Genomic DNA, 121,283 nt, shown 5'->3' with positions numbered 1-121,283 from the left:
TGTTGTCGTCTTTTTAAAATTTATTTTTATTAGGTATTCAAGTGTTTTATTGAAATAAAAATATTATTAAGTGTTAAAAATTACAATTAATGATTATTTACAAATATCTATTAGCTATATTTTTGGAACTTATTATTGACTTATTGCAATTTCATTTTGAACATTATACATATATAGTACGTATATATATGCTTGATTTTTTCTTCACAAAACTAGGATAAATCCATTTCAGTTGTGTTTATTAATTGTATATTATTACTTATACAAAGTTAGATATTTTTTTTCAGTATTCTTTATCTACAAATTACGAGATTTACCTATTTACTATTTATATCCAGATATAAGCTAGGTATATAACCAACAAGCGAAATAAATCTAAAATAATATTTGGGGGGCAAATGGATATGTCGTCAATTTTACGATGTGTTGCCCCCCAACGACAGCTAAAAAACACGTATAGGTTTCGTGATTTTCTTTCGAATTAATTTCGTTATTGGTATAAGCTGATTTATATCTATCTTGCAGAATTATTATAGTTAATAATGAGCGGAAAAGATTTAGGGGGTGGAGGGCCCCCGACGAACCTATCCCTTCAAGGTGGAGGCCTCCCAAGCCACAGCCAGCCACAGTCGATGGTGGGCCCTCCCCCTGCACATATTTCTCAACAAGGGGTAAGTAGTTAATCAGCTTTTTAATTGTAAATGAACTGTGTGGGGTCTATTTTCATTGGGTTATTCTTCAGAAGAATGGCTTCATATTTGGAGCTATTTTGAAGGCGATGCCTTATTACTCTCCCCAGGTCACATAATGCATGTTAAGTATAGAAACTTAAGATCTGGTTCAAATAGCAGCTGATTAAATCCTATTTCTGGTCATGTGAAGGAAATGAAGATGCGGGTTTCTTCATATTTTCACAATAGCTTCTCCCCCTATATCTAGCCCTTGCGGTGGATCGACTCTAACCCTTCGGGGCAATCACCTACCCTAACTTAAAATAACCTTTGTAAAAATAAAGAAACTACAGAGTAGTTTTGTTAATAAGAAAATAAAAACAAAAATATTTTATTTTAGGTTACTATGACAATTGGTCCTGGTCCCGTCGATCTTGTAAAATCTGGAAATTCCTTGGCACAAATAAGGTGAAAATATTGTTAGTACTTTTCTATATTATTTGTATATCCGATTTTCACTAGACATCTAAAATTCAAGTACAACAAACTTTGAATACGCCGCTTTTTAAGAAATATGATCAATTATTCGATTATTTATGACCAATGTTAATATAAATATTAAATATATAATTTTTGTAGGATTCCAAGTGTGTCAGGAGCTTCAATTCAACGTGTTCCAGTGGGTTCAGTCAGCACAAATCCTCTCACAAGGCCAACAATAATTGCACCGCAGGTACAGAAAAGGACAGACTAACATTTTTACTTTATGAAATAGGACTGATCATGTGAAGTTAAAGCTAAACAAACCATTATTACACAAAATGATTTAGTGGGTATATAAAGAAATAGATTTTATAACTATTTATTTTTAATAATATTCAATTTAAAAACGGTATAATTTTTATGGACCCAATGGAAGTTTTTTTTTTTTATTTTAGGTTTCAGTAGTCGCCGCGCCTGGAAGGCCAATGGTCGGCGGAGTAACAGTTTCGAAGCCTGCACTTTCTGTGTCCAACATTACCATGTTACCAAATACAGGTTTATATTATCTTTGATATTCGTAGGAAAGTTTCTTTAAATGCTTTACCACTCCTTTATGTGTATTCATTCACTAACAATGTTTAATCAATTGAAATTAATAATACTTACATTGTTTTATTGATACACCATTATGAGTGTTTCCACACAAAATCTTAGCATCTTTCTTCAGTGACACTGACACGTATTTTAGGTCGTGTTACATCACTGGCACAAGTGAGACCTGGCACCAGACCTGTGTTAGCTGCGCCCCCATCCGCCAGACATTCTCTTCCTCAATCAACAAGGTAAACTTATAATATCATTCGTTGATTTACAGCTTTTGCTATAGGTAGTTTAAAGTTGTTTTTTACCAGGGATATAAATGGACATTGGCCACCCCCAATGATGATTGATGATGCACAAAATACTCCTGTAGATTATAATTGAATTAGTAGTTGAAACGCCTGGACACTCAACTTAATGAACCAACCAATCAAAATCAATGAAAGTTTCCAAAGTTATTAAGCCATGGAATAAAAAAATCGTTATTATAAAACTTTGGAGACTAGTGTAATAAACAGCCTAGTGTCCCTTCCCTACAATATTTTTTAACACATTAATACGATGGGTTGCATTTTTACAAAATAATGTTATAAGGCTGTTAAACTAGTTTTAATTTTTTTATTCAGTCTTTTCTTCAATTATTTATTTAGGCCATCATTGTCTGCGCCAATGATTCGTGGAGCCCAGGTTCAGTCCATTCTTCCCGGTCAACTGGTCACCCATCAAGTTAGACCTACTGTATCATCTTCAGGTATGAGTAAAGACAAGTTAACAGTTAAATAATTTTATTTTATTATTGGTATTTTTTGATATATTTCTAATATCCAAATAAAAAACTAGGTAAAAAGAATACCTACCATTGTCAATTTTCCTAACATTTACCTTTTTTTTTAGCCCCACGAGGTCCGCGACCGGCCACAGTGGTTCCAGTCGGAGTTCCTGGGAGCAGACAGGTTCCCGTCACCATGACTGCAGTATCCTTCAGGTAGAATTAGACTTAAACAAATTAATAATGTATTAGTTACAGAACAAAAACATGTCTATGAATTTGATTGGTGAGGACCTTGTAAAAATCAATGAGTAAGGATATAATTCATTTTCCATATTTTTAACATTTTTCTAGATATACCTAACTTGATTTGTTTCTTCATATACAAGAAAAAGAAAGTAGATTTTAAAAGCTTCTTAGACCCACAAATCTTTAACTATAAGTTCTACTACGTTTAGATTTTCATTAAAAAATCTATATTATTTGTTTTTAGGCCAGTGGCAAGACCAACAATGGATGGTAGGGGTATGACAAGTGCAACAAGCCAGGGAGCACAAACGGTGACTGTTTCTAAAAGCATGCTAAGTCCGGGAATTAAACCTTTGACTGTTCAGCAATCTCACCTTGGATTAGGAATTTCTCCACAGGTATATTATAGCTACGCTATGTTAATTGCACAACCACAATAATTCTAAAAGTAAAAATTAACAAGAGCAATGCCTTTTAAATATGAATGGCCTTAATACTTTAAGATTTATGGTCGTATGGTCAAAAAAATTTATTTGCAGATAGCTATACGAAATTAGTGCACTCTTTCTTAGGCATAGAGGTACAATACCACATTAAAACAAAGTCTTAAAAATGCTTTTACAAATAGCATTCATTTTGATTAATCTTCTAATATAAACTGTAATATTAAAGGTTGGTGTAGCTAGCCAAGTGGCATTAAAGCACGGTGGCACAGGTCCTATGGGGCAAGTAAGCAGGAGCACAGGTACTCTGTCAGCCGGCACAGCGAGGATGGTTAGTCCAACCCCACTAGTTTCTCTCACTCCTGCCACTCATATTCAGGTAATCAATTGTGAATCTAAAGTTAACCTATAATTATTTTTATCTAATAAATTTTCGAAAAATAACTTCAAACAATCATAATTGTTAGGTACCATTTAGCAGATTCCTGAGAGATTGTGTACAGCTTCTGTTATCATCTTTCTATCTATTTTACTATCTAATTAAGCATTATAGTTAGATCATATACTTTTGTACCTCCGTAACTTTTATTTAAATATATTCATCTTGCTATCTATCTATCTATGCTATCCATCCATAGGGGTCTGCCAGATGGGCATCTTCACCTCTGGTACCCCTCACACATTCCACACACATACAGGTATGTTCCCACACACTTATGTACATTGTACAATGTACACACACCAGAAGTATGATTTTATGACAATACCTGCCTTAGTTTTATAGGGTCAAGTATCTTTTTAATTGTAAATAAAGTACTAATGATAAGTTGGGAAGTTCCATGATACTGATCAAGTGGCATTAAAATAATTGGATGTAATGTAGCAATTTTTCTTAATCACTGTGATCTCTTTCGTGAAACAGTCCCATTGTAACTATTCCTTTGGTATAAGTACTAATATTTTAGGTTCCAATGGTACCCTCTGGACCGAAGCCCCGGGTACAGCGGATAGTCGCTAGCTCCGGTCAGCTCATTTCTACGACAGGTGGTCCGGTCATGACCGTTAACTCAACAGCCACACTCATGTCTTCAGGTTAGATTTAACTCTACGGAATTATTTTTGAAAGCGGGACTTTTTTTCTGTAAGGTGTTTTCTCTCAATTTATATGTACTTTTATAGCCCATTGTTATATTACATCATATTTTTATTTTTCATAGTGTTTAGGTTTTATACAAATTTGAAAAGTTGTGATCTTATGTACTGTTTGCCAATTGGAATTAAAATAAAATACCTACCAACTATTTATATGTTAGCTTAAAACTATATATTTTGAAAGAAAATGTGTATGTCGGCCTTTAGATCAAATGATTGCATAACATTGCAATGTCTCAAAAAATTTCCTTTTTATTTTATTCTTTTTTCTTTAAATCTCTTTTTTTCAAATAATGTTTATTTGAAAACTTGAAAAACGATATAAAGTATACCTAAGTTACAAATATAACATCAAACTTAAATAATTTTGGATTACAATAAATAACAAACAATTAGATATCACTAAATTAGTCATACTGTTTTTGTGAAAATAAGCCAGGTATATAAATTGCCTAAATCATAAGAATACGATTTTCAAGTGTTGATATTTTTTAATTTACATGGTAGAAAATTGAAATACTTTCAAATATATGCCCTATAAATTTAGTTTAAACCATTGAACGTTAAAAATATGCAGTTCACTAAATTCAAGTTTAAATGCATTTCTTGCAACTACCCCTTTGTGCAGTTTAAGATATCTATTAGTTTATATAGTTTAGATTTGAATTTACACTCACCTCTATTTAGCTGCGACCTATATGGCAGGTACTGGGGCCGCAGCCCTGATGACAGCTGGATCGCCAGCCGCACTGTTGACCGCTGGTTCTCAGGCCGCCCTGATGGCTGCAGGATCACAGGCTGCGCTGATGACCGCTGGATCTGGAGGCGCAACTTTCATCACCTCCCAAGGAGGTCCATCAGGAATGTGTCATTTTAGTAATTCACTCTTGAAATCTGTTGCAATAATAATCGAAAATCACAAAACCTTATTTCAACACTTTACCAAAATATTTGATAAAATTGCATTGCATAGTAGACAGTGTACGTAAAGGTTTGTATGTGTTTGGAAAAAAATATAATTTTTTTATATTTGCTTATCAGGGAAGCTTTGTAATTTTATTTTTTTAGACCATTATTTATAACTAGGTTTATACCAGCTTATATAACAACGAAATCAATTCGAAAAAAAGTGCCGAAACCTATATGCGATTTTCAGCTGGCGTTAGGAGGCAACATATAGTTCTGTATGCTGTCCCCCAAATATTATTTTAGATTTATTTCGCTTGTTGGTTATACCTTATACCCGGGTAAAACTCCACAAGAGTCCGTACTGACAAGAGCCTCAAGTGGGTAGGAGCGCAGCCATAAGTTTTTATTCAAGTGTCTATAAGGTTTGTTGGCTGGATGCAGCTAATAGGGCTACAATTAAATTTCTTATCTCTTATCGTAACAAAAATTCACGAACTAAAAAACACATAATTACAGGACCCGCAACTTTAATAGCCACAGCAGGACCGCCCCTAAGCAGTGCGGCCCTGGGTAGTATTACCGGAGGGGGCACTGTACAGATTACCACCCCCAGGACTATCACCCTACCATATTCTGGAGCACACAGTAAGGTTTTATTTTGAATGTGCACTGGGCAAAATATATTGACTGAAATATAAGTAACGATTTAGAAGGCAATAGAATATTGTGTTAAAACTTGACCAACAATTTAACTGTTCACTACTACAAAACTAAGAATATAACTTTAAACAATTTATTTATTTTCTAAACTTTAACTAATATCTAAGAAGTTCTTTTATTTGCTTGATTTGTATGTTTTAATTTAGTTAAGCCTGGTTTATCTGCTGCGAGCGCAGCGTCCATACCGATAGCAAGAGTAACACCTCAACAAAGCCAACCAAGGTATTATTAATAAAATACGTAGAAAAAGTAGCTTCTATCCAGTTAGTGTTTTCTTTAAAAGACAAAAGTACCCTTTGAGCGGGTACTATATCTTCTGTATAGGTCCCTGCGGGGATAACCAAACCTAATATGACCTAAACTTATAACAAACAAATTAAAAATACCTATCCACCCTCCTTTATTTACTTATTCTATGGTAAAAACAATTAGCAAGAAAACCATAATTTTATTCATCTTTCTGTCTATCTAACTTGACTAATTAGTATCTATCTTTCTAGGGACCTTGCAGGATCCAGCCCAGGATTTGTGTACCTGCCAGTCACCAGATCAGAACCTGGAGGTCCCAGGCAGGTTCCTACAAACTTATCTACAAATATTAGGTATATACTTAGCAAGCTTTTCCGCAGTGGACCTATCCGGGGAGGAGGAGAAGAAGATGTACACCCCCGGGCAAACCTGCACCAAACCACCTGTTCTGACAGCCATGTCTCCCGTCCGGGTTTCCCCCACGGGGCTGGCCTAAAGGGCTTTTAAGTCAGCCCCTGTCAGCTCTGGAGGCCTTGGAGGCCTTTCAACTCCAACCCTCCATAACCACATCCAACATCACCCCCCCCCTCCTCCCCTCATCCTCTCTGGCGACATCCATCCAAATCCTGGTCCCAAATACCCTTGCTCTACCTGCTCCCGCAACATAACCCGCTCCTCTGGTGCCTTCCTCTGTAACTCCTGCCAACTTTGGGTTCATCCCAAATGTTCCCTCCTCTCATCCAAATCCGAATACAATTCTAACTGGTCCTGTCCACCCTGCATCTCTGCCTCCCCTACCCCCTTCTCACCCATTTCCCCCCAACAATCAACACCCCCACCTAAATCCCGTGGCCCCAAATTTCCATGCCCTATCTGTTCCTTAGGTGTTACAAAATCCACTGGCTCCTTCCAATGTAACTCCTGCCTCCAATGGGTCCACCCCAAATGTTCCCTCCTTCCATCCTCCACCCACTACTCCCCCTTCTGGATATGCCCCTCCTGTTCCCCCCAAAATTCCCCCCCTCCCTCACCCTCCACACCCAACTCCCCGTCTCCCCCACCTTCCCCAACAGCACCTCCATCACCACCACACCCACAATCACCCCCGCCCCCTCCTCCCCCCACCCCTGCCCCCCGCAAACCTCCTGGTAAACCTTTCATCCTCCAATTCAACTGTAACGGTCTCCTTACCACCCAAGATGAACTCCACAACCTTATTTCAACCCTTAACATCCCAATTACCTGCCTCCAAGAAACTAAACTCTCCTGCAAATCCAATCCTAAACCCCTCCCTGGCTATAACTTCATCAGGAAGGATCGACAAGACCGACCTGGTGGAGGAATAGCCTTCCTCATTGCCGAAGACATCCCCTTCACACACCTTAACCTCAACCACCTCTCCAATGGCCCCCTTGAGGTTGATGGCATCCAAATTTCCCGCAATGGCTCCCCTCTACAAATCATCAACCTTTACCTCCCCCCACACTCCTCCTGCCCCCCACAATACACCCCTGACTTTAACCTCCTTTTTGAAAATCCAAATGACCTTATCCTAGTCGGTGACTTCAATGCCCACAACCCTGCCTGGAACTCCATTACCCTTGACCAATCTGCCATGAATCGTGGGGAGGCTCTGCTGGAAGCTCTCAATGAGAGCAGCCTTTGCCTCCTCAACGAGGATTCCCCTACCCGCCTTCCCCCCAATGGCCAACCTACCTCCCCTGACCTTTCCTTATGCTCTGCCCACCTTGCCCTTGATTTCTCCTGGCACACCCTTACCACCCTCCGTTCTGATCACCTTCCCATTCTCCTCTCCATTCCCGAAATCACCAGAACCCCCCGCCCTGTCAAAACCTTCCACAACTTCCATAAAGCAGACTGAGAAACTGAAACCCTTTTTGAAGACCTTCCTGACCCTTCCTCCTGCTCCCAAGGTGAAGCCACTTTCCGCCAAATCCTCAAAACTGCCTCCAAACACACTGTTCCTGCTGGCTTCATCAAAAATTCCAACCCTACCCTCCCTCAGTCTGCTAAACCCCTTATCCAGCAAAGAGACTCCTTAAGAGAAACCAACCCCCATGATCCTCAAATTCAAATCCTTAATGACCAAATCTCCTCAATAGTAAACCAACATTCCAACAAAAAATGGCAAGAAACCCTTTCCAAATCCGACCATAGAACAAATCCTTCCAAATTCTGGTCCCTCCTCAAGTCCCTTTCCGGCAAAAACAACTCCCCTCCCTCCAACCAACCCATTTCCTTCAACAACAACAAAGTCCACACCTCCCACCTCCACATTGCCGAATCCTTCACCAGTCAATTCACCTCTGTCTCCCGTCATACTTCCAACCCTTTCTCCAGAAAAATTATCCGTAAAATCCGCCGCCGCAACCACCTCAACAGAAACTTCCAACCTTTTACCCCTGCCCTTGTCCTTGAAGCAATTAAAAATTCCTCCAATTCCTCTGCACTTGGCCCCGACAACCTTAACATCCTTCACCTTAAACACCTTGGTCCAAATGGCATCTCCTACCTCACTAAACTTTTCAACCTCTCCATCTCCGCTGCCAACATCCCTGCCATTTGGAAACTATCCAAAATCATTGCCCTCCTCAAACCTGGTAAACCCCCTGACCTTTCCACCTCCTACCGCCCAATCTCCCTCCTCTGTCCTGCAGCAAAAGTCCTTGAACGCCTACTCCTCCCCTACCTTAAACAATCCCTCTCCACCCACCCCTCACAACACGGCTTTAAACCCCTCCACTCCACCACCTCCTCCCTACTCAACCTTTCCACCACCATTGCCAATGGCTTCAATCAAAACCTCCCCCCCAGCCGCACAACTGTTGCCTCCATCGACCTTTCCAAAGCATTTGACTGCATTCCCATCCACCTCCTTCTCCAAAAAATCTCCTCCTCCAACCTTCATCCCAACATCATTAGATGGCTATCCTGCTACTTGCGTGGCAGGATGGCTTTCTGTTCCTATCAAAACACCAATGCCTCTCCTAAAATTGTCCACACTGGCGTCCCCCAAGGCTCTGTTATCTCCCCAGTCCTCTTCAACTTCTACATAGCAGATGCCCCCCACATTCCCCCTGCCCACACCTCCTCCTATGCCGATGACCTTAACTCCTTCCACTCCTCCCCTAACATCCCCCAGTCAGTTGAATCCATCAACTCCCACCTCTCCTCAATCGCTGACTGGGCCTCCACCAACGGCCTCTCCATAGCTCCCAACAAATCCACTGTCACCCTCTTCACTTCTGACCGCAAGCACCAATCCAACCTCCATCCTCAAGTCCAAATCAACGGCTCCATCCTTCCCCTTGAGAAAACCCCTAAAATCCTTGGAGTTACCTTTGACACCTTTTTCAATTTCAGTTCCCATGTCTCCACCATTTCCTCAAAAATTTCCTCCCGCCTTAGAATCCTCAAATGTCTGGCTGGCACCAAATGGGGCCACCAGAAGGAGACTCTCCTCACCACCTACAACACCCTCCTCCGCCCCATCACCACCTATGCCTGTCCTGTTTGGTTCCCTAACACCTCCAAAAACAACATTGACAAACTCCAAGTCCTCCAAAACCAAGCCCTCCGCATCTGTACTGGTTCCACTAAAAAATCTCCCATCAGCCACCTCCACCAAGAAACCAAAATCCTACCAGTACGGAACCACCTTTCCCTTCTTTGTTCCCAATACCTGGCCTCCTCCCTCCGCCCCTCCCACCCATCCTTTCACAACGTCACAACCCCCCCTGGCCCTAGATCCAAAAAATCCACCCTTCAATCCATGTTCCTTCCTACTCTCCAACCTTTTCTTTCCCCCGACAACACCCTCCTTCCCACAAACTACAAATCCACAATCTCCAGACTCCACACCTCAGCTGTCACCCAAGCCATAAATTCTTACCCCCCTAATCCTGTCCTTAATCAAGCTCCCCCTGACATCAACCCCTCCGAAATCCAACTCCCCAGGCACTACAGAACCATCCTCTCCCAATTAAGATCCAACTATTGTCCTAAACTCCAAAGCTACCTCCATTCCATCAACGCTTCTCTTACCCCCAACTGCCCATCCTGTCCTGTTAATCCTACCCCAGAAACAGTCCAGCACCTCTTTTCATGCCCAAATAATCCTACAAATCTTACTCCTATGGACCTCTGGCAAAATCCCACCCATGTAGCTGCCTTCCTCTCCTCCCATCCAAGTTTCACCAGCCTTCCTCCCCTCCAACGCCCCCCTCCAGAGCCCCCACCATAAGCCCACGCCCCCCCCCCCCTCACCCCACTGATGACTACCCGGACCGGAAACTGACTATGAGCAGCCAAAACAACAACAACTTAATACTTATGTTTTAATCATTTTTGGAGCGATTTTATCATTACCCATGGAAAAAGTAGCAACAATCTAATAATATTTCGGATTTATAAGAAGAGCGTTAACCAACGAATAAAATTTTATTATTTATACCTTTTAAACTTCCCTGGCACCATAATAAGCTTCTCTTCAAACAAAACCATATCACTATCAGTACAGCAGATAGCGAGATCTTAAGCTACAGACAAACATCTTGTTACTTTTAAGTAAGGATTTAACTTAAGAAATAATATTAATTAATGCATTGTTTGACAGGTCAGCGCCAGACCTTGGTGGGGCTAGCAGAGGCGACCTTAGCGGTCACGGTGGACCTCCCACACAGTCGGCTCCGGTTAACTTGACCATTTCGGACAGAAATGTTAGGTATGGTGTTAGGTAGATCAAGAAAGATTTTAGCGAAGCGTACGTTTATGGTTCCAAAACTTGAAATGTTACTTATTTTTATATTTAGGGGGAGGAGGGGAGGGGGGGGGGGGGTAAAAGACTGTGCCCAAGATATTTTGAAACATAGAAAGATAAATATTGTTATATAGCTCTTAATTTTTTACCCTCTATTCATATATTTTTTTTATCTCCCTCCCCATTTACCAGAGCTGCATCTTTTAATCATTTTGATGGTGCGCCAGATCGGGGTGCGCCAAATTTCAGCCAATCACAGCGCGGCATTTCACACAATGCTGTCCTCTCATTGGTGGAAAGTTAGATCGCCCCGATATGGCGCACCATCAAAATGACTTAAAGATCCAGCTCAGGGTAACCGGTGCAGAATATACACCCCTGTGTTTTATTACTTAGATTCCGAGATTGATACATTAATCCCGTCTTCCTTTGTTTCGTGATGGCTAAATATATTTCCTGTATTAAAAGCTAATTTTGGTTGCTCCTAGAACTTATTGGTCTGATATCAGGGTGCCTGCGATGACCATGCCAAGTTTTACCCCAACCATCAGATATGACACAGGACGCTCGGAGAACTCCGTGACCATAACAACCTTGCCGCCAGGAGCTGCTGCTCATCTGGCGGTTCCAGGAGGCCATGGAGGCCACCAGGATTCTGCTCTTCATGTACACACAGGTAGAAAATAATTGTAATCCATACAGTTTTGGTAATGTTATGAACTTATGTCATAAAATATGAGAATGTATTCAGTCATTGTTTGTTTGATTAGTCATGGACATAGGACTCATGGAGTATGTCTTAAGTCATAACACAGTATGATAAAATCTTAAATAGTTCAAGATACTGGGACAGAAAAAAAGGATACAGAGATATAGGATACATAGTTATAGAGAGGCAGCGGAAAACAAAGATTTTGTTATGTACAGGGTGACCACTATGTACGTTATGTTCAATATGTTCATATTGAACACCACTTTTAGGTTTTTTGGTACGTTTTTGTTCGTTATTGATTTTTGTGTACAATATGAACATTTCAGCATACGTTATTGTACGTTTTTCTGTAATGTATGATTAGTATTAGTAATCATTAATGTATTTGTATTTCATAAAAACTACAAATTTTACTAATTTATCCTGGGATATATGACGTCATAGTGAAGCTTCCATAAAATAAAAAAAAACTCAATCAAGCATTTCAATAAATTAAAAAAAATCCTCTAAACCCATTACAAACCTTATCAGGACATATGCAAAGTTAAACTTTAAAAGAGTATAATATTTGTTCATCAATTAGCAAGATAATTTTTAGTTGATATTTATGTTTTCTTGTACTTATAGGAATGAGATACTACTTTCTATAATACAAAGTAGCAGTGTTTCGGAGCCGGGAGCCGTGGAGCCGCCATATTTTGCTGAAGCCGTAATTTTCGTTAAAATACGGCTCCGGCTCCGGACTAGATAAATAAAGAGATTTTTTATAAATTATAATTTGGTAACTCTGTTTTGTCATGTGCAAATTTTTATTATTTTTTATTAATTTTTAAGTTTTTCAAGGCCATTTTTATTAAAAATTAAACTTTTAAAAACTTCAAAAGTCAATAATAAAAAATATTTTTTTATGGGGGGAAAATATATGTCGAGTTTTTCTTGATTTTAGATTAGAGTCTGAGCTGGAGCCGGAGCCGTATTTCCAGATACGGGTCCGCGGAGCCGGAGCCGCACCAAAATCAAACGGCTCCGAAACGCTGCAAAGTAGGGAGGTAATTAAGGGGGAGTAGTTAACACCCAAAACAGATTTGAGGGGGGTAAAAAAAATTTCCGGCGCACTCTGCGCGCCATTTAAAGATTTAATGTAATTTACATAAACTTTCAATTATGTCTCCATATTTTTACATGATATAAATTATGTAAATGAGAAATTTAAACAATTGTGATTTTTTTCAGATCAAAATATAGAACATGATGTTGATATTTTATAGTTAAAGGGTTTTTTCCTTAATTTGAATCCAAAAGTTGATATAATGTATACTACTTTCTATAAATACTAGCGGAAAGACATCGTTCTACTTTGTATTATAGATATACTAGCGGCTTCGCCCCTAGCCTCTTAGGGGCTTTGCCCCAAGAGGTTTAATCAAGAGCTGTTATTTAGAATAATAAAGAAAAAGTAAAAAAAAATTGGGGGGGGAGGAATTTTTTTTTTTGGGGGGGGGGAGGTTGGGAAGTCGAACTCAACTTTTCTTTTTTGATTTCAGTTTTAAAAAGAATTTTTTTTTAAAGGGGGTATTTTTCATTTTGTGGGGTGGGAGTTTGGGGTGTCCCACCCCCCAAGAAAATAGCTTAAAACCATCCCAGGACCAGTAGGTATATTCCCTGATGAGTAGAGCCCAAACGGTTTAGTGGTTACTGAGATCTTAAGCTTCAGACAGACAGACATTGTACTACTTTGTATTATAGATGTATATGTGTTTTATGGTACGTTATTGTACGTTATTTTTTCAAAAAATGTACGTTATTGTGTTCATTGTAATTTTTTTGTAGTACGTTATTTTCAATATAAATATCAAAAAGGCGGTGGTCGCTCTGTATGTAGGGTTCATCTTATGAGTGATCTATTTTTCTTCAGTTATTTTACCAAACTTTATTTAGGACCTGCAACTTTAAGCCCGGCTAAAATCACGCCTGTAATGCCGACAGCCAGCGGGGGTCCGGCAGACCAGGACAAACAAGTACCCGGTTCTCCCCGCCCGTCCATCCTTCGCAAACGAGACGGTGACGGAACTCCAATAAAGTCGCAGCCACCGTCATCTCACACACCGCCAAGCAGTCGGCAGCCGGCTATGACTCCACCTGCTCGGCCGGATTCAAGCAGCGGATCTAGCACGGTGTCGGCCCCAAGTTCTGCTGCTCTGTCAGGCGATGAGCATCAGACAACTGTGTCTACAGTAACAACACAGATGACATCTATGCAAGAACTTACGCCACGTAAGAAGCCAAGGTAATCGCAAAGATTCTAGTCTTAATTTTCTTTCTTTCAAAGTGGAACATAAGTTAGGAAGGTAGGGGACATTGGGATATTTATTAAGCTAGCCCCAAAAGTTTTAAAATAACGTTTTATTATTCGTAGGCTCAACAACTTTGAGGACTGTTATTTAATTTTGATTTGTTGGTTCATTGGGTTGATTGACTAATTGTAATCTACAAAAGGGTATTTCTATGTATCATCATTGGAAATATACATGAATTTATTGGCCATTGTCTTATCCATTTAGATCCCCGGGTACACTTACTTTTTTTTAAAGGTCAAAATAGATTTCCATTAGTAGTACTTAAAGCTCTATTGCAAATTTAATAATGTAGCAAACTCTTTAATCATGACTGATAATCTGTATACCCCATATTATAGATAAATAAAAATAAATGGTAGGTACTCAAAGCACCAAACTTACCCATCCCCAAAAATATTTGAAAAATGATTTGAAACAAGGAAGGGTTGGTATTTATGCCTTACCCCTTTAACAAGGCATTTTGAGAGAATCGCTCAAAAAAATTGTTTAATCTTTTTTCATATTTATATAAATTCTTCTATTCCCAATCTCTGATTAACGAGTTGGTTGAAAATTGACATTTATTTCAGGAAGCAACAATTACCTCCAACCAGCACTAACAATGTGAGCCCCGAGTGGATGGCGGTCAAACGAGAGATCGGGGCACGCGATCGTATGGAGTGGGAAGAGGGAAGGGGCGGCAATGGTGGTCGTGCATGGGAGGAAGCCGGGTCAGGTCGGGCAGCTTTTGCCGCCGGTGGTGATGAGCCGGACTGGGGCGACAGAGTTAAGAATTGGCAGGGCGGCTGGGGCGGGGAGGGAGGGGAAGATTTGGAGGAGAGCGGCAAAGGTCGGAGGGGCTGGGGGGATGAGCGGGAGGGAGGGAAACGTGGATGGGGTGGCGGCGAAGGGGGTGGAGGTAAGAGAGGTGGTTGGGGAAGTTGGGACAGCAAGGAGACGGATCAGGCAGATGATGAGGAGGAGATGACTAGTGAGGAGGAAAAAGAAAAGGTATTTTATCCTAATAATAAAGTAAAAGGATCTCTGTCTGTGTGTACATAAGGATCTCGCTAACCGCTGAACCGATAATGTTTTCCTTTATAATGTAGCTTTTATATGTCCTGGGAAGGTCTATAACTATTTTGTGGGAGATTACCACCAACCTCCCATAAGAAATCGCCCCTAGAAAAAATTCTTTTAAGAACTAAAACAAAATATTAGATTGTATAAATAATAACATATTTATAATTTAAGTTTGGTTCAAGCATACTAAAAGGAAAGCCAAGAATGTCATTGAAGGACAACAAACCCTGGAAGTCAAGACACAATCATTTCCTAAGACATTCAGATGTTAAACCAAAGGTTAGTTTTTTTCCAGCAAAATATTCTAGCAGACAAACACCTTTGTTTTTGTTGTTATACATGATCCATTCAAGTAATATGAGCGACGAAATTTTTCGACTATCATTTCTAGAAAGCTAACTTTATCCCAAGAAATTTAATTATTGATAGCTAACTTATTTAATTTTTTGTCATAAGCCTGACGTTATGCAAGAAAGGGAGAAATTTTTACACAATATAGTTAGCCAAAAGACAAAATAGCAAAACGTGTATTTTTCTAATTTTATTGATTAAAATTGATTGAATTTTGTTTACATAGGATGAGAAAAAGCCAACAGTTAATGAATTGGCCAATCAAAAATATGTTTATCAGGTAAAGATTTTGTCTTATTTTCAACTATTGTATAGAAAATGAAAACAATTTTGTCTTTATTATTATTTTGCTTTTTAGTCGGACTTTTCCATTTGATAAACTAAATTTCATTTATCAAATACATTGCTCTGTATTTACCTTCCTATTTCATGCATACACGAATTGATTTAGAATATACGTGGATATTATGACAGGGGAAAAATTGTCGTAAATTAAGGTTGCTATTTCCCTCGTCATTCTTTGGCCAATGGCCAGTTCGTTAATCCAGTAGAGGGGATCATGTATTTACTCGTTTAAATAGATGTACATGGATGTATTGTATAATTGACAGTATGAATAATATGTTAGTTGCAAGTTTGCCAGGATTTTTAATATTATTTTCATCAATACAGCTAAAATTCATTTAGTCATTAGGTAATACATCCATACTTTAAGACTACTTATTATACATTTAAAGTTTTAATTTTTCAAGGGTTGATTTTTTTTTTGGAAGTTTGAAGCTTCTTAGCTAGTAGTAAATATTGAGATGAGGGTGATACGTACACAATCGGAAACTAAAATTTAGCTGACCTTAATTTGTTGTTGTAGAAGATCAATGGATGGAAAGTTTATCATTTATCTGCGGGCATGGAGGATATTATTGATGGAGAGGTACGTTTTAGATAATAAATCAGATAAATATTTAGAAAAATCGGATAGTTAGGTAGAAAATCAATAGATAGATAATGTGTGTGTGTGTAGCCATTTCATCGGTCTGGTTCAGGGTTGCCATCTAGCTGTAGAAATCTTGCTACTTTTCTCGGTTTTTTCCAAAGGTCGATAGGATTCAGATCTGTAGGGTTGGAGTTGCAGTTGAAAAGGTGGGGGACATCATGAGGGGAAACTTGACAAGCTGGGCATTTGTTGTCAATTTCTTCGTTGATACGGTGATTGTAGTCATTCACTTTAGTGCTAAAACCAGATCTGAGTTGGGACAGAGAACAGCGGGCCTTTCTAGTTAATGTGTTCTCTGATTTACTAATTTCTGGGGGTTTGAAGTTGAGGACTCTGTTGTTCTTATATTTGCTTTTAACAGTTGCAACGGTTTTTGTGTGCAGAGATTTAAGGCCTCTTTTTAACTCTGGTTTATTTGTAATAGGAGTAATGCGTCTAATTTCGTTTTTATATTGAAGGGCAGTTTTTTTCATCTGTCTTGGGTCTGGGGGGCGATCCAGGTGTTTCTGTCCAGGGTGGCCAGGTAAGTGTGAAGCGAGCAGGAATTGTTTGGTAATAAGCTGAGCATGGGGTTGTAGGGGTAGAACCTTTGTTTCTTGATGGAGATGATCTATGCTGGACATTTTTAAGCAGCCAGTAGCTATCCTAAGAGCTTGATTTTGGATAGTTTGTAAATTTTGCCATTGACTAGGGCTAATTATAGAGCTCCAGATGGGACACCCATATTCTAAGACACTTCTGCCAATAGATTTATAGGTGTTGACTAGGGTTTCTTTATCCTGTCCCCAGTCTGATCCAGCCAGGCATTTCAGGATATTAATCTTTGGTTTAGCATTATTAATGGAAGACTGAGTGTGATGACAAAATTTATGGAGCGAGTCAAATACTACTCCTAATAACTTTGGCTTATTTTCAAGGGAGATTAAATTATTTCTAAGAAAGACTTGAGGGTGTATTTTGTAATCTTTGGTATCGGGTGAGAAAAGAGTGACTGTAGATTTTTCTGGAGAAACCAGGAGTTCTCTTTCATCCAGAAAATCAAGTAGTTTATCCAGGTATGCATTTATCTTGATGGTTAAAGCCTGGATATCAACGCCAGAAGTGTATATGGAGATATCATCGGCATATTGGATAATGTAGATATCTTCTGGTGGGTCAGGAATATTTGCTAGGTAAAAGCAAAAAAGAAGGGGGGAGGTAACTGCCCCTTGAGGTACACCTGTGCGGACATTCCTGGATGTTGATAGTTTATTTCTAAACTGTACTTTAGATTGTCTACCTCTCAGGTAACAATTTAACCATCTTTTAAGGTGTGGTGGAAGGTCAGAATCATTAAGTCCTTTCAAAAGCTTATCGTGATTTACCATATCAAATGCTTTTGAAAGGTCAAGTTGCACGAGCAGAGTTCTGTCGGGGGGTAGATTCTGATTAAAACCTTTACATACATGTTCGTTGAAATCATGTAGAGCTGTGATGGTAGAGTGGTTTTTCCGAAAACCATGTTGAAAAGTTGGAACTTTAAGATGGTTATCCAAGGTTGGAAGCACAAGGCGCTCAAGTATCTTGATTGCAGGACAGAGGATGGACACAGGTCTGTAGGATTTAGAGTCAGAAGGATCTTTGCCAGGTTTTAAAAGTGGGAAGATTATTGATTGTTTCCAAATTGCTGGTATTTTGCTGGAATTTAAGGAAAGGTTGAATATTTTGGTTAGAAAAGAAATACCTTTATTTCCCAGGTGTTTAAGGTGTAAATTGGTGATGTTATCAGGACCTATGGCTTTTGATGCTTTACTTTTCTTTATAGCTTCTTTAGTTTCGTCATCAGTGTGAGCATGTTGGTTATCAAGGTTGTTTTTCCTGATGTTATCTGTGATGATTCTGCTTTCTCTGGAACTTTTGTGATGAACTACAGCTGAATATTGTTTGTTGAAATTATTTGCAATTTTTACAGGACAGGAAATATATTTGCCTTTAAATTTGATTGGTCTATTGCCAGTGCTAGCAGATTTGCCGTTTAATCTTTTAATTAGTTTGAAAAGTTTGGAAGAGCTAGGCCTAATTTCTTCCACAGTTTTTCGCCATTTTTCTTTTTTGTGATCAAAAATCAAAGAGCTAATTTCATTATTTAGACGTTTTATATCTTCAGAAGTAGGATCTGTGGATCTTAGATTATCCCTGGCCTCCATTTTTCTTGCAGCCTCAGTAGGAATCTCAGGGTAGACCTCTTTGATTCTTCCCTTTGGAATGCAGAATTTGGAGACTTTGTTGACTATTTTTCTGAAAACTTTTTCAGCTTGATAAACATCATTAGGTTCCGGTTGTTTAGAGAATTCTTCTTCTGTGAATTTAGTAAAGTCATCCCATTTGGCTTTGTTAAAGTTGACAAAGGTTTTCTTTTCACTGTAGGATTTATCAATTGTGGCGGAAATGGTGATAATAAGAGGAAGATGGTCTGAACTGAAAGTTGTAGAAGTGTCCCATTCTGTAGCTGGTAGAAGGGTGTAGCTAGCAAGAGAGATGTCTGGAGATGTAGGTTGGCCATTAGAAGGCACTCTTGTAGCTTTTTCAGTGTTAAGTACTCCAAAGTTAGAATTTCCAATCTCTTCAGCAAACAAGCTTCCTCTGGCATCTTGAAGAGAGGAGTGCCAGAGAGCGTCGTGGGCGTTAAAATCTCCTAGTATAAGAGCGTCAGAGTTGGTAAAATATTTATCTATGCTTGGAATATAACCTTGGGTACAGCTGCCGATTGGAGGGATGTAAATGTTTGCAATTGTCAGATTTGAAATTTTAATGGCTTGGAATTCAATATGAGGATCTTGAATATCTGGTAGCTCTTGGAATTTGATGCTATTGTGGATAAGAAATGCCACACCTCCACCAGCTTCCCTTGTTCTGTCTTTTCTAATTAAAGTGTAGTTGCCAATGTTGTTAATTTGTGTATCTTCATTTAATTTAGTTTCTTGAAATGCAGCGATTTTTATGTTTTTCTTCTTCATCCAGTTAATTATTTCTATGATTTTATTACGAAGTCCATTGCAGTTGAATTGAAGTATTTTAATATTTTCAGTGACAGGTACAGAGGTTGTTGTTGGATTTATGCATTTTGGACAGCACCAGGTGTTCTTATTGTATTCTCGTAAGTTGACAATTTGGCTACAGTTATTCTGTTTCCTGATATGACACCAAGCCTTGCATTTTGAACAAAGGGCAGATTTTGTTGACCAGTTTACTTTAAGGTTACATACGGGACAGATGTTAGGATTAAAAGGTCCAGGATTAGGTTCTACTCCGGCCATAAGAAGAAGTAGTTGGATTAGACTAGCAGGTAGGAAGGTAAGCGAGAAAAAACTTCATAAGTAACAGTAATGAAGGCTTGATGGCATCTCCTGATGTAGATGATGAAGTGGAGTGGACGAAGAACTTTGCAACCTCTGATGTTCTGAAGTTGGTAGATGCACCGCGGACAGGCTTCTTCTCGGCATCTAGATAGATAATAGATATCAGCTGTAACCGACACTGGAATAAATTCAAAAAAATATTTGGTAATTTCAGCTGATTTTTTTATGATTTTAGGGGGCATAACATCGTAAACGACCTATTTATCTGCCCCCAAAATATTATTTTAGATATACCTCGCTTGCTGGCTATACCTTATTTCTGGAAATTTACTTTTATTCTTTTTATCAGAGGGGAAATATAAATAAACCTCCTCAGTTGTAAAATAGCTCAAAAGTAAATAGATCGGATATTAAACCAAATATAAAGTAAGAAAAAAATATAAAAATGTTCAGCAACACATTTGTTAGAATAAACAATAAAAAAAGCTAATAATACCAGGACTCGACAGCCGCGACTTGGCCAAAAATTTAAATTCGTTTAGATGTTATGAATTTTTTTAAAAATGGGATTGCAATATTTGGACTAGGTTTAGACTTCCAGCTGGTTTTGAATGTGGAAAAGGTTGATTTTTCTGAGGCTCATAGGGGGCTGAATAGTACTGTTGAACTTGACCAAAAATTGCTTAATTTATTTAATATAATTAATATTAAATTTCAGTGTGAAATCTCAAGAAAACTGGAGGAAATCAGCCAAAAGCTGGAAAATTCTGCAAGTATGTATCTTTCATCTTACGATTCGTGTCAAGATCCTTGCAAAGGGGGGTTATAGGTTGGTCCCATGGTAGAGTCTAATAAATTGCCTTTTCTCGCGTCCGTACTTTGTCATACGCAGTGTTGGAAGGATGACGATTTCGCGATTTGAGAGAATTAAATAATCTTGCACGCCCCGCTTTTATCTTATAGAGAAAATAAGTAAATAAAATATCCAAAACTGAGATCTAAAATGTGCGTCACCCTTCCAACACTTCGTGTGATCTCCTACGAGATCGCGATTAATGGCAATTTATTATACTCCACAAAGGCTCTAGCTACTTATAAAAGCGGGAAGTTTGTAAATATTTTACTCAACACACTAAATCGTTACAATTTTCATGAGAAATACGCATTTTATAAGGCATACAAAACGCTCTAATTTTCGTTCTATTTAACATAATTTTGTAATTTTTTTTGCTGGTTATTTCATTTTACATATACTTTTATCATTTTATCAAAAAAAATGTATCTTTTTTCATCATTTTTTGGAGAAATTAATGCTTAAACTAAGGGTATCTTTAAACGCAAAATTGACGCACTTAGAATTAATAATGCGTATTGGGTACAAAGGGGGGATAATTTCAAGACATGCATGTTCCAAAGATATCTTTTTTTCCATAAAATTTTAATGTTTAGTCCACCGGAGATTACCCTGAAAATCATACATCAATTTAGGAAGATAATTTTTGTAGAATAGTTACTGAATTTACAACTTTATGTACTTTAAAAGTATAGTTAAGATCAAAGGCGTGCAAAAGGTTGGTATAGGGGTTGTTTACACCACCCTTGTAAAATTAAGGGGGATGGATACACCTCCCTAGGTGTCCACCCATGTCCACCCTCTTGACAAGAGCCTACACCCTCCAGATACACCCCTCTATAAATTCCAAGGGGGTATAAAGGAAATAAATTTACACCCCTTAAAATAAAGTGGGGTTGGGGGTGTTTAAGGAGGGTGTATTTAAGCAAGTCACTGATTCAGATAATTCTTTGCTATCTATTTTTAGGTAAATTAATTACCAGACTTTACTAAAAAAATCTTGCAATATTCTGTACAACTGTACTGTACAACTTTTAATTAGTAAATTGATACATGAGGAAACTCTCATACATATGTAGGGGGGGGGGGGGGAGTTAATGCAACCATCCCATAATCAATTAATCCAAATTTTGTTATGAAAATTGGGATGTGTAATCCTTAGTAGGTCTGTTTTTCAAAATTTAACAAAAAGTTAAGCTTAAGGGGGGGGGGGGTTAAGGCAACCATCATGTAATCAATGCACAAATGGCACCAAAAATTCGAATTTCATTACAAAACTTGGCATGAGTAAAACTTGGTAGATCTTTTTTCCCAAAATGGAACAAAAATTTGGAAAAGTAATGGCTAAGGGCTGTTTGCTCAGCTGTTTAGCCAGTTTTGGGCTATTTTCAGGGCAAATCCAGCAATAATTACGTAGGAATCATCCATTAGGGATAGGTTTTAAGGGGTGTTGAGCTGAAAAATACTACCAAAAATAGTGGCAGCTGGGTAATGGCTTATAAGGATATAAAAAATTGAATATTTCCATTGAATTAATCTTTTCTTAATTAACATTATAACTTTATGTCATGGACAAGGACATATTACTAAAAACACTTTTTTAATTTCTAGATTTCGCTGCCAAAAATGGCTGAGAACAGCTGTCAACAGCCAAAAGTATATATTGTAGATTAAATCATCCCACCATGAAAATTTTTTTGCCCCCAGTAAAAATGTGGTTGATTTAAGCAAAAAAATGACCCATGCTAAATATTTTTTTCTGTGATGCAATAATTGTGACCTCACGAGCACTTCAAAGTTTTTGAAATCTGCAAAAAGAATGTTTTTTTAGTTCTTGTGTGATCTCAATTTTAAAGATTTTTACAAAATTTCAATTCTAGTATGTCAATATAAACCTGAAATTTACCAAAAAAATGGAGCAGTCTCAATAATAACATATGAAGGTGTAGCAAGAAATCTGCAAAGTCAAATTCCATTTTTGCAGTTTTTCTTACCTAACTTAAAAAAAAATTTTAATTTTGTTTTTCTTTTAGATGCAGTAACTACTGGACCAGGTAGTTTAAAAAATTTAGCTCAATATATATCAATTTTGCCCACCCTCCAGCACCAAACCCTCCTTTATTGATAAGAAGACCATTAATTTTATTTTATTAACTTTTAAAATACCACAAAAAAATTCATTTGGCAGCTTGCTAATGGCCGCAGCACAGCTGGGAGCGGCCAAGAGTAGAATGAGTAGATAGGGCTTGTGACGTGTCTCTAGGTAGGTTTTTAACAGTCTGTGTAACAGCCCCAGCTGCCAAATGGATGGACCCCCACTATTTATAGTAGTATTTTTGAGCTCAGTAACAAAAAAAACCTACCCCTAGACATGTCACAAGCCCTATATACTCTTCATACTCTTAGCTGCTCCCAGCCAGTTTCAGCCAGTTCTAGCAGCTGGTACAAGAAATTTTAAAAATGGATATTTAAAGCAAAAATATGTTTCAAAAAGTTGATTCCTATGCAATTAATGATAGTTTCGCCCTGAATATAGCCCAAAAACTGCTAAATGACTGAGCCGCCAGCTGTTAGCCGTCACTTTTGCAACTTTTTGTTCCATTTTGGGAAAATAGATGTACCAAGGATTACTCATGCCAAGTTTTGTAACAAAATTCGAATTCTAAGTGCAACTTGTGCATTGATTACGAGATGGTTGCATTAAGCCCCCCCCCCCCCTTCTCAAACTTGAGTTAATTCCTTTAATGATCTTGATAGATATATATGTTTATAACTTTTAATATATTTTACAATAGTTTTTAAAGTTAATGTTGGGAGGGAGATATATCCCAATCCTCTTTTTATAAAAAAAAAATTTAAAATGTGATAAATTTCTTATGTAAAGTAGGTTTGGTAAAATCTTAATAAAATCACCCTTGATTTTAGTTAAAGGGGGCTGTTAAAAGTCATAAGTGGGGTGTCAAAAAATTTAGTTGTTAATAAATTAATGGAATATAACCTGATATTATAAATTTAAAACATATTTTTGATGTACAAAGAGAATAAAGTAACATGTATTACACTTTTTTTCATAGAAGAAATTGAATCATTTTTTATTTGTTTTTTTTCAACACAAGGTTATTTGTGTATCTCTTGGTACAAGATACCACCATATTATTAGTTAAATCTAATTTTTTATAAATTAAGTGAATAAGTCTGTTAGACCAAGGGTAGAAACTCAGTAGATAGACAGACAGACGGGCAAGAAGAATTATCAAAATTTTACTAAAATAGACAATTAATTAGATAAAATCCAATAGAGAACCTGTGAATGATCAGACAGACAGAGGGACAGACAGACAGACAGAGGGACAGGTAAATAGTAACAGAGAGTCTTTGAGGCATTAACAAATTACAATTAGGCTATGCTAGATGATTCATTGAAATCCAAAAGAGAGGCAGTTAGACAGATAGACAGACAAGTGGTGGGACAGACAGACAAAAGGACAGACAGACAGAGGGACAGACAGACAAATGGGTATTGCCTAAAACAGTTTGGCTGCTATATGAATCATTAAAACCGACCGTAGAAAAGAAATTTACATTAGTTTCTTATTTCGATACTCAACGCCCCCCCCCCCCTCCCCCACTCAAAGGGGTTTATTATTTCTTAATATCAATAAGTGACTTTTCAGCTTAATAAAATTGAATGTACTTTTTATTTCATCAATTTATCTTAAATAGAACGAAAGTTATAATCATTTTATTGTCTACAAGATATATGCTTTGAGTAAAAATCAACATAATTGTCAGTAAAAACGTCATATTTATGCATATTTACACAGTAAATAAATTTTAAAATTGTATTTTACTGTAATGAATAACTTAAGGGGGTTGTATGAAATATCAAAAACCTAAAAAAAACCTAATTTGGTTAAATTAGTCCAAGTAATGATTGATTTAGTACAGTACGTATGAATAAGTTGTCTATTTCCTACCAGAGTCCTTGTGACTCCATAATAACCCCCATCTACACGCTTATGGTCGGTTTAAAGGTGGGAGTAGGTTGCGCTAAAAATCCGAAAAGGTTCAATGAATTTTAAGTTAAAAACAGTAGTAGAACGATAAAAACTTATGTTAACTTTAAAACAAAATTTAGTTTATTGTTCTTTTTAATAGGTAAGAAATACACACATTTAGTGAATATTATCGTTCTACTTCTATTTTTAAGCCTTAAAACTTACACCTTTACGAATTTTTAGCGCAACCTACTCCTCCTTTATTATTATTGTCTTGTGTTTAAAACTGAAAAGAAAGAATTATAAGAACAAGTTTTTTTTATTCATACGGCGAAAGATCAAAATATTTTGTTTTTAGATGAAGATGTGTCTTTAACAAAAATCCTGGAGTTATTGAAAGCAAATATTCAGAGAAGTAAAGTTATTCAAGAACAGGTAAAAATACACCTTTTAAAGATTTTTACAGAAAATATGAACCTATTTTTTTCATACTCTACTGTTTGTTTCTAAAAATAGGAAAATGCAGTTTTTGTGTTTTGTTTTATATTGTCCTTATTAAAACTAATCAATTTTATTCAAAACAAAAACAGGGATCTAAAGGGATTTGACAATGGAAGATAAATTTATGTACATCCCGATTTCATTGATGATTAACTATATTACCCAATATGTAGATTAAAACTTTTGGTTGAAAAATTTAGACACAGCTTCTCCGAACCAACCAAAAAGATTGAATTAAAAGTTTTTTTTTCACTTGTTTTAGCCAGCTAAATGTTTACTTTATTAGAGAACATGATAATCCATGTGAGATCTAATTAATAATAATTCATGAGGTAATTTAGATTATAGGGTTTCTAATGAGATATTATTTTTTTTAGTTACGGGAGGCCAAACAGCATTCACAAAATGTGTTCAGTCACAAGTCAACCATGCAAAGTATCATTCTCAAATATCACAACAAACGGACAACCAGAAGAACGGAGAAATAAGTAAACTGAAGAGTGGAGTTGCTCTCTCTTGTTGTCAATTTTGTTTAAATCATTATAAACTTTATGTAGCTAAGGCATACATTGTAACAGGGTTTTAAACTTTTTTAGTTTTATGAATTAACAGGAACTTGAATTTGTAATTTTTTCAATTTTTAAAAGTTAAAATGAGGGATTTACTCGAGAACAGGATTCTTTCCCTGATTTTGAAATAAATAGAAAATTTGTTGACGTTTTTCGTGCTTTAATATTTTACTTTAGGGGGACATACCGTAACCTTAGGCATAAAGAAGAGAAAAGACTTTCCCCCTTCCATATTTTCAATTTATTTCAATATTAAGTGGGTGTTAATTTATAATTTTGCAAATATTTTTAGTTCAAAAACCGCGAATTAATTTTGTGTTGCAATGTATTCACGCAACCTTATCTAGATTTCTCTATAACTGTTTTTATTGAATATTAAATCAGAAGGATTATTTTCTGTCCTTAATTATGTATGCTTTTAAAAATCTCATTGTGTATATATTTTGAAATTAATATGTTTAAAATGGACTATAAAAGTAACAATTTACATAAATTTTTATGTATATTGTAAATATTATTGTATAATTTTTGCTTCTTTTAAAGATAATAAATTGTTATTTATCGTAATATTTATTTAGCAGCGCAGCTACTCTTTAGTTGGGGTATTTCCAGAGAGAGATGGGACATTGGCTTAATTATTACACTAGCCCCTAAAGTTTTGAAATAACGTTTTCTTATTCAATTAAAATGAGTGTTCAAACGTTTCAATCATAAATTATAATCTACAGAAGGGGCAATTTTGTGTATTAACATTAGGGATGTACACCATTTTATCGGCCATTGTCCTCTTTAGATCCCCCGGTATTTTACGACGTCTTTCACGTAAGTAAAAGTTGTCTCTTTCTAAAACTAGGTATTAGTTTTGAGCAAAATAACTCGTCAACCGCTGGACTGAACAGTTTGTGCATTTCATAGAAGCTTTCTACTTGTCCTATGACGGTTGAAGAATTAAGGCTAATAATCTTTAACATATGTAGCTTATTCTGTAACGATCAAATACCGTTTTAAATTTGGGCGTTATCCTCTCTATATCTAATATCCAGGTATAGTTTCAGGTCACTCCATCTCCAATATGGACTATACTAAATACAAGGATAATAAATTCCAGGTTTAGTTCCAGGTCTCCTTATCTCCAACATGTACTATTCTAAATACAAGGATAATAATATCCAGGTATAGCTCCAGGTCTCTCCATCTCCAACATTGAATATACTACATACAAGGATAATAATATCCAGGTATCTCCAACATGTACTATTCTAAATACAAGGATAATAATATCCAGATATAGCTCCAGGTCTCTCCATCTCCAACATGGACTCTACTAAATACAAGGATAATAAAATCCAGGTATAGTTCCAGGTCTCCTTATCTCCAACATGTACTATTCTAAATACAAGGATAATAATATCCAGGTATAGCTCCAGGTCTCTCCATCTCCAACATGGACTATACTAAATACAAGGATAATAATATCCAGGTATAGCTCCAGGTCTCTCCATCTCCAACATGGACTCTACTAAATACAAGGATAATAAAATCCAGGTATAGTTCCAGGTCTCTCCATCCCTAATATGGACTATACTAAATACAAGGATAATAATATCCAGGTATAGTTCCAGGTCTCTCCATCTCCAACATGTACTATACTAAATACAAGGATAATAATATCCAGGTATAGCTCCAGGTCTCTCCATCTCCAACATGGACTCTACTAAATACAAGGATAATAATATCCAGGAATAGTTCTAGGCCTCTACATCTCCAACATGGAATATACTAAATACAAGGATAATTATATCCAGGTATCTCCAACATGGACTATACTAAATACAAGGATAATAATATCCAGGAATAGTTCCAGGTCACTCCATCTCCAATATGAATATGGAATATAATATCCAGGTATAGTTGCAGGTAAAGATAAATCTTGCTAATCGTTAACCATCCATATTCTCCTTAACAGGGTTGCTTCCGATAGGTCCCGGGAAGGTTCATCTAATGAACATGTTTATGTTAATTTATTGATATATTATAAAGAATTAATTTTAATGAGTATTGATGTATGAAATCGAAAGACCTAATTTTACTCTATACTAGAGTACAATATTTATGAAGCAAAATACTCTAAAATCTGAGAATATTACCCAAAAAAGGAAAAAAACATTAGTATGAAGCGAAATGTTCTAAAAGTATAGTAAAAAACAAACTTTAAAATCCTAATAAAAATCGATGTGTGCTATTATTATCATTTTTAGCTCTGCAGCATAATTCTACAGGTGTCAGGGATTTATTGATATTACTCTTGTATTGATATTAAAAGAAAATAATGCCATTGTACTCTTTATTTACTTAGGTAATATTTATACAGTTTTATTGCCCCTTAAAGTGCCCATCAAGCACTGAACCCACCCACCCGCCCCCCCCCCTTTTTTTAAAAAATAAAGGGAGAAAGGTAGTTTTTTTTCAAGAATCAAATATAAAAAAGGTTAATGGGAAATATGAATTTGATAGATGTGTATAGGATATTTATATATCTATGTAGATTTATGTCAAAGCAAATAAAATTAAAAATATACAAGAATGTATCTAATGTTTTTATTCTTTATTTACTTACACAATAGGTATACAGTTTTGTTTAATTTATATATAGATTAACAAGGATAATAACATCCATAAGTAGCAAATCACAAACAAATAATAGACATGGAGTTTTAGAGAACTTTTGTTAAAATCAAGAATATTAGAGAGAAAATCGCGAAACCTTTCTAATATTTTTTTATTTTGTATGATGACTGACAAACTGATATAGATAATGGGAAAATATGTTTAAAAATAAATAAAAATCTACTTGTCCTTTCATTTATAAACATAAAAATCCCTTAGAACTATGGGAAAATTAATTTTCATCGGTCATTCATAAAAATTTTGAAATATAGAAATAGCCCAAAACCTGTTTAAAAGCAGTCCGACCGCCATGGATGTTTCCTTTTAGAACGACGGATAATTAAATTTTGCTATAAATATCTACAAAAGATTTAAAATTGGACCAAAAACACCAAGGATATGTGAAAAATATTAAAATATCCAAAAACCTGCTAAAAAGTAGTCCTACACCATGCAGGTTTTATTGTTGATTATGTAACTTATTATAGTTGATGATGTGAATGTTGACAAAAAGTTTCAGCCTTGTATCTTGAATAGGAGCCGAGAAAATCATGTTTACCCCCTCTATGTCTAACGGACATACGGAATTATAGAGTAGATTCACTAATAATAATTACAAGTACTTATTTTTAAATAAAAATCTTTAAGTGTATACAAGTGTTCAAGTTTAAAGGAAGCCTGCAAGAAATATATCGATCTAGCTGCTGAAAGACTGCCACAAGTAGACCCAATACCCAAAATTTGTAGCCTTGAGCTTTAATAACAAAAAAGTTGCAGACGTTTTAAAATGACATTTTATGTAGAATGAAAGCTCATGTTAGAAATTTTGAAATTAAACTAAATTGAAATCTTTTAAAATTTTCATTGTACATAAAATGCCATTTTTAAATTCCTAGAACTTTTTTGTTATTGAAGCTGAAGGCTTCAAATTTGGGGTATTGGGTCTACTTGTGGCTGTCTTGCAGCAGTTAAAGCGTTGTATTTCTTGTAGGCCTCCTTTAAGTTGGCACGTGACCAGTAAAAATGTTCAAACGCACAGAATAATTGGTCTGTATTTTCAGGGAAGCGTTGTATTAGTCTAGACAGGTTAAATACATCATAATTTATGTTCACTCAGCTTAGAGAAATTGCCCCTAGAATAAGTACTCATTTCTCTTCAACAATAATAATGTACCCCTAAATCCCCTTTATGGCAATTTACCTAGAGGCAATAATCGAAAAAAATATACAAAAAATTTTCAATCTTTAGAAGTGTTTGAAATTTGTATTATTAAAAAACATATCGTAGTCTTGATCAGGGACAAGGGACAGTGATTCTGACAATTAATTAATAAGTGAAAATTTTCCCATAACCCACTTCCTTCTTTCCCCCTCCCTTTTTATCCACTTCTCTTTAGTAACAACAGAACACAAGTTCTATGCCCGCACGCACATATCCAAATTATCAGCCATTTGAAATAAAATTAACATGCTAAATCAAGGCCTCTGGTCTTTATCAAACCATCCAATTACTAACATTATTATGCTATATGATTTAAGAATAGTTATTTATCGCATAGTAGTATAAACAGCTTTCTGCGGATGTAAAAGTTTTTTAGCCCCGAGATACCGAAGGCATGGGTTAAAAAATGGTTTTAATCTCATTTTTGTACATTGGACATCCAGTCAATGAGGGTAAGGTAAGGGTTCTGGTATTAGCTCATCTCCTTCTAACCTATATTTTTATTTTTTTCCTTTAAATATAAAATAAATATATCCTTAAGTATCGTGGCAATATTAGGATATCATTATATCAGATAAAAACTGAATATTTTTAAATGTATAAGTTATTGGTGGAAAAGTTTGAACACTACTGGTGTAAACCAACTAATAAAGATTTAACTAAAGTCTCATAAGTGTTTCAGCCAATGAATGAGAGATAGTTAATTGAAATTTAGTCCCATAACCCCTTCCTCCCTGGAGATGTCAAAGCATCTGATTTGAACAAAATATAATGGAACTTACCAGCCTTTTAAGGTCAATTTATTGAGGGTTTTTTTTGGTCTAAAATATAATTACTTTCGAAAGTTTGAATACAATTTGTAACAAATTCACCTCTGATTCATAACCTCAGGGAATAGTCGATAAGAACGTTTGTACTGTCCTTTATAGAATGGAACCAAGGCACTAACATCCCAATAACTATTGCAGACAACCAATTGTTTGATTGAATGGCCATTGGCGGGAACCTTGTGCCTGTTTTAGGCCAAGGCATCAGCCCAAATCATCTTTCATAGAAGTAGTAGGTACACTTTGGTTTGGGCCGGGATTAATACACATCTATTTTGGAGAAGGGTTCAACCACTCGCCCTGGAGTATCCGCCATTAAAAAAATGTACCCCTCCTAAGAAAAAATAATCTTTAAAAACTAATATAGAAAATTAGGTTGGTGGGTTCGTACCCCCCCCCCCCCCCACTCTTGAGGCGTAGCGGCTAGTTTTAGATAAAATATCTGATTATATCATATCTAATGTAATTTTTTAATATCAGATAGACAAAATTAAATAAAAATGTTTGCTAAAATATTCAATACAGCAAATTTTAAAAAGTATAAAAGTACAACATCTAATTAACCAATATGTTATTTGATCACAAGTAGAAACTTATACGATACATGCTTGCTTCAAAGGTTTGGTTTCTGTTAAGACTTAAAATAATTATTTAAATAGAACTGGAATATGATGATAATTTTTCGTCCATTGTCCTATTCTTAGATCAATGAATTATTCTTTTGTGTAAATAATTCTGTACAGAAATATGACGTAGATACAACATCTAATTTGTTATATCCCCTCATATGTTAGTGGATCACTAGTAGACAATTATACATGCTTGCTTGCTTCAAAGGTTTGGTTTCTGTTAAGACATAAAATATTTGTTTTAATAGAACTGGAATATGTAAATATCAACCTCAGGGTAATATACATATATGTAAAGTAACACAAATCGGATAACCAACTCCATGTAAGATTGGGTCCTGCATTGAAAAAGAGAGTGGTGTTGGAGGGGAGGGATTTAAAACCAACAAAATTAAAATAAAAAGGATTTACAACTAAATTTTCCATATCAAAGTATGAATAAAAAAACCTATTGTTAGAATTAGTACAATAGAAAGAAAAAACATCTGTGTTATTATTTACATTTGCTTTATTTGTTACGTACTAGCGGCTACGCCCCTAAAGAGATGATACGTCGATTCAATACCTTCCATTTTAGGTCTAAACAAAATAGAAAGGGAAGAAAGGATTTTTTACGGGGGTAATTTCTCATGGAAAGATGGAGGTACCCTTCAATAAAATAGTTGTAAGCCTTCCCTGGAATTAAAATTTTTTTCTCCAGATTTGGATAACCATCTCGGTCCAGTGATTAGTAAGCTACAGACAGACATCCTGTTACTTTTATATAAAGATGTATAATTATTTATGAATGTGAAGCTACTAATTGAATCATCTAGCCTGTTATTTTCTGGACTATAATACTCAACTCAAGTTTGTTAAATGTTTCACTTACTTTAGGTGTTGAAAAAATATTGTATGCTAATCTTTATTAATTAATCTGAAATACAAAAAATGTTGTATGTCTTAAGATCTTGTTAAACTGATTAGGATGTGCTTTTTAGGGAATATTTCAACATTGGAAAACATTACACTATATTTTAACAAAATATTCATGAATATCAGGAATCATAAAAAAAATTCTAACTTAAATTTCAATTCATCCATTGTGAATTTTTGCCTTTCTAATGAAAACAATGATCCTTGTTAATATTTTGATCACACTTTTTCTAAGGAAAATAATAATTTTATTTACTATTGATTACAAAACTAACATTTGTTATTATAAAACAAACAATTGAATTAAATAAAGTTGAAAAACATCTATTGATTATCATCAGTAACAATGTACTGTAGACTAGGGCAGGTTTGTTCTGTCCTTCTCCTGGTCAGCTTTGCTACTGCAGGTCCTTATGTTCCAGGTACTCCTGGTGGCCCATGGACTAAACAGGAGCTACTTCATGTAAAGTCCAAGTTGTATGGAATCTTTAAATGGGGCAGGGCACCACAAGCTTTAAGGCTTTCTTTTCATGACTGTGTCAAGTATCAAGATGGAACTGGAGGCTGTGATGGTTGCCTTAACTGGGAAGGAGTTGATGTGTGGAAGCATGGAGTTGTTGGAGCTAAAAATCATACCAATATGGATTCTGGTGACAACAATGGATTGGGAGATGTTGTTAGAGAGCTGGAAAAGATATATACTGAACCTAATTATCCATGGTTTGGACCTGAGTTGGGTGTGTCACTTAAGGATTCAGGTAAGTCACGTGCTGATTTGTGGGCATATGCTGGTCAAGTAGCTATTGAGTGGGGAGTTGAAGCTAACAACTTGGCTTGTGAGGATTGGAATAATCCTAGAACACCTGGCAGTCACTGTGTTCATGAACCAGGAACTGAAGAATGTTTTACCAGACCATCCAGGGATATTCAGTTCCAGTATGGTAGATCTGATTGTACTGAACATGATCCTGAATTCCCTTACAAGGCTCTGAAAGCAGAACATCACCCTAATCCTGTAGGTGATGGACCTACCACTATTGAATATATGAAAAATGATTTTGGATTTACTGGAAGAGAAACAGCTGCTATATTTGGTGCTCATACTTTTGGTCATCCTAAGCTAGAAAATTCTCTTATTCCTTACACATGGACTTCTGCTGCTATCAACATGATAAACAATGATTATTACAAAAATATTGTTGGTCTTGACAGATGGTTTATTGATGACAATAAGTGCAGGCATGTTGGAGATGCATATGGTAACAAACCTAAAACTAGATGGTTGGCTCATACAAGAAAGATGACCCAACGAGGTGGTCCAATCTTCTGGATCCATCAGAATCATGTGTGTCCTTCAGTATATAATGACCAGTTCTGGGGTAATTTTGAGCGCCAATGCATTGAGCAAGCAGGTCCTGGCCAACAATGTATTCCAGATCCTCCAGCTGGCAGCACAGTTTCTAGAACACAAGATGAAGAAGATGGAAATGCAGATTCAGGATGTGAAAGATGGAGACTTATTATTGGTAAAGATGAAATTGCTCTCAACTGTGAAATGGGTCTGTACCTGGACTTTAAAGTCACTGAAGGTGTCATACATGGATGTGAAGGCCTGGAGCATTTTGGAGAAAAAATGACAAATAATAAAACCAGGAATGTGTGGTCAAGAGAACCAGGCCAAACAAGGGGATGGGGCCAACCTGGCTGTGCCAAGCAAAATATGAGCTATCCTATTGGAGACACTCCCCTCTATAAGATTATGGAAGAGTATGCACATGACAACAATCTTTGGATTGATGACTTCTATTTAGCTTATGAAAAAATGGTCCATAATGGCTACTGGTTAGGTCAACTACAAAATGCTACAACAGTCCCACAAGATCAGCAGTACTGTCCTTTACCAATAAGAGGAGCATGGGATGTACCTTGCTATGAGAAGGAAGAAGCTGCAGATGGTCCTGCTTTTATGATTGGTACCAGATTCAATCTTCTAGATTCAGACCAAGTTATGCAGTATGATGAAGTAAAGATCAAATTCAATTTTGGCAAAATGACTGGGGAGCCAAATCAATTGTGGAAGATGTCTGTGTCTGGTGAGCAGTTCATTAACCAACAAACTGGAATGGCACTTTCTATTAATGGATATACAAACTTCAGAATGCAGGATATTGGAAATGACAACTTTAAGATAGTAATAGATGAGTTGAATAAAGTTGCCGATGCCTGGCCTGCTCAAAATGACAGTGGTAATGGTTGCACTGTATACTGGAGTCATGGTGGTAGTAACCAACAGTTCTACTTGATTACACCTACACTTTGATTTAACTTGTTTTTTTTTGTGGTTTATTGAATAAACAATGCAATCTTTATAATTTGTTTTTCATTTTAAATTCTAAATTGATTAAATTGTTGTTTAGTAAATCTAATGACTGAGGTGCTTTACAAGATTAACTTCTGGAATTTATTGTGCAGATATGTTTATATTAGAATTTGCAATCTATTAATCATCTTTGTCTATCTAAAATTATTTAGATATTGAACTGTTTTCCAATGTAATGTTTTCTCTTATTAAAACTATAAATCAATTTGCTGTTCATTATCGTATTATTAACTAGCAGCTACGCCCCTAGAGGCCTCTTGAGGAGGGAGGAGTCAAATTTAATAACCCAATTTCTTATTTTAGAGTTTTAAAGAAAATGTAAAAAAAAATTTGGGAGAGTTTTTTTTTTGAAGATGGCTGCCTTCTTAAAAAAATACATATAAAAAAATTTTTTTGGGGGGGAATTTTTTTCTATGGGCGATTTTTCTTGGGAGGGTGGTGGTACCATCCCACAAAAAGACAAACACACATCCTGTTACTTTCTTATAAGGATTGTTCTTGCTATGAATATACTGTTGTTGTTAACGTGAACTACAAATATCAATGTATGTCATTACTATAAGAATTTTTTAGAATTAAAACATACAAATGTATATTTGCTTTTAAGAACTAAGCAATATATTTGAAAATATTAAAAAAATCGTTATAATAAATTGCAGGCTTAGCAGCCGCGATAAAGCCTCAAATTTAAACCTGTTAGGATGGTTAGAACAATAATTTAAATAAAAAAGGATTACCATATTTGGGTCAGGTTTAGACTTCTAGCTGATTTTTTGAATTGTGAAAGGTTAATTTCTCTGATGTTTACTGTGACTGCCGAGCAGAAATATGACATAAAAATAATGCTATAAAATGCTATGTTGGTCATGTCTACGCCGTGCATCCACCTCTACTACAGCAGCAACACCATCAGCAGCAGCAGCAGAGCCAAGAACCAACACACACAATCTCCCACCCTTCAGGAGAGATCATCAACATCAACAGTGGTTTTTCATTAAATCCGACAATGAGGCACATTCCTCAGCTGAACAGTGTTTTTAATATGGTTGACAAAGAATAAGACGACACCAGCCTGTCTTATTTGGCTATTACTAATCAGAGCTGGAATTGAACAAAACCCAGGCCCTAAATGGTTCTGCGCACTCTGCAACAAACAGCTTTCACCAGTATCAGTAGAATGTTCCATCTGCTTCAAATGGCTCCATGTCAAATGCTCCGGCCTTAAATCATCCAACGAACGGAGAAAACTAAAAACCTGGACTGGACCATGCTGCAAAGGTTCCCCCCTTCCCCCCCAAATTTTCACCCCCTAAATCTTCACCCCCCAAATCTTCACCCCCTAAATCTTCCCCCAAACATTTCAAAGCTCCCCCACGTAAACGTAACCCCCCTTCTTCCCCCCCACCCCCACCCAACCCCCGCCCCACAGCGAACCTTCTCCCCAACAGAGGTTACAACACTAAAGTATTGCAATGGAATATAAATGGCATCCAGAGTAAACTAGATGAACTTCTTCACTACATGGAAAAGAACAAGACCCTCATCGCTGCAATACAAGAGACTAAGCTTACACGTCTTTCTAAAGAAAAGAAAACACCAAACTACACATTTGTGAGACAAGACCGCGGCAAAGACAAGGGAGGAGGGCTAGCTTTTCTTATTCATAAGGAAGTTAGCTTCAATCTCGAAAAAACTCCAGCAAGACTTGCACAGGATCCACACTTGGAATCCTTGACCATCTCTATACCTAGCAAGGACTCGCCACTCTACATCAGAAATGTGTACTTACCACCACAGAGCAGCTGTACAACTGGTTATGTTCCCCCTCTCAATGATCTTTTCACAGGTCTTGGTGACTCCTACTACATTTTAGGAGACGTTAATGCCCACAACATCCTTTGGCATTCAGATGCCACCAACGACACAAGAGGTGAAGAACTAGCCGATGCTGTAGCCAATCAAGACTGCGCCATCATTAACCTTGACATGCCTACCAGAGTTACCAGCACAGCATCCACAGCTCCTGACGTAAGCATAGCCTCGTCAAACCTCATACCTGTAACAAATTGGACAGTAGAAAATAAGATGAGCTCCGACCACCTGCCCATCACTATAAGTCTGACAGCTGAACTTTCTAAATCCAACACAAAACACCAAACCTACATAAATTTTTCCAAAGCTGACTGGCCAAAATTCACTTCCTTCACTGAAAATATTTTTACCAACGCCAGACCAGTCAGTGATGTCCACAAAGCAGAAAAATTTTTCCGTAAAACCCTTCAAAAAGCATCAAAGAAGTTCATTCCAGCAGGCAGAATCCCTCAGACCTTCAATGCTCTCCCAACAGAAGCTGCTAGACTTATTAACCAGCGTGACGACATCAAAAAAGCTAATCCAGCTGACAACAGATTGCAAGACTTGAACAAACAAATCACTAAAACAATCAACGAACATCGAAAGAAGAAGTGGACTGAACACCTTGCCACCTGTCAGCCTGGTTCCAAGAAACTCTGGAAAACCATCAAGAGTCTTGGAAACCAACCACATCAACCAGACAACCAAGGTATTAGCTTTAATGACAAAACTTACTCTCACGCCAGGAAAATTGCTGACCAATTCAACAGGCAATACACTCCAGAATGCAAGAAGAAACCTAACCAAGCTCTGCGCCGTACACTAAGATCCTTGAAGAAAAAATCTAAACATCAACAGATTATTTTCACACCAGAGCAAACGTTAGCTGCAATCAAGAAAGCCAAGAACTCAAAAGCTCTTGGCCCGGATGATCTGTCACCTGTTACCTTAAAACATCTTGGACCCAACGGCATCAGGTTTCTCACAGAGATTTTTAACAACTGTATGAAGCAATCGATCATCCCAAGCATCTGGAAGACGGCCAAGATCATACCTTTACTGAAACCAGGCAAGCAATCCAACCTCGGACCGAGCTACAGACCAGTCTCATTACTGTCACCTGCCATCAAGATTCTCGAAGCTCTACTCCTCCCCCATGTCACGGAGGCCGTCCAACTTGCTGACCACCAACACGGTTTCAGAAAAGGTAGATCCACATGTACTGCTCTATTTTCAATCATAGACCACGTACATAAAGGTTTAAACAGAAAGAAACCATCACATAGAACCGTGTCAGTTGCCATAGACCTGTCCAAGGCATTTGACACAGTAGATCACCAGCTCCTCCTTGATGATATCAATCAACTCCATCTTAATGACTACATCAAGAAATTTCTATGTGCATACCTAAGAGGCAGGCAGACCTATGTTGTATTTAGAAATTCTAAATGCAAATATAGGAAGGTAAAACAGGGTGTCCCGCAAGGTGGCGTCCTGTCTCCAGTCCTGTTTAACCTTTACATGGCCTCCATGCCGCAACCCCCGGGAGACATCAAACTCGTCACATACGCGGACGACGGCAACATTCTCAACTCTGGCCCGGTAATTGAACCAATTGTCAAAGAGATAAACTCTTACCTCTCGGTCCTGGACACCTGGTTCAAAAGCCGTAATTTGTTCATCTCTCCATCAAAATCATCTGCCACAGTTTTTACTACATTCTCCAATGAAGTAAGTATGGAACTTGGGGTTGAAATAGCTGGAGAGAAAGTTCCCACAGTGAAAAAACCAAAAATCCTTGGGATCACTTTCGATGGCCTCCTTTCCTTCAGGGAACACACCAAGAACCTGAAATCCAATATCCAGTCCAGGAATAACATCCTTAAAGCTCTCACTGGAACTTCTTGGGGAAAGGACAAGGAAGTCATTGTTAACACCTACAAGGCAACAGGTCAATCCTTGCTCAACTACTGTTGCCCAATCTGGACACCAGCCCTCAGCAAAACCTCCTGGGAAGACCTCCAGACAGCCCAGAACACAGCCCTCAGAGTGGCCACTGGCTGTCACACCATGTCTGATTCTGACCACCTACACTCAGAGACAAAGGTTATGCAGGTGCGCCAGCATTGTGAAATGTTGAGCAAGCAATTTCTACTCGCAACTCAAAAATCGGGACACCCTCATAGAGTGGACCTGATTTCCCCACCCCCAGCCAGGCAGATGAAACAGACCTTGAAGTCCAAATTTGGCAACGAAATAAGGAGTATCTCCAGACCCAACTTGCCAGAGGAGGACTACAAATCCAAGTTGAAGCTGATTCACACCAAAACTGTGAAAAATGTCATCAACAACACCACCAACAAGGTCCTAAATGCCCGTCCTCCAGAGATAAACAGAACGGAGCTCTCCCTGCCCAGAACAACCAGATCTACTCTGGCACAGCTGAGATCTGGATACAGCACTTATCTAAACAGTTACAAGGCCCGTATAGATAAGACTGGTTCCATAGTGGATAAATGCCCCAACTGTGACAGTTCTCACACTACGCCGCATTTATTCAACTGTCAACAAAACCCGACCAGCCTCACAGTTAAAGATCTATGGAAAAACCCTGTCAAAACTGCCAGATTCCTAAATCTGGCAACAGATGTTGATGATCACGGTTAGAAGGACCTGGGCTACAGAAAGAAAAAAAGAAAGAACATAAAAATAAATCAATATCCAATTTCTTTTATACATGGAGCCCATTTATGGCTGGAACATTGAGGTGTTATTATCTAAAGTGCATATCTTTTTTATGTGTTTTAACCCTGATCGATCAAGGGGGGTGGGGGGGGAAGGGTCATTTTCGCCTACCTCTCTAGATTTTTTGCTCTCATTTTTTTTTATATTCAACTTAGAGACCGTAAACTCCATGATTTTTTGAGTAGGGCAATTTGTGACCAGGTAGAAAGGACCGCCTGTCCACCAATTATCTTTCTGATGTGATGCAAAAATATCTGTTTTTCTGTAGTATAGAGATGCTTCGCTTATAATATTGTACCTAGTTGCAATAGACATCAGTAGGGCTAATAAAACTGGTATTATTATAAAGATTTTTCATTTTTAGAAAATTGTCTACAATACGAATTTTCAGTATGGCTGAGACTTCTAATCCAGCGGATACTAATATGTTTCAAAGCCATACTGGAAAATATCGTATTATCTTTTGGCGTAATTGTTACTTGTATACAATACATCTAGTATAATATTTGCGCGAATTAGATAGAAAGAACCAATAAGTATAAATAAATTTTATTTTTACACTGCCATAATTTTATTATGTAACAAAATATAAGTTTGTAATTCTTTGTGGAAGGCATTTTTATCTCATTTTCTATTACTCTATGGTAGGCATTGATGCAGCTTGCATTTTTATCTACTTTTCTATTACTCTATGGTAGGCAACTTGCACTAATTCTCCTGCGCAATGGATATATTATTATCTGGATGTTAAAATAGATTTTTATAAAGTTAAATTCGCCGTGGGCTAAAATAACGATACCCCACCCCCTCCTCTTTTACAATGTTAATGAACTGACCAATAAATGAATTCTATGTTAGCAACCTAAATTGACCGCAATTTTCCCCTGTCATAATATCCACAAATGTTCTATATCCATTTCCTTCGCCTTCCATGAGGTGGTTCTTCACTTTGGCTTCGTTTCCTTAAAAATGAAATATAGAAAGACTGTTGAATTATGATAGCTCGGCCGAGTGCCTGCTGCTCAAAGTGGCTGATTCGGCTTCAGTAAAGCTGCGCGGATGGGGATACGGCCTCAAAAACCCACGTGGCTGATTGAGTCTTACGATGACCCAATGGATAAAGAATATACATGAATATTATGACAGAGGAAAAATTGTCAATTTTGGTCAATTCGTGAATCCAGTAGCTTAGGAGGGGAGGGGATAGGGTAAAGAGGTAGATTGGAAGTATCATTATTTTACTCAAAAAAAAAATCTATTTTAACATCCAGAAAATAATATATCCATTGGGCTGGAGGATTAGTGCAAGTTGCCTACCATAGAGTATATGGACAGAATCATTTTATTGTCAGTTCTTTCATCCAGTAGGAGGGGAGTGGGTGGATATTGTAATTATATACATCTAACAGTTTCACTTTATTTGTAAAATAATTTGGTGTAAGATCCAAGTAATAATAAATCCATTGGTGGTTTGGACTAAATTACTGGTTGGCAGGAATAATAAGTAATGGTTTCTGAAGCCGCACTCCAAAAAATTTTAGAGATAAAACTGTCTATACGATAATCATATATTAAAATACAAACCTTAACTTCTTGGGTATTGATTTTGTTAGGTATTGAAAGTCAACCTCTTGGTAGTCCTGCAAAGTAAAACTTTAAATATTTTTTTACATGTTTTAATAGTTCTCTGCATATTCACTGCTTGGCGGTCAAACTATACTATTAATACCCATAATATTATAGCTTTAATATTCTTTGATATCAACTATAGTGAACAAAATATTTCTTTAAATGTGGCGTGCCGAAGGATTGTGCCAACTTCCCCCTTTAAATTGAAATGGGAAGGCCTGCCTTCCCCATTTTCACCTCGCCCTCCCCCCCCCGGTGAATCACAGTGCACGTCATTGTTTTAATATAAACTTACCATTGCTAGATGGTGCCAACTGAGAATAAAGTTATTGTTGTACTTAGTATTGATATTGGATTTATTATTACTTGGATCTTACACCAGATTATCATGTACTCTAATAAAGTGAAACTGGTAGCTGGCTAAAATAATGATTCCCCCATCAACTTACTTTACCCCATCCCCTCCTCTTCTACTGGGACTATTTAAAAACCAATATTGGCACTTGCACTGATTATATTTTCCATCAAAAACTTAAGAAAGGGTAAATTTTGTTTATGATGATTGGGTATGTAAGTAAATTCATACTCCAATGTCTTAACCCTTCCATTAACGCAACTTCTTAGATTGCTCTCCTTTGTCCTGAAGTCCTCTATACAGTTACTTTATTTTAAGTTACACTTATTGACTTTAAACATATTATATACATCAATAATTCCTTTTATTAATTCCAGATGCATTTGATCCATATATCCAACAGGGGGTTTGGTTTTGTTGTCCTAAAATTGATAAGAAATGATATTGCTATCGGTATTTTTGAGGTACCCTCCCCAAAACTAGTTACAAACCTTCTAAGAGGATCCATTAACAGCCACCACACCGTAAAGGATTTAATTAATCATATCGGTTCAGTGGTTAGAGAGATCCTTTGCTACATACAGAGAGACACTTTTTACTTTTATATAAGGATATAAATAACCTGGATTTTGAAGTTTAGGTTCAGGTAACAAACTCAACTTTCTACCAGATGAAATATTTTGAGATAAAATTTGAAAAAAAAGATATTTTATTACAACAATTATTATTATTTCTAATGATTTATTAAATCCAGGTAAGAAGGAGACATTAGGCTGTTTATTACACTAGTCTCCAAAGTCTTATAATAACCTTGGGGACTTTACCCCAACCCCTAGACGTCCTTGAAGTCATGTCTCAAATACATTTTTTCCCTTGAGTTTTGATTGTCAGTCTGAACAGCCAGAAAGTTAACACTTTTCTTTCTGACAGCTGGAAAGAAGGGTTTGTGACCGCTGGGGCTAGATGGTTTACTGGAACTTCCTAAAAGTGAGCATACAATCTTTAAAATAATTTTCAACTAGATATCAAAACTAGAAAGCTAAATCTACAAATTGATTAAACCTTTAGGTTAGGCTAAGTCAACTTCTTTTAAAAAATACAATTGAGAAGTATTTAGCGGCTACTAAAAGCCTCTAGGGGCATATAAAATGTTTTTTTTTATCTATGTTAGATCAGATATTTACTAAAGTAAGGTTTTTCAGCCGCTAGATGATTTTAGTTATATTTTTTTCAGATTTCTTATGGGAGGGTGGTGGTACCCTCCCACAAATAGCTATAGACCTTTTCAGGACATATGAGAAGCTACTAAGTAAAGGAGAACCATATAAGTTAAGTGGTTAGCGAGAGCCTAAGATACAAAATAGAGTTCCTTTTACTTTAAGGAAACAGTTTTGAAGGATGAATAATAACATTCTTGAAACACTTTGCCTGAATTATCTGTGATCCAGCTAGGATCAGCGGTCAGTAAGGACCTGCTACTTACAGGACTGACCGGTAAATGAAGATGGATTCCGGACAACTTTTCTGCCATTGAACTAAATAATGAATTCTTTTGAAAAACATCTAATAGAAAATTGTGCTTTAACAAGGATGACAACATCCATGAAAGCGAAGCTCTAAAACTATAGGACAAAAGAACATTAACCAGAATATAAATGTATAAAAGTTGAAACAAAATTCTAAATGTGTTAAAAAACTGCTTAAATATAGGATACTGTATACGGACATACTTACATTTTTAGAACTTGATTACAGAGATGCTTTGCTTAAAACAGTGTCCTTTGTTGTCCTAGAAATCAGTTTTCTAAAAATCAAATCAATTGGATAGTTATATCACATAAAAATTTGTTGTTAAAATAGTTAAAATTCAACATACTTAAAATGGACGTACGACATTCTAGTAACAATTATAGAGCTGCTACGCTTTCTAAATCGTACTTACTTAACTACTTCAGGAATAACTATGCAATATTTGGAATCGATAGGACAATTCTAACCTGTTTAAGTTAACAAAAAGAACTAACTGTCCGCGACGTACGTACGGACTTACCCTAAATATAGAAAAGCTTCGCTTTTAAAAATGTTGTTATACCATTGATGATGGTGTTATAAAAAATTCTTACTTTGATAGCATTTGTTGGATGCTGTTAAATGTAGAGGTAAAGGAAGGATTTGGTATGTTCGAGGTTAGGTACCAGGATGCTAGTTTTCCTTAAATATAATCATAAGGAGAGGGTAGGCTGCTAGAATGGATATAGAATTTATTATTTACTTCGTTCATCCAATAGGAGGGGAGGGAAGGCCAAAGGGGCTGGATGGAGGGAATCTCAGCCAGATAGAAGTTTAACTTTATTAGAGTACATGATAATCTGGTGCAAGATCCAAATAATAATAAATGCAATGCTGCTAGTGGTGTTAAATGATCAAACATGCTCTTTAATACGAGGAGTATACACTAGAAAAATCAAAACTCTATCTTTTATAGCCTTTGAGTAAATTAATTTTTGTCCACTTACTCAGACGGACGGATTGACACTAGTTATAGAGTAGCTTGCACCACTGATAACTTTTAATAGAGAAACAACTTTATGTGTCTTGAATCCTGTGTGTCTGTCGATAGGTCTATTTCTTCCTTTCAATAGAGTACTTACTCTTTAATTTCATATGCATGTCCGTCCGTCCGTCTGTCAGTCTGTATTGGCGTAACGTTTTCAGGGCTGATGATTTTCTCGGCTTCTTTTTAAGATAGACAACTGAAATTTTCGGTGAAGTCTGCATGTCGTTCATGCTTCAAAAGATAAAACACTTAATTTTTTAAAGGTTTCGTGGTTTTCTTTGTAGTTTTTTGCATATTCTATTACCTTTTTTCTAGTTATGACAACTAAACATCTGCTCTATAACTCACTTTGTCCGTTTGTCCATTCTATGATTTTTGAACTTTGCTACTTACGGGTGTTGTCATCCTTTTTTTTAAATGTAAATAATAAGGAATAAAATGATTAATTTGTACAATAACTACTTACCAGAAAAATCTCTTATCTGAAAATAAAACAAGTATTATAACATTAAAAGCAAGAATATTGAAAACGTTTAAATTTTTGATTGATTTTGTGACCAAGATCCCCTGATAAAAATAAAATTCTATATTTTGAAGCTCTTTTAAGCACCCATAAAAAAGGGGACAGATTTAAAAACTTTTGGCCAAAGTATCCCCAATGACGTCATATTAGATTAGTCCATTATTATGATATGACGTTATTTAGACTTTTAAAAATGTATATTTTCAATTAAAAAAAACCGCTATCAAAAAAACATTCTGACAATTTGCTCTACTTTCTATTGAGGACATTTTCTAGTTATAGAGTAGCTTCACTTTACAAATAATTGACGTCAAAGTTTTTAAGACAATTAGATATTCAATTGTCATAACAATTATTTCTTATTTTATTGTTTCTTAACAAAGTTATAAAAGATCAAATAAAATAAGATGATTACTTTCAATGATAGCAAAGCTTGTAAGAAATAAATTATTTAAGTGTTCTGTTTAAAGTGGTATAGAAAGAAAGAAAATAGCCTAAAACCATTCTGATACCAATGTGAAGCATACCTAAAATGGAGAACTCAATCCAATCAGTAGCTTTTATAATCTTAAACAACAGACAATAAAAACCTTACTACTTAGTAAATAGAATTCAAATAGAAAATATACCAGCGGCTATGCCTCTAAAAGTCTCAAGGTGTATTTAAGGAGGAAAGGGGAGAAGTCGACCCACCCCCATTTGCAATTTAAGCTTTAAAAAGCAAATGTAAAAAACTTTTTTTGGGGAGGATTTTTTTCTTGGGAGGTTGGATATACCCTCCCCCAAAATAGATTTTTTATAAGCTTCACTGTAAAGGAGAACCAATTCGGTTAGCAGTAGGCGAGATTCTTCGCTACAGACAATAAGAACATTACTACTTTAAATAAAAAGGATTTATTAATTTGAAGTTGAAAAATACCATTGACAAGAGAGGTTAAGTTAAATGTTTGTACAGGCCTACATGGGTTATAGTTTCTTTTATGGATATGGCCCCAAAGAGTAAAAAGCTAAATCTTATATATTTTTTCGTAGAGTAGCTTGCATCATAAGTAAATCTTAACAATAGTCGTTTTATTTTGTAATATTTACAGGGATCCTAAGGGATAAGACAATGGATAACATTTTAAGGTACAGCCCCAGTGATGATAAACAAAATTAGTCTTTATGAAGATAAAAATTATCAATGGAAAAATTTGGACACTAAAAGTTGGGAACTAACCAAACACAATTCAATAAAAGTACCCAAAGTTTTTAGTGACAACGAATAAGATAATGGGGTTATAAAACTTTGGGTAATAATATTAACTCTTCCAGGCATCTAAAGGGATACCACAATGGCCGATAAATTGATGTACATCCACAGTGATAATACACAAAATTAAAATTATCGGTTGAAACATTTGAATACTAAACATTTGTGATAATACACAAAATTAACCCTTCTGTAGATTAAAATTATTGGTTGAAACATTTGAACGCTCAACTTAATTAACCAACCAATCAAAATTCACTAAAGTCCCCAAAGTTGTTAAGCTAAAGAATAAAAAGGCGTTATTATAAAACTGTAGGCACTAGTGTATATAATACATAACCCATTGTCTCCTCTCTCTGTGTGTGTCTCTTTCCTCTCTGATTATTTTATTAAACTTTTTGTTGTCACTTTAACCTAACCAGAGCACTTGATAAGTAAAAAATTTTGCTCTTTTGTTGAAACAAATTATTCAATATAAACCCAAGAGGATGTTTGTTTATATGACAGTCTGTTTCTTAGAATCTCTAAAAATGCATTGTTCCGTAGCAGTTTTTAGGCTATTTTGATTTAATTGTGTTATTATTAAATTTGCTGGGCTCAAAATCATGATGGAGATGTACAAAAATCAGTGTCCAAACTTTTTGTAATTTTGTTTATTATGAATGGAAGAGTACCACAAATTATCGTCCATTGTCTTATACCTCAAGATACCTGGGAATTCTTGATATGTTACAAAATCACCACCAAATCCTGTTATATAAAGAATTTTTTTGGTCTTTAGCTTAGGATTCTAATACTTAATTGATTGAATTCTTGACTTAGAGAAGCTTCACATGTTTCCCGGGATGGTTTTAGGATGCTTTATTTTTAGGTGTCATGGATGGCTTTGGGCTATTTTTATGCCTCTTCGAATGCAAAATCCCCAGAAGCTAGGGACGCAGCCGCTAGTTTTCTCAAAATTCTAACGAATTTGATAAGAAACAGGATTATTGTCTGTCTAATTTCTGTGTGTATGTCTCCGCGAAGCTTAAGATCTCGCAAACCGCTACACTAGGCTGATAAAGTCTTACTTTACAGTAAAGCTTCTTATAACTCAAGGGTATGTTATTTTTAGAGTTAGTACCACCACCTTTTAAAGAGAAATAGCCCCTGGAAAAAATACCTCCACCAACTATTATTTTTTTATTTTTAAATTTAAATGTAAGTAAAGGGTCGATTTAAACCACCTTCCCTCAAGAGCCCTCATAGACCGCTAGTAATTAAATAAAGAAATACCAGGTTTATATTTAGAAAATGCGCCATTGTAACCCTTACCTGTGTCTTTACATGGTAATGTTTTTTCAACTTTTCATATATATCAATTCTAAACAGAAAAGTTATCAAAATTTTGGAACTTTAATTTAATTGCAATATCACCCTTCTACAATGTCAAATTATTAATGATTAATAATAAGATTATAGCTATTTATTGCATCGTATAAGATTAAAACTAGTTTTATTAGATCCAAGAAGTCAAAAGCCCGGGGTAACAAAATCCACGGAAAACTGTCTGTAATTCGAAGCTATACATGATTCGACAAGAACGGATCTTGGACAAAGTAGCCTCGGACAAAGTAGCCTCAGGACATTTACCTAAGAAAAGTAGTCTCCACTGTTAATAAAGGTCATGGCTGCCGCGCTTGGTCCCCTGGCCTGCCTAGCCGCGGGCGCTCGGTCCCCTAGCCTATAACCTAACCTAACCTAACCAATGTTATCCTCAGGACATTTATTTAAGAAAAATATATTCAATTGTTAATACATAGATGGTTTAGAATTTCGTGGATTTTACAAAAAGTGGTTGGTAGATTTTTACAAGTTTTAATATTGTTTTTACAATTTTTAACATTTTTTTTTGCAATTTTTAGGTTGGGTTAGGTTAGGTTATAGGCAAGGGGGCCGAGCGCCCGCGGCTAGGCAGGCCAGGCGGCCGAGCGCTGCGGCCATGACCTTTATTAACAGTGGAGGCTACTTTCCTTAGGAGGCTGCTTTGTCCGAGGCTACTTTGTCCAAGATTCCAAAGAACCGGTTCTAATCCAGAGGATATTAGTCGGTTCTGAAGACTTAGTGGAGTATTTTTTATTTTTATACAAAATTATGACAGCGAATTTAAAAAAATTAAAAGCAATTTTCATCGAGAACAATGATGTATTGATAATACCTGTGGTAAAGACTGGCTGTGTGTAGAGGTGTATGACCGGAGCTATTCTGTATATCAGTTCTAAACAAAATAATTGCAGTTACCCTGACCTAATGGCTAGTCAAGCTTAGAAACTCCCTTCCCGCTCTTTTTTTCAACTAATTTTAGAATAGGGGAAGCTTTTTATGATGCCTAACCTGAAACCCCCTTTTATTTTTAATTTATTTTAAAATAAGGGTGGAGGAGGGGTTTTATGTGCTCGACATGACGCATGTGATAGCTAGAAAAAAATTGCTAGTATTTAGTTCCTGAAATCACGAAACCTCTACAAAAAGACAGACCTGATTTTCTATAAAAAGACAAAACAAAAATATTCATGTACATAAGTAGCACACCATTAAAAGTATAGTTACATTATCGCATCGTATTATAGACACTTTTGCAGATAGAATTGAAATACTATAGGATAAATTCCAGTTTTATTGCCGCAGAGGGAAAACATTAGAGAATTCTTTATGTTTTCCGTAAAAAACTCTATAATACAATGCAAGGCATGATTTTTCAGTGAGGCTTAGAGCAAGTTTTTATCCAGCAGAAATGAATAGGTTTCGTTGACATACAGGAATAGTTATTTATTGCATCGTATTATAGACATCTTACTGTGGGTGTTTAAATGATAAATTACAAAACTGGTATTACTCTTGTGATTTTTGTTTTTTATTCGTGGGAAATAATCTATAATGCGATGCTATACATGATTTATAATTATGCCTGGCAACCGGTTCTAATCCAGCGGATATTAATCGGTTTCAAAGCCATAGAATACAACAAGAAATCAATTATACTGAACAAATTTTATACCTGGCTTTGTGTTTTACTATCAACAAATCAACCATAGCCTAGAAAAATAAAAAAATATAATTATCATGCTAATCTAAAATTTCAGTTTGATGTCAGACTAACCGTTCTTCTTTTTAAACTTAAGATCTCAGTCACAGCAATTGAATGACTTATTGAGATGTTCTTTTCAGGATAGCTTTGTAGATTCTTATGGAAAAAAAGTATTTGAAATGGATAAATTACTTTTCCTTTTTATCAATAGAAAGCTTTCCTGAAAAGGAGAGTTCAATCAGTTAAGTGGGTAGCAATATGTAAGCTAATGCAAACACTCATTTTTATAATATGGCTTACAGATGGAAATACCCTAAAAGAAGATAAACTTTCCTTTTAATGAGGAAATGAGAAATTGTTTGGGAAAATTCCTCACTGTAATCAATGTACACAAATGGCATCAGTGGCCCTTTAACCATTAGTGATATGAGTATTACCCCCCCCCCACCCCCACCCTAACAATAATGAAATCAAGCAATATATGGATGATATGACAGGGGAAAAATTTTCGTCAATTTAGGTTGCTATTTCCCCTACTCATTATTAGTCGGATCATTCATCTAGTAGAAGGTGAGGGGATGGGGTAAAGGGCGGGGATGGGCGATATTGTTGTTTTAGCCTGCTACACGGTTCAATTTGATAGAGAACATGAAAATACGGTGTAAGATCCAAGTGATAATAAATCCATTAGTCAAGTACATGAAAGGAGTGTGAGTTGTCACATGGGGGCTTAAAGGAACATTACTGTAGAGAGTACATTTCTTATAGACCTTTAGAAGGTTTTATTGATATCTATTTATCCAATAATAATTCTTTTCATCGTTTTCCTTTTTTCAGAATCTTTACAAATCATGTAATAAGAAAATGATTATAGGAACATGTCTCGAAATTTCATCTATTTTATCCAAAAAAAAGATAAACAAAATGCATCAAAACAAAATTTTAATTTAATTTTATAGTGTAGAAATCAGAATCTGTGTCTGTGTGTACCTATAGATCTCTGTAACTGCTTTCTCATTTACGGTTTAGCTATTCATATGTTCTGGTAAGGTTTATAACTATATTGGGGGAGGGTACTACCACCCCCCCCCCCCAATACAAATCTCCCAGTATAAAAACCCCACCTAAAATATCTTTTTTTGAGCTAAAAATGAAATAATTTGGCCAGAGTTACCCCTCTATTAAGGGTCTCTAGAGGCGTTGCCACTAGTGTGTAATGTATTGCAACAAAAAAATAGGATTTCTCAAGACTGATAATTCCTTTATCTATGTTTTTATTTGAGTCTTTAATTTGCTATTGACTCTGAAGAGTCACTGTAAAAAATCTCATACATAAATTGCATTACTTGAATGTTTCACCAGATTTACATGTTCTCTAATAAAGTGAAACTCGCAGCGGACTATAATAATGATATCCTCTTCATCCTACTTCTCTTACTGGATGAACAAACTAACCAATAGATGAGTTCCATGTTTTTTCCTTTGTCATATATGAATTCATACAGGAAAGTTTTTTATCAAATATAGGGAAACGCCTGCCTTTCAAAATTAATCGTCGAGATGAAAAGTGTTGATTAAATTAATTACATTGCAGTGTAAGATTTGCTCTGACTCAGCATTGGAGAAAAATAATGAAAAATCTTGCAAACCACATGAAAATACACGTGAATATTTTTCAAGATATGGTATCTCTCAGATGAAGGGGGGGGGGGGCAATTGATTGGACTGTAAAACATACTGGTTCTCGTTTGTTCGCTAAAGAAATAATTAAACGAAAACATCAAATTCTCGTTCATTTCTCATAATGAAAGATCACAGAAAATCTTTTTTGGAGCTTTCTATGGATTTGGAAAGGTTTAGCATGTTGTAACATATATTATATATATCAGAAGGATGTTTGCATCCCCAAACAAACCCCTTTCGCAAGCCCCTCTTCTGTTTTATTGAAAAACTCTTACATCAATTGATAATAGAATCCTTATTCCATGTGTTAAAACCTTTCATAGTACGAAGCAATTTAGTAAGCAAAGCTTTCACATTTTTGTGCTGGTCCAACCGTAAGTTCAGACTGTATATCGATGAAAAACTTTTGGATAATTTCATTTTATACTAGAAGCTGAGCTACTAGCCTCAAGGGGAATTATAAACTTTGAGCTACAAGAACAGGCCTAGTCCTATATAAAGCTTTCCTAATATTGAGAAATCAATCTATTTGCCCTTATAATTTTGATTTATTATCCGTGGAAAGCTGTCTATAATACGATACAATAATAGTATGAATCATGAATCAAACATTTTTCCACTTTATTTATCTATTTATTCTTTAATCAATTTGTAATGACGAAATATAACTAATGATAAAAAAATGAATAATCTACTAATATATTTTTGTCCTTTTAAGTCGGTCTAAAGGAATTGACAATAAATTTGTGTGTATAATAAAGGTACTAAGAAAGAGAGGTAATGTCTGATTGAGCCAATAAATGAATCGCATCGGAGCATACATGAAATCTCATTGGTTGAATTAAACTGAAGTTTTCTAGATTTTTCATTAGAGTTAATTAGAGCTGTTCTTTCAACTTTTACTCGAATCAAGTCCATCACATGAAGTACTGCCTTCATATTGTTGTTTCACATCTATGTTTTATCTGTGCATTAATAATAAATATGCTTCATCTATTGCAATCGTTTTAAAATAATAAAAATCCCTCTATGAATTTAAGTTAATAAAATCATATTTTTTTCTTGAGTTTCTATTCAAACAAAAAAATAATATCTCGGACTTCAAATGTACATGATTTATAATCTTTAATTCGTATCTATTATAAACATTTAAAATACATAAATTCATAGTTTGTTTCATGTTTACCTCGAAATAAATTATATAAAAATAAAATAACAACAAATAGCAATACAACAGTACGTTCGTTACGTTTTAACAGGACCTTGCGTAGTACTGTGTTTACACTGTACACATATGGGTAAAAGGAAAGGGCATATTTTTTTCATTTTGTTCATATAAAGAGTCAGCTGTAAATAGTCGAATTTCTTAAGATAAAGCTTTTCTCACGAAAATTATATCGTGTTAAAATTTATTTTCTAGTATAGTGTAAAGCATATTACAAATCCTTTAATAAGTTAGCTATGAATTGTTGAATTCCTTAATATAAAGTTAGCTTTCTAGAAATTATATACTCAAAAAATTTTAGTTTTTTGTCAGCTGGAAAAGTTCCTTCGTCAGATTTACGAAAAAGGGGTTCACACTATAGTTCTTCTCTCCTATTTCTATTGTGTGTATATCCCTTTTGCATATTAAAATTATTGGTGGCAAATTTGTAATACAACTTTCGAATAAACCTATTTAACAAGGATGACAACATCCATAAAAGCGAAGCACTGAAACGGTAGGACAAACGGACATTGACACTTGTATAGTGTCAGAATTGAATAATCTGAATATAAATGTTTAAGAGTCGAAGTAAAATTGTAAGTAAATTTGTTGAAAAACTGCTTGATACAGAATAATGTTTATGAATATACTTACATTTTTAGGATTTGATTATAGAGTTGCTTCGCTTATAATATTGAACTATGTTGTCCCAGGAATCAGATCAATCGGATAATTAGATCACATAAAAATTTGTTGTTAAAAAGTAAAAAACATGTTTAAAATGGGCGTACGGACATTCTGGTAATGATTATAGAGTTGCTACGCTTTCTAAGTCATATCTAATTACTATAGGAATCACCATGCAAAGTTTGAAATCGATAGGATGCCTAAATTAACGAAAAAAGCTATCCGTCTCGGACGTACGTACGGACCCTAATTATAGAAAAGATTTCCTTTTAAAAACCTACTCAGAATGTAATATAAAGTTTTTAAACCTACGAATGAGAGGACTGTTTATAGCACTAGTATGGTATATAGTCCATTGTGTTTTCCCTTGTAGGAGAGGGGCAGCTTGTAATATTCAGCCTATAGGCCTTATATCTTAATTCGAAAAAAAATCACGAAACATATACGTGATTTTATGCTGTCGTTGGTGGGCAGCACATAGTAAATTTGACCATTTTATCTGCCCCTCCCCCAAATATTATTTTTAATTTATTTCGCTAGTTGACTATACCGATCATTCCTGGTTATATTGCAAATTCTTTAGAAATTTGATAAAGTGAAGAAACAATTGAGACTTTTTCCAACTTAAATGGCAGCTCAAAATAAATACTGAATGTATTACCGTGGTATTCAACCCGCGACCGTGGCTCAACACGTAGCGCATCCACTCGTCGTCGGGAAGGTGATAGGTTCGAATCTCGGACCAACACCGCGTCATAACTGAAGACGTTAAAAATGGTTCCTACTGCTGCTATGTCAGATGCGCGACATAAATAGTTAGAGTAGGGGGAATGCCTTGGCCCAAAACAGGCGCAACTCGTTACCATGCACAGTTGGGACTTCTCAGACAAAGGTCGTGCATCACAGATAGTTGGTTGTCTGTTGGATGTTACTTAACCTAATATCCTTGGGTGTTTGGACAGAGAATGGTGCGTAACAGTCATCCTTAGTTCTCCTGGATTGCTGGACCAGGACCTGGACAGTACATCAAGTCGATAAGGTCCTTGACTGCAATCCCGCCCGTACGAGGTAATTGAAATTACCGTGTTATTTGATTTAACCATCCAATGAAGACATGTCTGTCCAGTGTACCTGTCCTAAACATAAATATTTATATCCATCTGTCTGTCTATCTATCTATCTATGTTGTATCTATTTATTTAACAATCCAATGAAGACATGTCTGTCCAGTGTACCTGTCCTAAACATAAATATCTATATCCATCTGTATATCTGTCTATCCATCTATTCATCTAATTATCTATCTTTCTATCTATCATTCTATCTATCCTTCTATATATTAGGGTTGGGCCGGATATCCGGTGTGGCCGGATACAGGGCCGGATACCCGGCCGGATATCCGATCTATCTATCTATCTATCTATCTATCTATCTATCTATCTATCTATCTATCTATCTATCTATCTATCTATCTATCTATCTATCTATCTATCTATCTATCTATCTATCTATCTATCTATCTATCTATCTATCTATCTATCTATCTATCTATCTATCTATCTATCTATCTATCTATCAATCTATCTATCTATCTATCTATCTATCTATCTATCTCTCTATCTATCTATCTATCTATCTATCTATCTATCTATCTATCTATCTATCTATCTATCTATCTATCTATCTATCTATCTATCTATCTATCTATCTATCTATCTATCTATCTATCTATCTATCTATCTATCTATCTATCTATCTATCTATCTATCTATCTATCTATCTATCTATCTATCTATCTATCTATCTATCAATCTATCTATCTATCTATCTATCTATCTATCTATCTATCTATCTATCTATCTATCTATCTATCTATCTATCTATCTATCTATCTATCTATCTATCTATCTATCTATCTATCTATCTATCTATCTATCTATCTATCTATCTATCTATCTATCTATCTATCTATCTATCTCTCTATCTATCTATCTATCTATCTATCTATCTATCTATCTATCTATCTATCTATCTATCTATCTATCTATCTATCTATCTATCTATCTATCTATCTATCTATTTATCTATCTATCTATCTATCTATCTATTTATTTATCTATCTTTCTATCTATCTATATATCTATTTATCGATGTATCTATATATGCATCTATCTAGTATATATCTATTTAACAATCCAATGAAGATATGTCTGTCCAGTGTACCTGTCCTAAACATAAATATTTATATCCACTTATCTATCTATCGATAAAGGAAAATATAACCTGCCCCATCCCATAGCATGTTAATTTTTATATCTTTTTACGTAAGTTCTTTCTGTCCAATAATTTTTAATAGTCATCATAGACATGTCTTGACTATTTTTACCAGAAAATTAATTTGTAGAATCTTTTAATTATAGAAATTGTGTGAAAGTGACATGAACAATTCTCCCTCAGGTCTTTTATCCGCCGCTTCTATGTGCCGCAGTTTGGCGGCTTTAGCCGATAATCATGTTGTTATTAGACGGCTGGCTACTGATTTGAATAGGTGACTAGGTAGCGGATGAATATATAATTATGATTTGCGGCTGCGGCTGAGAAAAGATCTAATTAAAGAATCTTAAAGGATAAAACAATAGAGATAAATTGACCCACACCTTAATTCTAGATTAAAATGGTGGTAAAGTTTGGGCACATTTAGTTTGTACCAATAAATAAGGATTTTAAAATGTTTTGACCCAACTAATGAGAGAACGTACTTATAAAACTTTAGGGAGCAGTATAATTTAGAATGTAAGGTTCCCACTGGACTCGACTACAGATGATGTTTTTTTTTTAAGCTGACACACTGCTATGGTTAAAGATTGGAAAAAGTGCTGGTTGCAGTTACAAATTGTTTAGTATAGCCTGCTAGGGAAGGATGGGAAATTGGACTGTAAAAAAGTCTAGTACCTAATTTTTTATTATCCACTTTATCTTATTAGTTGCCTTAAAAACTTTGGATACTGAATTTTAATTAGTTGGCTTCCAAACTATAAAGTAGTCCCCAAACATTTTAAACCTGTTTTGAAAAAGTTTGGGACTGCTTGCTTCTAAATTTTTCTCAGATTCTTAATACAAAGAAGAAGTTTTGATTAAAAATCATTTTTCTTTTTATATTTTTAGCAGCTATTCTATAATTCAATTTGTATGTCCGTCAGTCTGTCTGTAAGTCTGCCTGTACAGTGATAGAGGAAATGTAATTTTCTAGGCTTTTATTTAAGATAGACAGCTATTTTTTTTATTCTCTGTACTAATAAGCATCCAGTATTTAACTTACAATATCCTTCGGTCTTCAAAAGACATAAATATTTTCAGTTAATTTTGTTATTTTTCTATTACTTATCTCTCTTTTATGATAGCTGAACATTTGCAATAAAGTTTAATTTGTGTGTTTGTTTATCTATAATACAAAGTAGAATGATGTCTGTCCGTTCGTCTGTCTGTCCGTCTGTCTGTCCGTCTGTCTGTCCATCTGTCCATCCCTTAAGATCTCGGTAACCACTAAACCGATCGGATTCTACTCTTCAGGGTATATACCTACTGTACCTACTGGTCCTGTGGTGGTTAGAGGCTACTGCGCTACTTATGTATGTTGTCATATGTACAAATAACATTCTTATTTTATACGTCTGAAGTTGACAATTTATAATTATAAATCATTAAATGACAAACTGTGCACCTTTTACATTCGTCATATTACTAAATATATGTATTTTTCATCCCACAGGTGAAATTTTATTTATTTTATTATTATAATTTGTAATAAAGTTTTCTTATTCGTAGGCTCAACAGCTTTGGTGTCATGTTATAAAATTTAGATTGGTTGGATTATTAAGTTGAGTGTTCAAACGTTTGAACCACTTATTATAATCTACGATAAAAGAAAATTAAGTTCCTCGGCCATTGTCTTAACCCTTTAGATCCCTGCCAATACAATTAAAAAGTAAACATATAAAGAAATTAAACGGTCAAAGTAGCACAGCTAATATGAAAAGAGGGTATGTCTCTTTTTTAACCGATTTTTTTGATCATATTTCAAGTTCTGGACCCTACTGAAAAATCCTGTATTGTATCGTATCATAGATATTTTTATTTATGATAAAAATAATACCAGTTATGTTCGGCCCATTGGGCCAACAAAATTTTAATCAATCTCACAAGTTTTCAATAAATTTTTTATCCGTGGAAAGGTGTCTATAATACGATAAGATAAAAAATTTAATACAAACCTGATAATTTACTAGGTCTGCTTCCTCATCAAGTCTTCTTTTAATTTCCTCAAGAAAAAAAGAAGAATATGAATGAAAAAAAATACAAATAAATCTCGTGGAATATTCTCTAATAGCGGCTACGCCCCTAGCGGCACTGTCAAGAGGATAAGAATATTATAAATAAACATTAGTTTCAATAAAATAACAAGGATGACAACATCCATGAGTAGTGAAGCACAAAGATTTATGGATGGACAATTAGACAAAGTGGGTTTAATTTTAAATATGATTGATCAGCTGTTATTAAAAAATAAATTGGGAAAATATGCAATAAATCACGAAACCTTTAGAAAAAAATAAGTATTTATTTCTTTTTAAGTATGATCCACAGGCCGTCGGACCAAGTGAATTATATGCTTGGTGGAACATGAAATCTTAACAAAATATTCCAGTTGTCTATTTAAAATAGCAGCCAAGAAAATTACATTTTCCCAATAGCGTTACGATGGATGAAAGAACAGACAAAGAAAATTTTAGAGTTGCTACGCATTTTTTGCTTACTTGTGAATTGTTCGAAGCACAGGCCTTAACCCAAGAGATGAGCGCCTTTGATTCTGCTCGTTCTCTCCCACTCAAACTCCTAACAAGAACGATTATGTTCAATAATTTCCAGAGATCTTAAGGAATAAGACAATGGGGGATAAATTATTGATAAAGGTTAGTAAAAGCACCCAAAGTTTTCTAGCTTGGAAATGGGTAAAACATGTTTATTAAAACTTTTGAGTACCAGTATAATTTATAGTTTTTGACAATAGCAAATTTTTTAAAATCACACCCTGTAAAAATTTCATTGGTTTATGTCGACTATATAAATTTCATAAAAGGTGGTCGTCGCTGACATAGTAAATATTTGACAAAATTTTGGATGTATTAATCGAAGAATAGTTACGTCACTTTATATAAGTAAGTACTAGCGGCTTCGCCCCTAGCCTCTAGGGGCTGTGCCCCTAGAGGTGATAAAAAAATTAAGGTGAAATTCGTTAAAGGACCAAGGAAATCTTCAGCAAAAAAAAAAAAAAAAAAAAAAATAGGGGGGGGGGTTTGTTTTTTGGGGGTTGGGGGTGTCCCACCCCCCAAGAAAATAGCTTAAAACCACCACAGGACCAATAGGTATATACCCTGAAGAGTAGAATCCAATCGGTTCAGTGGTTACCGAGATCTTAAGGGACAGACAGACGGACAGACGGATAGACAGACATCGTTCTACTTTGTATTATAGACTACCCTAGCCTCTAGGGGCTTTGCCCCAAGAGGTGATAAAAAAAAATTAAGGCGAAAATCGTAGAGGACCATTGAAATCTCCTTAAAAAAAAAAAAAAAAAAAAATGGGGGGGGGGATTTTGGTTTTTGGGGGGTTTGGGGGTGTCCCACCCCCCCAAGAAAATAGCTTAAAACCACCACAGGACCAATAGGAAGATACCCTGAAGAGTAGAATCCGATCGGTTCAGTGGTTACCGAGATCTTAAGGGACAGACAGACAGACGGACAGACGGACAGACAGACATCGTTCTACTTTGTATTATAGATATCAAAATGCAAATGTTTTTTTTTCAATAAGAAAACTTAAACACTACCTAACACTTTTAATAGAACTATGTCTTTCTAAAAACATATCTTAATTTCAAAAAATAAATTTATATGTGTTAGATTTCGTATTTGCACTGACAAAGCGAAGAAAAAGATAAAAGTAGGTTTGGTGAAAGAAAACTTTTAAATTAATTAAAAAGATTCTTTGGGATTTTTAATTCTTCACGTCAGCTAAATTTCACCCCCCCCCCCCCCGGGTTAACCTCTAATTTAAGTTTGGTTTGACTAACGGATAAATGTAAATAAAGAGTAGAAGCAAAGTGATCCTAAAAAGAGAGGGAGAAAAATAAAAAGAGAAGATGACTCGACATCTTGAATAGCAGCTTAGAATTTTACACAAAGAGGATTAAGGAATTATAGGGCTGCGTTAATAAAATGTAAAAGGCCGATAACTTAAAAGTTCAAATTAACTAAAGAAGATACTATAAAAGATTTAAATTTTTCTTTTTATGAAAAGGTGAATTTCTATAAAATTTGATAAAAAAAATTATATAATGTAAATTGTACAACGTCTAGACGTTACATTTTAAATACTTCAATTGCACTAAATAGGTTTTATTAGGGCTCGACAGCCACTTGTCAGCCGCCTGTAAGCCTCTGGGAAATCAACCTTTTACAATTTAAAAAAAGCTGGAAGTCCTTCGAAGCATTCAAAAGGGTCTAAATTTAAGGATTTGTTTGGTTTGACATGCAGCTGCCGAGCCCTGGGATTAATTATCATACTACATTGAGTACAGTTAGTTAGATTCTAACTTTTTAAAAGCGAGGCTTTTCTATATTTAGGGTCGGTCCGTCCGTCATAAAGGATAGCTTTTTTCGTTAATTTAGGCATGTTAGAATTGTCCTTGCGATTTCAAACTTTGAATGGTGATTTCTGTAGTAGTTAGGTACAATTTAGAAAGCTTAGCAACTCTATAATCACTACCCGAATGTACGTACGTCCATTTTATACATGTTGATTTTTTACTTTTTTAGCAACAAATTTTTTTATGATCTAATTATCCGATTGATCTGATTTTTGGAATACTGATTGCTGGGACAACAAAGTATAATATTATAAGTGAAGCAACTCTATAATCAAGTTCTAAAAATGTAAGTTTGTCCAAGTCCATAAACATTATCCTGTATCAAGTAATTTTTCAACAAATTTACTTACAATTTTGATTGACTCTTATACATTTATATTCTAATTATTCAGTTCTGACAATATACATGTGTTCATGTTCTTTTGACCTACCGTTTCAGAGCTTCGCTTTTATAGATGTTGTCATCCTTGTTTTGTGTGTAAAATAGTTTTCCTTCAGATAAACTCACTTAATGTATTCCTTTTGATTAACTATGTTTTTCAAACATCATTGTTACTATAGGAATTAAAGTAATATATATAGACACTTTGTATTATAGATAGAGTGATAAATAGTATTTGTAACCCTGTTCCTTTCTCAAAGGCCTTGTACCGTCTGTGGGTTGGGTCTTTCAAATCAGCTGAATCTTTCAAAAATGTAAATACAACCGGGTGCTGGCAAAAGAACAAAAAGCAAATTGGAAACTAATGTAAACACAAGGACGCCCAAGCTTTTTACTTTGAATGAGGGGTTCCATACGTTTAAGGGGAGTAATCTAACGTATTTTTGTAAAATAAGAGATTTCAAAGTCTAAAGGGGTGAACACCCCTTTACCCCTTTTCTTGGACGTCTATGTATGATGCAATGATATTTGCATTCATCCTAGTTAAATTCGTTTTGCATTGTCTAAATACTATTCAATTGTTGAAAAATATTTTGAAAAATATCTACTGATCTCAAAAAACTGACAATAACCCAATTACTTAAAATAAGGACATAGTTAATTTGCCACCACCTGAGAGAGAGAGCTCAACCCTTTATGGAAAAATAATTGAAAACAACGTAAATTTAGGCAAAAAATAAATTTGGGAACATCTGCAATATATTAGTTCTACATTTGTTGCTAGATGTCACTAAAAACTTGATAATTTTGATTTGCAACAAAGTATTCACATCATTAGGAAAAATGACTTATTAATCACAAATAACTAGGTTTAAAAATGCAGTATTGTAAATCGGAAAAGATGATTATGAATATAATTGTATAGTCAGGAGCCTAGTTGTGAAAAATTGATAATGGCAGTTTTATATACTTCACTTAAGTTTAGACAGAAATGGCAATTTTACACAAAAATTGTCCCTTTCTTTTTCAAAAAGCAGAAGAAAGCATTAAACTGCTGAAATTAGAAAGCAAAGATTAATGAAATTAATTTTCGTCTGCAACGCTCTAGGTCTTTGCAATTGGAAATCAAATAGTAAGCTCTTTATACATCTATACTACAAATTTATTCTATAGGATATGATCGTCTTTGTTAAAAAAATCCTTTTTGTCTTTTAAAATTTACGTAAAAAAAGAGATGCACACCACTGATTCCATTCTAGTAGAATTCAACTAATTTTAACGTTACTTAGAAGGGTGAAAGTACTTGGTATATTTTAAAAACCTTGAAGGGACATTTAGAAGCTACAATATAAAGGAGAGCCATATTGGTTCACTGGTAAGCGAGATCTGTGTACAGAAAGGGGAAAACTTGAACCTAAGCTGCGCCTCTAGCATATAGGGCTTTGAAATAGCCTAAACTAAAGCCATCCTAATACTTTAATTTAAGAATAAAATAGCCTAAAACCAAACCGTGACCTCTATGTAGCTTAATCCTAAAATATAGAACCCTATCGATTTCGCGAGATCTTAACAGACAAACAAACAAAAAATAACTACTTTATAGAAAGATCTATTTTAGTTTTATGTCTTTTTTTTTGAAAAAAATGTTAATTTCTTATAAAAACCAATTTTTGTTAAAAAAGATAATCTTAGCTTATCTCAAAATACTAACATTACTTTTCATGAATATTATTACTTCCAGAGATATTAAGGGATAAGATTATGGACGAGAAATTTATCACAGTGCGTATTAAGGTGCTTTAACTTTTGTGTCAGAACAAGTTTTTTTTTTATAAAGTTCTTCATAAAACCACTCCTTAACTTAGTTGATTCATGGCCATTTTTATCAGTTGCTTTGCTGAGGTCACGGAAATGCAGCCTTAAATTAATCATATATAGAGTGGTTTTATGACAGACTTTATAAAAAAAACTTGTTCAAAATTTTAAATAAATAATCTTTGCTTTTTTTGTCATGATTATGCGGTAACTCCTAGTGGATGAAAATAGAACTTGAAATTTTCAAATCTAATTTTCTCAAAAACGGCTGCATTTTAGATTTTATTGAAAAGTGAAATGAATTTACCTAACCTATATAATGAAATGCACTATGTCCCAATTTGGGTTCTGACACAAAAGTCAAAGCACCTTCATACGCACTATGTTATGTTCATTCCGAATGATGATGATAAACTAAATTTCCCCCTCTCTGGAATAAAGTTTAGGGATTGGAATCAACCAATCCAGATCCAATAAAAGTACCTAATGTTTTTGAAGCAATCAAATAAGATTCTTAAGCTCTGGGTACCAGTATTTCTTTGTATTCCAATATCCCATCCCTCCCTGGTTATTTCAAAATTGAACAAGGATAAAAAAAATACATTGAAACGAAGCTGAACAAGTCAGACAAAGGGTCAAAAAAGAAAATTGAAGATTAACTCTTCATATTGAACCTATAATTTGGAGTGAAGCTACTCCGTAAATCTCTTTGTCAGTCCTCCCTTAAAATCAAATTTACTCAGACATTATATTAAATAGATTGCATAATTTTTGTTGAAAAATCAACCATTTTACCAATAAGCATCCTGTAAAAAAAATTATTAGGTCCGCTGGTCTGTCTGTCGGGTAGGCAAATTAAGGAAAATGAGTTTTATTCTAACATTTTTTTAAGTTAAAGATAAAATAGCTTTAAATACTTCAGATAATGACTAACAAATAAAAATGCTTTCTTAGATTATATCTTATCTCTCTAAGAATCTTTATTTAAGGTTTAGTTGAAAAGGAAATTTCTATCATAATATCCTTACAGACGGACAAAAAACAGTACTGCTGCGACTCTCAAAATAATTAACGTAAAAAAACAGGGGAAAATTAAAATCAAAAGATTTTTTTTTTAAATTTAAGTTTAGTTTTATAAATATTAATATAATTATAAAACTAATCCTTTTTGATACTTAAAAACAATGAATTTATGATGTAAAAACACGTTTTAATGAATTTTCAAAAATAAAAAAGGATGGTACTTTTATTTTTTCCCCTTTGAAATTAGGGTATGTCTGTCAATCCGTCCGTCCGTCCGCAATAGATAGCTGACATCGTTATTTTGTAAGGTAAATTTGAATGTTCGTTTTGCTTTTCATCTGATCTATTAATCTTCTCTTTTAAGGATGTTATTATCCTTGTTACTTCTTAAAATAATAAATTATTGATGGAGACATATTTTAATGAATTTATAAAAATAAAACTTATATTATTATAAAAGCAAAGCTTTTTTATATCAAGGGTCGGTCTAAACGCCAATCCGTATTTAAAAGCAGATAAAAAAAACTGCTATATTATTTAATAGGCAAAAAAGGATCTACACTTTAAAAATCATACTTGTAATTTTAAATCCACTGAAAAAATCTAACTTACTCTGTTATACTTATGTGCGGACTGACGTTCGGATGGGCTACCCTAGTTGTGGTGTAGCTACGCTGCTAAGAAATGTGTTTACCTTGTTGATAAATAATGCGCAGGGCATCTCTGAAAAATAACACAATTATGTCAGAGATTGATAGCTCAATGAAAGAGATTTTAATTATTTTAAAGTTCCTAGTAGATCATCTCTTATTAAAAAAAACAAGAATAGTTATTTCTCGCATCGTATTAAAAACTGCTTTCCGCGGATATAGAATGTACAATTTTAAGATTAAAACCAGTTTTTTTAGTCCCTAGGTGCCGAAGGCATGGGCTAAAAAACTGGTTTTAATCTTATGATTGTAAATTTTTATATTCGTAGAAAGCTGGATATAATACGATGCTAGACATAGTTTTTTCGTATGGATGAGAACCGGTTCCTATCCACAGGATTCGAATGAATACGAGAATAGTTATTTCTCGCATCGTATTATAAACGGCTTTCCGCGGATATAGAATGTACAGTTATAAGATTAAAACTAGTTTTTTTAGCCCCCTGGTGCCGAAGGCACCGGCTAAAAAAACTTGTTTTAATCTTATGATTGTTCATTTTTATATTCGTAGAAAGCTGGATATAATACGATGCTAGACATAGTTTTTTCGTATGGATGAGAACCGGTTCCTATCCACCAGATTCGAATGAATACGAGAAAATACTTTACGACAGGTTATGTTAGGTTATAATGGGTAAAGAAGTAAAGGGCATATGGGTGGTCAAGGCCTCGCAGCTGAAAGGAAACTACCCGCACCACTTGCGAGAGGTGGTTTTTTTTTGTGCCCACCAGGAACTTTGAGAGAAAGCAACATCTACTAACAATTTATATAATTATTCTATACACTTGATTTTTTGGAGTATTGATTCTTTACACGATTAGGAACAATAATATGAGAGGCGTCTCTATAATCAAGTCTTTTATTGTACGTATGTCTAAATAAGCATCCTGTATTTACGTAATTTTAGGCTTTTGTTAGACTTTTAAATAATATTATACATGTATTTAATAAATCGTTTACTCTGTTAATTTTCTTTTGTTTGAAGAGGATTAAAGTCCCTCAGCAGATTATAACGCCATACGATAGAATAGCCAATGAGAGGACAGTATTCACTGTAATTGACCAATGCAATGGTAAATTTTATGCTGGCATCTTATTGGTTATTTATCGTATGACGTCATAATCTGATGAGGGACTTTAATCATCTTTCTTTTGTATTACCATCTAAAAGCGAAATTTATAAAACTTTTGAAAAACATTACATTCTGAATCAATAATGATAATTTTTATTAAATGGCAGTAACAAATAGAATTCTTTTGTCCATTGAGAATAAAAATTGAAAAGGCACACCTTCTTATTTTGAAGCATTTTCAGCGTATAAAACTTATTTTTACTTTTAATAATTATGTTTTATGTAACACTAAAAATGAAATACTGAAATGCTTTTAAAATGGAAGTTATTAAAAATTGAATGTAAATTTTAAAATATTTTTTTTTACACTTGTGAAGTTTCGAATATCAAAGGTACTCTCTTAGATTTTAATAGTTATTTATCGCATCGTTTTAGAGACAGCTTTCCGTGGATACAAAAATGAAAGACTAATTCTAGTTTTGTTGGCACTCAGGGGCCGAAGCCCTATACCAATAAATTTATGAAGTTTATTTCATTATTTCGGAAAAAATTCCTTTAATAAGATTCATGGTTATTTTATTATGACTCCCAACCGGTTCAAATCCATCGGTTAATTATCGCTTTCAAATCGTATGGGAATGGTTAATAGGTTTTACAATCTTTTCATTGATCTGACAAGTTTTTTTTTTCTCAGCAATTTCTGTTTTGAATTTAAAATCGGTCAATAAACAAGGACGAACCATTTTAGGGAGCTTAATTTGATGATTAACGGTCGAGTCAGGAATATAGAAAGTACCCACTAAAATAAAATAAAAATTTCAGGGAGGGAGGAGGAGGCATTGGGCTGCTTAATAAATTAGTCCCTAAAGTTTTATATTATTCGTTGGCTTAACAACTTTGAAGACTTTCATTGAATTTTGATTGGTTGGTTCATCAAGTTAAGTGTTCAAACGTTTTAACCACTAATTGTAATCAACAAAAGGTGTATTTTTTGTATAATCAATTAGGATTTATATCAATTTATCGGCCATTGTCTTATCCCTGAAGATCTCTGATAATTTTTATTAAATAAACCTCTAGTGTCCTTTTAATTAATCCATTAACAAACTTCCGTTAAATTCAATAGTGAAAAGATTTTTATCAATTCAATATATATTTGGAAAGCAAATCCCTCAAAGTGCATAAAGTACTAAGACCTCCCCACCTTATTTTCTAAAAGTGAAGCTCTTCTATGATTACGGGCGGTCCGTAACGGTTAGCTCTTTTCGTTAATTTATGTATATTAGAATTGTCCCATCAATTTCAAACTTTGCAGAGTGGTTCCTGAAGTAGGTAGGTACGATTTACAAAGCGTAGCAACTCTATAATCGTTACCAGATTGTCCGTACGTCCATTAAACATGTTTTTTTTTAAAACTTTTTAAACATAAAATTTTTATGTGATAACAATGTTTGATTGATCTGATTTTTGGAATACTGATTCCTAGGACAACAAAGTAAAATGTTACTTATGAGCAAGCATCTATATATTTAAGTCATAAAAATGTAAGTATGTCCTTAAACATTATCCTGTATTTATTCAGTTTTTCAACAAATTTACTTAAAATAAATTTATATTCTTATTATTCAGTTCAGTTCGTTTGTCCTTCCGTTTTAAAGCTTCGCTTTTATGGATGTTGTCATCTTTGTAATATTTAAAATAGGGGGGGGGGTATTTTTCTCCACTTTCCTGAATCCATTAAATCTTCAGGTCTATACCTAAACTAACCTAAAGTAGTACTAGAATAAGCAAACGTAAAACTAACAAATTTTTTTTTTCAAAAATAGGGTTGGGTTCGGGGGGGGGGGAGTGGGTGGAGTTGTAATATAGATAGAGAATGAAATCTTTATAAACCTTTTATCAGAAATAAATCACGAAACCTTTTGTATAATTGATAATTGCGAGGCTTTTTTTCATTTTTTTGCGGGTTAGGGGTGTCCCACTCTCTAAGAAAATAGTTATAAACCTTCCCGGGGCCTATGAGAAGCTAACTGTTAAGGAGAACCCTATTGGTTCAGCGGTTAGCGAGATCCTTCGGTACAAACACACAGACACACTGACAAACAAACATCCTGTTACTTTAGTATACGGATGTTAGAGTTGTCCTATCGAAACTGATTCCTAGGATAATTAAGTACATTGTTACAAACGAAGCATCTTTATAATCAAGTTATACAAGTATGCCTTTAAACAGTATCCTGTATTTAAGCAGTTTTGCAACAAATTTACTTACAATTTGGATCTAATGCAGTTCACGGTAAGATATTGCTGGTAAGCAATATTTTCAAAAATCTATACATTTTAAAGGCTGCTAGCTGCCAAACTGCTGAACGTACAGATCATACCCGCACACCATTTTTAGCGGCATAAGAAGGCCTACAAATAATCTGGAATAGCAAAGATCCAATTATGCACAGGGAAAGCTTCACTGAAGAAAAAAACCCGTAAAATAGGTCTTTTTCGCGCATTTCTCTGCACTGCGAGATAATTATGCATTATTGATTTATGGCTATTTCAGATTATTTGTAGGCCTTCTTATGCCGCTTAAAACAGTGTGCAGGCATGATCTGTACGTTGAGCCGTTTGGCAGCTAGCAGCCTTTAAAATTAATAGATTTTTGGAAATATTGCTTACCAGCAATATTTTACCGTGAACTGCAGTAGATCCTACAATTTTGTTCAGACTAATACATTTATATTATGCTTATTTAATTCTGACACTCTACAAGTGTTTATGTACGTTTGTCATACCGTGTCCGAGCTTCGCTTTTATTAAATGATGAGCTAGGGATTTAAATATTCATTCCATTGCAAAAAACGCGATATTCAGTTTGTTTAAATGTCCATTTATTTAGCATTTTTCAAGAATGTCAAGCGTGGGAAAATTTTTAGAATGTGGGAACCATTTATTTTGATTTAAATGGTACATATGATTTTCATTTAAATTCATTTTATGGACCCGTGAGAAAATTTTTTAACGTGAGAACCATTTAATTTTCATTGAATTTCATTTTTTGGAAGTGTGGGAAAAAACGTGAGAAAAAATATGTTTTAGTATAAAGAAATGTTCTATCGGTTTCAAACCTTTTTCATTCGATAGATCATACTGACTTTGAAAAAACTGTTAGACCGATTTTTGAAATTCAATCTGTGAAAAAAGATATTCAAGTTTTAATTTTTTGTTTTGAAAATATTATTTTCATGTATTGAAGCCATCTTGGATTATGATAATTTTTTTTGTTAGAAGATTTTTTTTCCAAAATATTTTTTAAAAATTAACTTTTTACAATAAAAAAAATCTTTGAACTTAAATTGACCAATAATTCAAAGATTTTTTCTCTTTGATTTGGAAGATTTTTTATGATTTTTATTTTTAATGTCAAATAAAAACACAACAGTGAAAAAAATGAAAATTAAATGAAAAAACGTTTTATGATTTTATTCAAGAAATTATTTGCTAACATCACCTTTTTGTTGCAATAGAATGTTATTTAAGCAAACAAAATTTAGCATAAATGGATATTTAAATCCCTCGGTATTAAACGATGAGCTAACGCTCGATCATTTAATACCTTGGGATTTAAATATCCATTCCATTGCAAAAAACGCGATTTTTGGTTTGTTTAAATGTCCATTTATTTAGCATTTTTCAAGAATGTCAAGCGTGGGAAAATTTTTAGAATGTGGGAACCATTTATTTTGATTTAAATGGTACATATGATTTTCATTTAAATTCATTTTTTGGACCCGTGAGAAAATTTTTTTAACGTGAGAACCATTTAATTTTCATTGAATTTCATTTTTTGGAAGTGTGGGAAAAAACGGGAGAAAAAATATGTTTTAGTATAAAGAAATGTTCTATCAGTTTCAAACCTTATTCATTCAATAGATCATACTGACTTTGGAAAAACTGTCAGACCGATTTTTGAAATTCAATCTGTGAAAAAAGATATTCAAGTTTTATTTTTTTTGTTTTGAAAATATTATTTTACATGTATTGATGCCATCTTGGATTATGATAATTTTTTTTTGTTAGAAGATTTTTTTCCTAAAATATTTTTAAAAAATTAACTTACAATAAAAAAATCTTTGAACTTAAATTGACCAATAATTCAAAGATTTTTTCTCTTTGATTTAGAAGATTTTTTATGATTTTTATTTTTAATGTCAAATAAAAACACAACAGTGAAAAAAATGAAAATTAAATGAAAAAACGTTTTATGATTTTATTCAAGAAATTATTTGCTAACATCACCTTTTTGTTGCAATAGAATGTTATTTAAGCAAACAAAATTTAGCATAAATGGATATTTAAATCCCTCGGTATTAAATGATGAGCTAACGCTCGATCATTTAATACCTTGGGATTTAAATATCCATTTATGATAAATTTTGTTTGCTTAAATAACTCATTTATGCTAAATTTTGTTTGCTTAAATAACTCATTTATGCTAAATTTTGTTTGATTAAATAACTTATTTATGCTTAATTTTGTTTCAGACGACTCATTGTACCCTACCTTTTTTGTGTTTTGTGTTTTTTTTTTCTTCATAAAAATGAACATTCAGTCGGTTCTTTGGTTGGTAAGATCTTTACCGACAGAAAATAGTTAGTGCTAGAAGAAAATTTTATATTTTTAAACGTCTCAGTTTTTTTTCATTAACAATAATTCTTTTAAATTAAAAAAAAATGAATTTATGATTATATAATAAAAAATTTACTGTAAAAGAAAACTTATTTTAAATCAATGAACTTTTGAGTCTTTCTATTATATTTTCATTGATTGATTTAATCTTTTCTGTTTAATTACATTGAAATTTTATCTTTTTGTTGTTATATGTAATGAAGGCTCGGTGGCGGCGTGATTTTAATGAGAATACCTGCGGGCTGCTTTGCTGCGGCTAAACAAAACAAAATTGACAGCTGTCGACTTTCAATGGTTTAAGTCGACCAAAGACATTAAATAAAAGTGGTGATAACTGTAATAATATTGATTGTCGTGCTACATATTTTTAAAACTAGAGGCTACATCACTGTCATCTAGGGGCTTTTTACCCAAAGAAGTTAGGAGCAGCAGAAAAATATTATAAAATCATCGGGGGACCTTAGTAAAGCTTCTCTAAAGTGGAAAACTCGTAGTAAATACTGGAAAAGAAACCTGGCGTCCTAATTAAGCAGCGGCTATCGAGCATTGGTTGTGAGATTAAATCTATTTTGCAAAGATGTTATTCAAAATAAAGTTATAATTCTTATTTGTAAACAACGACGACAATATCCATAAGTAGCGAAGCAAAACAACATTTTTGGATGGAATGGTCAAAGTGAGTTATAGTGCAAATGTTCAGAGAAAAAGAAAAATAGTAAATCACGAAACCTTTCAGATAGGTGTATTTTAAAGCAATATACTTAGACAGACTGACGGACCAAGTAAATTAAATGTTGGATACTCATTTGTTTATGAAATCTTTACCAAACATTTCAGTTGTCTACCTTGCATGGTAGGCAAGAAAATCAATTTCCCCCCTTTACGTTAATAGAAAAGCTTTACTACTAACAAAGCGAATGTTAGAGTAGCCTCGCTACTATTATGGTTTCTAAAGAAAATAGATACCTAACAAATGAATTGGATTTTAGCTAAGTGAAACCTCTGTTGCTTTATTCACTGAATAGAAAGTTATAAAGCGTTCATTTCAACATAGGTAAAGACATAGAAACCCCCCTCCCCCCATGAACGAAGGGGGGGGGGGGAGGGATTAAGGTTCTTTGGTCGCTAAGTACTCTGATTAAAAGTATAAAATAAAAAGGTAACGTGAAATTAAGCTTTTAATTTTTTTTATTAACTTTTTATGTCGCATTTCTTAAGCGCATTTTCTATAAAATTAGTGAAGCTGCTCTAAAGAGAATATTAGAGCTATGCCTTTAGTTTTGTCAATATTCGTTTGTTAAATAAACTGAACGTTGATTGAACTATGTTTTACCTCCAGGGATCTAGAGGGATAAGACCCATTTTGTAGATTGAAATAAGGATGTATAATTCTGACATATTTACAGGGATATGGTATGGGACAATGGATCTAAAGTTCATATTTCTAGCTGTCATACACTTTGGGTAATTTATCTTATGCAACTTTTAATGACTTTGGAGACTAGCGTATAAAATGCCACAAAAAAATAATCAAAAAGTAGACGAATCCGACTAAACAAAACCAACAGGATTGCAAGCAGACAATTTGATTAAAATAGAAAACAAGTTGGTAGATTTGGCCAGTTTAATCTTTCTAATATGGGTGTGATAAAACAGATATTCTATTATGATACTTTTGGAATTAGCCAAAATTTGACATTATTTAAAAGAAATTTTCAATACTAAAGTTATTTTATGATTAATTTCAGACTATTCCTAAAAAAATGAGATGGGTTAATCTAAAGGTTAACATATTTAAAACTATTAAATTGAATTGACTACCCCCTATATCCCTACATAAATATTAATTACCCACAGATTATAAAGTTACAAGAAAAGATGCGCACATCATATTAAAGAAAAACGCCCCCGCAATACAAAATAATAGATTATATAAATGTTAGATTTTGGTTTAATTCTATATTAAAATGTTTTCCAGATAATTTTAAATTACATCAAAAGAAAAAATCGATTGCCAAATGGAATTTTTACTAAAAAAAGTATAGCCGTCTATATTAAAAATCAGCCGTTAATATCACGTGTCTCGAAAGGTAGCTGACATACAGATGGAAAAACTCAGATTTTAAAGTTGTCACGTAACTAACTAGCAAGCTGTGCACGTTCAGCAAGATCTCGTAAACATGTTACGAAATATTTTGTCAAAATCCCACCAACCTAAAAAATTACATATCCTCCGTTAAAAATCTATTAAATATGAAAAACATATATGTAGAGGGGGCCTGTGGGGGGGGGGGGGGGTTACCCCCTGCAAGAATATTGAGTTGGGGTTCTTGAGGCCAAGGGAGAAGTTGATAATATTATACTATATTTATTTAAAGAAAAAGGATGACAACGTTCATAAAAGCGAAGGTCTAAAATCAGATGGTAGGACAAACAAACACAAACACTTGTATAGTGTCAGAACTTTTTGTGGCAAAATTGCTTAAATACCGATACTATATATGACACTAGTGGCTACGCCCCTAGAAGCCTCTAGGGGCACTCAACGCTCGACCTCATCTCATTTTAAATTTGGGTTTCAAAAGAGTAAAAAATATTTTTTTTTTGTTGGGGGGGTGGGGGAAGGGGGTTAAGACACCCTTCCCAAAAATAGTTTAAAACCTTCCCAGAAATTATAAGTAGCTTCATTGTAAAGGAGAATAATATCGGTTCAGCAGTTAGCGAGATCCTTCGGGACAGACAAAAAACGCTTACTACTTTACATAATAGGACTAGCTTCGCCCCTAGCCTCTAGGGGCTTTGCCCCAAGAGGTGATAAAAAAAATTAAGGCGAAATTCCTTAAAGGACCAAGCCAATCTTAAGCAAAAAAAAAAATGGGGGGGGATTTTTTTTTTTGGGGGGGGTTGGGGGTGTCCCACCCCCCAAGAAAATAGCTTAAAACCACCACAGGACCAATAGGTATATACCCTGAAGAGTAGAATCCGATCGGTTCAGTGGTTACCGAGATCTTAAGGGACAGACAGACAGACGGACAGACGGACAGACGGACAAACAGACATCGTTCTACTTTGTATTATAGAACTAGCGGCTACGCCCCCTAGAAGCCTCTAGGGGTACTTAACGTAGGAGGGGGATAAGTCGACCTCATCCCATTTTAAATCTCAAAAGAGTAAACAGAATATATTTTGTTTTTTTGGGGGAAAGGGGTGAAGACACCCTCCCAAAAAATAGTTTAAAACCTTCCCAGGACCTATAAGAAGCTTCACTGTAAAGGAGAACAATATCGGTTAAGCGGTTAGCGAGATCCTTCGGGACAGACAAAAACGCTTATTACTTTATATAATAGGATAATAGGATATGGATGGATATAGACGATGCCTGAATTAACGATAAGAGCTATTCGTTACTGACAGATAGGCTGACCCTAATTGAAGAAAAGCTTCGGGTTTATAAAATGTAAGATTGAATTTCTGGTGCAGTGAATTGTCAGGAAATTAAATACACAAACAGTCAACATATGACCAGGGATGGAGGGAACATTGGACTGTAAGTTATACTGAGCTGGATCTTTAAATCATTTCAATGGTGCGCCAAATCGGGGTGCGCCGAATTTCAGGCAATCACAGCGCGGCATTTCGTAAAATGCTGTGCTCTCATTGGTGGAAAGTTGGCTCACCCCGATTTGGCGCACCATTGAAATGATTTAAAGATCCAGCTCTGGTACCCAAAGTATTTTTTTGGTCACAATCTTTGGGAACTTGATTAGTTGTTACAAATTAGTAGCGATCAAAATATTCTACCAATAATTTTAATCTACTGAAGGAGTGATTTTTCTCCATAATTTGGGGAATACATCAATTTATTGTCCATTGTCTTATCTCTTAAGATCCATAGAGGTAAAATATAGAGCAAAGAGTAGTTTATTCCACAAAATTAAAGGCAGAAAAGCTCAGTAAAAGAAAAATTATATAAAACTATAATTATATCGAAATTAGAATGAAATAATAAAAAAACAAATAAATAAAACTTTAAGTTATTTTACTTTAATATAATTCTTTGACGGTGATTTTTGGTTAGTCAGACATACATTAGTTTATAGAATAGCTGCGCTAGTAAAGTTAGAAAGGTTAATTGCCTTTTGATTTATTAAAAATTTTTCATAATTTGTACACATATCACAAATTAACATCATTTCACAAAAAAAGTCATAAAAAAGTATTTGATATTACATATTAAAACATAACTTAAAATATTTACATATAGATAAAAAGTTTTTCAATGTACATGCTTTTTTAATGCATTTTTTATGTTTTTATAAAGCTTTTCTGTACATTAAAAAACTGCACCAGTTTAGTGACAATTTGTATAAATAATATTTTTTTTTAAATTTAGAGTAAACATAATTTTTAAGTGATCAATTTTCAGAAGTTTGAACTTTATTTTTCCTTGAAATGGGCACTTTAAACAGTTGAAAGTCTTTGCGAATTTTTAATGGCACTATAGAAACCATTTTTAACAACAAAAATCTTTGGAAATTAAAATCAGAGATTGCTCTTTAAAAACCTTAATATATATCTGAAACGCCAGGGACTAGGGATAATACATCTGTTTAAAATAATTCTGCGCCATCTTTTTTCAAGATTATTTAATTATGATAAAGACAAAGTGAGATGCTTTTTTAACACACTTAATTAGTTATCAACAATTAATTTTCCAAAACTTCAAAACTTTAATATTTTTTTCAAATTTCTTACGTTTTCGTTTTACATCCTGTTGATAAGTTTCAGGATATTTGTGACAATTTTTTTTTATAAATTTATGTAAAATATCTTGTTGTTATCTATTTGTTGTTGTCTAATGTCTTATAAATATATATTTTTGGACAAAATTAATTGAAAATGATTGCAAAAAAAACTTTTGATGTATATTATCTTCAAATTATACTAAAATTAAATGTAAAATTTAGATGTGCATTATCCCTTGTCCCTGAGAGACACAAAACAATAATTGTGCAGGAACTGAACTGGTATACAAAAGACTAACAGGTCAAAAGTTTACAAATAGCACAATTTTTTTTTATAACGGAAGACTCTTGTATAAATGTTTTTCAAAAATCCTTTGTAATGTTTCTTAATAAAAAAATAATAATATTTCAATAAAATTTTAAATGGAAATTTTCTAAAGATTGTGAGGTATACTTGTCTATAAATAAATATTAATACCGATACTTTAAATAGAAATTATTGTTGTTGAAATTTTGAAGAAGCTCTTTATAGTGCCTATAAAAAAGGACGCCATACAATACAAATTACCAATAATATGCCAATACACAGACAAAATTACCAATGGCAAGCCAGTATACATTGTAATTGACCAATGGTAGGCCAGTATAACGTCATTTTTATAAACACTTTAAAGGCTTCAATTTTTAAAAATGTATAATGCTAAATCTATTTTGCAGGATAAAATATCTTTAACCAAAAATAGTAGTATTCCAGATTTTAAGACAATTGAATTGTAATTGCTATACATAATTTGAGTAATATTGCAATATTTAATCAAGAGATCTGTTTATTAACCGGATAAGCTAGACTATGTTTAGATTGCTAGACAACATGAAAAATATAGACTTTTAAAGGAAGCCTGCAAGAAATACCACGCTTTAACTGCTGAAAGACTGCCACAAGTAGACCAAATACCCCAAATTTGAAGCCTTCAGCTTCTATAACAAAAAAGTTCTAGGCATTTTAAAATGACATTTTATGTACATAAAAATTTTGAAAGAATTGCAATGCTCATGTTGAAAACTTTGAAATTAAACTACGTGGCCTAGAAACAAAATTATAAGCTTATTTTTGTCATAAATTGTAAGGTTTCCAGTAACTAATTATATTTTTACAATAAAAATACCCATTTTTATAGTCAAAATCATTAAAAAAAATTAAGTTTTACTTGCGTTTTACCGAATGTACTGTAGCCAATCAGAAGGCTGAATCAGCTTAACAACCAATCACAGCTAAGCTTGTATTAGTTTACCCCTTTGTTTCCGCTATGATTTTCGTTTTAAAATGCAATCTAAATCGAATTTTTTTCATAGATTTTGACTATGAAATGTGGTGTTTTTATTGTAAAAATGTAATCAGTTACAGGCAATCTAAGTTTCTGACAAAGATAAGGTTATAATTTTGTGTCTAGGCGACGTAATTTAATATTGTTTTTTCTTTTATGAGCATTGGAAATCTTTCAAAAATTCCATTGTACATAAAATGCTATTTTGAAATGCCTAGAACTTTTTTGTTATTGAAGCTGAAGGCTTTAAATTTGGGGTATTGGGTCTTCTTGTGGCAGTCTTTCAGCAGTTAAAGCGTGTTATTTCTTGCAGGCGTCCTTTAAAACTAAATATCTAGACTTTTAAGTCTTAATATCTATACTTATAAGACTAGATATCTAGACCTCTAAGACTAAATATCTAGATTTATAATATTAGATATCTAGACTTCTAAGACTAGATAACTAGACATCTGAGACTAAATATCTAGACGATTAAGACTAAATAACTAAGCCCTCTTAGACTTTATATCTAGTTTTCTAAAACTAGATATCTAGACGTTTAAGACTTGCATCTAGACTTGTAAAATCTAGATTAATGTCTATAATGTTTAGATTTATAGTCTTTTGCTTCTAGATAACAATTCTAATTTCTAGATTCTATTATAAACAATTATTTAACTTTGAGATTTTTAAGTTAAAAAGAAAAAATTATTTGATTACATAGATATAAATTACCAGTATATTATGTCTAGCTGAAAGCTAAACAATAATCTAAGTAGAAAACTAGACAATTGTCTAGTTAATCAAAGGAGAAGGTATGCTTGTTGTAGTACTAACCAATGTTGTGTTCAGACAGAGAGGGTTGGCATTATCAGCCCATAAGGGGTAACTGCCAAGCTCAAACAATGGAACTCCCCAACTGTTGATAGCAATACTGAAAAAGAGAAAAATCATTAGTTTGTGAAAATATTTATCGTTGGGTATTAGATACCGCGGAATTATTCCTAATTTTGAGCCCCAAGGGACCAAAAGGATTATTGCTAACAATTTCTTTTTGGTTTACAGTATAAGTATTTTCAGAGTTTAAATTTTCGAGTATAAGCTTGTCTATAAAGGCGAGAAGGCACAAAATCCTTTTGTTTCTGCATATTAGTAAACAACACTGAAATTATATGAATTAATAAAAAAACTTACTTTGTAGTAAAAATGCACAAAATGTTCATCACAAAACCAATCTTTATCATATCTAAAATAAAAAAATATCATTTAGAATTATTTTTTTTTGTACTTAATTAGTGTGTAACTTGAATTTAGTATTTATAGAAGAAATATTGATCCTTTTTTCCATCAAATCAAGAAAAAACGAGCACGTAGATAACCCAAGAAATTTAATTTTAAGTGTAAGATATGGATTAATCATAATAATATTATATTCAACTTTAAAATTTACAAAGATTTGAAAATTAGACGACCAATGCCTTAATTGCAGGGGTAGCTATTCTACAAAAATCACGAAACCTTTTAAGGTATCGTGGAAGTAAATTTTTTTTTTCATGGGACTTAAGAGGGATGGGTAAAAGAGGGAGGAAAAGGGGGTTGTGGAGAAACTTTCCTTTACAATTGTTTGTCAGAATATCATTCCCTTCTCCCTGCTTAATTGGACCAATTGGAGCGAAGTTTAGAAAGAAACTGACCACATTATTGGTTTGAAAATGAATTGGTTAACCATACAATTACAGAGGATAATAAATGTGATAGCTATTCCTTAATTGGACACTGTGTAGGACTAATTCGATCTCGTTATGGGTTGGAAAGTGCAATGAATGAGCATCTAGGGTAATAAATGTATCAAAAATTACCTATGGTTTTAAGAGAACTGTTGCTGAAGACAATAGCGTTGGGTGCTGTGGCAATGGGCAGCATGAAGGCGTAGCTGCAGCAGATGGCAGCCGCCAACATCATGTAGATGGGGTTCAGGCACATTCCAATAGACAACTGAAACAGAAATACCAATTATTTTAATCATGTCATGTGAACAAGTGAAGACTATTTTGCATTAAATTAGTCAGTCAGTGAAACTTGGGAGGGAGAGGACATTGTACTGTAAATCATGGAAGTATCCAAAATTTTATATTTCTTTATCTGTGAGGGGAGAAAGTCGCTCAAAAAATCAGCATGTGACGTCATAAAAATGAGGGATTATCTATCTTTTTTTAATGAGTTTTCTTACCAACTTCCCTCTCCTCGTCCCGTATTTTTATGACGTCAGAATTTTTTTTGAGCGACTTTCTCCCCTCCCTAATATTTCAATAAAAAGTTTGCATAATCAAAAATTTTTTTTTTATTAAATTATATCTGTATAGATAAAGTAATAAGCTTTTTTTGTTTGTAGCGAAGGATCTCGCTAACCGCTAAACCGATATGGTTGTCCTTTACAGTGTATTCTCTTATAGGTCCCGACATGGTTTTAGGCTGTTTTATTTTTATAAAAAATGTCTGGGTATGGTTTTAGGCTATTCTTATGCCATTACATATTCCTTCGAAAATAGAGCCCCTCTTTTATAGGGGCGCATCAGCTAGTCTGTATAGAAAGTAGACAGGAAATTTTTAGTCAAAAGCCAACAGCGCATATTTTTCTTGATAAAATTACATTATTTTTTGTCGGCGCATTAGAATAATTATGCACGCTTCGTATAACAAATATTATAAACTATAATTATTAGAAAGGAGAAAATTTAATAATGAATAATTTGAGCAGAAAATCATCTTCTTAATATAATTTTAATTGAAAAAATATTTAGTAGTTGCTGGAAAATTTCATTATTATTACGGAAGGTCCGGGGGGATTAATATATCATCCATTATCCTATCTCTCCGACTACCCAGGAAAGAAGGAGACAAGGGGCTATTTATTATACTAGTCCCCAATGTTTTATTATAACGTTTTTTTTTATTAGTTGGCTTAACAACTTTGGGGACTTGAATTTTTAGTGTTTTAACCATTTACTGCAATCAACAGAAGGGGTCATTTTATGTATTGTCATTGGGGATGTATATCAATTTATCGTCCATTGTCTTATCCCTTTAGATACCTGACAACCACCCAATAATAATAACCAACATTATCTAGAAAGTAGTTATATCTGGATACATAAAAAGACCATTTTCAAGAAGCAAATAGGATTTTCTGCATTATTGAACATTTAAAACGTTGTGGATTTTTATTCCACAAAATTAGGTTAATTCAATAATTTGGGGGTTGGAAAAAATATTGCGTAAATCACCCTATGAATTTTAAACTAAACAAATCTAGATATAAAAAACTTCCTTAGAATCTGGTTAAAACTGTCTCTTAAATTATTTGTGCTTTCTATCTTTACTATAGTTTTTTTTAAATTCTATAATTTTTTGGATTTGAAATGCGCAGAATTTGATTACTCATCAATAGTCTTTCAGGGAGGGAGAGGAATTATTAATTTTGATTAGGTGGTAAAAACTATTAGGGATGGGTAATGGAAATTAGCTAGGGATCTTAAGGGACAACAAATTAATGTACATCCTATATGATAAATAACAAAAATAACCCCATTTATAGATTAAAATTTTTGATTGAAAAGTTTGGACTCAATTGTTTGGAACTAGCTAATCACAATTAAATAAAAGTACAATAAGTTTTGAGGCAATAAGTAAAATAACGGAGGTGAATTCTTAAAAAAACTATTGCCCAGTGAGGCAAAATTATCCCCTCTAAATTTTTAGTGAGCCTCACTGATTTTAGTGGGGCAAACTGATTTTAGTGAGGCAATTTTTTTTAAAGAATTCACCTCAGGTGTATAAAATTTTGGATACGAGTATAATCTACAAACCAATGTCAACTCCCTCCCTCGAATTACATATTATAGAATATTAAAAACAACATACCTCCATAAGAATGGGAACCAGAATATTAGCACAAGCTGTGTTCGAGGCAATCTAAAATTTTTAAAAAATTAAAAATAATTTGTTTGGTGTAATTTTGATTTTCAGTAATGCTTTTTATAGAAATAGGGGGTAACAGTTGTTCTTTAGTTGCAATATTTTTTTTTTAAATCCTTGATTTAAAATTTTATCATGATTAGTTGTCATGAAAACTTGTTCCTCTTGAATGAAAATAAAATAAGATGATTCAAGTGCCTAGCTCCTTTAAAACATGTAGGAAGCTCTTTATTGTGCCTTTAAAAATTACGCCATACAATACAAATGACTAATGATATGCCGATACACAGACTAAATTATCAATGGCAGGCTAGTATACATTTCATTCATTTCATATGTACTTTAAAAAGCTTTAAAGGTGTAAAAAACATTTTGTAGACCATTATTTTAGAGGTCCCAAGAGCCATCAAATAAAAGAAAGTTTAATTGGTAGAAAAGTTTAAAATATATGATTTTCTTAATAAAAAGACAAAAAAATATAATGTTTACCTCAGTAACAAAAGTAGTAAGGAATGTGATGAGAAGGTTGAGCTGCCAGTCTCCCATACCGCTCAGAGACCTACTTAGTGTTGCAGCCAACAGGGCTGATAAACCAGATCTAAAAATAATAGAACATAATAATAACTAATAAGAGGTGTAGAAAAGATAACTAAAAATTACATTAATTAATTGTTATCTACCATAGCTAGAAATATATAATCTATTCACGTATCGCTTTGTAACCAATTAATATTAATAAGAACCGGTTGTCAGCCATAGTGAAAAATCATGTATAGCATCGTTATATATCCAGTTTTCTATCAATATAAAAATGTACAATCATAAGATTAAAACTATTTTTTACCCTGTGCCTTCGGCATCTTGGGGCTAAATAAACTGGTTTTAATCTAATAATTTTACAATTTGTATCCGCGGAAAGCTGCGAGAAATATCTATTATAATATCTTACTATCCCATCTCACCCTCCACAGTACATCTATTTGATTCGGGTTAAATTGTAATGAATTTTAACAAATGAAGTTTTTTCTCAATGCAATGATAAAATGTAGAAAATCAAAGAGACTTACATTATCTTTGTTAAGTTACATTGTGCCTATAAAGGAATTTAAGTGCTTAATGATGATATAAGTATCAAAATATGAAGGAAAAAACTTACTTTTCAGTGGCATCAGCAAGGGCGAAACCACCACCCAACAGAAGAATGACACCCCAGGGAAGTCTTCTAGCAACTAAATAAGAAAATTTTCATATCAATAAATGCACAAAGAAATATCAATATATGTATAAAATCATGTCTTTTGAAGCATGGCAGACAGACTGACAGACCGAGTAAGTTATATTTTGCATGCTTTAAAGGGGAATCTAAATAACAAAAGTCTATCTAAAATCAAATTCCTCCATAGCGCCATGGACAAACGGTCTGTTGGAGAGACAAACTAAACTGTAGAGTAGCCTCGCTGCTAAAAAGAAAGACTAAGCGAAACTAGAATAAAAGAGAGAATAATCCAGGTAGAATCCTCTGGTCACCATACCTGTATTCCAGTCCAATAGAGCTTCCGAGGGATTTGAAAGGTTTGGTTTGGCAGGCAGAAGGAATAGCAACCATACAATAAATACGGCAGGTGTTGCGCTTGCTACAGGAACCTAAAAATCAATTGTGTAAACAAAGTAATTTATTACAAGCGGCTACGTTCTTAACATTTATATGAAGAATGGCATCAAAATAGACTAGAAACTGACTGACTGGAAAGACTGACTGGAAAGTTTCCCCAAAAGATACAACTCAATCGGTTCCTTACCTTTGCAACATTATTTAAAACTCGCGGCTACGCTTTTAGAGGACTCTAGGGGCGTTAAATGGCGTTATTATTAATTTTAGTTATAAAAAGAAAAGAAAAATATTTTTTTAGGGTTGATTCTATTGGGAGGGAGGTGGAACTCTCCCCAAAAATATTTATTTACTTATACAGAAGCTATGAAAATCTACATTGGAAAGGAGAACCATATCTGTTTAGCGGTTAGACAGATAAGTTGGTACAGACACACATCCTAATATTAAAAAAATATATGAAACCATATCTATAAATTTTACATATATTTACCTTTTTGAAAAAATCTGCCCATCCAGTTATAAAGTAAGGCTGTTGGAAAAACCATAACAGGACAAGCAAAATAAACAGTACCAGAACCTAAGCAAAATAAAGAGAAATAGAAAACTAATATTTGAAAACTTAATTTCTTAACCATTTTTTATGAAAATATTGTGAATCTCTATATTTATCCCCGTAAATGTATGAAATTATGAAAATTATTAACTTTTTATTTATTTTCTGCCATAAAAATGATTGAAAATTAGAAATTATAGTTTGTGAAGTGTGAAGTGCGTAGTTAAAAAAGAAAATATCATCTACGCAATAACATAATGGAAATATCAAATCATTATTTTCTACAAATTTTATTTATTAAAATAAAATCATAAAACGCTAATAACATTTCCGAAAAGTTGAAGATTTATTTAATTATTTTTTTCCCTTTTTCCTTTTAACTAATAGGGAAACATTTCAGGATACTTACTTTATTACATAGTGAAAATGTTATTTTTTCATACAGCGGGAGATGGGGAGGGGGGGGGGCGGGGTATATTATAAGAAAACAAGGAAGAACTCATACTAATAAGCGTTGCAAGTATTGTAACCAACCTGTAACTCATGCAGGCTGATTGATCCAAGCTCTCTCCTTTTCTTTTCAAGAATATTTTTTATCTTCTCATTATCCTCTGCTGTGGCCTTGCGACAGTTGCGTGATCGGTAATTCTACAAATATATATAAATAAGGATCATATAAAGGATGAGGAAGGATATGATATTGCAAAAATCTAAATTCCACCATTAGATTACGAATGGGGCTGGTTTCACTCAAAGTACCTAGTCGAGCACTCACCCAACCCCTAATATTATGAAATAACTTAAAATAGGGGGGGAGAGTGTAGGTATTAGGTTAGGTTATATTGGATATAGGGTAGCTCCGCAAGGTTAAGGTACCAAGGACGTTTAATTGGGGGGGGGGGTAAAGGGGTGATGACCCCCCCGAAACGAATTTTTTTTTTTTGGGGGGGGGTCATCTCTATTAAAAAATTATCTATATCTTATTATGTAAAGTAGCAAGGTTTTTTTTGTAAGAAGCTTAAGGTCTCAATAACTACTGAACCGATTTTGTCATCTATTTAATAGAGGTTTTACAACAAAGGCCCTGTGATGGTTTTAGGCTACTTTATTTTCAGATTTAAGTCTAGGGATGGCTGGTTCTAGGCTATTTTTCTATCCCCTCTCTGCCCCTTTCGAATACAGAGTCCCTAGATGCTAAGGCCTTTCCCGCAAATAATATTATAGAATAGTTATAAAGCATGAGAATCCTATTCGAAAGTCTTTAATTTTTAATATTTTAATTGGAACATCAAAATTAATTGTCTATATTTCCTTTGTATCTGTGAAAATTAGCAAATAAAATGCAATGTTATTATGATATTAATCATGCAATAGTAATTTTTTTTATGATTTTATATAACATTTTGTTTCAGATACAATTCCTCCAATTATAAAGTTCTCAATTTACTAATTGGGATATAAAATCTTATTTAAGTTCTATCCTTTAAGAAAAACATTAAATTTGTTATATTTGTGTGCTATAGAAAAACATTTTAGTGCAATTTTTATTTGCAAGGAAAATATTCAAAACTACCCTATAACAAAGACAAAAAAGTATAAGTACTTACATCCAAAGCCAGAAGCACACCCCATGCCATGATTGTATTGACGAACATCAAAGGCACGTTGAACGCCATCCAGGTAGCATAGCTCATCGGCTGACCAATGCTGGTTGACTAAAAAGAAATATAAATTGAATTCTTCTCAGTTGTAATATATAAAAAGTAGGATGTCTGCCTGTTTCTATGTATGTCCCTTTTTAATATATTTTTTTTATGAAAGTTTCAGGTTTAAACAGGCAATGTCTAAACTTTTAACCAAAACATTCTATCTACATAAGGGGTAATTTTGTTTTATTGTATTATTCATTATGATCCCTGATAAAATAAAATAAAAAATTACATTAGTTTTCTTTAGGAGATCAGTTAAACTGCTGAGAACAACCAAGTTAGGGGGTGAACCAGTAATTACGCCTGTACCTCCTACAAGCAAAAAAATAGAATAATTAGATCATTTTATGAAATTTTTTAAAGATTTTTTGGTGTTTTTAAAATAAGGGAGTATTTTTTTATCCATGCCTTTTCCCTGTGGAATGCCCTCGACCCTGCGAGGCTAATTTTTACCTAATATAACCTAGCCTGACCTAAATTAAATAGAAACACACTAAAAACTACCCCGCTTTATTTCCTAATTATTTCAAACTTTGGGGGGAGGTGTGTTCTGTGCTTGACAAGGCACTTATAGGGAAACAGCCAGCAAATTATCAGATTTAAACTGCATTTGCCATTTGCATTTTCAAACTGTCCTTACTTACACTTACAAATTAGCTCACAAAACCATACATAGCACAAAAACTGTATTTATATGTTTTAAACTAAAATTTAAAAGCTTGGAAATTAACATACTAAAACACTATGCCTTTTTTGGAACACTCTTAAATTTGTTCAAAACGGATAAAAATCAGTTTTTTTTGTGATTTAGATAGTTTGTTGAATAATATCCCTAAAACTTACCAATATTAGAGGCATAAGCACAGGCCAACAGCAAAATATTCTTTGAGCTCTCTCCTTCATATAAAATAAAAAAGGAAATAAGAAACATGAAAAATAAAACTATTTAATTTTGTTTATTATCATTTATTTACCGTCAACTTATCCCTTTAGATCTCTCCCATACAATCCTCGATTAAACGCATCCCCAATTTTCTTTTCAGCTTAAATATCCCTTAAATCTATTCAAAGACTCGCGTCTTCAAAGACAATTACCATAATAAAACGTAATCGTTCGGGTTAAAAAAAATCAATATTTAAGTTTAATACCTGTAGCTTCTTCATCTTCGTTTCTTCTCCTTTTTCCTCCTTTCTCATCCTAGAAAATAAAACAAAATATTAGAAGATTTTCAAAATAAAAATTCGAAGATTTTTAAGCTAAACCCCACAGAACACCCTCCTCCCCCCTCTCTTATTTTAAAGTATTGAAAGTAGAAAGGTATGGGGAAATTATCAATTTGATATTGTTTAACCATATAAGCTAAATTATGTTAATTTATATTGGGTACAGGGTAGTTCCAAAAAGTTAGGGCCGCCGCAGAGTTTAGTTTTAGTAAGTAATAAGGAATAACCCACAAGCGAAATAAATCTAAAATAATATTTGGTTGCATTTGTAAAGGTCACTATTTCTACTATGTGCTGACCCGCAACGACAGCTGAAAATCACGCGATTTTTTCCCCAAATTAATTTCGTTGTGGGTATAAGCTGGGTTTTAGTTCTTAATGTTGGTTAAAATGTCGGCGTTAATGGCAGTATATTGGCCCCAAAGGGAAAATTGTCCACTAAGCTGTGATAGGGATAATACCAATAGTTGAAATAATTATCTACGTAGGTTCTAATAATTGCGAATAATAAAGAAATATAATACCTACAATATCAGAAATGTTTAGATAAATAAACAGAAGAATTAATAGCGCAAAAACTGTGATGAATTTTTAAGAGAACATAGGACTGTAAATTATACTGGTACCCAAAGTTTTTTAAAGGTTGTTGGTCATAAAACATTAGGGACATGAAATCTTAAATAGTTGTTAAAAACTAGCAGCAAATTTGTCGTACATTGTCTTATCCCCAAAGACTTCTTAATTGTAATTCATTATTCTCATTTCTAGGCAGTATTAAGTATCACATTATCCCCTGATTCTGGTTGTATAAAGATGGACGTCAATTCTGTCTACAAAAGTTTTTGGAAAAAAATGCATCTTGTATTATATTACTTTATAATTGACTTTATATGTCCCTCTGCCTAAAAAACAATTATTTATAGGTTGTTTATTATCTTAAAAATTTTTTAAGTTTAAACTTGAAGAAATTTATGAATCATATATAAATATGCCTAAATTTCGTCAGAGGCCAAAAACTGGTTGGTTTATCCAATCAGTCAATTGATATAAAATTGTCTAAGACACCGAAATTAAGTTGCTCGGCAGCCGCGCGTCAGCCGTCTTTAAGCCTCAGGAAAATCAACTTTTTACAATTTATAAAATCAGCTGTAGGTCTAAACCTGACCTTAATAGTAAATATGGCAATCTCTATTTTTAAAAAATGTCCAAATGGGTTTAAATTTGAGGCTAAGTCGCGGCTGACTTGCGGCTGCCGAGCCCTGGTTGCAAAATTCTTAATATATAACCAGAACAACATTAAAGCGACTTTTTTTGGATACAGCGTTTTCAGCCATGTTCAATTACACTTTCTAATTTTTCATGAGAAATCAGAAAGTTAAATTGTAATTTACCAAAAACTGGTGGCAAATAATTTATTGTTAGAAAGTAGCAGAAAAAAAAGGAGATCATATTGGTTAATTCTAGCGGCAATATGATATTTATAAAAAAATCTCCATATTATTTGCTAGGACAGGCGACATAAGTAAAATATTTAAAATAGGACGTCCAAGCTTTTTTTGGTGGGGGGTTAAATTAGGGATTTGCAAAATATTTTAGGGGGGAAGAGGTTAATCTATTCTATTTTTTAAAATTTAAAGGGGGATAAATGAGGAGTTTCAAAGTTTGGGGGGGGGGGGGAGTTAACACTCCTTTAACCCCCTCCCCCCCATTGGACTTCTATGAATTAAACTATTCTACAGGGTGGTAAGCTACATACCTCTTCAATATCTTGATTATCATGAGTAGCGGCATGAATAGCATCCACAATAGGAACCATCATAGCTGTAGCCGCCGTGTTGGAGATCCACATGGACAAGAACATCGAGCACATCATGAATCCTGGATAGATAGATAGATAGATTGTTACGATAGAAAGAAAGCAAACATTGAAGATAGCAAAGATATGAGCAAAGAAAATAATTATGTATAATTTCATTTTTTGTCTTTTTAATGATGTTTATTGTTCATAAGATACAAAAACCCTTCAGCTGTAAAAAAAAATAGGAAGCGGATTTTTCCGCTTTTAGAATATGTGCAGATTTCATAAGAGAACAAGAATAAAAAGACATCATCGATAAGTAGGGAAGCGCAAAAATTTTGGATGAACAAAAGAATACAGTGATTTACTGAGCAAATGTTTAATGGACACAAAGAACAAAAAAATCTGCAGTTTAACTTTTGTTATGGACTGATGAGACTGGAGGACAGACGGACATTATAGAGAAGCTTCGCTACTATTAAGTATATTTGGCTATAAAATTCAAGAAAGGGCATTATACTTGACAATATAATGCTTGTAGAACACATTAAGCGTGGCGAAAAGAAAGTATTATTAGGCCCATCCAAAATTACACCCATTATTTCTAATTTAAAAAAAAGGAGGTAAGGAAAAGGGGAACAGAAAATAAGGCCTTGGGCGATGAGAAGTTATTGGTTTGTTTTCTTTCTGAAGTTGATTAATTGAGGCTTTTTATTATCAAAGGGGTAATTTAAAGATCTTTTTTTTTTATAGATTTACGTTTCAGTGAAGCATCCTATAGGTCCAGGATGGGTTTACATCTTTTTTTGGGGGGATTGTACTTCATCCCCCTCCCAATTGAAAACACCCATATCCAAAAAAAAAACCTTTGCCCTTTGGTCTTCATTACCCCTAGAGGCCTGTAGAAGTGTATCCCCTAGTCTAGAAAATAGTGACTGATATTTTTTATATAAATGACAAAGAAATCATGAATCAAAAGTTAAAATCCCTAATTAGTTGAGAAATTGAAAATTATCAGATTTTACAAAAGAATAAAACAATGGATAATTTTACAAGTAACTTTTATATCATAGTCTAATGAAGTCGCAATGAATTTAATTTTAGGAAATGATTTTTAAAAATCTTCCAATGGTGAAAAAAATCTACCAGATTAAAATATTACAAGCAATTAATTACCAGTTATTTATCGTATCTACGTATTATAGACAGTTTTCCGCGGTAGTAAAATCAAAAGCTGTGGAATCAAAGTCTGATTCATTGGCCTAGAAGGGCCGAAGACTCAATCCAACACAATGATTTTATTAACTTTTTTATATTTTTCGCAGAAAATTGTCTAAAAAACGATATGATACATGATTTTTCAGTATGGCATAGCACCGATTCTAACACACTGGATATTAATTGGTTTCGAATGAATACTAGAAAAGACTTACCCAACATAAGTCTGGCCCTGCTCACACCAAGAGCCTTGATAATATTCAACGCCAATCTGAAATATTGTTTTATTAAAAATCTTCTAGCTAAAGTTGACTAGGGATTTTGGGGAAATTGGGATGTTTTTTACACTATTCCCCAAAGTCTCATAGTATCGTTAACACAACAACTTTGGGGACTTAAATTGAAATTTTATTGGTTGGTACATTCAGTTGAGTGCCAAAATGTTTCAAAAACTTATTGTAATCTACAGATGGGTTAATTATGTATATAATAATTGAGGATGTACATAAATATATCGGTCATTGTCTTATCCCTTTAGAAATCTATTAATCTTTATTACTTAAATTAAACCATTATTAGATAATCTACGTCAATCTTACTAAAAAGTTTTATAAAAATCGATAATAAAATTTTTTATAATATTTTTGACCTATTGATAAAATACCTTTTAAATGGTTTAAAAATAGACATGAGAAAATAATACATTTTAGTAGCGTAGCATCTATGTAAACCATAAATGACTGTCTGTTTGTCTGTCATTTACCTTTTATGGAGTCCACAATGTTCGACTGCAACGGCCATTATCAAGCCAGCCAAAAACATCATGTTCGTGCCCTAGAAAAGTATTTGCATTTTATCTCTGGAGATTTCTAACAAAACAAGGATTACAACATACATAAAAACAACAAACGAACAATGACACTTGTAGAGTGTCATAACTTTATAAGCACAATATCAATGCATAAGTCTAATCAAAATTGTAAGAATGGGAATCAGTATTCCAAAAAATCAGATGAATAGGATAATTATAACATACTAAAATTTGTTGTCAAAAAGTTATTAATTCGCATATTTTAAATGAAAGTACGGATTTTCTGGTAACGATTATAGAGTTGCTATACTTCCTAAATCGTATCTAATTGTTATGGGAAACATCATGCAAAATTTGAAATCAATAGGACAAATCTAATATGTTTAAATAAAAAAAGAGCTAATTGTCCTGGACGGACGGACAGAAGGACTTAAAGAAAAGCTTCTTATTAATAGAACATGTGATTGTGCAAAAATAAGAAAGAGAAATATTTTAGATTTAAAAAAAAGACAGAATTATACCATATTAGTTATTTCTCGCATCGTATTATAAACGGCTTTCCACGGATATAAAAATGTACAATTATAAGACTCGGCACCTCGGGGCTAAAAAACTGGTTTTAATCTTATGATCGTACATTTTTATATTCGTAGAAAACTAAATATAATACGATGCTAGTAGACATAGTTTTTTCGTATGGATGAGAACCCTTTCTAATCCACCGGATTAGAATCGGTTTCGAATGAATACAGGAAAAAATTTATATTTACCTTTAAATAATTCTTACATACTTCATTTGTGCTTATAACACCTAAAAATTATAAATTAAGTTAAAAATATCTCAATTTTAAATGATTTATGATAAGCCAATTTTTTTTCAAATTGAAAAAAATGAAGGCAAAATGACAATCGTGGTTAAAAGTACATTTTTGAGCACAATAAAAAATAAATTTATTTATTTTCTAAAATTACCTTTTTTGTTAGTTTGTTAGTATGAAAGGATCAGTTTTATCTGTTTTACTTTTTTGTCCTAGCACTATTATTAATGAACATGGTTGCCCATGGTATTAATTCCTTTAAATCCAGGGATTTAAAGGAATAAGACAATGTTCCATAAATTGATGTACATCCCCAGTGTTGCTGCACAAAATTAGTCCCAAAAGTCGTTTGCTTATAAAAAAAAGTTATAATAAATAAACCTTTGGGGAACAGCTTAATGTCCCCTCCCTCCCTCAATTAAACCCCACATCAAAATGGCATGAAAATTTTGTATCTTTAATAAAGGTTGAAAATATCTTAGAATTATACTTCGTTTTTTTCTTACTGGCGAAGTAAAAAAAATCCACAAATTACAATTTATTGCAGGTAATGTCAATAAATCTGTGTATTTTTTAACCCTTTATAGAATTAACCTTGAATGAGTATGCAACCGGAAATTGCAAAGCCAAAAAGGTGATTAGATCAATTTGCTCTTTTATTATCTATTTAAATAGATACAGGAATAGGTTGGTTTCAACCTACCCAAAACTTTCAGGATTTAAATAATAAGTAAATGAGAATTAATTAAAAAAACGATAACATCCACCCCATTTACACCATCCCCTCCTCTCCTACTGGATGAACAAACTGACCAATAAATGATGTCCATGTTAGCCATATAAATTGATGAAATATTCCCCCTCTGTCGTATTATCCACGTATATTAAAATTCATTGGTAAAAATTCAAGTTGAAAATATCGACACTTACAATTGTACTCCAACACAATGATGTAACAGGGATAAAGAGATGTACTAACCTGCCAAAGGAAGAACTACCACAGGGATGAGGGATGTGATGGCCAGGGGTAGACACTCGCACACCCAGTACACGGCACACAACAAGATTGTGTACCCGCACCATAGTGCCTACAAAAATGGATATATTGTAACTTGGAGATTACACCATATTTTCATGTTCTCTAATTAATTTCGCGACGGGCTGAAATAACGATTCCCCCCTTTCACACAATCCCCTTTCCATTTACTGGAAGAACGAATTTTCCACGAATATCAAAAGAAAAATAATGAGATTAATACCAGTTTTTCAAAAAAAAATCTTATAATTTTTCAATATAATATCCACGGAAAGCCATCTATAATAAGATGCGTTAAATAACTATTATAACATGGAATATAACAAATATTTTGATTTTTGCAAAAATTGAATCAATTGACCTATTTTAATTGCAAATTTTACCTATTGTATTTTTTTGCACAAATATCAAAAGTAATAAAAATGAATAAAATCTATGAATGAATAGGTGTGATTTCTTTAAAGGTATGGGTTATGGACAGTCATCCGTGGATATTAAAATGAAAAATTACAAGATTAAAGCCAGAGCTAACAAAACATGTTTTATTTTAATATTCGTGGAAAATTGTATGAAATTCGAATATATGTATTGTATATGATTTTTCAGTATGGCTACGATCGAACCGGTTCTAATCCACAGGATATTAATCGGTTTGGAAACAATTCTGGAGAAAAAAACCTTTTTTTATCCAAAACTATCAACATATTTATCTATAATTACTTACTTTTTGGATTGCTGGGTCATCGGTTTGGAATGGGATGGGTAAAAGAGCAAAAGGCGCAATGATGGAAATGTAGGCCCGCCAAAACCGCAGCATGACCATGAACTGTCGCACTATCCGCAAATCAAATATGCGGACTGAAAATAAAGAAAAATATTATTAAATTGTTATACTCTTATATATGTAAAGTAGTAAGTTTTTTTTTGTCTGACGCTTAAGATTTTAATAACTTTGTTTCTAATAAGTTCTGCATTTTAGACAAGCTTCAGATAGCTCCCGGGATAGTATTCTACATATATGGATGGTTTTATGCTATTTTTCCAATGTAGACAGTTTACTCAGACATCTATTTACCAAGGATCTTTTTTATCCTGAAATATGATGAACAAAGTTACCCCTTCTGCAGCTAAAAAGTTGAAACACTGCTAGACTGAACCATACAATCAAGATTTTAAGTATCCCAAGTTATAAATCCAACGAATGAGCAATACAATTACTTTTGGTACTAATTTTCAGTCCAATGTCCCCCCCCCCCCTAGATATACCACACTTTTCTGGGATCTTGCTGAGTCAAGTATCAACTGTTGGGAATATCAAAGGATGACTCCATGCAAAATTTGAGCCGGATCCGGCCAAAACCGGCCGTGAATTTTATGAAAAACCGGTTTTTTCCGGTTTTTAGGGGGTATCTGTAAATCGATTCAGCTGGAGCAAAACCGGTTAGAGGTACAAAAAAATTTACTTCACATGAAATTTAGCCAATGCAATTGCCTACAAAAATGTACTTCATCATCAACTTGATTGGACAACTCTATCCCCTCCTAAATGTCCATTTAAACCTCGGAAACGGCAAAAATCGCCAAAAATCACGCCTTCGGCGGCAAATAACGGCTAAACGGTCAGCCGGAGGCGAATGAAACATAAATAAAGAAATGTCTGCCTCAAAAAGTTGTTCAACATCAAAGAGATGCTTGAAGTCTCTAAAACGACTCCTTCCCCTCCTTTAAGGGGAAAAACTGAAAAAACGTGATTTTCAAAAGTATGCCCACTTCGTGGGTGTGGGGGGCACTGAACCCGTCACCCCAGGGTCACCAAATATAAAGTCTAGGCGGCCCACAATGCTGAATTTTCACCAAGTGAAAGTCTTGTGTCATTATCTTTTATGAGAAAAAAGTTATTAATTAATTAAAATTTCAAATTGTGATTTTTTTATGGATTTCTTTGATGAAATGACAGGCTGGTCAATTTTTAGGCCATTTTTTGCTGTTTTCGGCCCGCCACGCCCAAACGGTTTGAGATAATCTCACGGGACCTTTTGCCCGACCTAAGCCTGGTTATTTGTAAGGTCTAAGAAAAAAAAAATCCCGGATTGGATGAAGCACGACGTCGCTGCGTGCCGTCAAAAATCGCTGGTCGGCTCATTTTGCCCCCTCAAACCCTCACCTCGTGCCATTTTTCTGTGTAAAGATTATCATTATAATCTTTTGCGTAAGTCTGTTTTTTTTCCTAGACCTCACAAATAACCAGACTTAGGTTGGGCAAAAGGTCCCGTGAGATTATCTCAAACCGTTTGGGCGTGACGGCCCAAAAACCGCAAAAAATGGCCTAAAAATTGACCAGCCTGTCATTTCATCAAAGAAATCCATCAAAAAATCACAATTTGAAATTTTAATTAATTAATAACTTTTTTCTCATAAAAGATAATGACACAAGACTTTCACTTGGTGAAAATTCAGCATTGTGGGCCGCCTAGACTTTATATTTGGTGACCCTGGGGTGACGGGTTCAGTGCCCCCCACACCCACGAAGTGGGCATACTTTTGAAAATCACGTTTTTTCAGTTTTTCCCCTTAAAGGAGGGGAAGGAGTCGTTTTAGAGACTTCAAGCATCTCTTTGATGTTGAACAACTTTTTGAGGCAGACATTTCTTTATTTATGTTTCATTCGCCTCCGGCTGACCGTTTAGCCGTTATTTGCCGCCGAAGGCGTGATTTTTGGCGATTTTTGCCGTTTCCGAGGTTTAAATGGACATTTAGGAGGGGAAAGAGTTGTCCAATCAAGTTGATGATGAAGTACATTTTTGTAGGCAATTGCATTGGCTAAATTTCATGTGAAGTAAAATTTTTTGTACCTCTAACCGGTTTTGCTCCAGCTGAATCGATTTACAGATACCCCCTAAAAACCGGAAAAAACCGGTTTTTCATAAAATTCACGGCCGGTTTTGGCCGGATCCGGCTCAAATTTTGCATGGAGTCATCCTTTGATATTCCCAACAGTTGATACTTGACTCAGCAAGATCCCAGAAAAGTGTGGTATATCTACCCCCCCCCCCAAATTAAAAATTGGTTGTTTTTATAATAAGTTTCGTGATTATTAAAATAATATAACTTCATAGAACATTCTAGAATATTCTTGAAGATTTTAATAATTTTTGGAAATTTCCACTGTAATAATATTAATTTGTATGATATTATATTTTTAATTCTAAAAATGCAAAAATACTAACAATACCTATGATAAGTTAAAAAAAAATCAAATAACAATTTTTTTTCATGTTTTTCCTTTTAGTGTGTGTTTTTTCTGGCAATAAAAGTGTTTACAGTGACTTTTGATAATTATATACAAGTTTTAAAATGCAATTTAAAGGTCAGCAAATACATAAATATATAGGTGTATAAATAGTTACTTGTAAAAATTGGAGATGCATAAAAAAGGGACGCTTTAATTCTTAGTTTCTTGGTGTCTAATATTTGCATCAAATGCGATTATTAAGTCTAAATTTAGTGGAAAATCCAAGAAAATTCACGAAAGAGGGAGAAATCCTAAAAAAGGGAGGGTGGCTTTTTAAATGATTTTACGCTCATACACATGCACATTACACATGCACTTTTAAGGTTAATAAAGACGTGAGAAACTAGAAAGTAGGTAAAATTCACATGTCGGGGGGGGGGGGGGTGGTTGAGGGTGTGGAGGCTAATTTTTCTTACAGTTTATTGCACTTTATGAAATGAAGCTGTGTGTGTATGTGGCAACTATGAAAATTACATTTTTGTTGCAATGTTGTTGCCACTCCCAACACCCCAGGGAGGGAGGGGACATTGGACTATCAATTATACTTGTACCCAAAGTTTTTTTTACCACATAATCTTACATCGGCTATTTGGTTGGACAAACCAGCCGTATTCAAACTTATACACCAATGATTTAAATAATCTATACATGGTGTAATTTACCATCATCAAGTTATCGTTCATTGTCCTACTCCTATCCCTTACGGTCCCTAAACTTTCTGCATATTATATACATGCAATTTTAAAAGAGGAACTTAAATATCAAAGTTTATTTTTAAAAATTATTTGAGATTTGTAAATAAAATTTTTTTTTATTAATTTATTTTTCTATTTAAATTTATTTTTGATAAATATATAAAAAACTAGCTGAAATAAAAACTTGAAAATCAACAATTTGATAAATCAAAAAAAAATTATAGCTGTCCCTTTAAAGGTGGGACAATTTTAAGCATTTGACAATTATTGTGTGTTTTCTACTCAAAAAATTTACATCTAAACAATTGTTTAGGTTTTAATTTAATTTAATGATTTATTTGTTAATAAAATATGCTTATTTTTTCATTGTATACAACTAAATAAATTATTTTATTTGCTGGAAATAATTTAAACAAAATGCAACTATTGGCTCAAGGCTGGTTAAGCAACTACAAAGATATTTAACCAAGTTTAGTCAAATACGTTGAGAAAAATAATGAAAATAGAACAGTAAAGTAATATTCAACATTAATGTAAGTTTGTCCGTCCATACATCCCTATAACTATTTATCTAACAACAATTTATTTAGCTTTGAAAATGTTTACTAAATATTTGTTTATATTTCCCGTTTTGTTTTAAGGATGTTGTCATCCTTCCTTTAATTCCATTTTTATAGCATAACCCCAAATTAGTTTGTATATTCTATTAGATTTGAATTAAAGATCGACAGCCGCAAGGCTAACGCGCAGCTCTGTGGAAACAGCCATGCAGCTAATTTTTTCCAGCCGCTTATGCAAAGATTTTATTTAGTATTATTGTCATAGATGTATGAAAAAAGATTTGATAATTAACATTGTCTTTTCTGTTACGCTAATGGTTGTCTCCATCCTTTGCTTTTATTATTACTCTTTCTCTCCCCTCTTGGCGCTAGGCCTAGATACAAGGCCCAAAGCTGGCGGAAGGCTTTTTCTATTGGCTGGCGGCGGAACTTTTTTATTTTACCATTATTATTATAACCAGACATTACTAGTATATTGTCAGCTTTGGGTAAAAAATAGATCTAATACCCTAAAGGGACCGTCATACATAAAAATTTGTCCAACGTGATAAGAAATTTCTAGCAGACAAGGATTTTGTTTTTATTTTGTCACATGATTATTCCTTTAATTCGAGTGTCGAAAATTTTGGACAAAAAGATTTTGCAAAAACTAGCAAAGAAAGTCAACCATTCATAGATGACTTATTATATGTGTATGAAATAAAAAATAACTGCCCTTTCAAACCAGAAAGTGTACACGGTTTAACCAATGTTATGGCCGAATGTTTCGGAAATGTGTTCTTATTAGTCCAATTTACTGATTATGCATCTAGATTTACTTTATTTATTTGGTGAAATTATTCTTTCTGTGTGCGTGTCTAAAAAGATTTTCTGCTCATCAAAAATAACATCGTAAAAACAAAAATAAAACATTTTGGGGGTCAGCTAGGAAAGAATTAGATTGATTACTTGTTAAACTTTGAATATTTTTAAAAAGAGTGCCATATATTGCCATACTTGAGTCAGGTTCATACTTCCACCTGATTTTTAACATTGTAAAAGATTATTCCTCTGTGGCTTACAGACTGCTGACGCGCGGCTGCCGAGCCCTACTGTGATATGCAGTTCTGATAATTTTATATTGTGATACCATGTGCGGAAGTGTATGCGCATAGTAATAAATACTTTGGATTTGACAGCTTCCAAAAGCAATAAACTATTATATTTCTATTTCTAATTTTGTAATTTAAAGGGCTAATATTGCTTGATTTACTTCTACAAAAGACAAAACAAATTTAAAAGATTGCTGAAAACGAAATTTATCTTCATTTCTTAAAATAGTGTATTTTTATTAAAAATTAGATTCAAAAACATTCTAACTTAAAAAAATTAAAGGGTTAAAAGATGTGTACTGATGTACCCTATCTCAAAAATGTGTATACCCATCAACCAACTAGGAGCTAACCTATATTTTTAAAAGATACACCCAATTTTTAATACTTTCAATTATGATGCCTGTAATAATAAAACGTCATAAGTTGAATATGGTAAGAAAAAAATCTTAAAACAAATATTATTCCATTATTAAAACTGATATGCAGGAAATGCTAACAGAAAAATAACCATAGATCTCAAGGGATAAGACAATGAAAGATAAAACCGTGATAATGATAAACAACATAACCCATTCTGTAGATTAAAATTACTGATGGAAAAATCAATATGTTATCCAAAGAATGCGGGAACGTGGTTATGAAACGTTGGGGTACCAGTGTAATTTACAGTCCAATGTCCCCTTCCTCCCTGAAAATACCACTCAGACGCCACTCCTTATATTTTAAAAGCTGTGTGAACAAGGATATATTATTGGATTTATTATTACTTGGATCTTACACCAGATTATAATATTCTCTAAAAAAACTGAAACGTGTAGCTGGATAAATAACAATAACCCCCCATAAACCCCTTATACCCCACACCCTACCCTCCTTCTGGATGAACGAACGGAACTATAAAAGATTTACATCTTAAAAAACCTTAAATGATAACAACTTTTCCCCTGTCATAATATCCACGTATATTCTATATCCATTCATATATCAAAGAAGAAAAACAAGGATGATAACATTCATAAAAATAAAAGGACATTAAAGTTACATATTTTAAAGGTACATATTTCAACCTCTGTTGCATATTTTAGAGAATGAGAACACCTAGTTCAAAAGAGGTAAATATTTTGAAATTTTCCCCACTTTATGTACAAGAAAAAGGCCTTAAAATGGAGAAGTAAGAAAACAAATCTGTAAATAATGACAAAAAGACAATAAATTTTGTTAAAACATCAAGAAATTATATATTTATTTCTATTTGTTCCGAATCATAAATTTGATTGATAATTATCTTTAAATCTTTTTTTTAAAGATAGGAAATCTGATTGTTTTGCGGCTTTGACGCGCATCAAAATAAAAATCTTGTTGTCCGCTTAGAATAGCAATTTTCAAATCGGATGCACATGAATAATTTTCTTCGGCGGCGGTTGGCATTTACCATTTTTATTGACGTACTATCATTTTTCCCAACAACGGCCCCATGACCCCCCCCCCCCCTCTTTTTTACATTACTGCTTTCTTTTCCTCCTTTTGGTAAAATACATTACTTGAAAAAAGGGGATGTACAAAAAGTTTTACCACAATGAGGGGTAATTTCTTAAAAATCATTTATAAAGTATAGCCACTTGTAATAATAAAAAAATTGAGAATTAAGTTTTAAAGAAAAAATATTAATTAGGTATATATATTTTGTAGTTTTGACTATTAAATTTGTCAAACCCATATCTTAATTTACTTTGATTCAGTATAATTTGACACAACAAAGTTGCCTTTCTGAATGTCTTTTAGAAAAATTGGTGATTTTATTAAAAATGTACCTAAATTACATCTAGCTTTGCATGGTTCTATTCTTGTTACAAAAAAAAGCTTTAATGGTGTGGTACCCATTTCATTTATTTGCTAAGTGTCTCCAATTAATCAAAATTTTAATAATATTTTGATTAACGTGGCAGTAAGAAAGAAAATTTCTGGTTTTTATATTGATTCAGCAGATAAGTTGTTGTAAAAAAATGAATTAAGAAACCATAAACAAAGGATTGAAGAGAGTTAAATTGTAAAAGATTCTAATATTATAGATTATTGTTGTTCATAATGTCGACAACAATATTTTCAAGTTGAAGGTCGATTTTACGTCAGTCGTAAAGATTTTTATTATAAATGCCATTCAGTGTTCCAATTTTAATCAACAAATGGGATAATTTGTTTATCATAATCAGAGAGTGTTTATCTTTTTATCTACTCCCCAAGGTTTCAACAATTAGTTTTTAATTATTTTACTTTCTAATCCCTTTTCCTGAATGTTTTGCAACATGAAAAAAAAAATTGTATGCTACAATGAAAAATATAATTTTCTAATCCACCTGTTTCATTACAAAATTTACTGCACGAAAACTAATTCATTAAAAAAGATATGAAAAATGAAATAACAAAAATGACAACATCCATTAGTGGCTAAGCCAAAATAATCAATAATGAAAATAAGGAAAAATTTATTTAAGGATCAGATTTTTAGTTGCCATAAAAAATATGTTGTCATATGTCTTGTTATTTGTATTTGTGTAACATTACCGACAGAAGGACTGACCATCTTATACTAGTTGTTGATTGGACTAGATATTTTTGTATAAAAATTCAGCTGTCAATTAAAAAAATAAAAATTCGCTTCTAAAGAATATGAAAAATAAATAAAATGTTACTTACGCATTGTGATGAGATTTTTTGGTTCTTCTGTTTGATGTTGAACTTGATTAAGTGTCTTTTTTCTCACTTCTCAATTGTTTTTCTTCTAATTAAAATTAAATATTTTGTGGAATGTCACAAAATAATAAAATCCATATTTCTAAGCAAATTATAATGTGATTTTAGTCTTTTTTTTTCACTTGTTCTCTGCTTGATGATCTGAAGTCTACTACTAGGTAAAAATAATGAATACAGGCATATATACATAATATACATATAATTATCTGGTTTCTAAAAAAAGTGCCCCCCCCCCCCTGTTTTGGTTCTATTAATCCCCCCTACAGGCGCAATGTGGGGATGGGTTAAAGCGTGGGGAATTGGTAAATAAGTCTGAATGCGGGGGGTGACTTGGGCTGACGCACAGAGATAAGAAAAACGACAGCTTACGCGCGTATTATTGACCCTGTTCGGCTGTCTCTTTCATGTCAGGGCTAAAGAAACGGGTAAATTTTAGACAGAAATATTAAGGGATAAGACAATACACGTTATATTTATGTTCATCCCTAATGATCATAAACATTATTACCCCTTTTTATACATTAAATTATTTGTGGAAATTAAATGTGTACCTACTAATCAGGATTTAAAAAAATACCCAAAGTTTTTTTCAATTGACGCATGCGATAATATGTGAGTTTAAAGAAAAAAACACGATTGCCGTAAGCTATTATTATTATAGCAGACTAAGATCAATAATTAATCATCAATTAGAGCAGAATTAAAATTCAAAAGACATAAATAATTATGTTTTTCGTGAAAAATGGTTTGTTCCATAAATTTTATTGAGTTTGCACCCAGTAAAATGTTCATTTTTCTTGATAAAACTGTGCTATAGGTCCTAGGAGCTTTATCACTTTCATTATTTAATTTCCCATTGCCCAATCCCTCCACTCCTGCTCTCTCTCTCTCTCTCTCTCTCTCTCTCTCTCTCTCTCTCTCTCTCTCTCTTTATCTAAATGTTCGCTGTGCTTCTAGGGTATTCCAGTTTAACTTAAAGGAAGTAGGGGGGAGGAAAGGGGGCCCTTGGACCAAAATAAGGTGGGTGAGGGCTTGGCTGATATGTGGCACTAGGAGTTGTAATATTTGACAATGGAAATTTTCATTATTAAAATTTTAATTGATAAAAGATAAGAAAGTGTTAAACGATTTATTGTTTGTTTTAACATATATGGAATAAATATTTAATAATTCTGTCGAATATTTTCTAGAAAATTTTATATTGTATAGGCAAGATTTTTTATAATTTGAATATAACATATAATTATAAAATGACCAAAACAAATCTTGATTCTCATAAAGATTAGTTTTATTCTCAATGTTTTCAAAAACATTAACAAAAAACCCTTCAAACTGAAATACATTGGAAAAAAATCCTCCAAAGATAACATTTAATAATGTTTATGCTAATAGTATTAGAAAATTATTTCAAAACCATACCCCAAGTGCCGCACCCAAAAAGAAATTTGATTTTCTGTAAAAATGCATTTGCGCATGGTGTGGTTTCCTAAAAACAATTATTTGTAAATTACAACTTTTTAGTTTTACTGGTAAGTTTATATCTTTTATAAGAATAATATCTCGGAAAATGCACTAATAAGCTTAAAAAAACTTAATCTTTTGAAAAAATTTTACTTTATTTCTTAAAGATGTCTGGACGAAAAATATGCATATGTGGAATATACAAACTTAATATTTTTCCTGTAACTTACTAAAATTATGCTTTCCCTGAAAGTGGCCAGCGAGCATAGAACCAGCTCAACCCTAGTTACCCAGTACCCAATACAACCTAACCCAACAAACACAAGAAAAACTACTATTAATTTTGCAATAGAAGAGAGGGGGTTTCTATGATTAGATAGATAGATGTATTTCAACATAAGCATACAAAATGATAATAATATTTCTTACACATATTTACAAAATTTTATGCATAGTTTGGTACTTTCATAACCTGGGTTGGCCGTTGCAAAAGCTGAAAGTACTAAGCACTTTTAGGAAAACCGCCAAATATCTTTTTTCTTGTGATACTATAAATCTTGGGAACGGCCACATGATTAGTTCCTTTAATTCGTGGATTATGATACCATTTTTCTTAACCATTTTCCATATTCTTTAATATTTCAAGTATCTTACGTAGCAGGGGAGGAAGGAGACATTGAAGTGTATATTATACTGGTACCCAAAGTTTTATTATACTGGTACCCAAAGTTTTATTAACACATTCTCTCATTTGTTACCTTAAATGTTAATGGTACTTTTATTAAATCTTGATTGGTTGATTCAAACTAGCAGTATCTAATCATTTTTTGAAATAATATTATGGATGTAATGATTTGTTTATCATTATTGGGGACATACATAAATTTATCAACCATTGGCTTATCCCTAATTTATATCCTGTAGTTCTGTGTTTTACAATTATTTCATTTTTTTGTGAATTACAGAGTTGTCTGCAGAAACTTTCTAATTCTATGTGGTAGGGTATTTCAAAAAGAACAAATCCAGGGACCAAAAAAAACCTTCCCCAAATTATCAGTGTGGATTTTTGCAGGAAGGGAGGGGACATTGGAATGTGAATTTAGATTATATACCCAAGTTCTGTAAGCACGTTGTCATATTTGTTCGCTCAAAATCGTTGGGTTCTTTTTGAATAGTTGGTTTTAAACCAGCAGTGTCTAAACTTTTCAACCAATAATTTTAATTTACAGGAGGTTCTAATTTTGTTTAAAACCCTTGGGTATGTACATCAATTTATAGTAAATGTTCTTCCTATTATACCTTAAGATCCCAATTCCCCAATTCAACCATTCTGTAATTGGTGATTATTTAGGGGAAGAAAGTTATGTAGATTAATTTTAGTTTCAGGATAAGATATTAAATAATATAATAACCGATGAAAGTTATAAACTATAAATTGTTTGTCCATAGAGCCTAACGGCCTGGGCCAATAAAATAGGGATGATTTTTTGTTTATATCATAATTTCCGTGGAAAGATCTCTATAATACGATACGATACATGATTTATAAGTATGGAACATAACCTATATAAACCCGGTAAAAATAATCTGAACCATTTTGGATAAATTAAAATTTGTTAACAATAGTTGACATAAATGCCACTATTTCTTTACCATTCCTTATTTGGGCATAGTTGTTCTTGTTATTCAGATGCAGGTTATTAAATAATAACTTTACTTTTTAGCCCAACAAATATATTTTGCCGTTGATACTATTATTTAAAGTAGTAATATTTTTTATCTTCAATTTAAAATTTTAACTGGGAAGCAAACTAGGTATATGACTATTAGATCATTAAATAAAATCGCAGCTAGCATCAATCACCGCCTTTACCCGCCTCCTCAACCGCCTGCAGGCCCAGATCAAAATGTACCTGTCCAAGCTGGCGAAGTTCTCCTTGATAGTGGCAATGAGGGAGGTCTTTGTGGCATAGGCACGTCTATTGGTGCATGCTTCAAAGTAGCCCCAGGCCCAAAAGTCCATTGAATTAAGATCGGGCTGCTGGGAGGCCCCATTTCCCTAGGAACGTGAGTAACAGCAGGATCCAAAATCACCCAACTTTCAAGCTACCCTTTGACACGGAGGCCTTTATTTGGACCATAGTTGAGCTAGAACGACGTTCTATACCTTTTTAGAAATGGCATAAAGATTCAGATAGAGTTGTCTGCGCAATCTATAGTCTAAATGAGTTTTTAAAGTTCCATATAGGTCTCTAACGTCGAGAACCGAGAAATTTTCACGATTTTTGACCTTTTTGACATCTTTAAATCTGCCACGTTTCACTTTGCCGAAGTATTACAGCCAATCCATTTTAGATAGAGAGCTCTAGTCTTATCTAGTGTCCAACAGTATCCCCACCAAGTTGCATAACTCTATCTCATCTACAGATGGGCTGAGGACCGATTTAGAGGGCCATAGTCGAGAATCCAGATTAAACCACCGGCGCATCTCGAATCTGCCTTGTTGAACATATGCGCGGCCAGCTCGGAGTACGAGCCCATCTTCGTCCAAAGATTTTTTTGTGCTAAAAGGTCATTACCTAAGTTTTTATAGTGGGATCAAACGTCCTGATTGGTCAAGTAGTTTTGACGCTATGGCCGTTTAAAAAAGTCCGGTTATATGTGGCGCACCCTGTAGATATACGCAGTGAGGTGGGTTTAGACTATTTTCTGCCCACCTTGTATTAAAAATACAACCCTCAAGTTTTTACACACCACAAAAGTTCATCGGCCCGTCTCGAATTTTGTTATCAAAAATCGTAAAATTTGTGGGTGCGCCAAAGTCTCTGCACGCCACTGGTTGCATATATCTTTTATGATCAAACTTTTCACCAATAATTTTAATCTACAGTAGGAAAAATTTTGTCTAATGTAATTGGGGTTGTACATCAATTCATTCTCCATTGTCATATCCTGTAAGATCCCTAATTTCCCCCTTTTTAATTACACTATTTTGCAGATAATCCTGAAGATGTACCTTTATAGTATAATTACAGTAGAATAATAAGCTTATCGGGGCCAAAAATCTGTTGTAATAGTACAATAGCATAACCATATTTTGTTTAAAACGAAATTCGTACCACATTTTCAAATGCTAAGGGTTTCGTCTCTGCAGAAAAATAGCCTGGACATCATTCACAATTCTTTTATTCATAAATAAAATAGCCTTACACCCTCACTGGACATTTTTTTGGTCATCAAAAGTTTAAGAAAAAATAATATTCTAACTTTACATAATTCTAGAACTAATTATCATTACTTTAAATTTAACTATAATTAATTTTTCCCAATTTTACTAATTACTTAATCAATAGAATTTTCCAGAAAGCACTAGAAGTGGAAAAGTACAAAATAATTTTTAATGTACATAATGAACCCCAATAAATAATTAACAGTATACTAATACCCCTTCCCCAAATTTAACTTAACCCTAATTTATAGGAAATTTCCTCTATTATAACCCTACCCAAATATGGACAGCTAAAGAGATAACAACAGCTACTAGTAAGTAGTTAAGTATTAATACCTGATTTTTATAATGATTTTAAATTATGATGAAGTGCATATCAGAGAGGGTGGAAGGGGAGGGGGGTACACATTAGACTATCATAATCGTTCGCTCAAGATATTGGGTACTTGATTAGGTTGTAAAAACACACAACAGTGTCGTCCAAACATTTATTTCAAATATTTTTATGTATAGGAGGAATAATTTTGTTTATCGTAATTGGGAGTGTAGTGTATATTATTATATAGTCCATTGCTAATTAAGATCATTTTAGAAGTTCCAAGTGTAGACGGCAAGAGTTGCGCATGTTTGAGGACCAAGGCATTTTTTCCCCTCAAATAACAATACATTTAAAGAGGTTATCAGGAAGAAAATCTAGCTAAAATTATGTATATAAGGGGAAAGTAGAGGGAGAACAAACCCAGTTTTGAACCTTTGTGGCAAGAATGCTGTAAAAAACACAGCACCTTCGCAAGCCCCTGGATTTCCAAAAAGGATGACAACATTCATAAGTAGCGAAGAAAAGAAAATTATGGATGCACAAATAAAGAGAGGGAAAAAGACATGACTGTCTGACCAACTGTTGCAAACTGGATGCTTTTTAGAAAGGGACATCTTTCACACACCACAAAACAGCTGTTAATCTTAAATAGCAGCCAAGAAAAAAAAAACAGTTAACCCATAGCGTAAAGGACTAACGGACGAACAAGCAAATTGGATTATATGGTAGCTACGCTACGCTACTAAAAGATATATCACTGCGAATTTTAAAAGAAAAAAAGTTGACCCTCAAAATTTCACCTTAAAGTGATACTTTTCTAATAGTTTATAGTCCACTAACTCATAAGCAGTAAGAATTCAAATCCATTAAGTCCCTTCTAACGAGATATTGGCAACTTTTTGCACACATTTTTGCAAACGGCAATTATTTCCTTTATTTGAAGTTTTGGATAATAACATTTTCATAAAAGTTTTCAGTAATAATCATTTAAGATCCATTGTTGAGAAAAAATAACTGAAAAAATGTGTTTCCATGCAAAATAAGCTTAAAATCTAATGATTTTAAATATTTGCGATTTAATGGTAAAAAAGAATATTTTCTTTCTTTTTGATAGCCTGAATATGTTTAATTTTGTTTTTTATATAATCTATTCTTTGAATAGACATGCATATTCTTGCAGATTTTTAAAAAAAATTTTAAAAATCAAAAATCGAAATTAATCAAAATTTATCTAGAGCCTTTGAAAAATACTTTTGATATGTTTAACCTATATAATCAATAAAATCAATGAAAAATAAAAAAGTTTTATAAAACAAAGTTTTGGAAAAGGTTTAAGATAACTTCATAAAATTAGCATTTAAGTAGGATATTTTTCTTGTCTATTTTAAAAATGCAAATTAAACATAGTTAATGAATATTTAATTAGCAAGAATAGTAATAGAATATTTCAATAACTACTTAAACCTTTTTGTGGCTATGTTATTTATTTAAACAGAAAATCTATTTTGTCAGAATTATAAAAATAATAAAATATTTTTAAACAAGCTTGCAAAATAAACGTAATTTTATCAAACTTCCTCACAGTTTTTAGAAGATATTGTTGTAAAATATTAATTATTAAAATAAAATCTTTAATTTACAATGTTTAAAACACCTAAAAGTAAATTCTAAGCAAAATTAGATTTATTCTCTAGATTTAGAGTAGCTGCGCTACTTAAAAAAAACATCTAGTATTGAAACCTACAGCTGATCAAAAATCAATAGTTATAAATTGGTGGTTTACAGATATTTAAACATATTTATACACCTTACAGATTTATTTTTAAGATGGAATGTAAAGTATATTATACGAGATCTGTCATTTAGTCAAATTTTAAACAAAATAATTTTCATTAATTCATTAACAAAAAATAATGTTATAAATTTAAACTCACAAAGAGACTATTGTGTATTTTATTATTATGTTCTTTCTGCAATCTGATTCAAAATAAACTTTTTCTCTCATTCAAGTCAGGGATGAGTTTAGTACCAAAAAAAATAAAACAAGTTGAAATACTTTTAATTTAATTTGATATTATTGTATAATATTTTCTTTTATATATGATTTAAGAAATATATTTATAAAATATTTACCTGTCATAAAGACGACATATAAAAACAACATCCTTATAAGGAAATTAAAATCTATTTTTAAAATTTTCAAATTCATTTTTTGCTTAAGAAGGGACGAGAAGGATTTGAAATTCAACATTAACTTGTTATTTTGCTTGTATATTTATCATATTTGTTTACAGTTTATTGGTAAAGTTTGGTAATACTTTATTTCGAGTCTATCATGCAGTGTATATATTAGGCAACAATAAAATATGTAGACACTAAAATTTGTATTTTTAAACCCTAGGATTTTCTCAGACTTAAATGTACTACTCAGTAATTTAAAAGCGCCCATATTAAGATTCTTTAAAAGACATCCTCATCTTAAAAGCGAAGGTTTTCTATAACAAGGGCCGCCACGTCCATCTGTCAGTAATGGATAGCTCTGATCGTTAATTTAGTCATGTTAGAATTTTCCTATCCATTTCAAATTTTGCATGATCATTAATGTAACAAGTAGGTACGATTTAGAAAGCAAAGCAACTTTATAATCGTTAACAGAAAGTCCTTACCTACCTCCATTTGAAACATGCTGTTTTTTTTGCATGAGATAATTATCCTATTCACCTGATTTTTCGAATATTAATTCCTAGGGAACACTATTATGAGCAAAGCTGTTCTAAAATCAAATTCTAAAAATGTATGCAAGTTTTTTAAACAGTATCCTGTAATTAACAACTTCATATATAAAGTAAATATTATGCTATTAAGTTCTGACTCTCTACAAGTGTTGATGTTCATTTGTCTTACCGACTTATTTTAGAATTTGTCATCCTTATCTTCGGTAATTTGATTGTTGAATGAAAAGTTTAGATAGTTTGTTTGTAACCAACCAATCAAAAGTACCTCAAGTTTTGAACTTACAAACAAGTAGTTATAAAACTTTAGGTGCCAGTGTAATTTACAATGCAATGTTCCCGCCCTCCCTGGTATAAAAGTACTAGAAAAATTTCATTAATTATCTAAATTAAAAGAATTAACATTCAAAGAGAGGTGTCGGCAAAAGTACATTACCTTAAATTAGAAATAAATACAAGGGGATGCGCATTACTGAAAGAATGAGAGATAGACAATCACGGACTTATAGAGTAGCTTTGCCCCCCCCCCACCCCGTCAAAACAAAAATAAAAAAAAAAAAATTTTCTAGGCGAACTATAGACCAACTTGCTTATTTACTTTGTTCGTTTGTCTATTCATGATTTTTTTGTGCTTCGCAACTTAAGATGGTTGTCATCCTTGTTATGTTATAATATTTTGATATATACATAGGTACGATGTAAAGGCACTTACACTAAACTTTTTTTATACAATCTAAATGAAATTAAAGAATCGTTTATGTGTTTTTCTCGTATTCATTCGAATCCGGTGGATAGGAACCGGTTCTCATCCATACGAAAAAACTATGTCTAGCACCGAATTATATCCAGCTTTCTACGAATATAGAATGTACAATCGGCACCTCAGGGCTAAAAAACTAGTGGATCATATAAAGGAAATGAAGTCATTCCTAAAAAGGACAGAAATTCCCTTCCTTGGGTATAGGAAGGCTATTTCCTTTCCTTTTTCTTACAAATTCTCAGTAAGAAATGTGATTTCTGTCCACTATCTTAGCCGGTTTTTTAGCCGGTGCCTTCGGCACCTCGGGGTTAAAAAACTAGCTTTAATCTTATAATTGTACATTCTATATCCGCGGAAAGCCGTTTATAATACGATGCGAGAAATAACTATTACGTGATTTTGTGTGCGTATGTTGTTTGTTAATTGGGTAAATTAGTGTGTAACTGTGTAACTTAATCTTATTAGGTGGTTCTCTTTCTCTCTCTAATTTTCATTAACATAGATGTAAACTCTTTACAAAGATATAATGAAAAAATCTATTACTAAGCCTCAAAAGTATTTTTTATGTCTAACCAATGCAATGTAAGAGGCCCTAATCCTTTTTAAAAAAATAAAATTAAGAGGGTTGGGGACTGGGAGTTTTCTGTACTCGACTAGCAACTTTGCGGGATACCGCCGACAATTGTCTACGAAAGAGAAAATAAGATCTTTGTGGCCAAGAAAACAGGATATATATCAATAATTTCCATATCCGCGGACAGCTGCATATAATTGAGGCGATAAATATGTCTATATTCTAGAGCTGCAATTAAGAATTTTATATCATTTGATATTGTCATCATTTCTCTCCAAGAAATAGGACACTACTCAATTATATAATGCAATTAGGTGCTTCCTCTCAAAGTGTGTATCGAGCACTGAATCCCCTCTCCTCATTCTGAAATTTCTTGAAAATTGCTGCCTGCGAGGCTACTCATAAATCTAATACTATAAACGAAAATCTCCAAGAATTTTACTCTTCCAAAATAAGTGGGTTCGATGCACTTCAGGGGAAACCACGTGCAATTTTGACTCAAAACGAACGATGTGCTTGCAGATAAAATAATGCAAAAAAATAGGACGCGAAATCTGAGATATTTTGCATTACAAGTTGTTGACTGTCGCGGTCTGTTCGTCAGCAAGGGTCCTTTAGCCGGTTTTACGATGTCTTTTGAAGCTGTTCTCTGAATATTAAGCTGCTTTATTTTACAAAGATTTGCACTGCAGCTACAGCTGCAATCTCGTCATCAATGTATGTAATCTGCTGCACCCTCTAAAATGACGTCTTACCGTCGAAAACTTGACTGCCTGCGGCTGTTTATCGCAGAAAAGCAATTTCTTTGAGGCTCAATTGAGAAAATCAGGTTTGTAACTTTCAATGCAACGCCACTTATGGACATAACTGTCTTTGTTACATTAAGATCTCGAAAACAGATGACTATATGAGGCAAAAACTTGTAAAGCGGCTATGTTTTAAAACTACAGGTTTCAGGGATGGCAACACCCAAGAGATGTGTGTGCGTAAAACCCTGCTCTCCTTAGAGGCTAATGACTTAGCAGTCACCATCAAACTTCAATAGTACTATATTTATTTAAATCAGTGACCTTAGCATTAAAAAAAACAAATAATTTCAGCCAGAAAAAACTACAATTGTTTTTATATTATTGTGTGCTTTTAAAAAGTGAAGTTTTTCAACATTTAGATTGTGTCTGTCCGTCTTTAAAGAATAGCATATTACAGGATTCCGGTAAAGATAGGCCCATAGGGTGCAATTATAAAAGTGTTATTACAATAATGTTGACTTTTGAAATGGGGATTCCCATGACAATTAGAAATAATTAAAATTATATGTATCTGATAAAATCTAACCACATTATTGGCCAGAAAGTTTAAATAGTTGAAACTTGATGTAGTATTGATTTGAATATTATGTGACTTAATTATATTTTGTATGATTGGCAATCTAGGATAATATGTCTATTTCTTGGACAGTAGATTTTGTTCTAAATAAAAATCGATATATAACATATAATCACTTGGATGTTGCGCCAGATTTTCAATAAAAGTAGTACCCTCAGTTGGCTAAAATTACAATTATTATCAACTTTACCCCATCCCCTCCTCAAGTACTAAATGAACGAACTGACCAATGAATGAGGTCATTTTAACAACCTAGATTGACAACAAATTTTCCAGTGTCAATATATCCACGTATTCTAAATCTATTATTCTATATATGTTTGTAGTTGTTGCCATTTATAGCTGAATATTTTCCAATATTTTCGCTTGTCTAAAAGATTCACTGTTATGGATTTTGTCGTTCTAGCTTTAATTGAATTCAGAATAATTTGAAATACTTTAATGTATTATAAAGGAAATATGTTAATTGTAAAAAAGCATATTATTTATACGATACCAGATATAGCAGAAAAAGCCAGAATTTTTTTCTATTTTAAATTTCAAGGATTTAAAAACTTGAATCTTTTAAGTAGGTAAATTAATTAACAACAAGAACGTTTTTATTCCATTAATTCCAAACATGGGATTTCCAAACTGTTGTAATGGATAAGACAATGGACGACAGGTTGGTGTTCATTCCCAATGCTGATAAACAAGATTAGGATTTTTTTATTTTAAGGTGTGGATGGATACCGATAGATAATCTATTTTCTTATAGGCCCAAGGACGTCCAATGACGTGGGAAAGGGGGGGGGGGGGTAATGGGGTGATTAACTCCCAAAATAATTTTTACCCCTTCTAAATGAAAAAGCTTTGCCGCCCTTGTATAGGCTTACAACTATGTATTTTCGGGGATGGTAATTCCACAGCCACTCTCCCAAGGAAAATTGATCTTCTAATTTTCAAAGAAGATCCCTGATAATGAGGCATTTTTTTGTTCGGGATGGATAGAGAATAGTTATTTCTCGCATCGTATTATAAACAGCTTTCCGCGGATATAAAATGTACAATTATATGATTAAAACCAGTTTTTTTTGCCCCGGGGATATAATACGATGCTAGACCTTTTGGATGAGAACCGGTTCTAATCCACCGGATATTAATAGTTTTCGAATGAATATGAAAATATATTTTCCAAAGTTCCCAACAATGGACTACCCCTGGAGACCTGCGGCCACCTTAACACTCCATTCAAAACTGACAGACATCACAAACTATACAGGTACATTGTTTGCACATGAAAACGATACCAGAGGTGGATTCTTAAAAAAATAGGGTCACTTACACTGCGAATTTTAAAAGAAAAAAAGTTGACCCTTAAAATTCCACCTTGAAGTGATACTTTTCTAATAGTTTATAGTCCACTAAGTCGTAAGCAGTAAAAATTAAAATCCATTAAGTCCCTTCTAACGAGATATTGGCAACTTTTTGCACACATTTTCGCAAACGGCAATTATTTCCTTTATTTGGAGTTTTGGTTAATAACATTTTCATAAAAGTTTTCAGTAATAATCATTTAAGATCCATTGTTGAGAAGAAATGACTGAAAAAGTGTGTTTCCATGCAAAATAAGCTTAAAATCGAATGATTTTAAAAATTAGCTATTTAATAGTAAAAAAAAAAATATTTTTAACTTTTTGATAGCCTGAATATGTTTAATTTAGTTTTTTTTATATAATCTATTCTTTAAAAAGACAGGCATATTCTTTCAGATTTGAAAAAAATTTAAAAAATTAAAAATCGGAATTAATCAAAATTAATCTATAGCCTTTAAAAAATACTTTTGATATTTTTAACCTATATAATCAATAAAATCAATGGAAAATAAAATATTTTTTATAAAACAAACTTTTGGAAAAGGTTTAAGATAACTTCATAAAAGTAGCATTTAAGTAGGATATTTTTCTTGTCTTTTAAAAAAATGCAAATTAAACATAGTTAACGACTATTTAATTAGCAAGAATGGTAATAAAATATTTCAATAACTGCTTAAACCTTTTTGTGGCCATGTTATTTACTTAAACAGAAATTCTATTTTGTCAGAATTATAAAAATAATGAAGTATTTTCAAAAAAGCTTGCAAAATAAACGTAATTTTATCAAACTTCCTCAAGGTTTATAGAGGGTATTGTTGTAAAATGTTAATTATCAAAATAAAATCTTCAATTTACAACGTTTAAAACACCTAAAAGTAAATTCTAGGCAAAATTAGATTTATTTCCTAGATTTAGAGTAGCTGCGCTACTTAAAAAAAACATCTAAGATGGGTTTTTAATAAATGCCGCGTTTTTTCGACAATTTTTTAGACATTGATTGATTGAACGAAGACGATGGAAGAGTATACAACATAAGAATTCAAAATTTTAAAATTATTATTTCAGCCATTTGTATAATGTCTAATACAACTTAAATCCATTTTCACTGCATATTTATTAATGCATCTTTTTAGATCTGTATTAAACATTATACAAATGGCCAAAATAATAATTTTAAAATTTTGAATCCTTAAGTTGTATACTCTGTTTTAAACCTTATTTCATCTTGAAGATCAATGCCCCGTACTATTTTAACAGAGTATACAAATTAAGAAATCAAAATTTTAAAGTTATCATTTTAGCCATTTGTATAATATCTAATACAGCTCTAAAAAGATGCATTAATAAATATGCAGCGAAAATGGATTTAAGTTGTATTAGACATTATACAAATGGCTAAAATAATAATTTTAAAATTTTGAATTCTCATGTTGTATACTCTCCCATCGTCTTCGTTCAATCAATCAATGTCTAAAAAATTGTCGAAAAAACGCGGCATTTATTAAAAACCCATCTCAGGTATTAAAACCAATCAGCTGATCAAATTGCTATAGACGTCATTTGTTGGGTTGTTATTAACTGAAACATTTATTTTCTTTTTAATTCTAAAACGATGCTAAAAACGCTACGCCCCCAGCAATCATTATGGGCACTAGAATTTAATCCCCTCTATTTTTTAATTTAAGTTTTACAAAAAAAAACAAGGACCTGTTACTTTATTATAAGGATGACATTTAGTCAAAGAAGTTGTATCAACTTTTTTTTTTATAGCTAGCCGGTTCTTTTAGTAAGTAGTAGATGTAAAATTTTTCATAGAATTCAAATATGCAATCGGTTTTTTTGTAGACCTCTTATTTTTTAAGTAATTTAAGTTTTTAAAAAAAATAATTAAGTCGGTTTTAAGGTACTAAAACGCAACAAAATAAAAGAAGAAAATGGTCAGTAAGAACAAAAATAGTAAGATCTTTAATTTGACACCTTACTTTTAAAATTCTGTTGAGTAATTATTGAAAAAATCTATTTTTTTAACCTCGGTATAATAAAAACTTTAGACCTAAATATTTTCTCAAACAGACATAAAAAACATGGGTTCATATATACCATTAGAATCAGAAAAATATTACGAATCCATTGTAAGCAAAATTAAAAAAAATTAAAAAATTAAAAAATTACAGAAATGGCCAATTATTTTTTTTGTTCAGACAACACTATTGTCTTCCCTTTTTTACCCCCTCTTTACCCCCTCTTTACCCCCTTCCCATTTTTATACTCAATTGAAGAATTAAGACGTTGCCTGTACAACATAATATGATATTTTCATATAATTCCTTTTATTGTAGTTTATATACTATATTGTAAACTTTTTTTTTCAATTTTGCTTACAATGGATTCGTAATATTTTTCTGATTCTAATGGTATATATGAACCCATATTTTTTTATTTGTGAAATAATAAAATTAAGTTCAAAGTTTTTATTCTCGTGGGTTTAAAAAAATCGATTTTTTCAATAATTACCTGACAGAATTGAAAAAGTAAGGTGTCAAATTAAAGATCTTACTATTTTTGTTCATAATGACCATTTTCTTTCTTTTTTTTGTTGCATTTTAGTACCTTAAAATCGACTTAATTTTTTTTTTTTTTAACTTAAATTACTTAAAAAATAAGAGGTCTACAAAAAAACCGATTGCATATCTGAATTCTATGAAAAATTTTACATCTACTACTTACTAAAAGAACCGGCTAGCTATAAAAAAAATAGTTGATACACCTTCTTTCAAACAAATATTTTTTCATTAATTCATTTATAAAAATCAATATTATAAATATGAACTCACAAAGAGACGTTGTATGTTATCATAATACATTTAGTCTGCTATGTAAAACAAAACAAATTTTTTTCTTCTTTCATTGCAGGGATGATTCTGGTACAAAAAAAAACTAAAAAAAATAAATTATTTTTAATTTAATTTGATATTACCGTACAATATTTTTTTATATACATAATTTAAGAAATATATTCATAACATCTTCACCTGTCATAAAGACGACATATAAAAACATCATCCTGATAAGGATATTAAAGTTTATGTTAAAAATTTTCAAATTCATTTTATGCTTAAGAAGGAACGAGAAGGAATTGAATCTCAACATTAACTTGTTATTTTGCTTGTATATTTATCATATCTCTTTACAGTTTATTGGTAAAGTTTGGTAATACTTTATTTCGAGTCTATCATGCAGTGCTTAGTGAGGCAAAATAATTTTTGTGAAAAATCCTCTAAAACTGCATAAAAATCTACAAAAATTAAAAAAATCTTATGTTAATAAATCTTTTATGATTTTATTTTATGTGATTTTGGATAATATTTTACTAAAACAATTTTGCCTCAAGCGATGCTAATTTTTTAAAAAGAATCCACCTCAGGTCATTTGATTAATCCAATTATTTGCTCTTTTCTAAAATTATGTATTTTAACATAAGCATACAAAACTTATTCTAACTCAACATTAAGTATCTGAAATTAACATGAGGGGTCAGTCTGGCTGTTTTTTTGTACTTAAAGATCTCGCTAACTACTGAACCGATGTGATTCTGCTGACAGTGATGCCTTTTAGGTTCAGGTAAGGTTTATGATTATTTTGGGCAAGGGTATTTTTGTTATAACTTTCTATTTAAAATAAATGTCGAAAGTGGTGTGTCGTCTTTTTACCCCGTGAAAAACTATAGAAACCTTTTTGGTTGGAACATTTTTTGTAAAGAATTTGGTGTAGCGTTTTTGACTTATAACATCCGTTTTCGTTGATTAGGTAATTTGTTTCTATCTTTACGTCAAGTTTCTTAACATTATATTGATGTCTCTAGGTAGACTTTTTGGAAACCTAAAAATTTAGATATTTTTTGAAAAATTTAAGATTAATATTTAATTGAATCCATATAAAATTCATTAAGGTCATCATGTTAATAACATGACAGGGATGGAGACATTGGACTGGCCATTATTCTGGTACCCACATTTTATTTCACTCGTTGGATTTATAATCTAGGGAACTTGTAATACTTATCTTTATAAGGGTATACATTGATACAAACCAGCAGTTTTTAGTAGCGAAGCTTTTCTATAGTTTGAAATGTCCATATGTCCTTAAGAAACGTTATGGGGGAAACGTGATTTTCTTACCTCCTTTAAAAGATAGACACCTGAAACTTCTTGCCAACATTCCTAACAATTTCGAGCATAAATAAGTGTGAAACATCTATGGCAGTCGGACTGCTATTTGGCAGGTTTTTATCTTTTTTTTAATATATTTCCTCATATCTTTATTTTCTCAAGTCCTATAAACGATAGACGGCTGAAACTTCTTGTCAACATTCTCATCAATATGGAGCATTATTAAGTATAAAACATCCAGAGCAGTAGGACTGCTTTTAAGCAGTTTTTTGGTATTTTTCCTTATATCTTTGGTGTTTTTGGTTCTATTTTAAAAGATCTTTTGGTTTACAGTATTAAAATTAAATTGTCAGTTGTTTTGAGTATTCAGTATATAAATTACGTTGATCGTCAGTCTGTCAGAGTCAGACATCATACAGAAATACAAATAAAAAAAAATAAAAAATATGTTTGAAAGGTTTCGTGATTTTTCTCTCTCTAATATTCTTGTTTTTGACAATAAATTCTAATACATAATTGTTTGCTTCGCTACTTATGGATGTTGTTAATTTACAGATGAGGAAATATTCTTTCTCGTATTCATTCGAATCCGTTGGATAAGAACCGGTTCTCATTCATACGAAAAAACTTTGTCTATAGCATCGTATTATATCCAGCTTTCTAAGAATATAAAATGTGTAATCATAAGATTAAAACCAGTTTTTAACCCGTGCCTTCGGCACATCGGGGCTAAAAAACTGGTTTTAATCTTATAATTGTACATTCAATATCCGCGGAAAGCTGTTTATAATACGATGCGAGAAATAACTATTCTCATAATCGGTAATGTATACCAATGTATTTTCCATTGCTTCTCTCTTAAAATCCCTAATAATGGAAAGATATTAAAAACCGTTGATAAATAAGAATCTTTAAGAGTCTCTACAAAATTCAAGCTCCAAAATTTTCCATGTTTTTAAGTTTTAATAATCCTTATTTTTAGTTTTTAAATATCAAATTTTTATTATCGTCATAGTGAAATAATTTTGAAGGCTTCAATAAGGAATATTTTCCTCATTTTCTCTGTGAATAACTAACGTTGTAAATATCATGTACACACCATAGATTATAACCCAACAAGGATGACAACATCCATAAAAGCGAAGCTCTGAAACGGTCGGACAAACGGACATTAACACTTGTATAATGTCAGAACTGAATAATCAGAATGCGAATGTATAAGAGTCAAAGCAAAATTGTAAGTAAATTTGTTGAAAAACTGCTTGATACAGGATATTGATTATGGACATACTTACATTTTTAGGACTTGATTAAAGAGTTGCTTCGCTTATAATATTGTACTTTGTTGTCCCAGGAATCAGTATACCAAAAATCAGACCAATCGGATAATTAGGTCAAATACAAATTTGTTGTTAAAAATGTAAAAAAATCAACATGTTTAAAATGGACGTACGGACATTCTGGTAATGATTATAGAGTTGCTACGCTTTCTAACTCGTACCTAACTATTACAGGAATCACCATGCAAAATTTGAAATCGATAGGACAATTCTAACATGCCTAAATTAACGAAAAAAGCTATTTTAAAAAGTAAAAAAAATCAACATGTTTAAAATGGACGTACGGACATTTTCGTAATGATTATAGAGTTGCTACGCTTTCTAAATCGTACCTAACTACTAAAGGAATCACCATGCAAAATTTGAAATCGATAGGACAATTCTAACATGTCTAAATTAACGAAAAAAGCTATCCGTGACGGACGGACGGACGGACGGACGGACGTACGGACGGACGGACGGACGGACGGACGGACGGACGGACCGACCCTAATTATAGAAAAGCTTCGCTTTTAATAATGATAATAACAAAAGCAGCCACTATAACCCTGCGGAATCAATCAGGGAGGAAGGGGGCGGTAAACTGTAATTTATACAATAACCAAAGTTTTATAAACACATTATCACATATTATGTTTAAAAACTTTCGGTAATTTTACAAATCTGGATTGATTGGTTCAAAGTTACAGTGTTTAAACTTTTTTAACCAAAGATTTTAATGTTCATCAGGGATATTAAATATACATCAATTCATGGTCCTTGTCTTATCCCTTAAGATCCGTGGGGTCAACATAGCAGAATATGACGCCACTAAAAATTAATTTACCCCCCTCCAAATATTTTCATAAGTAATCCATTTGAGATTATCACAATCGCGTCACTTCTATCATCAGGGGCGTCCAAGCTTTTTTAATTGGGGGTGGTAAATTTTACCCCCGGGGTAAAATTTTTTTTTTTTTTTTTGGGGGGGGCAATTACCCCCCCGTGAAATCTGTTAGCAGGGGTAAATTTTGTTTACCCCCCCCCAAAAAAATTTACCCCCGGGGTAAAATTTTTTTGGGGGGGTAATTTGATAATGTATTAATATTTAGTAGTAAAAATGCGCGCAAAGCGCGCCAAATTTTTTTTTGTTAGAGATTTTTTATTTTGGGGGGTATTTCCCCCCCTAAAATTGTTTGGATGGGGGGGGGGGTAAATACCCCCTCTAAAAGGTTGAGGGTGCCTACGGCACCCCCAAGGTAGGGGTAAATTTTAAATAGGAGGGGTAAAATGAAAAATATTTTGGGGTTGCCTACGGCTCCCCCAAATTCGTTTGTGGGGGGGGGGGGGTAATCACCCAATTACCCCCCCCCCCTTAGACGTCTATGTCTATCATAACCTGTATTTTTCTAAGTTTTTATTAACCTCCGCATTTTCTGACAAGGATGATTATTTTCAATGAGCTTGGATGTTGCAAAAAGATTTTCATACACTCTAATAATGTGAATCGCGCATCTGACTAAATTAACGATACTCCATATCCACCTCCTTTACCCCATCACCTTTTCTCCTACTGGAAGAACGAACTGACTAATAAATGAGGTCCATGTCATCAACCTAAATTGACGACAATTTTTACCATATCAATATATCCACGTATATTCTAAATCCATTTTGAACCCCTTTTAAGTAATAATTTCTACTTTATGAGACATCCAACCTGAGGTGGATTCTTAAAAAAACTTTTTGGCTCACTGCCTCACTAAAATTAGTGAGACTCGATAAAAATTTTGTGAAAAATCCTACAAAATCGCGATAAAATCTAAACTTTTTTTTTATAAATTTTATGTTAATAACTATTTTATGATTTTATTAAAATTTAGTGAGGCAGTGAGCCAAAAAAGTTTTTAAAGAATCCACCTCTGATTAGAGACAATTTAAGTAATATAACCAGAGATGTTTGTTAAGGGATAAGACAATGATTGATGAATTAATATCTATAATGATAAGCAAAATGATCTTTTTTTTTGTAGATTTGTTAATATAAAAGTTTGGACACTACTAGTTTCGAAGCAACCAATCAAAACTCATTAAAAGTACCTTTTTGGGCTAAAGAATATTAAATTAACAAACTTTTTTTTAATTGGCAAACATTGTAAATATTATCTCTGATTTAATGTGTATAATTCTACCTTTAAAAGCTTTAATACAATGGGGATAAAAAGGGATTATCTATTTTTCATCTCTCTCTCCTTCTACCTTCTTGATAAAGATTTAGACAATTTTTAAAAAATGAAAAACATTTTTCAATTTTGTAAGATGTCAGGTGACAGAAGAACTAGCTAATATTTTCTTTTAATTTCTTTTAAATAAAATTTCTCAGAATTATTTTTTAGTTGGCAGTTTTCCAATTTTAGTTTTGCCAGGGAATAATGGATGATTGAGCAGCTGCGACGAAATTAAAATTTGGCTGACTTCCTCAAGACTAATTTTCAGATTTTTGTGGCTTAGGGAATTTCGACTTTGGCTTATCACGTTTGACTAAGGTTTGTAGTGCGGCTGCTTTAACTAGCGCGGCTGAAATCCGGTGCAGCTTCAGCTGCCGAGAGTGAGACTTCTTTTAGAGTTCATTCTACCGTTTGTTTGTCTTATATTGTCCTATCCCTTATTCCTAGGACTACACAGGAATAATTATCAATGTTGCCCTAACATGATGTGGCTCAAACAAAGCATTTTAATTTCGTCCTAAGATTTGTATCGGACCATGTTATCTGTTCCCCCAAATATTGTGTTAGACCTTATTCCTGATTTCGAATCCTTTTTTAAAATGTATTTTGGTTAAAAATGACATAAATGTCGATATGGCATAGCGATAGAATTGAAATACATGCTGCTATTGGAAGAAGGACAATTATGTTCCAGAGTTGCACAGTAAATTTGATAAAGAACAGTTCAGTTTAAATCTAGAGTTTAATTTTAGCGGAATTCTATAGAACATCTTTTTTAGATATCTAAAATCTTAATTTTTTATTAAGGATATTAAAGGATAAGACAATATATGATAAATTTATGTCAAATCCAATGATAAAAGACAAAAATACTCTTCTGTATATTAAAACTGTTGGTTGAAATGTTTTGACAACTTAATGAGCCAACCAATAAAAATCTTATAAAGGTAACAAAGTTTATACAACAAAATAATAAAACTTTAATCAATTTTTGATCTTTGATATATGATAACTTTGCTATGTAGAACCCTGAAATAAACCTGTACTGGGTGCGCCACATAAATCCGGCCTTTTTTTAAGCGGGCATAACGTCAAAATTACTTGACCAATCAGGACGTTTGACCCCACTATAAAAAGCTAAGGTAAAAAAGACCTTTTAGCACAAAAAAAATATTGGACAAAGATGGATGTGTACACCGAGCTGGCCTTGCATATGTTCAACAAGGCAGGTTCAAAATGCACTAGTGGTTTAATCTGTATTCTCGACTAGGGCTCACTAAATCTGAACTCAGCCCATCTGTAGGTGAGGTAGAGTTATACAACTTGGTGGGGATACTGTTAGATACATAAGTAAGACACTAGAAAAGACTAGAGCTCTCTATCTGAAATGGCTTGGCTGTAGTACTCCAGCAAAGTGAAACATGGTAGATTTTGAGATATCAAAAATGTCAAAAATTGTGAAAAAATTGTGAAAATTTCTTGGTTCTCAACTTCAGGGACCCACAGGGAACTTTAAAACTCCTTTTAGAATATGAATTGTGCTGACAACACTAGTTGAATTAGTATGCCATTTCCAAAAAGGTAGAGAACGACTTTCTAGCTCAACTGTGTTTCAAATAAGAGCCTCCCTGTCCTAGGTTAGCTTGAAAGTTGGGTGAATTTGGATCCTGTAGTTACTCATGTTCCTAGGGAAATGTTGCCACTCAATAGCTCAATGGCCTATTGAGCCTGTAGCTACTTTAAAGCATTCAAAAATAGACATGCCCATAACACAAAGACCTCCCTCATTGCCACCATCAAGGAGAACTTTGCCAGCTTGGACAGGTACGTTTTGACCTAGTCCTACCGGAAGTTGAAGAGGCAGGTAGAGGCAGTGCTTGAGACTGGCGGCCATTTTTTGGAATAATCTAATAGTAATATATCTATTCTTCCTCGCAGTTTTTAAAATTCAATAAAAATTTAATATTGACGATTTTATGTTTATTTGTTTAAAAATTAGAAAGAGTTCGGATTTATGTGGCGCACCCTGTAGATAATCTTATCTTTAATTTGTCTCACAGTGCATTGTTTAAGCCACTCCATATGAGACAAAACTATAACAAAGAGAAGGATAATTATTTAAATCTGATAAACTGAAATCTTAACATTATTTTTTGAAGGAAAATGTCTTATCTTGTATCTAAATATACGTAAATTCAACATTTTATTTCTATTTCTGTAAAATTCTTATCTCGACATTTTTTTTCATTTACAGTAGTGGGTCGCTGATCCTTAAATCTCGGATCTGTACATGAGTGATAATAGTTTTTTATCACATCCTATTATAGACAGGCTTCCGCGGTTAATAAAAAAAATTGGATTAAAATTGATATTTTTATTTAAGAATTTGTGGAAATTTGCGTGTAATATGATGCAGATATTAATAGATTTCGAAGCCATACTAGAAATAAATAATACAAAATTGTCGGATAATTTTTTATAAGGCTTAGTTGATTTAAATAAGATGACTAGAACTATACAAATTTATTTATCAGGAAAATACTCAAACACTTTAAAAATTTTAAAAATTTTGTTCACATGGACTTGAAATAGTCCTTTCATTGTTATAAAATTTACTGCTGCGCTGTTTATGAAGATAATTTTTTAATGATAATGTAAAATCATATTTTATTCATTTTGTAAGTTTAATCTTCATTTTCATTAAAAAAGTCTTATTTGCTAGAGTTTAAATCTGATTTAATTGTTCTTGATTTCTGGAGTGTGATTTTGTAATGTTATGTAAAATCATATTTTATTTGTTTTGTAAGTTTAATCTTCATTTTATAATTTTCCATGAAAAAATTGTATTATTTGCAAGAGTTTAGATTTGTTTTAATAGCAAAGCTACTGAATATTCACTTTGTCTGTCCGATTGTCTGTTGGATTTTCTAAACTTTGACTAAGTGTGACTCCCCCCTCCCTGACTGCGAAGTGTATAGGCTAGGGGCGAAGCCTCAATCCTTATAACCAAAGGATCTTGCTAACAGCTGAACCGATTTGGTTCCCCTTTACAGGGTAACGTCTCATAGGTCCTGGGAAGGTTTATAACTATTTTGGGGAAGGCTACCACCACCCTCCCCAGAGAAATCGATAGAATAAAAGAAAATATTTTTACAATTAGCTACAAACATAACTAACACCATTTAGCGGCGAAAAAATATTTTCGGTAAATTGCTGATCTTAAAATAGATAGAATAGAAACAATTTTACCTTTCCCTAGAGGCCTCTAGTAGTAATATACATAATGTAATGGGTTGATATATTTGTTTAACTTTATTGATAAGAAAAATTTCCATAAAATTATTAATTAATTAAATTGATTATTCATTGATTACGATTATTTATGAGTTATCTTATGTAATCTGGATTTGAAATACGTGATTTTTATATATATAAAATTTTTTATAATTTTAATTACTGATTCCAAAAACGAATATTAAATTATGAATTTCATTTGAAACTAATTCATATCTATCATATCAAGGGCGTCTAAGCTCTTTATTTTGGGGGGTTAATTCTTTTAAGGGATAATTTTTTTTATCCTCCCCCCCCCCCCAACGTTTTTACCCCGGGGGTAAAATTTGCATGGGGGGGGGGGTAATTACTCCCCCTAAAATTTGTTGGGTGGGGGGGGGGGAATACCTCCCTATAATATGTTAGGGGGGTAATTTACAACTATCCACCTAAAAACCTATTCAAGCCATATTTGATATATCTTTAATAAAGCATAGCTACACATACAACTAATGTAACAAAAATAAATAGATGCCAATTTCAATTTAAAAATCGAATATTACAATCATTCCTGAGTTTTTCAACACACATGTAGCATTTTTTTTTCACAAAGCTTGGAAAAGAAGAAAAAAGGTACAACATACATACTAACACGTGCAATGTGCTTATTTTTTAGTGAATCTACGCTCTAATTCATTTTGTCTGTAAGTATGTGCAACCGTCAGTCATAAACGCTTTGAAAAAGACATGATTTCATATGCAATTATTTAAGATAGAGTGCTGTTTTTAAGTAAAGATAACCCTTACAAAAGACCATCAAGTATAAAACTTTATCCGTTAATTTGTCAGTCTTAAGACTCGAGACATGTATTATTTATATAAATGTTTCGTAATCTATCATATTATTACTTTTATTTACAACTGATAA

General features: G+C 33.3%; 4 protein-coding genes and 1 long non-coding RNA gene across 10 annotated transcripts; 2 read left to right on the top strand and 3 right to left on the bottom strand.

Annotated features, from left to right (window-relative positions):
* Positions 1-528: 528 nt before the first annotated feature.
* On the top strand, positions 529-26,327 carry LOC145326231 (uncharacterized). Of its 6 annotated transcripts, XR_013881800.1 has the most exons (26): positions 529-671; positions 1,072-1,139; positions 1,311-1,404; positions 1,610-1,709; positions 1,903-1,996; positions 2,405-2,505; positions 2,649-2,739; positions 3,017-3,170; positions 3,445-3,594; positions 3,854-3,913; positions 4,181-4,307; positions 5,055-5,243; positions 5,793-5,921; positions 6,143-6,218; positions 6,497-6,598; positions 10,882-10,989; positions 11,514-11,701; positions 13,676-14,024; positions 14,664-15,084; positions 15,328-15,435; positions 15,734-15,787; positions 16,376-16,438; positions 20,558-20,612; positions 25,049-25,125; positions 25,569-25,770; positions 26,053-26,327. XR_013881800.1 is itself a non-coding variant. In XM_080169423.1 (25 exons), exons 1-25 carry the CDS (start codon positions 543-545, stop codon positions 25,677-25,679), a joined length of 3,180 nt encoding a protein of 1,059 aa, XP_080025549.1. In that variant the 5' UTR covers positions 529-542; the 3' UTR covers positions 25,680-26,327. The 6 variants fall into 6 exon arrangements, 5 of the variants coding, with proteins under 5 accessions (XP_080025549.1, XP_080025550.1, XP_080025548.1 ...); XM_080169423.1 differs by having other exon boundaries at positions 5,073-5,243; positions 25,569-26,327; XM_080169424.1 differs by having other exon boundaries at positions 11,535-11,701; positions 25,569-26,327.
* Positions 26,328-32,277: 5,950 nt separating this feature from the next.
* LOC145326202 (uncharacterized) lies at positions 32,278-34,401 on the top strand. The gene has a single exon (XM_080169366.1). The coding sequence runs from the start codon at positions 32,367-32,369 to the stop codon at positions 34,338-34,340; it is 1,974 nt and encodes a 657-aa protein (XP_080025492.1). The 5' UTR covers positions 32,278-32,366; the 3' UTR covers positions 34,341-34,401.
* A 5,514-nt stretch (positions 34,402-39,915) lies between these two features.
* LOC145326201 (uncharacterized) lies at positions 39,916-40,947 on the bottom strand. Its single transcript, XR_013881791.1, has 3 exons — positions 40,924-40,947; positions 40,584-40,639; positions 39,916-39,961 (listed from the first exon to the last, which is right to left on the bottom strand). It is a non-coding gene; the product is annotated as an uncharacterized LOC145326201 (long non-coding RNA).
* A 397-nt stretch (positions 40,948-41,344) lies between these two features.
* On the bottom strand, positions 41,345-63,988 carry LOC145326200 (uncharacterized). The gene is made up of 13 exons (XM_080169365.1): positions 63,888-63,988; positions 62,580-62,608; positions 56,774-56,852; positions 56,231-56,278; positions 53,042-53,095; positions 48,353-48,390; positions 47,513-47,572; positions 46,630-46,678; positions 44,007-44,022; positions 43,107-43,194; positions 42,412-42,518; positions 41,606-41,964; positions 41,345-41,405 (listed from the first exon to the last, which is right to left on the bottom strand). Exons 1-12 carry the CDS (start codon positions 63,903-63,905, stop codon positions 41,816-41,818), a joined length of 735 nt encoding a protein of 244 aa, XP_080025491.1. The 5' UTR covers positions 63,906-63,988; the 3' UTR covers positions 41,345-41,405; positions 41,606-41,815.
* Positions 63,989-74,737: 10,749 nt separating this feature from the next.
* On the bottom strand, positions 74,738-98,416 carry LOC145326199 (solute carrier family 13 member 2-like). The gene is made up of 20 exons (XM_080169364.1): positions 97,494-98,416; positions 89,883-90,016; positions 89,102-89,210; positions 88,075-88,115; positions 87,257-87,327; positions 86,709-86,764; positions 85,234-85,355; positions 83,403-83,451; positions 83,097-83,150; positions 82,486-82,565; positions 82,152-82,259; positions 81,079-81,192; positions 80,482-80,568; positions 79,912-80,023; positions 79,536-79,608; positions 78,869-78,977; positions 78,326-78,376; positions 76,264-76,399; positions 75,599-75,650; positions 74,738-75,338 (listed from the first exon to the last, which is right to left on the bottom strand). Exons 1-20 carry the CDS (start codon positions 97,495-97,497, stop codon positions 75,200-75,202), a joined length of 1,701 nt encoding a protein of 566 aa, XP_080025490.1. The 5' UTR covers positions 97,498-98,416; the 3' UTR covers positions 74,738-75,199.
* Between the last annotated feature and the right edge of the window lie 22,867 nt (positions 98,417-121,283).

Source organism: Acartia tonsa, chromosome 8 (assembly GCF_053477335.1).
Source record: "Acartia tonsa isolate MP-2025a chromosome 8, ASM5347733v1, whole genome shotgun sequence".
Lineage (NCBI taxonomy): Eukaryota > Metazoa > Arthropoda > Copepoda > Calanoida > Acartiidae > Acartia > Acartia tonsa.
The sequence above is the reverse complement of the archived record's forward strand: the minus strand, read 5'-3'. Positions and strand labels throughout refer to the sequence as shown.

Bases quoted from the DNA above. Each gene is read 5' to 3' on its own strand.
- LOC145326199 (XM_080169364.1), bottom strand. The intron at 81,193-82,151 runs GTAAGTACTTAT...ATATATTTGTAG, and splicing joins GTGTGCTTCTGGCTTTGGAT to AATTACCGATCACGCAACTG. The intron at 75,651-76,263 runs GTAATTTTTGAT...TTTTTATTTTAG, and splicing joins CAGTTCTCTTAAAACCATAG to ATATGATAAAGATTGGTTTT.
- LOC145326202 (XM_080169366.1), top strand. From the start codon at position 32,367: ATGTACTGTAGACTAGGGCAGGTTTGTTCTGTCCTTCTCCTGGTCAGC.
- LOC145326231 (XM_080169422.1), top strand. From the start codon at position 543: ATGAGCGGAAAAGATTTAGGGGGTGGAGGGCCCCCGACGAACCTATCC. The intron at 1,997-2,404 runs GTAAACTTATAA...TTATTTATTTAG, and splicing joins TCTCTTCCTCAATCAACAAG to GCCATCATTGTCTGCGCCAA. The intron at 10,990-11,513 runs GTATGGTGTTAG...GGTTGCTCCTAG, and splicing joins ATTTCGGACAGAAATGTTAG to AACTTATTGGTCTGATATCA.
- LOC145326200 (XM_080169365.1), bottom strand. The intron at 56,853-62,579 runs GTAAACACATTT...CGTTCTTGTTAG, and splicing joins GCGCATTATTTATCAACAAG to GAGTTTGAGTGGGAGAGAAC. The intron at 47,573-48,352 runs GTATAAAATTTG...TATTTTGTTTAG, and splicing joins ATAGTAAAACACAAAGCCAG to AACTGATATACAGAATAGCT.